We start from the raw sequence: 144,179 nt of genomic DNA on the forward strand, positions 1-144,179 counted from the left end.
AAGAACAAAGAGTAGATTCCTCTTTCTTCTTTTTTCCTTGGCCTGACAGATACATGGGCCCAACAGAAGGCTGCATACTACAGACCTGGGAGACCAGAGATTCCCAAATTCAGCCTGTGGATCCTGGCTGTGTCACAGTCACCAGAGGCTCTAAAAATCCCCAATTCCATTGGGAGAGTCCAAATGAGTGAGCATAAACCCACGACCCCATATTTTTTTTAAAAGTTACCAAGTGATTTTTGTCAAGAGCAAGGTGAAAGGAAAGGAAAGGAAAGGAAAGGAAGAAGAAAAGAAAAGAAAAGAAAAGAAAAGAAAAGAAAAGAAAAGAAAAGAAAAGAAAAGAAAAGAAAAGAAAAAACAAAACTGAATGGGGCACCTGGGTGGCCCAGTTGGTTGAGCCTCTGACTTCTGCTCAAGTCATGATCTCACAGTTCGTGGATTTGAGCCCTGCGTTGGGCTCTGTGCTGACAACTCAGAGCCAGAAGCCTGCTTCAGATTCTGTGTCTCCCTCTCTCTCTGCCCCTCCCCCGCTCGCAATCTGTCTGTCTCTGTTTCTCAAAAATAAATAAAACGTTAAATTTTTTTTTTAATTTACAGAAAGAAACTGAAGCTCATAGAGGGACACAACTATCTCAAAATCACACAGCCTTATTCAAACCAGCTCACATTTGGACAAGCCCACTCCAGTGTCAAGAAACCGATGGGAAACTGTAAATTATAATGCAAAGATCCATACAAGAAGAGATGCTATTAATCAGCAATTTAGTTCTAATATCTATTTTTAAAACGCAATCAAAACAATGTAGGGCATTTCATAGCCATCAGTTTAAGGCGAGCAACACCCAATTTGGGTGAGGTTATACTGAAACTGGTTCATCTGCACATTGCATGTAACAATTTAAATTAATATAATAGTTTGCAAACCACTGTGGCATGATAAATCAAGAGCTTCAGGCTGGGTCGTTTACTGAGTGCCTACTTTGTGCCAGGCAGTATGATAGGTGTTGGAAATACAGGTACAGACAGGAATTGCTCGCTGCCTTTGAAGAGCTCACTGTGCACTGGACAATGAATGCCTGTTCCAACGTTAAAGGTAAGGGGTGAGCACTGGGGGTCATGACACCTTCCAAGGAGGGCCTCTTGGCCCTCCCTGGAAGTTCAGGGAAAGGATTTCTGAAAATGCTTGAGCAAAGACTTGGAAGCTTGCAGGAGGGAGGCCAGGGCTTACAGGTGCTTAGAGGCAGGTCGGTCCATGCCACAGAGCCTTCGGGGTTCTGCTAAGAGTCTAGGCTTTGCCCTATAGGTTATAAGGAGGCACTGAAGGCTTTAGGCAAGGGAATGATATGCACATATGTGAACTTTGAAATGGTTCCTCAGGCTGCAGTGGATAGCAGATGGATAAGAGGATACAGGGAGACCAGCGAGGAGGATGTGGCCACGGTCCAGGCGAGGAACAGACAATGGAGGCTTCCACAGAGTAGAGACGGTAGGAGGAGAGGAAGAGATGGATGGGGGAGAAGGGATGGCAGGAGATTTCTGCATACTACAATCGCCCAGTCACCAGAATTTAGTAATTCTTTATGGAGAGTTAAGGGTGAAAGGAGAATTGAAAACAATCTCAGAGGGAGATCTGGAAACTGACCTCAACAGGGGCCAGTGATGCCTCGAATGTAGCTGAGGGCAGTATTGTGGCTCAGGGGAGTGGGGATGTGCCACCTGCATCAGCATCCCAGGCAGTGGCCAGCTGCTGTGGGAAGAGTGGAGCCTGGCAGCGGGGACCAGGGAGGTGTCACAGGTTTTCCCAGGAAGTCGACTCTGAGATAGAGATTAGTGTGCAGGAGGTTTATTAGGATGTGACCTAGGGATTGCTGCCTGTGGAAGGAAGGGGGAAAAGGAAGCAGAATGAGCAGAGAGAGCAGTTGGGCTGTGATGGAGACCTGATGGAAAAGCTCCTCTCAGCCCTGAGGCTAGGATGGCCCTTCAGAGTTGTCCCAGGTTGCAGAGAGAGGACCAGGCCTTTATGTCTGGTCCTCATCTAACGTGGAGGTGGCTCAGGGAAGGGGCCATGGCTTTGGGAAGGCAACTGTCTTCAATGGCGGCAACCTCGTACAACTGTCTGCTGGTAACACTACCGGCAGCTAGGGAACCACATCCTACACTTCTGAAGAAGGATTTGGGTGGCCAGCAAAGTGTCCATTGCAGCACCATTAGTGATGGTGTCAGAGTTAAGCACAAAGGCTGGAGCCAGTCTCCTGGTGAGGGGATTGGAAACCAGAACAAAAGCCCAGGTGTAAGATGGAGCCACTCAGTGGGGGTTTTAGGGGCATGAAGGAGCCAAGCCTTCCTCAAGCTCTGTGGATACCAGCCCAAGGGCAGCAGGATTCTTTTGAGACTCACTGGAGTGTTCAAAGCCCTGCAGACTACTGCCCTCAAAGATGACAGACTCAGTGCAGGCCGGGGTCCCTGGCAGCTGCTGCTGGCCACGTGGGAATGGGAAGGGTTGGCACTCAGTTGTACACTACCCACAATTGCCAAAATCTGGAAATAACCTGACTATCCAACATTAGAGCACAGACGAGAAAATCATCATGTTTCCACATCCTTTAAAATAATTCAGGCAATTTTTAAATCACACGAAAAACAGTTAGGATTCATTCAGCAAAGAAAAGCACATGAAATATCTATCTCATTGGTGTAACTCTAAAAATGAGCTCTGCATACGGACGGACACTAGCAGCAAACACAGAAAATAGAACCATTGATTTTTATGATTGAGGGAGTATGGATGGATTTTAGTTCCTATTATCATAGTTTGTAATAAATACTTTTTTCCAGCCTTGACCACCTCCCACCAGAGGAGGCTGCAGATGCGTTCATATTGGTGTGCGGCTGGCAGACATTACGTCCCATCTCGTACTTACAGTGACATCTGTGTGCAGCCCACACTGCAGGCAGACCTCCAAGCCTGCTAAGAGATTGCTCAGAGGCAGCCATTAGCTATGTCTCTGAGCAAAAGGGGTCCAAAAGTGGGCAATGAGAAAAATATTTCTAGGAGGGAAGAAATGAGGGTTTTATGCCTCCCACACCCAACAACTAGCAAGCGGGATGTGAAAGGAGGCAGAGTTTAGATAAATATTTAAAGCAAAGTGTTTGTAATAACAACTGATGGACTGTTTCCAGAGTAGTGAGCCCACTGGATTCAAGCAGATGCTAAAAGATTATGAAAATAAATAAAGGAAACCTCATGCAAAATGGAGTCATGAAGCCCTGCAGGGGGAGCTCACGCACACTACCACTTAGAGCAAGAAACCTATCTCCCATTCTCCAACAGGAAGGATCTTACTTTACACAGCCCAGCAGGGGGAAGGAAGAATTTCTCTTTGCCCAGCAACAGCCCAGCCATGAGAACTGAGCAAAACAGCTTCTCCCAGCTTCCTCCTTTCCCCAACAAAAGCAAACCCATCTTCCCTGTTCTCTGGACTTGCCTATGGTTCACCATAGTTTGTTTGTCCCAAATTGTAATTCCTCTGCTATTCCCAAATAAACTCATTTTGCTGGTAAAATAAATGGCTCTTGTTTTTTAACATCAAAAAGATCATTGGTCAAGAATGCTGTAGAAGAATTTCAGGAGGTGAATGACCCTGCCTTGATTTGTTGAATCAGAGGACTTTATAGATGGTAATTAAACCATTAAAAACTTAACTCAAGGAAGGTTGGGTAGAGACCAGCTGGGTCAGATCTTCATGGGTTCTTGGAGGGCCAAGTGAGATGGTCCAGGGTAGCCCATGGAGAAGGGCAATGAGAGAGCTTTCCTCCAGCACCATTTTGTAGTGAGCCACTAATCTGCATTTGGCCTGCAAAACAACCCAGACCTCTCAAGGCTGAGTCATTCGAGAAGCCACAAACTCCTATCTCTTCCTCATGCTCAAAAGAGTTTCTACATGTATAGTGAAGAAAAACCCCAAGGTTAACCAAGTGGCCTCTATTTCAATCATTTTTCCCTAAAAGTACTCTCTTTTATAAACAATGGTAGTCGCATTTGAATGCAGGTTTCCAAGGAGTTTTAATTAGCCCTAAAGCTCATTTCGCACATCAACTGTGCTTTGATTCTGCCTACAATTCTCAAAGATATTCCTTTGTACCTTTACTAACGCCATTCAGCAAACATTTAGTGAACTCACTGTGTGCCAAGGAGCTGTGTTAGGCATTGGAGGCCGAAAGATGAACTAAGCCAGGAGCAACAGTTGAGAGAAAGTAAGATTACACACCAAATGTGAGAAGAGCAGGGATGGAAGCACAGGGCATAATCCATGGGATTCTGTGACCTTCAGAGACAGGCGATATCTCACCTGGAAAGAAAAGGTTAGTAGAATTACTCCAGATGGAGCAAGGTATGACAGAAGCTGATATTTGTAGGGAAAAATGAAAAAGCTGAGTTTCCCAGTGTGGCAGTATGTTCAGGTACAGAAAAAGGTAAGCCTGTAAATGTAAGGAGGCTTCTGATCATGCAAGATTTTTGCATGCCAAACCAAAGAGTTTGGATGTTGTCCTGAGAGTCATGGAGAGCAATAGGGGTTTTCAGGCAAGGATCCAATGGAATTTGTCATTTTAATTTTTATCTTTCGGGAGCAGTGAGAGGATGGACCTGAGAAGGAGGGGCACGGCAGGAAATTTTAACTATCGGTTATAATTGAATCTGTCTTATTTAATTCTGACATCACCACCATGGTTACCTGTCCCTCACATGATAGATGATCCACTGTGATGTAGATCTACTTCTGTAATGGAAAATTTCCATGGTGTAGTTGAAAGAGAACAAGGTCTAGAAGTAGAAACCCCAGGTTAGAATTATGACTTCTTTACTGACCAGCTGTGTAACCTTGAAAAATCCACTTCACCTCTCTGATTCCTAGCTCCCTCAACTATAGAGAAGGAACATCTGCCTCCCAGAGATGTTGTGAAGATCCTGAGACAGGGATGTGAAAGCTCTTGGCAAATCACAGAGCTCTGTGAAAATGCTAATTCCATTGTCCTCTTACTACACTGGGGTGCACAGGGGTTAACATTTTCTCCCTGTATTAACTTTGTAGTGGGTGTCTACCCAGATTTGGATTCCAGTTTTGCACTGTATTGAATCTCAATAATGTATCTTTAGACAAAATTGTACTACATGAAACAAAGAGCCATCTTTATGTTCCCATGTCCCCGAAAAAGTGAGGTTAGGCCAAACCATACTCTTCCACTAGAGGGAGCTCATCCTTCAGCATCAGAGTCATTTGAACTCAAGTTCTCAAGAGGTCATCTGCTAGAGGACACAGAAAGCGGGAGAGGATTTGGCTGCTTTATTGGTGGTGGTGTGGAAGGTGGGAGTCGGGGTGGGGGGCAGTATTTTAATCATCATTCGTCATTAGTCCAGATCTCTGCAGTTAGGCCATAGTTCAATCCCAGGGTCACCATTTCCTAGTATACAAACTTGGACAAGCGACTTCATTTCTCTGGCTCAAAGTTTCTTCATCATTCCTATCCAATGGCAATGATTATGTGAGATATAATAGACACAGTATGTCCAGCAAGCACCTAGCACAGAACAGGAATGCCACAAATTCTAGAATCCTTTCCTTTTTACATTTTGCAATAACGATAATTGAGAAATATATTTAAGTGAAATTGAAAGGCAAACAGGAGAAAAAAGAGTGGAAAGAGGCATAAAGGGATGGTGAATGTTCTTGGTGTCAGATGTGGACATCCCTCACTCTCACATCTGTTGAGTGAAGGCATCCATAGATGTAGATGCCGTTTTATAAGCCCCATGGCTAGACTAGGCAGTCACAAACAGATGGGCAGCTAGAAGTGGCTGCAAAATGAAGCAGGCATATGGACCGCAAACTATGGCTCCCTCTCCTTCTGTTGGAGCCATTCCCCTCAATTCTGGAATCATTACCCTGAGGTGGGAGGGGAGAAATGTTATTTAATCAGTTTCATGTCACCCTACCTTATATTTCTGAAATCACCATATTAATCCTGCCTTGTATTTCCACAGAGCCTTTTCTTGGTATTCCAGCAAGTGGCTCTGACAAAGGCTGTGTCAAAACCATGCCAACACAACTGGTGGAAAAAGAAGATTCGTTGCAAACAACCAGGTTCCCTTGACTGAATTCCAAATATCAAATGGGGTGATTTTTCCTCTCTGAATTAACTCCTTTTTTACTAAACCCACAGAGTCAACTAGATCTTTTGATCTCTGTTAGGCAAAAGGAAGAGGGAATTCACATTTTTAAAGTACCTGTTGTGTGCCAGGCTCTGTGCTGGGCACTTTACTAACACTCACATAATGCCCACCACCCTATAATGGAGAGGCGCTTGTCTCTGCTTCTTTACCAACAAGGTGCCTGAGACTCAGAGAGGTCGAGTAACTTGAGAGGTCACACAGCCAAGTATGTGGGAGAGCCAGATCTGGATTTCTTATGTGCTCAATATCAAAGTCTGAGTTTTTCCAACAGTGCACACAAAATATGATTTTAAAAAATCTCTCTGAAATTGCGCTCTTTAAAGTGTTCCTATGTAATGTGTCCCCCTTTTTAATCTCAGCCATCTCAATTTCTTTCTTGACTTTTCCTTGGTATAAAACTGCTTCCAATTAATTCACCCTCAAAGGACCTCAACCTCTTTAATCACTCTAATGAAGCCCCACAAATAATAATAATAACCCATTTCACAGGTGGAGAAACTGAGGCTGGGAGTGACTTAAATGTCTAAGGTCCCTCAGTTGGCAAGTGAGACTTCCGGGCACAGAAAAACAACTTTCTCTCATGCATACATTGCCTCTAGACTGAGCTGAAAGAGTGCCACTGTTATGCCCAGAATTCGTGATCCCCAAAGACCACTAGGGAGCCGAGTCCGATGCAAAAGCAAAAGAACCTTTATTTGAGCTAGCTCGAGCTCAATCCCCTACCTGCACTGACACAGCGGTGAGATACCAGGGAGAGAGCGAGTTTCAAAAGCACAAAGGTTTTATAGGGGTCTAGGGGCAGTTGGTGAGGTAATGGCTGTGGCCTCAGCCAATTGGCTGGGGAAGGGTCGTGGCCTCGGCGGATTGGCTGGGGAAGGGTCGGAGTCCTGTTACAGCAGGTCGCTGAGCGTGTTTTGATCAGGAAGTTTGAACGGGTGAGTGGGAGGTTACTCAAGGGGAGGAGGTGCGGTCTGAGGTTTCTGTGATTTTCCCGGAAAAGGGGTCATGTCGGGGACATAGTCACTCAAGGTGGAGGACACAGAACAAGATGGAGTCGGCCAGCGTAGGCCCGCCCTTTCACCACAGTACTCTGGACTTCTGATTACAGAACTCAGGAGCATTATCCTCAATGCTTTCCTTAACTCTTAACTCAATACTGATTACACATATCTTGAATTAGTCACTTTATCTCTGTCTCCATGACCTCTGCCCCAGGTTGGGCCCCCACTGGCTCTCAGCAGGATCCCTGCAAAAGTCAGCCACCTAATGACCAAATCTCCAAATCTCCTGCCTCATCAACCCAACTCCTTGCTGTCAACAGAGGGCTCTTTTTCAAAAACTTAATGCCATGGAATCACATACCTGATGAAATGTTACAATGACACCCCCACCATCCCCCAAAGAAAGCCAGAATCCTTTAACCTGTAAAACAACCTCTTTTACATTCTGATCCAGGCCACCTCTCTAATATCAATTCCACCCCAAGACCGCTCCCTGCCCCTACTCAATTGCTTAACAAGACAATGAAGTACTGGGCCTATAATTAATGCTAATTTATTCTCCAAGTACTCCTTTTGACAATGGAACCCTGGAACTCCAGCTGAGCACAAGGACTCCCTTGCAGCTAGGTGTGACCATATGACTAGGTTCCGGCCAATAAGGTGTAAGGGAAAGTGATGTTTGCTACCTATAGGATACAGCATTGAAGGGAAGCTTGTTGCTCTCCACTTTCTATTCTTTCTCAGGGGTAAGAAAATACATGTGCTGGTAATAAACCAGCTCTGACCATGCAGATGAAGACAACACCCTGGGAAATGATACAGCAACAAGATAGAAGGAACTTGGGTCCCTGAGGGTTTACAGACTACACCACTGTTGTGCTTGGTTTTGGCTTCCTTGAAGATAAGGATTTGAGTGCATTTATTTCAGAGATGATTCCAAGAAACACCAGGAGGGAGTGGGGGAGTAAAGCAGATAAGGGAAAGAAACAATAAAGTGTATATTACCAAGACATTTCCACCATGGACAGTTAGAACTCAATCACAATGGGAATACCGGGAGCATGTAAAACATGACCCAGAGTTATCCTGCCTCAAGGGCAAGGGAGCTGAGGGATTTTATAGCAACACCTGCAGAAATTGATAGGAATGTTGGAAAAAGGGGGCATTCATTTGCCAGCACCTTGAGCCTGCCTCACTCCAGGCAAACAGTGCTCTGGAGGGTAGAGAGTGCCCTCAGGGAGGCACAGGCGCTAGAAGATGGATGGTCCGCGTGCACAGAAATGGTGACTGTGCAGGGGATCTGGCCCACCCCACAGGACAGATGTGTCTGCTGCACTTACCCACCTCTCCATCCCTGCATTCTAGCTTAGCCATTTATGAAAGAGAAAAATAAACCTTCTATTTTCTTAAGTCACCGTTATTGAGTCTCTCTTAATGCATATATTTCTGTTAACCAACAAACGTAACATTGCCTGCATGCAAAGCCTTCTCTGCCACTTACTAGATGCAAGGGACCGAACCTCCCTGCCCTCAGTTTCTTCTTCTGGAAAATGGGTCTACTCATACTTCCTCAGAGGGTTGTTTTTTTAAGGTTATCTGGGGTGATACTTGCAAAGCACCCAGAACACTGCCTGCCACAGAGTGAAACAGTTGGTATGCTTGTTTCACTTCTAGGAGTGCTTTTCAAAAGCTGCTCTTTGATTTGCCTTAATAGTCCACACGGTCTGCAGGACTGGTCTCTACAAAGGCAGAACATGATGTGCTGTCCCACAGCAGTGCCAAAGAACGTTGTTAGCAAAGGCTCAATCTGCAGAGACGCTGCTGCCCCAGAGTTAAAACAAAATCGGGACCCGGAGCCAGAGCCAAAGATCATAGCCAAGAAAAGACAGCCGATCGAGGAAGAAAATGACCAGAAATGAGACCAGACCACAGGGAAGCCAGGAGAGGAGGGAGGAGATACCAGCAGTCCTGAAGCTTTCAGCTAGTCGCTGAGCTTCTCTGGCCCCAGCATCTAGCCAAGCAGCAGGGAGCCAGTGCCCCATAAGTGTCTGTGAATGAGCTGGGAGAGGTCACCCAGGCGGTGGCCTGGCTCTGTTCCCAGCTCTGCTCAGTTAACAACACCGAGGAAAGCAGCTCCCCCAGCAGGCACCCTGGATGTCTGCAGACTGCTCACCCTCATCTCCTCACCCAGTTCCCCAGCACCAGCGGGAGCAGAGAACACACCCCAGGGCCAGGAAGCCCCAACTCCTCCCTTTCAAAGACCAGTTGATGGGAACCTGGAATCATTAACAATCGCAGGGCTGCCCAAGGTAAATATCTGTTGACTCCTGATGGATAGCAAGTGCTCAGTCATTAAGATTAGTTGAAATTGAACCTAGGGGGTTATTGTTTTAACTGTTACTCTCCCCGGGTGCTATCACACACGCAGAACTGGTCGTTAATATTAATTATTCAGTTGGCTTCTATGGAGTACTTCCCTGAGCCAGGCTCTGTTATTAGCTGGGGTCTCAGAAACTAGGAGACAGGCTCCACGACTTTGATTAAATCATGTCTAGCTGGGGAAGCAACAGAGCAACCAAGTATGTGTGATCAGCCAGTGATCTTTAAATGTTGACTGATAGTAATTAATCTGACTCTAAATTTGTAGCTTGCTGAGCCCCACTCTCCGTGCTTTCACCCAGGTCCTGCATTTTTTTTTTAGGCTTTACTTGTTAGAACAGTTCTAAATTTACGGAAGGATTGAGAAGATAGTACAGTGAGTTCCCATATGCCTCTCTCGCAGTTTCCTCTATTACTGATAGATTTGTACAGTTCATTTGTTAAAATTTATAAACCAATATTGATACACTTTTACTTACTAAAGTCCGTAGTTTATTCAAATTTCCTTACTTTTTACCTAATGCCTCTTTCTGTTCCAGAATCCCATTCAGGACACCACATTACATTTAGTTGTCGTGTCTCCTTAGGCTCCCCCTGGTTGTGATAGTTCCTCAGATTTTCCTCGTTTTTCGTGACCTTCAGGATTTTGAGGAGTACTGGTCAGGTGCTTTGCAGGATGCCCCCTATTGGAATTTGTTTTCCCCATGATTAGACTGGGGTTGTGGGTTTGGGGAGGGCGACCACAGGGTGAAGTGCCATTTTATCATATCAATCAACATGACTTACCACTGTTGACATTGACTTTGGTCACTAACTGAAGTTGTGTTTGTCAGTTTTCTCCACTGTAAGGCTATTCTTTTTCTTTCTTTCTTTTTTTTTTTTTAATGACTTCCATACTTTACTCTTTGGAAGGAAGTCACGATGTGCAGCCCACACTTAAGAAATGGGAAGGTTCCCTCCCCATCCTTGAGGGCAGAGTACCTACACAAATTATTTGGAATACTTCTGCATAGGAGATTTGTCTCTTCTCCCTATTTATTTATTCAATCATTTTTATGTCAGTATGAATAAATGGCTCTTTACTTTAAACTTTAGGTTATAATTAAATTCTGTTGTATTTGGTTGCACAAATTATTCCAGCTTTGGCCATTGGAAGCTCTCCTGGTTGGCCTCTGTGTCCCTTTGACACATGCCCAACAATTTAGGATTTTGTTTGTTTGTTTTTAAGCATGTCCTCACTTTCTAGCAATATAAGATGCTTCAGGCCTATCTTACATTTTTCGTGTTCCAGTCCTAGTCCATTTCTTCAAGGAGCCTTGGTACCTTTCATTGAAGAATGATTTTAGAAACAAAGACTTGAGTGCTAGGTGTAGAGCCTGCATTTTATGAAACTTCTTATTTGAAAATAATTTCAAACTTACAAGGAAGTTACAATATAGCATTGTGTTTTGTGCCATTTGCTATGTCATTTGATCTCTTTCTCTCTGTATATAATTTTTCTAAACCATTTGGGACACTATGGCTCTTTACCTCTAAACACTTCCGTGTGTTTTTGCTAAAAAGAATAAGGATGTTCTCTTACATAACCACAAAAAGTTTTGATTACTGCAAGTTTAACATAGATGTATAATTCTTTTTTCTAAACTACCATCCTTTTTCCAATTTTATCAATGGACCCAACAATATCCTTTATGGATTTTTTTTTCTTCTAGTAGAGTCCCAGTCTAAGATTAGGGATTGCATTTAGTTGTCATGCCCCTTTAAACCTCCCTTAATCTGGAACAGTTCCCCAGCCTTGCTTTGTCTTTTATGACGCTGACATTTTGCGAATGAACATCATCTCCTTTTTTAAATGGAAAGTTCCTCATTGGGGATTTGTCCAATTGTCCAGAGCTGACCAAGCTGTGAAGTGTGAAGGCATAGTCCCCAAGTCTATCCTCACATCTGATACCAACTGCAAAGTCAGGGGATTACCAAAACTACCTTTGAGTTCAATAATTGGTTAGAAAGGCCCAAAGAACTCACTGAAGTCTGTTTTACTCATAGTTATGGTTTATTATAGGGAAAGGATTAAAGATTAAAATGAGCAAAAAGAATAGATGCATAGGACAGAGTCTTGGAGGGCTCCAAACAGGGATTTTCTGTCTTCCTCTCCCCCAGGAATTAGCATAGAGTGGCCTCCCAGAATTGATATGTGACAATAGACAAGTGTTGGGTGAGGGAAGCCCACTCAAGCCTCAGTGCGTAGAGCTTGCACTGGAGTTCCATCACAGCACAGAGGCATGATCGATTGATTGACTGATCACCCACATGGTTGAACTGAGTCCCCAGGTCAACCTGTGTCACATGACCCAGGTCCCCCATTCTAGTCACAAGGTTGGTCTTTCTGAGGTGGCTAGTTTCCATCCTAAACGAAGACACTCCTGTCAGTTATGATACAGATTATTTCCCAGAACTGAGGGCAACAGCCACACCTCTTTGGGTAAGGCCAAATTCTTTATTGTGTGCTGATGTTTTCTCCTAAATAGATCTAGGCTATGCATTCCCAGCTGTGCTCGCATCTAAGCAAAGTTGTAGCCTTCTCAAAGCATCATATCTAAAGACACACTTGTACACTGTCCATCTGCCTCACACGGGTGATGTTAATTATAAACATCCAGTCAAGGTACTGTCCTCTTCCACTGTATAGAAACTATATTTTCCCTTGCTTCTAATAACCCATCTGTTAAAGATCAAGTAAATATCCTGAACCTAATTAAAATTCCCCTAGATTTACCACCTGTTGATGTGTCTTGCCTGAACCAATCTTCACTGTGACGGTGGCAGAATGTTGCCGTGCCGTCTCCGGCACCCCCTCCAACTTCACCAGTTGGTACTCGTCAGCTACCATAAGCAAGGAGGACCTACGGTTTTAATAAGCATCCCCAAGTGATTTAGATGCAGGAAGTTTCCTTAACATTCTCCAAGAAACATTCTGATAAGTTAGTCCAACTCAGAAACATAAAACCTAGAAGACATCTCCACTTCATGCATAAGGAGGCATTCATCTGTAGGACAAACACATCTCAGCAAGAAGGAGCAGCATTTGCAATGGCCTGGGGTGTGGAAGAGTCTAGCTCATTTGGGAAAAGGCAAGGCTTGGGGCTTAGAACAAAGAGGACTTCTTTTGATTTCCTTTGCTCATTTTCCTTATTTTCTTTCCAACAGCTTCATGCTCCTGCCTAAAATCCTTCATTTTTACAGAATATAATCAAATCATACCCCCTTATCACTTAAAGTGATTCAGCAGCACCTGCTGCACATGGGGGCTTGTGAGAAAGGCAGAATCTCAGACCTCATCACTGACTCACTGAGCCAGAATCTGCATTCTATCAAAATCTCCAGATGGTTTAACACATTAAATTTTGGAAAACATTGACCTTTAGGATCCTTTTGATCCAGCCCCTGACTCTCCAGCCCTATCTTGGACCATTCCCCACCCCGGAAGTCAAACCCCAACGATATTGAAACACGTGCATTCCTCTGAAAATTCCTCCTACTTTCTCCAGCCTCCAAAAAGTCTTTTTACCAGATAGTCCTTTGCCTGGAATGCCCGGACCCATCCCTACACCACAACACTTTGAATTCTTGCTTTCTGTTTAACTTTCTGGACTCAACTTAGAATCATTTCCTCTAGTCTTCCCTGATTCCACCAACCAGGTTAGAAGCCCCTGTCATATGCTTCCAAGATAGCCTCAACTTCTGTTCTCCCAGCACATATCAACTATGCAATAGGTGCCCTTTTTCCTGTCTTTCCACTTAAGACTGCAAACAATGTAAAGGCGGCGACTGTGTCTTATTCATTTATTCACTCATTTATTCCCAGAACGAAGTACCTGAGCCCTAATGGGCACGAGTAAAATTTAATTAAATAGTAGTTATGTGCTTGATTATAGTAATAATTAACATTTATTTTATGTTTACTGTGTGCCTGGCACTGTTCCATGTGAGATACACACACACACACACACACACACACACACCTATACTTACTATGTAGATATAATTATTATATCTCTTTTGCAGATGAGAACACTGAGGCACAGAGAAGTTTGGTTTCCAAACCAGGATTACACAGCTAATAATTGCTGAAACTAGGATTTAAATCCAGGCAGTCTGCAAGTTTCATACACTGTGTTTCTTTTTTTCTTTTTTTAAATGTTTATTTATTATTGACAGAGAGAGACAGAGCATGAGCATGGGAGGGGCCGAGAGACGGGGAGACACAGAATCTGAAGCAGGCTCCAGGGTCTGAGCTGTCAGCACAGAGCCCGACGCGGGGCTCGAACTCACAAACTGAGAGATCATGACCTGAGCTGAAGTCAGAGGCTTAACCGACTGAGCCACCCAGGCGCCCCATCATACACTGTGTTCCTTGATACAAAAATATACTGAGAGGAAAGCAAGCTAGTTTTTCTCTCAAAGACCTCTGTGGATGGGTAAGATCTAGTAGACTGACCTTCATATGCCAGAACTTAAAGCCCCATCATCATCAGGGCAATGTGCCATTGTAGCTGCAAGATGGACAGCCACCTGTGAGTGCTGAACTTATAAACCCCAAAAAGAGAAGAAAGAAGTTCAAATGAGCTTTTAAGCAAAAAGGCCAGGACTGTCATACTCTGACATGTTCTTTAGGACATGTGCAGGCCTTCTAACATCTCACAAGGTAAAATGCTCAAGGAAGTTTATCATAAAGAAAGGGACACATTTATAAAAGTTGATAAATTGAACTCATTCGTTAATTCCGTACATGTACTGAACTCCTATTGCTATTAGCCAGGTACTGTGCAGGCACAGATGATGAAACACCAATGAAAAGAATAGACATGACCCTCCCCTCATGGGGCTTACAGCCCCTATGGATGTCCATAATGACCTATATGCTTTATCTGAGTCACAACTGAAGAGAATAATGTCTCCTTGTAAGAATATATATTTCAGGATGATACAGGGGCAAGAGTCAAGCTTGCTCTTTATTCTTACTGGCTATGTGAGCCCAAGAAAGTCATTTCAGCCCATGTCCTCTTTTGCAGATGCTAACAGTGCCTTCCTCATGGGCACTGAGTCATTCCTTTACTCAACAAATGTTACTAGATATCTGCTAAGTACAGGAACTGGGGACACAAATAGGAAAAATACAGCCTCTGGCCTTCCAGTGCTCATTGTAAGGGAGACAGTCATATAATACACTCTATCCCCCAGGGCCCATTGGGCACATAACAGGCATGAATGAGAAATGTGTGTTAAATGGATAAATGTAAATTAAAACACCATCAGGCTGTGTGGTAAGTGTATGACAGGCCTGGGTAGCCATTTATTCAATTATTCATTCAAAATTATTTATTGAGCATCTATTATGTACCAGCCACTATACTGGACCATAAGAACACAGCAGTAGAGAAAACAAAGTCTCCATGGAACTTTGCCCTGATGCAATTTTCATTCTACTAGAGAAATGTAGATGATAAACAAGTAAATAAACAAACAAATAAACACATAACTTTATACCAGGTAGTATTAAGTGCTATGAAGAAAAATAGAACAGAATAAGGAATCAGAGAAAGTGGGGATGGGAGCTGTCGGACCTGTCAGGATACACTGAGCTTGCACTGTGAAAACAAACAATGCCAATGTCTCAGGGGCTTAGCCCAACATAGGTTTATAGTTTGCTCTCATTGAGGTCTGTTGTGCAGTGGACTAGGAGGTTTGAATGCGTGGTTCCTGCTCAGCCTTCCAGACTCAGCTGAGAAATCATTTCCTCCAATCTTCTCTGCTCCTCCCTCTGCTTTAGGAGCCCCTGATGGGCACTTCCACACAGTGCCGCTAAGGGTCCACCAATTTAAAATATTGCCACCTCAACATGAGGCTTCAAGGTCCACCACAGCAGGTGAGGAAAGAAATAAGAAGCAAGCACCCATAATCCCATGTGACACACAGCACTTGTGCTCCCTGCCCATGGGCCAGAACTAGTCAGCAGCTCCACCTAATTCCAGAACTCAGGGAACGTGAGTCTTCAAACCCACAAAACTTGAGAAGACACCAATATTATCTTGCCTTTTTTTTTCAGCTTCACTGAAATGTAATCGAAAGCAATATTCATGAACATTAGTAATGTTTTTGAACACGTAGTCATGAAGGCCCCTTGGAGGAGGTGATTTTCCAGCAAAGTCTGAAATGAAACGATGTCATGCAGAAATCTGGAAAAAGGGTGCTCTAACCTGAGAAAACAGCTAACACAAACGTCCTAAAGCTGGATGTGCTTAGCATGTTCAGGAACAGCAAAGCTGTCAGATTGTCAGAATGTTGGGAAGCCCAGAACCCTCAAACAGAGGATATTTGATCTAGGCTACAGAGGATGAATAGGAGTTTGCCAGACCTAAAAGGGGTGCTCCAGATAGAAGGCACAGCAGGGGCAATGATATTATGTGGACAAAATGAGATTATATGGATGAAAGTACTTTATAAAGTATAAAGGGCTCCATTCACATTACTTGTTATTACCCACCATGCATAAAGAAGACATGGTGAACATATTAGAGCAAATGGTGAGATCTGGGAGGTAGCTTTGTTGGGAAAAAGAACCTTTATGAAAGGTGAAAAGAAATCAGTGATAAAACATTGGCATTAATAACACAGATGCGGGCTTTTTCTGATAAGCCCTTTTGCTGTTCTGGAAACACTGGGTGAAGTTGTAGAATCTGTAAATGCTTAAAACCATTTTGATGTTGGTTCTGCTGCCATTGCTACTATTGCCACCTAGAAAAGTCACAAGAAAACTCCAGGAAAAATCATGATAGGAGATTAAGCATCATACTAGAAATTAGCCTGATTAGATATGTATTAGTGGGGGTCCTCCAGAGACATAGAACTTCTCAGAGGAGAGACAGATAATGAAGACTTGGCTCATGTGATTATGGAAGCCAAGAAGTCCCACAATCTGCCATCTGCAAGCTGGAGCCTGGCCCGGGAAAGCTCATGGTATAAATTCCTGTTGGTATAAGTTCCAAAAGGTCTGAGAACAAGGATCATTGATAGTATAAGTTCCAGCCTGAGAGTAAAATACTGATGTCAGTCAGAGAAAGGATTCACTCCCACTACCTCTGCTTTTCTGTTCCATTCAGGCCGTCAATGGATTGGACGATGCCCACCCAAATTAAGGAAGGCAATCTGCTTTATCAAGTGTACTGATTCAAATGCTAATTGCATCCAAAGACACTCTCATAGAAATTATTGTTTAAACTAGGCACCCCATGGTCCAGTCAAGTTGACCCACAGAATTAACCATCACAAGATGTCAATTCCCAAAGAAAGACATAACCAAGACGACTCATCCTTCAGAACCAACGTTGACAGTCCTGGTCTCAGGAAAAACAGAGAACCCATGCTGCCCCTCCAGGAAGCCATCTCTCCAGGCATGGAAAAAATGGCAAGTAGTTATTTTTGCAGAAGAAATATGGTAACATGGCAACATGGCAGTTAATAATAAAGGCAGATCCGGTTTTCATCTCATCTCTATCATTTACTCTAATGTCCTTGGACAACCACTTCCCTCTCTCTGCCTTCTTCCTCATCTATAAATTAAAAAAATAATAATATCTTCCTCAAAAAGTTGTGGTAAGAATTCAAGGAGATAATGCACGTGAAACACACAATAAATGTTACTTCTTATCCATACATTTAAGTACTATTATTAAGAATCCTACTACAGTTAGAAAGGGGTTGGTGGAAAGTCTGAGAAGAAAATATATAATGGATGGGTTAAATTGAAGATATTCAAATCGCAAGCAGAAGGAGAAAAGAAGAAACAATTCAACTTTATTAAGCATTAACCATGTGACAGACACTCATAGACCCTAAATCCTTTGTCTCATTCACTTCTCACAACCATCTCCGAAGAGTGAATTGGGCCCTGTTGTCTTCATTTTTCAGAGACTGAGTTTCAGACAAGTTTAGTATCTTGCTCAAGGTCACTTAGTTACTAAGTCGTATTTTTTTATGACTGCAAAAACCTGCTCTCTTTCTATTACAGAAAAAATATTTCTGCATGTTACCAAAATCCTTGCTATTATTCTTAATACTAATGTGAATCATTAATCTCCCAAAGAAGCACATGGGAAGTCAACTTTCCAGACTCAATATTAATTCACTTTAGGGATAAAGGTGATTCTTATTAATGAGGTTTTCAAGACAGTCACAGCACTTACTAGTGTCAGAACCTGGGGTGAATTCCCTAAATGTTCAGCCCTTATTTGCTCACCTGCAAAATGGAGATAATAATATCTTGCAAAATCACCATGTAGATTAAATGAGATTATATATGGGAAATCACCCAGCAAAGTGCCTGTTTTTTAATCTGAATCTTCAAATCAGCCTGACGGAAATAGTTTGGAAATCCCGTACTGTCAGAAACCATTGAAGTGATAATCTAACTTCTAATGCCCATGGTTACTTTTGTAGATGTAAGGAAATATTTCCTTGGATAAATTCTTTTGTGGAATTAAAAAAGCAAGGAAGTTCATCTTTTTCTAGGTTGAGAATAAACAGGAAGAAAGTAAACACTGAATGAACTTCATAACTGAATATTATAAATTTTGTATTTTTACCTACCAGAGAATACGTTTCACTTTTGCTATATATGAGGGGATATGCAAAAAAAAATGCACACACTGGATTTGTTAAAATAATATATAGGTTGAGCTTCTTAGCTTTTAAAATTGACTTATTATTTGGGATTAAGGTAGGAATCCTAATAAGGGTATCAAAAATATCTCCCAGATGTACAAAATCAGTGCTTTCCAAAGTTGCCTGCTGATTCATTGGCTCTGGGGTAGGGACAAGAAAACTGTGCTTTCACAGAGCACTCCAGGTTATTCTTGAAACAAGGCAAATTGGGAAGATACTATTCAAGCCCATCTTGCAAATTTCAAGATGTTTCACCTCCCTGTGAGGCTACTAATTTTGGCCTCAAGTATTTTTGGCCAGCGCAACCACCACATCATTAAACAACTCCCTAAGGTGACTGACAATTAACTTTTAATAAAGTACTGCTATAATTAATTTCAGAAAAGAAAGCATTACTAGAAATGAAAGCCGTCTGCCCATCTAAGCAGTAAAGAAAGTATTTGGACTGCATTAAAACAGAGAAGCCCACTTTGATTTTTTTTTTAATGTTTATTTATTTTTGAGGGGGTGGGAGAGGGGCAGAGAGAGAGGGAGACACAGAATCCAAAGCAGGCTCCAGGCTCTGAGCTGTCAGCACAGAGTCTTCCTGACTCATGAACTGTGAGATCATGACCTCAGCCAAAGTTGGACACTTAACCAACTGAGCCACCCAGGCGCCCCAACCTTGAATCAGGCAGATAAAGTGTTCCAGTGGATCTCCTTGACCAAGTGATTTAAATTAGGTCCTACCTGACATACAGGTAGGTGTTTGTGCACTTTAGAAGCTCCTGTCCACAAAGCCGGGAAGAAGATTACTAAAGGCGAAAAATTATGAACGACCGAACTTAACCTAATGAGCCTTTACATAATGCCACAGGATTTCCAGAGCCCTTTTACAAATATCTTCTCATTTAACCTTCGGAACAACCCTGTGAGGTAAGTTATCCTCACTTTACGGTCAAGGAATTCAAGCTAATTATCAAATTGCCCCTGACCACTGGGTTTTCCCAGATTCTAGGTTCCTGGCTCTTTCAACACTTGGAGCTGACAATATTGGCAGACAGTATTGAACTAGAGTGAAGGGGTTTCTGGGATGGAATGGAACAGGAGGGCAACTGTTATAAATCAAGCAGGAGAAAATATAAGTAGAAGAAAAGGACGAGGACTCTAATGGAAGTCGAGAGAGAGCATTCGAGAGTTCAGAAAGGAATTGTGACCAATGACAGCAAAACAACATCATAAATTTCCAAAGCTGTGCTTGAGTGAAAGTTTGTCGGGGCAGACCCAACACTGAAAGGTCCTTTGCAAGAGGGAGAATATTTCCATTACTCGTCACCCGGTGCCAGCCCAAGAGCACGGGGAGTACAGCAAATCCACGGGATCACCACAGGGCCACCATGCTGAATGGGATGCCCTAGGCCTGAAGACCATGCATCAGAGACACGCATCCAAGCGTGTGGAGCCAGAAGCTGCTGGGTCTGAGATTGGATGTTGCCTCCCGGGTCTCCGCTCTGAACCCTGGCCACAGGCCTGATGCGTACTACATCTCTCCCCTGGTCTCTTGACTGGTCTCCCTCCTCCCAGTATCTTTTGCTGTCTACAAAGTGCCATTTCAAAAATTATTTTAATGTTTATTTATTTTTGAGAGAGAGTCAGAGCGTGAATGGGGGAGGGGCAGAGAGAGAGAAGACACAGAATCTGAAGCAGGCTCCAGGCTCTGAGCTGTGAGCACAGAGCCTGATGCAGGGCTCGAACCCACCAACCGCGAGATCATGACCTGAGCCGAAGTTGGACGCTTAACCGACTGAGCCACCCAGGTGGGTGCCATTTCAAATTGCAACCTCAGGATCCAAACTAATTCCTCCGGTAAAAGACATTCAGCAACTCACAGGCTACCTGAGATATGGGTAAGTGTTGCAGTTAATAATTCCAACACTACAGTCAGACTGCCTGGGGTCAAGACCCAGCTCCCCTCCCACCAGCTGTGGATCCTCAAGAAGCTACTTATCTTCTTTGAGCTTCCTGTCTAAAAAGTGGATAATGATGACACCAATAGCACCTGCCTCACAGACTGTAGTGAAGCACGTAGTGCAATGCCTGCCAAGTGGCACTTGATCAGTAAGTGGTGGCCATCATTATTGCCCTGTAAAACACCAACCCTGGGAGATATAATCAGAGTGTTCACCCAGCACATCCTTTGCTAGGAATTGTCCTAGTACAGGACAGACCCCCAGCCATCACAAAATAACTTTGTGTCTCCATATACTAGTTGTTCATTTGTTCAACAGTTGCTAAAGGCCTACTATGAGCCAGATACTATTGTCAGTACTGGGGAATCTCTATTTTTTTTTCTATGAAAATTGTATATATTTAAGGTGTTAAAAGGTTCTGTACCAAATCCACCATGTTCATGGGGTCTAGGTACCAGCAAGCATTGTTCTGACACCAGCTGAGGATCCCACAATTCAACTCAATTCTGACACTATCTACCTGGAGATCGCATCAGATCCCATGGGTTCAGGGCTCAGCCCTCAAACACTGCCCCCCTCCACACACATACTTCAGATGCCAGTCACAAGTCAGATCTGGGCTTCTGACAGCCCAGCTATAGACTGGGAGTTCCAACAACCCCCTCTTTGGATTTGATTAATTTGCCAGGGTGGCTCACAGAACTCAGAGAAACATTTTCCTTCCTAGATTACCAGTTAATCATAAAAGGATATAACTCAGGAACAGACAGATGGGAGAGATGCACAGAGCAGAGTCTGGGGGAAGGGCACAGGGCTTCCATGCTCTCTTGGAGCACCCCACTCTCCACAAATCTCCATGTATTCACCAACCTAGAAGCTCTCCAAATTCTTTTCATTTACGATTTAATGCAGGCTTCATTATGTAGGCATGACAGATTATTAACTCCATTTTCAGCCATTCTCCCTTCTCAAGAGAATGGTGAGTGGGGCTAAAAGTTCCAAGCTTTTAATCATGGCTGGGTCTTGCCAGGGACCAGCCCTCATCCAGGAGCCCACCCAGACTTGCCTCATTAGAACAAATTGATACTCCTATCACCTAGGAAATTACAAGGTTTTCAGGAACTCTGTGCCAGGAACCAAAGACAGACACCAATATATATTTTCTATTATCTCACTGGTGTATACTATGATATTTTGCTATACATTACACATTGTGAAATGGTTATTACTACAGCCAGATTAATTAACATCACCTCATACTGTTACCTCTTTGTTTTTTCTTCCTGTAATGAGGAAATTAAGGTCTACTCTCTTTTTTTTTTTTTACGTTTTTTTTTTGTTAATGTTTATTTATTTTTGAGAGAGAGAGAGAGAGAGAGAGAGGGAGTGTGTGTGTGTGTGTGTGTGTGTGTGTGTGTGTGTGAGTGGGGGAGGATCAGAGAGAGAGGCAGATACAGAATCCGAAGCAGGCTCCAGGCTCTGAGCTGTCAGTACAGAGCCTGACGTGGGGCTCGAACTCACAAACTGTGAGATCATGACCTGAGCTGAAGTCAGCCGCCTACTGACTGAGCCACCCAGGCACCCCTTAAGGTCTACTCTCTTAACAAGTTTCAAGTATATAATACAGTATTATTAACTATAGTCATCATACTGTTCCTTAGATCTCTAGAATTTATTCATCTTGCATACATTGAAACTTTGTACCCTTTGACCAAGATCTCCCATTCCTGCCATACTTCCGCACTCTGGTAACCACCATTCTACTCTATGCTTCTATGGCTGTGACTTTTTCAGATTCCATACGTAAGTGAGATCATGCAGCATTTTGCTTTCTGTGCTTATTTCACTTAGCATAATATCCTCTAGGTTCATCCATGTTCTCAAAAATAGCAGGATTTCCTTCTTTTTTAAGGCTAAATAATATATATATACTATACACATAATAACATAGATAATATTTATATTATGTATATTTATAGAATAATATAAAGTTATATATATACATATATATGTATATATATATGTATATATATAATCTCACAATTTCTTTATCCATTCTTCCATTGACAGACACTTAGGTTGTTTCCATATCTTGGCTATTATGAATAATGCTGCAGTGAACAGGAAGTGTGGTTCTCTCTTCAGGATATTGATTGTATTTCCTTTGGATATATACTCACAAGTATATGGGATTGTTGGGTCATATGGTAGTTTAGTTTTTAATTTTTAGGAACCTCCATACTGTATTCCACAATGGCTGTGCCAATTTGCATTCCCACCAACAGTGCACAAGGGTCCCCCTTTCTCCATATCTTTACCAACAATTTTGTGTGTGTGTGTGTGTGTGTGTGTGTGTGTGTGTAGGCAATACCATACCAACAAGTGTGAGGGAATATCTCAGGGTAGTTTTGATTTGCCTTTCCCTGATGATTACTGATACTGAACACCTTCTCATATACCTGTTGGCCATTCGTATGTCTTCCATATACAAAATGTCTATTCAACTTCTTTGCCCATTTTTCAATTTGGTTATTTGCTTTTATGTTTTTGAGTTGTATGAGTTCCTTATATATTTTGGATATTAACCCCTTATCACATGTACGGTTTGCAAATATTTATTCCTAATCCATAGGTTGCCTTTTCATTTTGTTGATTGTTTCCTTTGCTGTGCAGAAGCTTTTTAGTTTGATGTAGTCCCATTTGTTTATTTTTGCTTTTGTTGCCTATACTTTTGGTGTCACATCCAAAAAATCATCAATAAAGACCAATGTCAAAGAGATTTTTCCCCTATTTTCTTCTAGGAGTTTTATGCTTTCAGCTCTTACGTTTGTCTTTAATTAATTTTGAGTTGTTTTTTTTATGTTTGGTATAAGGTAAGGGTCAAATTTCATTCTTTTCCATGTAGATATCCAGTTTTCCCAACAACCATTTATTGAAGAAACTATACTTTCCCCTTTGAATATTCTTGGTGCCCTTGTTGAATATTGACTGTATATGGCTGGGTTTCTATCTGGGCTCTTGATTTTGTTCCACTGATCTGTGTGTCTGAATTTATGCTAGTACCATATGTTTTGATTACTATAGTTTTATAATATAATTTGAAATCAGGAAGTGTGGAGCCTCCAATTTTATTCTTCTTTTTCAAAAATTCCTATGGCAACCCTGGGTCTTTTGTAATTCCATATAAATTTTAGAATTAATTTTTTTATTTCTGTGAAAAACATCATTGGGATTTTGATAGGTATCCCCTGAATATGTAGATTATTTGGGGTAGTATGGACATTTTAACAACATTAATTCTTCTAAGCCATAGCATGAATTTTGTATATCTGGGAGACAAGTACCAAATAGTTGAAATGGCATCTCTGTCCTCTCAGAGCTTATATTCTAATAAAGTGAACTGAGCTCCCTTCCCCAAAACTTTAGACTGGTCTGTTCTGTCTGATCTCTAGGATAGAGAACTCTAGCAGCAGAAGCTGTGGTCCAGGAACCAGAGTAAGCTGGTCTGGAGAATGAGAGAAGACTAAAGCAGTGGCCCCAACAGGGGCCACTCTCTCCTAAAGGGCAGAGAGGGGCCCCTGAAGTCTAACTGCACTCTAGCCTCCATGAGTAACTTTTGCACTGTTATAACAGATTCCTCTCTGGGCATAAGACAGGTCCAGTACATTTATGTCTATATAAATCTAACCAGAAAAAAAAAAATCTATGCATGGATGCAGGGATTGTCACAGGTAGGAACCAGTCTGCATATATTACATTAATGAACATTCTGATAGCCTGTAGCTGCGTCAAAAATGTCAGTTCATTTAATCCTCAAAACAATCAGGTTAGGTAGTTTTCAGGCCCATTTAACAGATGATGAAACAGGCTTCCAGAGGTGATAAAATTTCTGATTTATCAGCGGTAGAGTGGCAATCTGAACTCAGGTAAATCTGGATCCAAATCTGTGCTTTTAATATTATACCATTTTATCCAAAGACTAGAGTTTCATCAGTTTTGCTTTAGTGGCCAAAGTATTCGTGACTCCTCCCCTTCCTCAACCTACAGTATTTTCATTTGCATGTACTCAATTCCAGGCACTGTCTCTAGCTATGGAGGCTATACAGATGCGTTGGACATCAATCACCATCACAAAATTTCCAGTCTATAGGGATGTATTAATCATGATGACAACCCTAAAATCACAGTGGTGTATTTCTCACTGCTCTCATAGTCCCATGCAGGTCTATGAGGTTTTGTTCATGCCAGGATCAGGGATCTGGATCCTTCCATTGTGTCATTCCACCAAATCAGCGTCTTTAACCTCTAGTGTCTCAGACAAGAAAAAGAGAGCCAAGAATATTGCAGAGAAGTTGTAATGCCCAGGTCTGGATGTGGCAAACATCATTTCCAACCACAGGATACCTAGGAAGAGCAGACACAGCCAGGCTGTGCTAGAGAAGTAACTGGAAAACAAAGCAGCAGGTGTCTTATTCCCCAAGAGGTGAGTAGAGTGTGATATTCCTCCTCATGAGGAGGGCCAGTTTCCTCCAGCCCAACAACCCAAGAGAAAAAGAGGTGGTTTTTCTGTCCTCAGTGGTCAGGCTATGTATTCCAGAACAGTGAAGTGAGTTCTCTACCCACAAGGGAGAGAAAGGGCTGGACCAGCTCTCCTTCTGGGTCAAGCTGAAGCCCACCCTGACTAAAGGATTCTGCTCTTTGTCAGACTCCTTCTCCTACGAGCAGGAGCCCCTGTCTTTAGCAACTACTAAAGTGAACAGTTCTCAGTGTCCTTCCCTGTCTTCGTGCTTTCAGTGCCCCAGACTTCAGGTGCAGCTGCTGCAGAATGGGGTTGTTAATCTTCAGGATGAGAGCGACAGAAGAAGGTCAGCCTCCTTGGTGCAAAGGTTCCAGACTCTGATTCACAACCAGGACTAAAAATGATAACTATAATGCCCAATACTTAAAAAATAAGGCTTTGGCACTCACCTCTAATAATTATTGAATGCCTTTCTTTTCCCACCCTCAACCTCCATTTCTCATTCTTACTGCCTCTACTGGATTCCCATCACCTGAGTATTACATAATATCATAGGGCCAGTTTCCCAAACTTGGCTGCTGATATGAATTATCTGGAACACTTGCTAAATATACAGATCACCAGGCCTCTCCCTTGAAAATCCTAATTCTGGAAAGAAGCCCAGAAATCTGTATTTTCTTTTTTTTTAATGTTTTATTCTATTTTTGAGAGAGAGAGAGAGAGAGAGAGAGAGAGAGAATGTGAGCAGGGGAGGTGCAGAGAGAGAGGGGTCCACACTGACAGCAGAGAACCTGATGTGGGGTTCAAACTCACAAATCAGAAGATCACGATCTGAGCCAAAAAGTCGGATGCTCAACTGACTGAGCCACCCAGGTGCCCCAGCAGCTTGTATTTTCTAAGAGCTTCAGGTAATTCTTACCTTCAGAAAAGGTTGGAAAACACTGATGTCACGCATATTGCATGGTAAATAATTTCTGAAAGTTTCTTAGCTCAAAAAAACAATTTTATATAGTTTTTTTAAACACCTTGTCTTAGAGTCTTGTTAACAACTGATATTTGTGCATTACTTAACAGTAATTTCATACAAGTCTCACAGTCACCAAGGGGGTTAAGTGGAAACTGGAAACGGGGAAGGTAAGTGACTTGCCCAAACTCATCCAGGAGGAAATGATAAAGTTGAGATCAAACCCAGGCTTCCCGACTCCAAAGTTACAGTCTTGCCCCTCCATTATCCTTCATTCCATCATTCAAGGAATCTTCCTTCTGGGCCTCCTATCTGCCTGTGGCTATGGCAGGGGTGGGAAGGCAGCCACGCTAACTAAAAAAGCCACGAAGCTTCTGTGACATCCCGTCCACCTGTGGCAGGTGGGGCTGGAGAGGCAAAGATGCGGCTAGGGAAGTTGGCTGAGGAACCAGGCAGAAGCAGGAAGCAGGCAGTGGTGACAACGAGATTCCTTTCACTGTAGGAGACAATAGGACCGGCTACTCACCTGAACTCCCACTAAACCAGGTGGCTTGGAAATCATTAAAGGTCAGAGAAGGCAAGGAACCAAGTCCACGGTGAGCCCTGGCCCTTTGACCACTCTTGGCCTTGGTCCAGTCTACTCTTCTGCTCGATGTGAGGGGTTCTGTTTCCACTGACATGCCCTCTGCGGCTGCTATTGCTCCCTCCTCCTGAAACACTCTCCTGGCACCACATTTCCTAATTCCTTCCCTTGGAGCCTCAAGCCAAATACCGGCTCTTCCCTTGTCGGTACCTCCCAAGTCCTCCCCCAGCCCCCGCCGATCCACACTTCCTTTGAAGCAATTGGCACCGAACCCCTTATATTAATGCTTTTGGGGACATAGACTATGAGTCTCATGAGGGTGGGCAGGAGGCCAGACACAACCCTGCAGCTCAGAACTGAATGACCCACTGAAGTGGCACAAATGTGGTCTCGACACCCACTGCGAAGCGGCTCAGCTCTGTGAGGCTGCCTTCCACCCAGCTCCTGGAGTCTGGCCAGACCTCATGCCTCCTCACCTACTCTCTGGCTCTCTTGCTATGATTTGCATTCTCTTTCTCTCTCCTTCTCTCTCTAGCTTTCTCTTGTCTCTCTTTCTCCTCCTTTTCCTCTCTCCCTACACCCAACTTCCCTTCACAGACTCAAATTCTTTTCCAGGAGAGCGTCTCTTGTTGTTTCTCTCAAACTCTCTCTCTCTGAAATACACACCCTCCCCACCATCACAGGTTGAGGCCCCAGTGAGAGATGAGTCCCACCTGATGTCTCCTGGTGGCACACACACTGCCAGTCACCATGACTACCTTTGGCCAATGAGCCTGTTTGTGGCCCACAGTGGGCAATGAGTGTTGTTTAGGGTTGATCCACCTAAAAATCTTTCTATTCAATTCCTGCTTGCCACTGGTTTCCTTCCAGAGCCTATGGGTTCAAAATGTTCTGGGGGAGACTCATACCAGCTTGGGTGAACAGGGTCCACTATGACATCAGCTATAGCTACAGGAGTTTCACTGAGGAGGGAGGGAATCTCAGTTCACAAATCCATGTAGTTCAACTTGAAGTTCAAGTCCCCCCAAGTCTGTCATTATTCCTGCTGGTACATTTTCTCAGTTAAAAACACCCCATAGTGTGGCTCTGTTAAATGGGCATTTCCCTGATATCTCAGATTTGTTGTTGAAGCCCAAAACTGGCAGGGTCCGGATCTCTTAATTCATCACCCCCCTTCAGCCTCGCCAAGCTTATGAGAGTCAGAGTCAGGGTTTCTTTGAAGAGAGTTGCCCATCTGGCAGGAAGTGGCTGACATCCCTGTCCCCTCTCTACAAAGGAAAGAAGTGTGTGTGGGGGGGGAGGGTACTCACCCCACCTCAACCCACAGGGAGTGACCCGTGACTCCCTGCGGAGAAGGAATGCCCCAGCAGGGGTGAGATCCACCTCCTAAGAAGGTGAAGCAAGGGCAGACATAGGTTTTCCCATGGGTCAAATGGACTTCACCCAGAATATCTAAGCTGGAGCCATCTTAAAAAGAGCTCACACAGGAGGATGGCTGAAGAGATGCCAGCAGGAAGAGTCTGGAGGTATTCCTTCTGAGAAAGAGCTGAGGAGGGGTTGTTGGCTGCCAGCCGGAGGATGCATCGCCCACGCCAGAGATCCCCGGGAGGGCCAGGGCTGGGGCTTCAAGGACTCACAGAGTCTCTCTTTGAGCATTTGGGCATCTGCCACACAGACAGCATCAAGGCCAATTATGCCAGCAGCTGTCAAATAAGAATTAAGATTTCCCTCTTATTCCTCTTTCCCACTCATCCAGAAGCAGTAGAGAAGGAGCTGAGAGGTAAGGTAAAAGAACAGACCACGTCTCTCTTCTCCAAGGCAGGAAGATGAGTCCAACCTAATTTAAATCAAATTGAGCTTTTTAATACTCCCCAAATTAGTCTGTTCTGATGCCTGAAATTGCCAGAAAAGCTAGTATCTCTGAGATATTATCTAGGAATAGGAAAAGGGTTCCCAACAGAGCTGCTTTAAAGAGCAGTGGTTGATAAAAACAAAAAATTATTTTTGGATTTCACTCTACCAAGTTCAGCCCATTCTACTTGTAATTCAGACATGCTCAGATGTAAGGCATACTAGACTCTTAGAGGAGACAGGTATTAAGTGTGAACTCTGAGATGGGAGAAGAAGCCAGAAGGTGAGGCCAGACAGAAGAGGCCTGGGGAAGCTAACCTGGCTCAGGATCAGGTTGGTGTGGACCACAATGTAGGTCCCAGCCTAGCTCCCAAAGTCCGGTCCTCTACACACCTGGGTTGGGGTCCAAGACTCAGCAGTCAAACACTTGGAAATCTAGAGGTGGTGGACCGGGCTATGGAAGATTTCAGAGAATGGACAGGGGACCAGGCATAGTCCATCTCCCAGAGGGGAAGGGAATGCCCAAAGCAGTCAAGCAGGGTACCTGGATTCCAACCAAATTCACTGAGTTTCAGGGAGGGACTTCTACCCAAAGGTGGAACTAAAGAATTAGGTAGTACAACCAATAAAGTACAAGGCAGAGAACTAAGGTAGAAACTACATCCCTCTTCCCCAGATGTAAAATTTTGTCTGTTTTCATAGCATTCTGTGCTTCCCTCTAATTTAGTCTGTATCATACTATAGTATAATTGCCCCCTTATTTTTCTATTCCCATCACAGGGCCTGAGAAGAGCCTATCTAGGAGCAGGGATTCAGTAAATGTTTCCTGAATGAATGAGAAAGTAAATGAATAGATGAATGAGTGAATAAATTGATAAATGGATAAATGAAAAGCTCCATAGGTGCCTTGGACTAGCTCCTGGTGGTACATAGGTCCAAAAGTTGGTTAGCACCAGACAGACTTGAGCGGGTATGTTAAGGTGTGGGTAAAGCAGATACTAAGGAGTGGTGGCTAGCTGGTGGGCCTGGATCTAGGATAGACGTTGAATTCCTTTTAAGGGTCGTAGTGTTAAGGGAAAGGAGTACAAGAGCTTTCTCAATCATTATGTGCTCAGGACCTGAGGAAGGAGAGATCCTATAGGGGGAAGATATCAGGAAATCCAATGGGAAGTTGCTGAGGAAGGCAGAGCTCAGGGAAAGAAGATGGCAGCTAATATCAAGACGGCAGCTGATACTGTGGTCTTTCTAGAGTGTTTTGCAACATACCCTGGAGTGTTTGCAGCATAAGGACCATAACAATGTGAGTACATCTTCAGTATTATATAACTCAAGGGCAACCATTTGTCAATGGTGCTTGGTACTGTGGTACTATGACTTGGAGACAGAGAAATCACATCCAAGGGGCAATGATGCAGCTCCTACTGAATCCAGTTCCCACTGAATTACAGTTACAGAAGAATAATGTCATTTGGGAACATATGCTAAGAACACCTTTGCAATAAAATTCTTTAAATTAAGAGGCGGTGTTTAAATCAGAGTGAGCATATCAATATCAATGAGATGTGATTGATTCCAACTACCAGAGGAATACATGAAAACCCATATTACCATGTGCATCCATATTACCACAAAAAGTTAAGCTGGACAGACAAGGGGAGAATGGTCAGACATCACACCCAACATAATTTCAAATCTCTGAGCCCCATGCCAAGATTCTGCCAAACCTTATGGCATCCAAGAGATGGGAGTTAGATAGAAAAAGCATATGGCTAGGGTGGGAGGGGGTTGAGGAGGAATTGCACAAGGAACAGACTTGCTTTTCCAGAGGTCTGCTTCAGCATCAGACTGTTGAGACAAAAATATGCTGTTTGAAACACACAAAAAAATGTCCTTAGTATTACCTTTTAATACCAGGGATTGTATCCTCAGGGGCGGGCCACATCCAGCCTGCACCTTGCATGCACACAAAGTGCAGACATGTGGATGGGTACACACAGGGAATGTAATTCCCAGGAATCTAGACCTTTTTGGGTGCTGTCAAAGGCATCTGGCAGAAGCAACTTGATTACTTGATTCAAGACCCACACTACATGTTTTGCAAGTATAATTTTTTTATTATTTCTTAGGGGGTAAAAAAAAAAGTACACACATAAAATTAAGTTTTGGCATATTTTTAGTGTTTTTGCCAACTGTTACATGGGGGAGGGGTGTCAGCTTTGGTTCCTTAAATTATGTATAAAAAACAAGTGGTCATAAGTAATTTGGAAAGAAAAAAAAGGAAAAGAAAGCTATCACAGAAAGCCAAAAGGCTATTTCTACTGGGTGAGGAAACGCCACTCCAGGAATTTCAAAAGTAGATGGATATGGAGCTCTGAGAAAAATGGGTCAAGCAGAGCATATCCAAGCAACAGCCTGTCCTTCCGTATTTAACATGAGACTAGGCCATAAATCTAACAATAGTTAGACCCTGTGCCCAAGGGCATTCCTTGGTTCAATAACATATGTGACACTAATCAAGTCACCCTCTCTCAAAATTAATTAAGAGTTTGGAGGACCCACAGTATGTCTGCTGCTATGCTAAGTTTCATAATCATGCACTTTAAAAAATTCTCATCACAACCATGAGGATGTAGGAATTGTTATTCCCAACTTCCAAGTGAGGAAACTGGAAGAAAGAAAAGTCTCATAACCTTTCCAGTGTTGCACAGTGTCATGTAACATCAAAATTGGCCAGGGGATGGAGTGTCTGAATTAGGGAGAATAACGCCAAACCGGGAAACCAGCAGAGAGAAGAAGAGAAGAACCAGAACAGATCAACAGCAGGGACACGTGATGTTCTGCCCTACCTGACCTCATTTTCATTTCATCCACCTGTTGCACTGACTTCCTCCAAGGTAACCTGAAGACTCCAAAAAGCTTCTGGAAAGCTTTAGGTAAAGCTTATTCAGGATTCAAACACAGGTAGTGATGAGGATGAGGTGGATGAGAATGGTAATGATCAATGATGAAGGTGATGAGTAAGATGATGGCACCACCTACTGAGATCTTTCCATATGCTGTTACGTACTCCAAATCCTCTACCTCATTTTATTCTTCCTATAACCTTGTGAAACAGAGATTGCCATTATCCTCCATGTTACAAATGAAGAAGATGAAGCTCAGATAGAAATGAGTTCCCCAAGGTAACACAGCAAGTAGCTGAAACCCAACTCAGGCCTACAGATTCCAAAGGCCACACTCTTAACCAGTACACCTATTAGCCACAAGGCCGGTGTGGACCTAATATCCCACACTGTACCTCATTAAAATTTGACCAAAGTAGTTCCTAAGGTTCCATGCAGATATGAAATTCCATGACCATGACTGTGTCGTTATCGTTACAAATACATCCAAACTATGTTTGCCTTTAAAATTTTTGGTTACTTTTGTTGTTGAACAGAAGTTTTTCATTTCATGGGTCTGAACCTGGAACCCTTTCTCTTATTATTTTCCTGTGACTTCAGTGCTTCAGTAAGGTATTCTTTGGGGAAAAAGTGATAACAACTCTATTTTACATTGGTCTGTTTTCTGACTGTACATTCTTTTAACTCTTGAATCCATCTGGAATTCATTTTGATGTATGATAGTAATCAGATTTTATACCACTGGTCTAACTAACACTATTTCTGACAAAATCCTCCCTATTGCCTCTTCCTGTAATTACTATCACAAGATAAGTTGGTTTTTTCTCAAAGTTTAAGTTTCCAAATGATTTTCCAATTATTTGAATCCCTATCAATACATCTTTGAGTCTCAATCTCTCTAAACTATGTATAGGTAATTCAACATTAAACTTTTTAACAAATAAATTTGACCAGAAAGAAGAGAGCACACACTGCTTGAGTGACCGGGGTCCCAAGCTGGCCAACAGCAAAATGAAGACTTTTGAAGGATTCATTGATATAAAAAATTTACTCTTATTTGAAATTTCCAAATAAAACAAGTCTACACTTAAAATAAAAATTTCCTTTTGACCAGAAAGGGGCCTGGCTAAGATGGTGACTTAGAGCAAACATTTGATGTCTTCATTCGCAAACAAGCAAATTTAGTCAACGCTCCATTAGCAATTTGTAGACTGACCCCAATGAAGACCACTAACATTGGCATTACCCCAGGGCATGTACTACATTTAGCAAATGGCTGATTTGTGTTACTTTCTGGAAGACAGGCAGAGTGCTGAGTCTTGGAGGTGGGATGCCCCAAGTGAAGAAACAGAATAAAATCACCACATCTATAAAATAAAAATACTTCAGGTCAGAAGAAGAGGAAATCTTTTTTTAAAATTGCTTTTATGAAATAGATTTACTCCAAAAATTTTGAAATTTTGAGTAGAAATTGAGGAGAAATTTTGAAGCATTTATGAGTCATCTGCTCAGCAATATTCAAGAATATATTGAATCTATGAAACTAAAACAGAGTCATGAAGAAGTAACAGTTTGACATCAAGAAAGATTTGATGAACATGAAAACAAAACTGGAATTAAAGCTTTAATGGGAGCAGATAGATACTGAAAAAATTGGATTACCACAGTGGAAGGGACATGAGAATTTAAAACTCTAAGCAGGAAAAATACACATATTTTTAAATGTAAGAAGATATGGAGAATACATTGAGAACATTCAATCTATGTAAGACCTCAGTGTCCATAGTATTCTAGACTTTATAACGGTTTTATTGAGATATAATTTATATACCACATCATTCATCCATTGAAGTGCACAATTCAGTGGTTTTCAGCATATGCACAGAACCATTATCCCCAACAATTTTGGAATGTTTTCATCACCCGCAAGAGAATTCCATACCCGTTAGCTCCGAAACTCCTCATTCCCCACCAGGCCCTAATATAGGCAACCACTGGTATACTTCCTGTCTTTATGGATTTGCCTATTTGGGACATTTCATATAACTGGAATACTACAATATGTGGTCTTCTGTGACTGGCTTCTTCCACATAGCATAATATTTTTGAGATTTATTCATTTAGCATGTATCAAGATTCCTTTTCATGACCACATAATAGACATTTGGTTTGTTTTCATCTTTTTTGGCTATCATGAATAATGCTGCTGTGAACATTTACATACAAGTTTGTTTGTTTGTGTTTGGCAGATGTATGTTTTCATTTCTCTTGGGTTTATACCTAGGAGTGGAGTTGTCGCTGGGTCATGTGACAGTTGCAGATTTAAATTTTTGAGGAATTGACAGATTGTTTTCTAAAGCAACTGCACCATTTTCCATTCCCACCCGCAGTATATGAGCATTCTAATTTCTCCATATCCTCGCCAATACTTCTTATCTGTCCTTTTAATTAGAGCCATCCTAGTGGGTATTAAACGGTGCCTCATTGTGGTCTCAACTTGCATTTCTCTGATGACTAATGATCATCCTTAGTTGAGCATCTTTTCATGTACTTATTGGCCATTTGTAGATCTTCTATGGAGAGATATCTATTCAGATCCTTTGCCCATTTTTAATTTTTTTGCCCTTTTATTATTGAATTTTATGAGTTCTTTAAATATTCTAGCTATCAATCCTTTATTAAATATATGATTGGCAAATGTTTTCTTCCATTCTGTGAATTATCTTTTCATTTTATTGATAGTGTCCTCTGAAATGTTTTGAAGCACCATGGTTAACTTTGATGAAGTCCCACTTATCTATATTTTCTTTGCATGCTTGTACTCTTAGTGTCATATTTAAGGAACCATTGCCAAATCTGAGATCATGGAGATTTATATCTATGTTTACTTCAAGAATCTTTTAGGAATACTTCTTACATTTCAGTCATTAATCCGTTTTGATTTTCCTAATTTTGTGCAATAGGAGTTCACTTCATACTTTTGCATTTGGGTATCTAGTTGTCCCAGACCCTCTTCTGGCCTTTTGAGTCACTGTGTTCTTTCATATGCAAGATAAATAGTTCAAAACTTCAACCCACATAGCTGCAGAAGGTTCAATGCCATCACCAGTATTTTTAAGGATTCCTCTATGGAGAAATGTGTCATGTTCCATCATCCTTCCTTCCGAACTCTTTTCTATCATAGATGCTGTATGGCTCAGAAAGTCATACCCATGAACTGTCTACATTGCAGAAGAAGTCCTAGGAATGTGTTCCAGTCACCTTCCTCCTGAGAAGAGGGAACCCAAGCAGGTTTTCCCACATGCATGCCCTGGTTGGAGCCATATGTGTCACATACACAATCTTGCCATTTGAGCCATAGCTAATGCACCAGATAGCAGTTGCAAAGGTCTGAAAGAAAGCCAGGAACCTCTTTTTTTGGCCAGGACATTTTAAGATCGTTTGATACAGACACTATTTAAGAGGCATAGTCTACCACAGTGCTAGAACAAACAATTATAAAATTTGTATGGAACCAGAAAAGACCCTAAATAGCCAAAGTATGTTAAAAAAGAAATCCAAAGCTGGAGGCATCACAATTCCAGACTTCAAGCTGTATTACAAGCTGTAATCATCAAGATAGTATGGTACTGGCACAAAAACAGACACATAAGACCAATGGAATAGAAGAGAGAACTCAAAAACAGATCCACAAATGGATGGCCAACTAATCTTTGACATGGCAGGAAAGAATAGCCAATGGAAAAAACAAGTCTCTTCAGCAAATGGGGTTGGGAAAACTGGACAGTGACATGCAGAAGAATGAACCTAGACCACTTTCTTACACCATACACAAAAATAAACTCAAAATGGATGAAATACCTAAATGTAAGACAAGGAATCATCAAAATCCTAGAGGAGAAAACAGGCAACAACTTTGACCTCAGCTGCAGCAACTTCTTACTAGACATGTCTCCACAGGCAAGGGAAACAAAAGCTAACATGAACTATTGGGACCTCATCAAGACAAAAAGCTTCTGCACAACAAAGGAAATAACCAACAAAGCTAAAAGGCAACCATCAGAATGAGAGAAGATATTTGCAAATGACATATCAGATAAAGGGATAGTATCCAAAATCTATAAAAAACTTACCAAACTCAACACTCAAAAAACAAATAATTCAATGAAGAAATGGGCAAAAGACATGAACAGACATTTTTTCAACGAAGATATCAAGATGGCTAACACACACATGAAAAGATGCTCAACATCACTCATCATCATGAAAATACAAATCAAAACCACATTGAGATACCACCTCACACCTGTCAGAATGACTCAAATGAACAACTCAGGAAACAACAACTGTTGGTGAGGATATGGAGAAAGGGGAACCCTTTTGCACTGCTGGTAGGAATGCAAACTGATGCAGCCACTCCAGAAAACAGTATGGTGATTCCTCCAAAAATTAAAAATGGAACTACCCTATGACCCAGCAATTTCATTACTAGGTATTTATCCAAAGGATACAAAAAAACTGATTTGAAGGAGCACATGCACCCCAATGTTTATAGCAGCACTATCAACAATAGCCAAAGTATGGAAAGAACCCAAATGGCCATCGACAGATTAATGGATAAAGAAAATGTGGTATACAAATACAATGAAATATTACTTGGAGATAAAAATCTTGCCATTTGCAATAACATGGATGGAACTAGAGTATATTATGCTAAGCAAAATAAATCAGTCAGAGAAAGATAAATATCATATGATTTCATTCATATGTGGAATTTAAGAAACAAAACAGATGAACATAGGGGCAGGGAAGGAAAAATAAGATAAAAAGAGAGGAAGGCAAACCATAAGAGACTCAAATACAGAGAAAAACAGGGTTGCTGGAAGGGTGTTGGGTGGAGCTAAATGGGTGATGGGCATCAAGGAGGGCACTTGTTGGGATGAGCACTGGGTGTTATGTGTAAGTGATGAACCCTCCCCCTGCCAAAAAAATAAATAAGAAGAAAGAAAGAAAGGAGAAAGAGATATATTCCACATAAATGGGGGCAAACTGACCGAATCAAGTCCTCTATTTTGAGAACTGTAAATGCTCCCACTAATGTTGTGAGATTAATGGGAACTCTAGATCACCATTATTGATCACTAACAAGGATGATTTGGGTTTACACAGCAACCCTTAATAAGGCTAAGTTTTCTAGTAAATGGGTAGCAAAAATATTTTATCTTTTTTTAGGGATCTCACTGTGACTATATGAATATAATGTTTTATTATAATAAATTCCTAAAAATGATCCTTCCCTTAATGGGATAAACCTCGTTTGGTTCTAAGGTGTCATTCTCCACTCACTTTTTCTTTTTAACACTTAAGATTCTTAAGAATGGTCTATGGGTTTCCTTTTCATCCATCTCTGTTGAGAATATTTAGATTATGCTACTTTTTAATGGGCTTTAAACTCATTAGTTTCCCTATTCTAGAACAATACAAAGGATAGGAAAATTTTCCAATTCTTGTCAACTGGGGGAGATTATCCATAATTACTCTAGCCTGGAGTGTGTTTTCTTTTTTTTTTTTTTTTTTTGGAGATTTAGTAATTTTATTTTTTAAAAATATGTTGAGATTTGTTATTCTCTTATCTTTTTGTATTTGCCATAGTTTTTTGCTATGTATATTTTGATACTGTTCCTTAGTACATAACATTTGTGTTACTATTAAATCTCCACTCTCAATCAGTGTTTCTTGGTGACTGACAGCATCAGCCTCACTTGGGAATATGTTAAATTTGCAAATTTTCATGCCCCATCCCAGACTTAATGAATCAGAAACCCTGTGGGTGGGGCCCAGGGATCTGTTTGTTGACAGACCCTCCAGGTGATTCCGATGCACCTTAGAGTTAGAGAACCACTGGTCTGTATTAGCAGTTCTAGCAGTATAGAATGATTCTAGATGCACCTGGGTGGCTCAGTCAGTTAAGTGACCGACTCGCTCAGGTCATGATCTTACAGTTCGTAACTTTGATCCCTGAGCCAGTCTCTGTGCTGACAGCTCAGAGCCTGGAGCCTGCTTCAGATTCTGTGTCTCCCTCTCTCTCTGTCCCTTCCCACTCATGCTCTCTCTCTCTCTCTCTCTAAAATAAACATTAAAATATTAAAAATAAATACAAAATAAAACGATTCTGAGTAGTGACTACTATAACCACTCTGCTTTTTTTGTTTTCCTAATATATCTTTGCCTTTTACTTTATTGTTGAACATAGCAAACCACTGAATTTTATGATCAAACTGGAGAAAGTTTAACTTTTTTAAATAGGAAATTTTAAACTATTTATATTTATTCTCATACTTGTTATGCTCGTCTTTCTAATGACATTTTATGCTTTCTGTTGTTTGTTTCTTTCTTTGATATTTCCTTTATGTTCCACTTTTCTTTATAGGCTAATCTTTGTTTTACTCTTCTATAAAAATTTGGAATTCTAGTAATAAATTGCACGGAGAATTTTCAAAGCACTCTCAAATCTATATCAAATACTGAGACTGTAATTTTTACTGTAATCTATTGAAAATATGAAAATTAGCACCAGCATTTTCTCTTGCCTCTATTCTTTCCATTCTGCTTTCTTTTATTTTGAATCCAGATAATATTATTTTCTCATTTAAATATATATAATATGTATAATTTCTTTATATATAGTCTTTTGCCTTCTGTCACTATTACTTAAATGATACCTGTGTCAATGCTCACTGCAGTATATCACATCTCAAGGATCTGGGACACCATGTGAACAATTTTTTAAGCAATATTATGTGGGTGGGGTATTTCTCCAGATACCAAACATATCCGACAGTATCTTCTTATTCCCTTCACATAGGAACCACAGCCTTCTCCACTAAATTCTATAGACATTACTACATTGTTTCCTGGCATTCAGTGTTGCCAAGAATTCTAACATCAATCTGCTTTTTGCTCATTTGTCAGAAATAGGTTTTTTACTTTATTCTCAGGATGTTTGCTGGGTTATTTCTTTTTCTTTATAATTCAATTTTTTTTAATTTTTAAAGATTTTTTTAAGATCAGAAATCCTGTTTTTATTTTTTCCTATATTTACTGTCTCTACTCCATTTATTGTGGATTCTTTCCTCAAATGCGTATTAATCATGAAGCTAATTTCTGCTTTCTATTGCTTATAGTTGCCATCTTCTTTGATATTGCTTTAATATCTTTGCCCTTTTCCTCTGTGTTCTGAGAACACCTAGAGTTTGTCTTCTACCTCACTTAACTGCTTTTTAAAATAGCATCCTGCCTCCACTTTCTTGATTCCTATGTAGATTTTATTTTAGCTACTATATTTGCTCATTTCTGTGCATCCTTTTATTTTCTTATTCCCTTCCTACCCCATAACAGCTGGGTCAGTTTAATAGAAACAAGTATCTTTGCATGCCTTGTTAGGAATTGATATATATATATATATCAATATATAAATAAAATATATATATATATATATTTTAATGTGTTTTCAGTTTCTTATAAGAAATCTATCTCAGGGGAAAGTGAATTTGCTTAGTCACAGTACATTACCATGCTTCTCTTGTGCAACAGAATTTTCCCATAAACTTTATATTGAATTTGTTCCATTCTCATCTTTATGAAGGAGATATTGCCTCATCCAGTACTGAAGGATTGCTGAGAAAGAATTGCTTCTGGACTAATCAGAGTTTGGGCAAGGGATAGTGGAAGAGAGTGCCCTCCCAACTCCTTCACATTTCCAGCTTCAGATCCAAAGGAGAGAAAAGTTGCACCAGGTTCTAAATGCAGAGATTAAATGACCTTGAAAGGGGCAGAACCACGTGTAGGAGTCTCTTAATGTCTGTAGGAACCAAAGACAGGAAAAGGTCTCCTGCTGTGGTTTCCTTGAATATATTTCTAGCCCCACACTATTTCAGGGTCAGAAGGAAGCTAAGGCTCAGAGAAGTCAAGCTATCTCCCTAGCTGTGACATAGTCTACACTTGCATCCAGGTGTCTGACCTCCAAACTCAGGCCATTGCATATGGCCGCACAGGCGGTACACTGCCATTGAGAGAGCTCCACTCATACAGCTACACCCCTAGAATCGTACAGTGTGGCAGCTTTGATTTAAGAACCATGGTTTTTAAATCCTTGGAATTTTTTTGGTCACTGATTGCCTCTTTATCATAATACACTCTTCTCCTTTTATAAGAATATCATCTTGGTGTGCCTGGGTGGCTCAGTCAGTTAAATGTCTGACTCTTGATTTCAGCTCAGCTCATGATCTCATAGTTTGTGAGTTTGAGCTCCACATCAGGCTCTGCACTGAGCCTGCTTGGGATTCTCTTTCTCCCCTCTCTCTGCCCCTCCCCACTCGTGCTCTCTCTCTCTCAAAACAAATAAATAAACAGACATTTTTACAAAATGAGAATATCACCAAGGGGTGCCTCAGTCACTTAAGCGCCTGACTTTGGTTCAGGTCATGATCTCATGGCTTGTGAGTTCGAGCCCCATATCAAAGCTGTCAGCGCAGAGCCTGCTTCTGATCCTCTGTCTCTATCTCTGTTTCTCTCTCTGTGTCTCCGTCCCTCGCTTGTGCTTGTGCTCTCTCTCTCTCAAAAATAAACTTGAAAAAAATTTTTTTAAAAAATATGATCTTGACTAATTCACATCTTTAGTAATCCTTTTAAAGTTTTCTTCTTTTCCCTGAATTATCCTTATTTCCTCTGAAGTCAGTTCTGTTGGTTCATTTTCATTTCCTCTTTCTTACTCCCTTCATCAGTTTTGTGATCATTAATTATCCAACCCCTCATCAATGTATCAATTGCAAATACCTTCTCCCACTCAACAGGTTGCCCTTTCGTTTTGTTGATGGTTTCCTTCACTGTGCAAAAGCTTTTTATTTTGGTGTAATCTCAATAGTTTATTTTTGCTTTTGTTTCCTTTGCCTGAAGAGATATACCTTTAAAAATGTTGCTAAAGCTAAATGGTGCTGGAAAAACTGGACCACTTTCTTACACCATACACAAAAATAAACTCAAAATGGATGAAAGACCTAAAAGTAAAACAGGAAGCCATCAAAATCCTAGAGGAGAAAGCAGGCAAAACCCTCTTTGACCTCAGCCACAGCAACTTCTTACTCAATACATCTCCAGAGGCAAGGGAAACAAAAGCAAAACTGAACAATTGGGACCTCATCAAAATAAAAAGTTTCTGCACAGCAAAGGACACAATCAGCAAAACTAAAAGGCAACTGACAGAACGGGAGAAGATTTTTGCAAATGACAAATCAGATAAAGGGTTAGTATCCAAAATCTATAAAGACCTTATCAAACTCAACACTCAAAAAACAAAGAATCCAGTGAAGAAATGGGCAAAAGACATGAATAGACACTTCTCCAAAGAAGACATTCAGATGGGCAAACAACACATGAAAAAATGCTCAACATCACTCATCAGGGAAATACAAATCAAAACCGCAACAAGATACCACCTCACACCTGGCAGAATGGCTAACATTAACAACTCAGGCAACAACAGATGTTGGTGAGGATGCGGAGAAAGAGGATCTCTTTTGTGGGAATGCAAACTGGTGCAGCCACTCTGGAAAGCAGTACAGAGGTTCCTCAAAAAATGAAAAATAGAACTACCCTAAGTCCGAGCAATTGCACCACTAGGTATTTATCCAAGGGATACAGGTGTGCTGTTTTGAAGGGACACATGCACCCCAATGTGTATAGCAGCACTATCAACAATAGCCAAAGTATGGAAAGAGCCCAAATGTCCATCGATGGATGAATGTATAAAGAAGATATGGTATATATATATATATATATATATATATATATATATATATATATGATGGAATATTACTCAGCTATTACTCAGCAATCAAAAATAATGAAATCTTGGGGCACCTGGGTGGCTCAGTCGGTTAAGCATCCGACTGCGGCTCAGGTCATGATCTCGCAGTTTGTGAGTTCAAGCCCTGCATTGCGCTCTGTGCTGACAGCTTGGAGCCTGGAGCCTGCTTCAGATTCTGTGTCTCCTTCTCTCTCTGCCCTTCCCCCACTTGTGCTCTGTCTCTCTCTATCAAAAATAATGTAAAAAAATTTTAAAAAAAAGAATGAAATCTTGCCATTTGCATCTACGTGGATGGAACTAGAGGGTATTATGCTAAGTGAAATCAATCAGAGAAAAACAAATATCATATGACTTCACTCATATGAGACTTTAAGATATAAAACAGATGAACATAAGGGAAGGGAAGGAAAAATAATATAAAAACAGGGAGGGGGCAAAACATAAGAGACTCTTAAATATGGAGAACAAACTGAAGGTTGCTGGAGGGATTGTGGGAGGGGGGATGGGCTAAATGGGTAAGGGGCATTAAGGAATCTACTCCTGAAATCATTGTTGCACTATATGCTAACTTGGATGTAAACTAAAAAAACAAATAAATCGTTTTTCTAAAGGTCATGTCAGAGAAACTACTGCCTGTGTGTGTGTGTGTGTGTGTGTGTGTGTGTGTGTGTTTTCTAGGAATTTCTAGGGTTTCAGGTCTCACATTTAGGTCTCTAATCCATTTTGAGGTTATTTTGTGAATGGTGTAAGAAAGTGGTCCAGTTTCATTCTTTTGCATGTAGCCGTCCAGTTTTCCCAACACCATTTGTTGAAGAGACGGTCTCTTCCCATTGTATATTCTTGCTTCCTCTGTCATAGATTAATTGACTATATAAATGTAGGTTTATTTCTGGGCTCTCTATTCTGTTCCATTGACCTTTGTGTCTATTTCTATGCCAGTGCCTTACTGTTTTGATTATTCTAGCTTTGTAGTATAACTTAAAATCTGGGATTGTGATACCTCCAGCTCTGTTCTTCTTTCTCAAGATTGTTTTGGCTATTTGGGGTCTTCTGGGTTTCCATACAGTTTTTAGGATTATTTGTTCTAGTTCTGTGAAATCATATTGATACTTTTAGGGGTGAAAGGGATTGAACGTTTGTCCTCAGTCTGCTCTTGGACTGAAAGCTAGGTAGAAATTTTCCAACAATTAATGGTTGAGAGCAGCTGAGAATATTAAGAATATTGTTTTAAGAAACTTTCCTTAAGTGTCTTAAAATGTTTTTATTCCAAAATGTAAAAATTTATATTTATATGTTCTAATTCTAGGTAGAGTTTATAAACATTCTATATGTTTGTATATTCTATAAATTCTATATATTTTTAAAAGATTTATTCTTAAGCAATCTTTACACCCAACATGGGGCTCGAACCCACAACCCTGAGATCAAGAGTGGCATGCAGGCACCTGGGTGGCTCAGTCAGTTAAGCATCTGACTTCTTCCACATCATGATCTCACAATTTGTGAGTTTGAGCCCCACATCAGGCTCTCTGCTGTCAGCCCAGAGCCTGCTTCAGATCCTCTGTCCCCCTCTCTCTCTGCCCCTTCCCTGCTCACGTGCTCTTTCTCAAAAATAAATAAACATTTAAGAGGAAAAAAAAAAAAGAGTCGCATGCTCCACTGACTGAGCCAGCCAGGTGGCCCAAACTCTATAAATTTTATAATTTATATACACTTTATATATTTATGATTTAAATTTTATATAAACTTTAAAACTATATTTTTAAAGAGTACTATGTATTTTTTCATAATGATAAAAGAATGTTTTAACAACGCATTGGGAAAATATAAAAACTGTGGTTTAAATCTCCATCCCCAAATTCTGTAACTATGTATGGTGACAGATGTTATTGTGGTGATCATTTTGCAATATGTACAAATATTGAATCGTTATGTGTACACCTGAAACTAATATGTATGTCAATTATACCTTAATAAAATAAATAAAATTCAAAAATAAAATAAATAAATTCAAAAATACCATAATAAAATAAAACTATGTCCCATGAAGATCTCAGGTTTGGCAGAGGTGGCTCAAGAATAAAAGAGGAGCATGAGGGAGCAGATTCCCAGTATCCTTGCCACTTTTATTTATTTTATATATTTGGAATTTGGTATAAGATTTTATCTGGAAAATGAACACCATTGCCTAAAAAACTATTTGAAACACATTGTATTACAGGATTTATATTTGGTTTATTCAGGTATGCTGTGATTTATAAATAGCCTTTGTGTTTTATTTAATAATCACTGAAGAATTCTCTGCCATTAACAATCAGAATTTATTTTCTCTTGGAGCGTTTCCTTCTGTGATTGCATCACGGGTTTCTCCTGCCACCTGGTGGCAACACCTGTCTATTGCAGGGGCAATTTCTAAATTTAGCTGGTATCTGCTGAAGTTGCAAATACAAGTCATAAGACCATGATTTGTAGTGGGCTTTTTTTTTTTTTTTTTTATTATAGTTGACACACAATGTTAATTAGTTTCAGTGATTCAACTTCTCTTATTCCCCTGACTTATTCATTCCATAACTGGAAGCCTTTACCTCCCGCCTCCTTAACACATTTGCTCATCCCCAACCCCACCTTCCTGCTAGCAACCATCAGTTGTTCTCTATATTATAGGTCTGGTTCTGCTTTTATTTTCTGTATTCATGTGTTTTGTTTCTCAGATTCCATATATGGGTAAATTCATATGGTATTTTTCTTTCTCAGACTTATTTCATTTAGCATAATACCCTCTAGGTGCATCCACCTTGCAAATGGCAAGATCTCATCCTTTTTTTATGACTGTGCAATATTCCACTGTGTGTGTGTGCATGTGTGTGTATGTGTGTGACATCTTCTTTATCCATTCATCTATCAATAGACACAGGTTGCTTCTATATCTTGGCTATTGTAAATAATGCTGCAATAAACACAAGTGTGCATATATCTGTCAAATTAGTGTTTTTGTTTTCTTTTGGTAAATCCCAATAGTGGAATTATTGGATAATATGGTATTTTTATTTTTAATTTTGGGGGGAACGTCCATACTATTTTCCATACTGACTGCACCAATTTATATTCCCACCAATAAGGGTTCCTTTTTCTCCACATCTTCATCAACAGTTGTTATTTCTTGTCTTTTTCATTTTAACCATTCTGATGGCTGTGAAGTGGTATCTCATTGTGGTTTTGATTTGCATTTCCCTGACAATTAGTGATGTTGAAAAACTTTTTTATGTGTCTGTTGGCCATCTATTTGGGGGCTTTTTTAACATCCACTGCAAGTTATAAGACAATTCTACATCCACTATCTCATTTTATTCTCCCACCAGATTTGACAGATGGATATTCATATTCTCTCCATTTTTCCACAGAGGAAAAAAGCAGCACAAAATCTAAGGAACTTACCTTAGGTGATAGCCAAAAAATTATGGGACTGGGACTCAACCCCAAACTTGTAACAGTTATAAGAGAATGAAGTGACCATCTAAAGAGTCTTAGATCTAGAAAGATATATGGGTTAGAAGTACAAAATTGGTAGCCATCAGAGTAGAGGTAGTATTTGAAGTTATAGATTGATAAGACTTAGAAACATGAAAATGACACAAAGGGATTCCAATCAACAAACCAAGATGGTATGATTTAGCAATGGCACATAAAAGAAAGATAAGGAATCTCACAGTGTTGGCAGTCTGAAGTCACAATCTGAAGGAAGGGAAGGAGGAGGAGGAGGAAGGAGAGGAGGCATAACAGTTCCACTCTACACGGTCCAGATCAAACCTAAAATTCAGGCCCCTGTTTGAGAGACACAGATTTGACACAAAAATAATAAGCTACGACTATTTATAGCCTCTTTCCCTCCTTACCCCTCATTCCCAAAAAGATTCTTTCTTGCCCAATTATCCAATCAATCCCTAGGTGTTTTTATGAATAGTGGGATAATCAACAAGAAAGATAAACAAGAAGAGGGAGAAGATATCAGGATTTAAAACAGAAAAGGTCCTAACAGAACTAAGGACAAGAGAAAAAGAAATAATGCAGAGATGAAAGACACCTTACATGCTGGGTTTAGAAGAGAATATTTTAGACTTTGGGATCGGGAAAAATGAGACTTGGGTAGATTCAGAGAACAGAACTGGGCACAGCCTCAAATGGGTCATCAGGTAGAGATGTGCTGTCATAGAAGAAAGAGATTATAGAGCAAGTCATGAGTCCCAACAGATGACAAGAGGTGAGAAAGGGCCACAGGTCAAAACTCCTGAGAAAGAGCCAAGACCAGCATGATTCTGAGGCAACATTTGTGCCATCCATGATTTGCCTACCAAGACAGAAACTAGATCCTTGGCATGGATGGGTCCTGACCAGTAAATGCCAGAGAGAAAGGGCCACATGCCAATGAATAAAGGAGAGAAAAAAGAGACTGAAAAACACTGTCTGGCTCACTCAAGGGCAATAAGAGAGAACTCTTCTCAGGCTTAAGAGCCCACTCTGCCATTTTCTAACTGGTGACCTTGGAAAATTCCTCCCCTCTCTGGGCTTCCATACCATCTTCTAGATAATGAGTGGATGTGGCTGGGTGATGTCTGGGTGCTCTTCTGGCTATCTGCCTCAGTGCCTCAGTATCATATTTGGTTGCAGGCACACTACCTGTATCCTTCCCCAGAGCAGGTGGGAAGGAGGGAAGCAAATCCTCATATACTGCTATGTCTGTTGCCAAGGAGAGTTCCTACCCCCATACCCCAACCTAGCCTGCAGCTTTCTCACCACCATGCTCCACAGTCACCTCTCACCTGCCTTTGGGGCATAACCTCCAGCCTCTCCCATACACCAGACCCCAACCACATTGTGTTCTTCAGCGTTCCGCTTTCTTGGCTCTGAGCCTCTGCCCCTGCTCAGTCCTCTGCCTATACAGAATGTGAATGGCATCTGCCAAACACTTCTGGTTTATGTTTGTCAGTAGATTCTATGATGGAAAAGTGTGAGTTAGGAACCCTTCTTTGGCTCCTTAGACTTTTAGAATTCTGGAGATAGATGGGCTTCCTATGATTAACTATTTGTCTTCTCTGGGAGGACTCAGTAAATATTCATTAAACCATTTATAAAATGATTAAATTAAATAATTAATGAATAAATGGATGCCTAGTGCTAACAAATTCATACATTTTTTACTATAGACATTGCTATCATCTTTGACTATCTTCTGAAGGTTTGTAATAATTCTTACCTGTTCTCCTTATGTCTGCCTCCCCTTCCACCTTTTAAGTTCCTCCTTCTAAAACTTAAGTCATCTTTAAGTCATATTTATTTCTCCTCTTCTCCAAGCTCTCCAGAGGACAAGCCATGGGCTTATAATGACTTGCAAACTCTTGGCGAGCAGGCCTGTGCACTCATCTACTGCCTTGCTCCCTACACTACAGCCACATGGCCTCCTTGCTGTAAAACAAACTTGCCCTGGCACCAACTCTGAGATTTTTCCTTAGATATCTGGCCTGGCTCACCCTTTGCAGACCTCAAAGCTTTGCTCCCATGTCACTCTCTCATGGAGGCTTTCCCTGACTACCATATTTAAAATTTTCAACATGTTCCTCCCTTGGGACTTCCTCTCTCTCTCTCTCTCTCTCTCTCTCTCTCTCTCCCCCCCACTTTATTATTTTTTTCCATAGAATTTACCACTTTACAATTTATGACATAATTTACTTATTTTATTTACTTTCTACCTCTTCCAATAAGTTCCATGAGAAAGGTGTTTGGGTCTGTTTTATTCACTGCTCTGTGCCCAGTAGTTGGCAGTGAATATTTGTTGAATGAAATCCCTGGTTCTCAAGTAGTTGGATTCCAGCATGGTGTCTCACTCAAGTAAACTAATTCAACAGCCAAAAATAATTGAAACCTTTTATTGTGCTCTTAAAAACCACTAAAGAAGATTATAATCATAATCCAAGTGAATCTTCTCAAAATTTCCTTTGTACTCTTTTGTTATTCTTAGATTCCAGCAGCTGTTTCCCCTAAAAACTTCCGTGTCTGTTCCTGAACTTTTCCCACATGTCTTGTCCATGCAGGCTCTTTACTTGTCCATCCTTGTGGGTCATTCTCTACCCATCTTCATCAAAAGTCACTGCCAGGACTTCTGCTTCCCCCATCACTGAACCACAGTAGAATGAGACTCCTCCTCACTCCTTATGGAGGGAAGGGGACCAAATCCTCCAAGAAGTGGGGCTCTTTCACCCTGAGTGCTTTTCCCAAGGCAATTATAATAAAGAAATTTTTTGGTAGTGATTTTGCCCATTTGTTACAAATGCAACCTCAGAGAACAAACAGGCCAAGGGCCTCGGTATTTTCCCAAAGAGCCACTAGATGTGTGTTAGTTGAGGCACATGTGTTATTGTTAACTTACCTATGGCCAGTTGGGTAGAGGTTAGGGAATTCCCTTCTCTCTAGTTTGAGAACCTTGACCTTTCTGCAGAGTAGAGGTTGGGGGACTAGAGCATATGGGTGAAGAGAGTCCCCATTCTCCTGTGCTCAGCTCTAAGAGAGAGATTTCACCAGCTAGAGAAGCATATTCCAGGGAACAGCCAGGCTACAAAGCTGTCAGTTCCAGGGACCTGATCATCTCAGCTGGTGGCCAAGACTCTGGAATTAGAGTAGGCATTTATCTGGAGAAAAACTCAGTGGTAACAGGACCCCGGAGCTGCTGTCCTTGAATCAGGGGGATTAGAGAGCAGGGACCAGAATTGCCACCTGAGTCATCACTAGCTGGGAGAGGGGAGAGCTAGGACTGAAGGTGAGCCATGAGACCAGGGATTCCCCTGGGGGACAAGTGTTGCACAGCAAAGGAGACTTGGGGAACACTGATGGGATCAGCCAGTCCCAGTCAGGCCTGAGGATCGTGACTCTAAGCATGTGAGGCACATATACAGCAAAGCTGCTGACAAAACTCCTCCCTTGGTCAAAATGGGCACAAGGCCTGGAGCATAATGAAGCCTGCAAGTAGGGCTATCAGAGGACACACAGCACCCAGAAAACTCATTCACTGAACTAACGGTTACTGAGTGTCTAGGACAGCCAGGTACTCTTCCTCTTGGATCTGACATCCCAGCCAAATAGGCAAACCTCTATTTGGGACAAGTTACTACCACAGAACGTCCCCAGTAGCCACTCTTCCCTGGCTCCTCCATACACACTTGATCCATCCCTGAGATAAACGCTTAAGCTTCAGGGAGCACAGTCTGTTTGCACGAGATATATATTTTAACCTTAGAAAAAGTTTAACAACCACACCAAAATCACAGTGCCTTGAAAAATAAAAACAAAACAAAACAAAACAAAAAAAACACCCATGCTGATTTTATTACTGGTATTTCCTAGAATCCTTGGCAGCCTCCTCAGGATTCCAGGATTCCACAGAGCACAATTTAAAGTCTTTGTCCTCAGTCAGGCTGACCTTCCAAAAAAGAGATGGGCACACTCTCTATCCCCCAAGCAGCAGTAGCAATGAGATATATCAAAGTAGAGTGAGCCAGGCTTCATTACTGGAGCTCGAACTGGGCTCCCAGAGGGTCCATGTGGACTTGTAAATAGATGCAGTAAAAGAGTAAATAATGAATTTGTGGGATTGGAGGGAAAAGCTCCAAAGCAGTTCTGGTGATGCGGAGACAACCACTTAAAAGAGAGTGCCTGGGCATGCCTCTCACCCAGCAGTGTAATGGCTTCATATACATTCATGAGCCTTGGTCTCCCAACTCTGCCTCTTTTTCAATCACAATCATAAAAGACAAAGGAAAAGTGAGAGGGGAGAGAAAGATGGATAAACTTTAAGAGTCCAAATTGCAAACACAACCTATAGTTTGTAAATTGCTTGGAGACCTTTGGAGGGAGAATCAAGGAAATGAAAAGTAGAACATACAGGAATATTGCTCTTTAGGGGAAAGTCTCTGCTCTGGGCATAAAGTCTTGTCTAGAGAATGGTTGAGAGGCACAATACAGACTAAATGTGAGATTGCTTTGTATAAAGGACGTGCCTCATTCTTTGCTCTGCATTCTTCTGCCTGTCTCCTGTGGCCACCTCCAAGGTCATTTCCTTGTAGAATCTCCTAGGCTCTATGATTTTAGTTCTATTAAAACCCAGGGGCCAGGCGTCCTGGCTATGCTTGTTGGCCTCTACTACCTGCCACCCCTCCCAGGGAGATCCTCTGAGAGCCCAACTCACCACAAAGTCAGGGAGTCTCACAGCTCAGAGTTTGTGTTTAAATACCAGCTCAGCCACCTTTTGTGTAACCTGAGCCTCCTTCCAGAAAAGATTTGAAGTAATCTGCAAAATAAGGCTTTTCAATTGTGTGCATTTGTGCACGTGCTGCCTGATCATTTGGATAAGGGGATTTATTGTTTCTAGAAATAAGCACAAACACACAAACACACACAAGGTGAGGGAATTGGCTGCCGGTAACTTGAGGTCAAGCTATGGTTACACGCTGGGGTCTTGTGTCCTCAAAGGCAAGTGCATGTGGCTAACTTCAGCTGGAAGGAATGCAGCAGAGCAGCCCAGAAGAATGAAAGAGAGATCACAGGCCAGCTTCCGTTCCCACAACAGGCTGTGTTTAGACCAAAGGCAGCCAAGAGCCAAGCAGCCGGCTCAGCTGGGTCACAGGGCTCTGCTGCCCTTTCCCTGTGAGTGAGACTGACCCCAAGCCCCGGCAAGCTGTTAGGGGGCTCCACACTGCCGGAGGGGCAGCACTTCAGAAGGGATTCGAGATGAAGGTCGTACCCATTTGTGTTTAGCCCTGGCCTCTCGGTGGCTCCTAGAATCCTTGGCCTGGGGCCAGCTTGGATAATTACATTTCACCTGCCCAAACTCTTCCATGGTTTCCCCTGAGAGATGTATCCCTCTTCCATGGCCGCTGTGATCCAGAACATAAACACTCTCTCAGAAGCAGTATTCTATGCCTTGGCAGCTGAGGTTTTGTTCCTTAGAAGGAAAATTCTCTTATAACAATATGCTTATTTTCATTCCTTCATTCCATCAGCAAACATTTATTAAGCAACTATTTAATAAGTCCTAAGTACTGTGTTGAGTGCTGGATATGCAAAGATAAATAAGGTGATACTTTTTTTTTTTTTCTGGCTCTTAAGAAACTCACAGTCTAGTAAGAAAACCATCAACATGAGTAGTAAATGCTTTTTAAAAAATGTAATATTCCTGGTGAAGAAAGATTCTAAATCTCCTTAGAAGAGTCAAGGAAGGTTCTGGGACTAGTGATGTTAACACTGAGCTTTTGGGGTTTTTTTATTTTTATTTTTATTTTTTTATTAAAAAATTTTTTTAATGTTTATTTATTTTTGAGAGAGAGAGAGAGACAAAGCCAGAGCACGAGCAGGGGAGGGGCTGAGAGAGATGGAGACACAGAATCGGAAGCAGGCTTCAGGCTCTGAGCTGTCAGCACAGAGCCCAACGCAGGGATTGAACCCACAAACCGTGAGATCATGACCTGAGCCGAAGTCAGATGCTTAATGGACTGAGCCACCCAGGCGCCCCAACACTGAGCTTTTAAATAGAACCTCAATAAGCAGATAATGAAGACGAATATGCGAGGCAGGGGACAAATGCATATGCAGAGCAAGGGGGCATGGAAGAGCTTGGAACTGACTGAGTAAAAGGTAAGGTGGCTAGAGTATATGGTATGAGAGACTCAGGCAGGAAGAGGAGGCTGGAAATGTAATCTCTGGTTAGGTTGTGAGGAGTCTGGAATATCATGGTAAGGAGCTTATCTATAGCATTTGAAGATTTTCAAGAGGTGGAATAAGACCATGTTTTAGTAAAGCCATGCTATGGTAGTGCAGAGAGAAGACTGGGGAAACCAAAGAAAAAGAGGTCAGAAACAACAAAAATGTGGCATTGTCATCCTAAACCCAGTGAGAGGCAGTGTGAGAGAGGAGCAGACAGCCACAAACACTCAGGCAGGGAGATCAACATGTTCTTAGAGTCAGGCTGGATGAAAAGTGAGAGAAGGATCCAGAAGAGTGAGCAGAGAGATGGCGTGGCGCAGGACCATTAACCAAGATGCCACAGGAGGCAGAGTTGGGGCAGGAAGGGCTCAGGTGGAGATTAGTGAAGGCAGCTGGAAGTGCAGGCATGGGCTCATGACCCTCCATGAGTTCTCTGCAATGACTGCAGGCTGCATTTTACCAACAAATTTACCGCTGGTGGCTCTATGCCAGTGGTCCCCAAATCTGCGCTTAAGAATCATCTAGAGGGCTTATCAACACCCAGATTGTTGGGCCCCACTTCCAGATTTTCAGATTTAGTAGGTCTAAGGTACCTGACCAAAGAATTTGTATTCCTAGAAAGTTCCCTGTGATGCTAATGTGACTGACCTAAGGCTCACACTATGAGAACCTCTGCTCTAGACTTTTATTTGGGCCATTCTCCCTAATTGGTCTGATATTTTCTCTGAGAGGGTAACTAGAAGGGCTGATGCAGGTGGAGATGATCAAAGATGTTCCCTTTTACCAGCAGAATTTCAAGGATTCACTGCTAACCATTAAGAACAAATGTTTGGATTGGCTGATTAATCTCCCATTTTTTTTCTTACTCAGATGATAGATTTTTTAAAAACCTTATCCTATAATGATAGGTAACATATCTTTCAAAGGCATACTATATGCCAGGCATCATGATAGGCAGTGTCCATGCATTGTCTCATTTAGTTCTATCAATAATCTTACAGAGGGGAATACTACTATAATCCCCATTTCTCAGATGAGAAAACTGAGATATTGAAGTGGTTAAAATTAGCCCAAGATCAAGCTGCCATTAAAGGGTAGATTTACAGCACACCTGGGGAACTTGGCTGAGCACGCAACTCTTGATTTCAGCTTGGGTCATGATCCCAGGGTCATGGGATCAAAACCTGTATTGGGCCCTGTGCTGAGTGTGGAGCCTGCTTAAGATTCTTCTCTGCCCCTCTTCTCTGCTGTCTATCTAAAAACTAATAATAAAAAATGGTAGATGTACTACAGTCTGTGCTCAACTACTATGATATACTGCCTCCTTTCCTAGCCCATATTTTGTTCTATGAAATAGGCTAGCTTATTCCAGGACTAGAATCTTCATATTCTGTTATGTCATTAACCTACGGTGGTTTCCTGAATGTTTTCAAAAATCTGCCAGTATATGGCTGGCAACCACAACAGAGTGTAATAATCATCTTTCAGCTTCTTAATAACTCTTGTGCATTGAACAATCAAGAGAATGGAAGGGTCAAGTGGAAGGCAACGCCCTGAAGTGCAATGAATATGTTTGCAGAGTTTCTGTGATAACACCTGGGGGATACATGGGCATTCTTAGCATATTATAGTGTAAGAGCCTCACAACATCTGTTCCAACAACATCTCTAGACAGTACATGCAGTATCATCCTTAAAAGACAATTTTCAGAAAGCCCTAAACAATTGTTAAGATTTTTTTTTTTTGGCCACCTCCAAAGAAGAAAGCAAACAAAGCAAGTAATTCATGTAAGTTTTCTGTAAAGAATCTATTCATTATTTAAAATGTAGTAATTATTTAGCCTGTAGGTTACATGCCTAAACTATGAGACAGAATGTGTCCTATGAGATCACAGGACATCAGAAATTCAGACCTGTGTCCCAGCATTGTTTTAATGGAAATTCATAAAAGCTAGGGAGTATGATGAATATGGCTGTTTGAAGAGGCCACTGATAGCAGGACAGCTCTCTTTTAAGATTAAGCTCTTTGAAGAATTTAAGTGAGCACCCTCTGGAAAAGACAATGTTAAACAAAATTTCAGGAAGATGACCATCCTCATACTGTCCCAGAGCTATGCCTGGCCCAAACACTTCCATGCCCACCAGCAGGAGTGACCTGGGATTAAGTGTTGCAGTCAAGGGCAAAGAATCTCCAAGGCAAGACCTCACATGTAAGCCTACTCCCAAATCTCTGTCCTTATTACTGGCCTTCAACATCACCATTAGAACTTGGACTTACATCTTAGTTCTTGGCTCAGGTCCTAGGACACCACCCTCTTGGAGCCCCTTTTCCCAGGGTCTAGCATCAATAATACTTCCACCACAAAAACCACCTCCATGCATGCAGGTGGATAATGGCTTACTTCAAATCGGCCAGAACAGTTCAAAGAGAATACTGCCTCCTATCTGAATTCCAACAAACTCTTGACTTTAGACACTATTGCCCTGCTCCAGATACCACATCCCTATCCCTTTGATATAGATGCTATATATCCAACATTGCTAGTCCTCACCAAATTCATTTTCCCTTCTTCTTGGGATCATAGCCTAGTCTCTTTTGCAGTAAGACGTGGCCATATAATTCAGCTCCACCAAAGGAAAGTAAGAAATGGCATTCCAAGTCTAGCCCTTCAAAACCTTATAGGTGCCTCTTTCCCCCTTCCAGTGGCTAGGTGTTGATTTCCAGGGAAAACTTGAAAGCCATGTATTAAAGATGGCAGAACCTATCAACCTGGATCACTGAATGCCTGTGCAGAACACAGTTCCCCCACCACTGAAGGTCTTAGACTGTTCATATGAATGAAGATAAACTTGAGTGTATTTGAGCCATTATATATTCCAGGGACTTCAGTTATTACAGTGGGCTTATACAGCTAATAGAAGTGGATCAAGTATCAATCCACTAATATCCTTTAGAGAATCCTCCACAAGGACCCTCCAGATTGATGAGTTAACCTCCCTGGCCATGTGCTCAATCCCAACTTGCTGGGTTTTCCCTACCATGTATGGCTGAGATCCTAGCATCTTATCTGCCAGTCTCTTCTAAGTAAGCACAGTACCTTATGGGTTCATGGATGGAGAAAGCTAGATTCATGGCAAGCAGGTGAGAGTATACACATACATGCACAGCTCTGAGCCTATTTCTCCCAGTCTCCTCATCCAGATGGCTTGACTGGCATCCCTCAGCAAGGAAGAGTCTAAGTCAATAACTTCAGTGTCCTTCTGTGAAAGATGAGAGGATTCAAAAGAATGCCAATACATCATTGACTTCCCATACTTTTCTGGAGCAGATTCCCTTTAATTGGTTGTTGTGATAGGAAATGTGAAAATTGTCTTCTTTAGGGTAATTAGAACTCTTGAAACCAGATAAAATTTCAGTTAACCTAGTTTAAAAGCATTGTCAGGGGTGTTCTGAGTTGCTACCCAAATATGTGCTCTTCTTACAATGCTTAATAGAGGCTTAAATATTGAGCCCCTGAACCAGCACAGGGAAGAGATGAGACACAAGAAACATGGGGAACATAGTAAGACCAATGAATTATTGTGAGCATGGGCCCATGGCTTCACTTTCTGTGAGGGAAATTCCTTGATCAGAAGCAATGTGGAATACTATAATGGTAGGTAGGTAGATAGATAGATAGATAGATAGATAGATAGATAGATAGATAATTTAGATAAATTGATAGATAGGCAGATTCTGTAAGCCAAGAATGATAGCTTTGACGGAAGCATTGTGTACAGGGAAGTCAAACCTGTGTCCAAAGTGTCTATTCCAGTAAGAACAAACCACTGCCCCTTCCATGTTGGAAGCAGTCCAATGTGATCATACTGGTGCCATATTGAGGGCTCAGTGTTGGTCTCTATTGTTGGTAGATTGGACACTCAGCAGAGGCTACAGTCAGGTTGCTTTGGTGAGAAGTAGATGTTCATTTGTTGCTAATAGATTCATAATGTCCATAAAAGTTTAAGATCAGCTTTTCCATTTTGGCAAAAAAAAAAAAAAAATCGGAATTTTGATAGGGATTGCATTGAATCTGTAGATTGCTTTGGGACATACTGCCATCTTAACAATATTGTCTTCTAATGCATGAACATGGGATATCTTTCCATTTATTCAGTTTTCCTTTCATTTCGTTCAGCAATGTTTTGTACCTTCTTTAATTTGTTGAAAATTGTTTTGTGGCCTAACATGATCTATCCTGGAGAATATTACATGTGCACTTGAGAAGTATGTGTATTCTGCTGCTGTTAGATGCAATATTCTGTATATGTCTGTTAGATCCATTTGGTCTAGTGTTGTTCAAATCCACCATTTCCTTACTGATTTTGCGTAGATGATCTATGCATTATGAAAAGTGGAGGATTGAAGTCCCCCTACTATTATTGTATTGTTGTCTATTTCTCCCTTCAGATCTATTAGTATTTGCTTAATATATTTAGGTGCTCCAATATTGGGTGCATATATATTTACAACTGTTATATCTTCTTAATATATTGACCCCCATTATATGATGACATTCTTTGTCTCTTGTTACTGTTTTTGGCTTAAAGTCTATTTTGTCTGATATACAGCTAGCCTTGCTCTCTTGGTTTCCACTTCCATGGAATATCTTTTTCCATCTCTTCACTTTCAGTCTATGTGTATCCTTAAGTCTCCCATAGAAAGTATATAGTTGGGTCTTGTTTTTTTATTCATCCAGCCGCTCTGATTTTTCACTGGAGAATTTAATCCATTTATACTTAGGATTAATTGTTGATATAAGAACTTATTAATGACACCTTATTGTTTTTCTAGCCATTTTGTAGTTCCCTTATTCCTTTCTTCTCTTGCTGTTGTGAACTGATGATGTTTCTTGTTGGTATGCTTTGATTCTCTCCTCTTTGTCTTTTGTCTATCTATTATAGGTTTTTGTTTTGTAGTTACCATGAGGTTCACATAAAACACTGTAGATACAACAACCTATTTTATGCTGATAATAACTTATTTTCAATCACATACAAATATGCTACTCTTTTACTTCCCACCTTTTATCGACGTCACAATTTGCCTCTTTTTATATTGGGTATTCATAACAAATTATTGTAACTATAGTTGTTAATACTATTGTTCTTTAACATCTACACTAGAGTTAAGTGGTTAACTACATACTTATCTTTACAAATCCTTCTCACACTTTTCCAAAACAAAAACAAAGAGGAGACACTTGCTAACTCATTCTATAAGGCCAGGATTACCCTGATACCAAAGCTAGACTACAACACTGCAAGGAAAAACAACAACAACAAACAAACCATAGACCATTATCTCTTATGATGGTAAGAGATCCATCATTTTTGCATCCTGGTGCAAAAATCCTTAACAAAACATTCCGAAATCAAATTCAACAGCATATTAAAATGATTATACATCATGACCAACCGAGATTTATTCACAGAATGCAAGGATGGCCCAACATATGGAAATTTATCAATTTAATACACCATCTTAACAGAAGCGGGGGGAAACACATGATCATCTCAATGGACACAGAAAAAGCATTTGACAAAATTCAACACCCATTCAGGATAAAAAACATTCAATAAGCTAGGATTAGAAGGAAACTGCCTCAACAAACTGGAAGCCATATATAAAAGACCCACAGAGAAGATCATGCTCCATGGTGAAAGACTAAAAGATTTTCCTCAAAGATAAGGAGCAAGACAAAGATGCCTATTTTTGCCACTTCTCTTCAACATAGTACTAGAAGTCCCAGCAAGAGTAATTAGGCAAAAAATAAATAAGAGACTCAAAGTGGATGAAAGATCTCAATGAAAGACAGGAAGCCATCAAAATCCTAGAGGAGAAAGCAGGCAAAAACCTCTTTGATCTTGCCCACAGCAATTTCTTACTCAACACGTTTCCGGAGGCAAGGGAAACAAAAGCAAAAATGAACTACTGGGACCTCATCAAAATAAAAAGCTTCTGCACAGCAAAGGAAACAATCAGCAAAACTAAAAGGCAACTGACAGAATGGGAGAAGAGATTAGCAAATGACATATCAGATAAAGGGTTAGTATCCAAAATCTACAAAGAACTTATCAAACTCAACATCCAAAAACCAAATAATCCAGTGAAGAAATGGACAAAGACATGAATAGACACTTCTCCAAAGAAGACATCCAGATGGCCAACCAACACATGAAAAAATGTTCCACATCACTCATCATCAGGGAAATACAAATCAAAACCACAATGAGATACCCCCTTACACCTGTCAGAATGGCTAACATTAACAACTCAGGCAACAACAGATGTTGGCGAGGATGTGGAGAAAGAGATCTCTTTTGCATTGTTGGTGGGAATGCAAGCTGGTACAGCCACTCTGGAAAACAGTATGGAGGTTTCTCAAAAAACTAAAAATACAACTACCCTACGACCCAGCAATTGCACTACTAGGCATTTATCCAAGGGATATAGGTGTGCTGTTTCGAAGGGACACATGCACCCCCATGTTTATAGCAGCACTATCAATAATAGCCAAAGTATGGAAAGAGCCCAAATGTCCACCAATGGATGAATGGATAAAAGAAAATATATATATACACACACACACAATGGAATATTACTCAGCAATCAAAAAGAATGAAATCTTGCCATCTGCAACTACGTGGGTGGAACTGGAGGGTATTATGCTAAGTGAAACTAGTCAATCAGAGAAAGACAAAAATCACATGACTTCACTCATATGGGGACTTTAAGAGACAAAACAGATGAACATAAGGGAAGGGAAACAAAAATAATATAAAAACAGGGAGGGGGACAAAACAAAAGACACTCATAAATATGGAGAACAAACTGAGGGTTGCTGGAGGGGTTGTGGGAGAGGGATGGGCTAAATGGGTAAGGGGCATTAAAGAATCTACTGAAATCATTGCTTCACTATATACTAACTAATTTGGATGTAAATTTTAAAAAATAAAAAATAAAGTTAAAAAATAAAAATAAAAATGATTTACATAAAATAAATAAATGAGATATTCAAATTGGAAAGAAGGAAGTAAAATTATCTCTGTTCTCAGGGAATCTTATTTTTTTTTAATGTTTATTTATTCTTGAGAGATAGAGACAGAGCATGAGCAGGGGAGGGGCAGAGAGAGACACACATAGAATCTGAAGAAGGCTCCAGGCTCTGAGCTGTCAGCACAAAGCCCAACGTGGAACTCAAACCCACGAACTGTGAGATCATGATCTGAGTCAGAGTCAGACACCTAAACGACTGAGCCACCCAGACACCCCTCTCAGGTTATCTTATATGTAGAAAATCACAAGTATTGCACACAAAAAAAGGTTAAAAATAATAAATGAATTCATCTAGGTAGTAAAATACAAAGTAAACACACAAAAATCAAATAGCATTTCTGTACATTAACAATGAACAATCTGAAAAGGAAATTATGAAAACAATTCCATTTACAGTAGCATGAGAAAGAGTAAAATAGGAGCTAACCGTGAAGGTGAAAGACTTCACAACAAAAACTGTAATATGTTGCTGAAAGAAGTTAAAGAAGACATAAATGGAAACACATCTCATGTTCATGGATTGGAAGTCCTAATATTGTTAAGATGTCAACACTACCCAAAGAGATCTATGGATTCAATGCAATCCCTATCAAAATTCCAATGATTTTTTTTTGCAGAAAAACATATTCTAAAGTTTATATGGAGGCTCAAGCAACCCCAAACAGCCAAAACAATCTTGAAAAAGAACAAAGCCAGGACATTCACTTCGAAACTTACAACACTACAATGATCACAACAGTGTGGTAATGGCATAAAAACATACAGATCAACTGGATAGAACAGAGAGTCCCAAAATAAAAATAACTCATATTTTTGGCAAGGGTGCTAAGATCTTCCATTAAGTTGGAAAAGGACAATCTTTTCAACAAATGGTGCTAGGAAAACTAAATGGCCACACAGCAAACGAAAAAAAGCGAGGCCCTCCCCTAACACTATATACTCAAAATAGATCAAAGACCTAAATGTAACACCTAAAACTATAAAATTCTTAGAAGAAAGCAGAGGGCAAAAACTTCATGACACTGAATCTTGCAATGATTTCTTAGATATGACATCAAAGGAAAAGGCAACAAAATTAAAAAAAAAAAAAAATCAACAGGGGCGCCTGGGTGGCGCAGTCGGTTAAGCGTCCGACTTCAGCCAGGTCACGATCTCGCGGTCCGTGAGTTCGAGCCCCGCGTCAGGCTCTGGGCTGATGGCTCGGAGCCTGGAGCCTGTTTCCGATTCTGTGTCTCCCTCTCTCTCTGCTCCTCCCCCGTTCATGCTCTGTCTCTCTCTGTCCCAAAAATAAATTAAAAACGTTGAAAAAAAAAATTTAAAAAAAATTTTAAAAAAAATCAACAAACTGGACCTCATGAGTATTTAAAAATTGTGTGCATCAAAAGATAATATCAACAGAGTAATAGGATAAAATATTTGCACGTCAGGGTAGCCTGGGTGGCTCAGTTGGTTACGTGACCAACTCTTGGTTTAGGCTCAGGTCACGATCTCATGGTTCAGGGGTTCAAGCCCCGCATCGGGCTCTGTGCTGACAGTGTGGAGCCTGCTTGGAGTTCTCTCTCTCCCCCTCCCCTGCCCCCTCTCCCTCTCTCTCTCAAAATAAATATACTTAAAAATTTAAGAAAAAATTTGCAAGTCATATATCAAATAAAAAACTAATATCCACAATATATAGAGAATTCCTAAAACTCAATGAAAAAAAAAAGTTTAATGGACAAAGGACTTGAATAGATTATTTCTCCAAAGAAGATATTCAAATTATCAATAAGCTCATAAAAAGATTCTCAATATCACTAGTCATTTGGGAAATGCAAATCAAAAATACAATAAGATATCACCTCATACTGATTAGGATGGCTACTATAAAAAAAAAAGGAAAAATTAAAAACAGAAAATAATAAGTGTTAGAGAGGATGTGGAGAAATTGGAACCCTTATGCACCACTGTCAGGAATATAAAATGGTTTGGCCACTATACCATGGAAAACAATGGCAGATCCTCAAAAAATTAAAAATACAATTACCATATGACCCAGCAATTCCACTTCTGGGTATATACCTAAAAGAATTGAGAACAGGGTCTCAAAGAGATATCTGTACACCCATGTTCATAGTAGCATTATTTACAGTAGCTAAAATGTGAAAGAAACCAAAGTGTCCATTTAGAGATGGATGGATAAATAAAAGGTGGTATATGCATACAATGGAATATTATTTAGCCTTAAAAAGGCCATTCTAACATATGCTTCAACATAGATAAATCTAGAGGACCTTATGCTAAGTGAAATAAACCAGTCACAAAAAGATACACACTGTATGATTCCACCTATATACAAGGTAGAGTAGTCAAAATCATACAGACATAAAGTAGACTGGTGGCTGCCAAAGGCTGGGGAAGGGGGAAATAGGGAGTTATTGCTTAATGGATATAGAGTTTTGGTTTTACAAGTTAAAATAGTTATGTAGATGGATGGTGGTGACAGTTGCACAACATTTTGGATAGATTTAATACCACTGAACTGTACAACTAAAAATGGTTAAAATGGTAGATATTAGTTTCATTTATCTTACACAATAAAAAAAATGAGACAATTCCAATTTCCATTCCACATGTAAGGAGCTTGGAAGTCGCCACTCTGTCCTAACAAGTAAAAGGATGAACAGACTGAAAAGTTAACACATCTCAGATCCATAAGAAAAGAGAAGACATAGAGTAAACCACTGCCCCCAAGACTGCAGAAACAAACAGGCAAACAGAGGGAGTCACAGTTTACCAGAGTGGGGGCTCACCAGCAGAAACTGCCAACAAAATCAGTGCTAAGTAGTAAAACCTAAACTGTGCTTGCTGAATTGCTGAAGGCTCAGTGGAGACAACTCTGTTAAAATCTTCAGGGGTACCCAGTAATAAGTAGGCCCCAACAATATTGTGAGATTTACCTGCAGACGCTCAACTAGATTCCCACAGTAAATACTGGGGAAAAATCTCCTTGCACTTCCAGCAGAGAGAGGGGAATCATTTTGATATAAGTCAGAGGACTTTGTTCTTAATGAGGCCTGCCCTAAGGAGTATCTAGTTAACCAGAGCCTAAACTGCTGGGGTATTAATCAGATCCTAACTGACCTGGAGAAGGGAAATACCTAATGTAAGCCCATGCTAGCCATTCTGTCCTATTTAAAGGGGGAGAAAAAAACTGAGAAACACTTGAGTGATGTTCACAGTCCAGAGGCACAGGCTCACTGAAAGACTGAGACCTAATCACAAGACTATAAAAAGCCTCCCCTCTCCCTACACCTCACCACTCTATTACTAAAGGCCTATTTCCAGCAGTTTCTTCTTCCTGATACATCACATCTGGTTATCAAGAAAAAATTAGAGGGGTGCCTGGGTGGCCTAGTTGGTTAAGCCTCCAACTTCAGCTCAGGTCATGATCTCACAGTTCGTGGGTTCGAACCCATCAGGCTCTGTGCTGACTGCTCAGAGCCTGGAGCCTGCTTCAGATACTGTGTCTCACTCTCTCTCTGCCCCTTCCCCACTCACACTCTGTATCTCTCTCTCTCTCTCTCTCTCTCTCTCTCTCTCTCTCTCTCTCTCTCTCTCAAATAATTAAACATTTAACAAAAATAGAAAAAAAGAAAAAATTAGAAGGCATACCAAAAGTCAAAACATAGTTTGAAGAGACAGAGCAAGCATCAGAACCAGACATGGCAAGGATGTTGGAATTCTAGACCAGGAATTTAAAATAACTATGATTAATATGCTAAGGGCCATAATGGATAAAGTAGACAGCATGCAAGAACAGATGGGCAAGCAATGCAATCAGAGAGATGGAAATTGTAAAAAAGAACCAAAAGAAATACTACAGATCAAAAACACTGTAACAGAAATGAAGAATGCCTTTGATGAGCTTTTTTAGTAGACTGGACATGACTGAGGAAAGAATCTCTGAGCTAGAGGATATTATCAATAAATCCCTAGAAACCAAGAAGCAAAGAGAATAAAGTCTGAAAAAAAAGGAAGGTTATTCAAGTACTGCTCCCACAAAAAGTATAACATACATGTATGCAAATAACCAGAAGGAGAAGAGAAAGGGAAAAGTAACAGAAGAAATATTTGAAATGATAATGACTGAGACTTCCCCCCAAATTAAAGTCAGACACCAAACCAGAGATCCAGGAAGGTCAGAAAACACCATGCCAGATAAATACCAAAAAAACTACAAGTAAGCATATCATTTTCAAATTACAGAAAATCAAAGAATCCTGAAAGAAATGAGGGGTAGGGGGTGGTGGGAAACACCTTACCTATAGAGGAACAAAGATAAGAATTACATCTAATTTCTCAGAAACTATGCAAGCAACAAGAGAATGGAATGAAATAATTAAATGTTGAGAGAAAAAAACCACCAACCTGGACTTCTGTACCCTGAAAAATTACTCTTCAAACATGAAAGAGAAATAAATAATTTCTCAGATAAGTAAATATGGAGGGAATTTGTTGCCAGTAGATAGATTTGCCTTGCAAGAAATGTTAAAAGGACTTCTTTAGGGAGGAAGAAAATAGGTCAGAAACTCAACTCTAAATAAAGAAAGGAAGAGCATTCAAGAAGGCATAAGTAAAATAAAAATCCCAACAAATTTTTTAATCCCAATTTAAAAAATCTCAATAATGACTCCAAGTTATTTTTGTGGAAACTGACAAGATAACTCTAAATTGATATAGAAGAAAAGGATGGGGGAAGGATAGACAAGAAAACTTTGAAGATGAAAACAATCAAAGTGGGAGGATTTATTCTACTGGATGTGAAGACTTAATCCAGCTACTGTAGTTAACATAATACATATATAGCACATATGTAATATGGGTTAAGGACAGACAAATAGAACAATATAACAAACAGGGTCCAGAATATTTTCATGCACATCTGTCCAATTTATGACAAAGTGGCACCTTTGTTTGTTTGTTTTCCTGGTAATTTATGATTTATTCAATATTGAAACAAACATACCCCTCCCCACCAAAAAGGGCCTCTAGTATATTGGGTAAAAGCAAGCTGTTCTCTGTGTCTCAATTAGCCAAAAATTTTTCTCACAGTCTGTCACTTTAAAGAGACAAATATTGTCAGAGGAAAGGCAGAATGTCTATCAATTGTGCCTCGATCCATATTTCTTCTAGGGATGAAGTGGCACTTTTCAACAAATGATCATGAATGAACTGGACAGTTATATAGAAAAAGAAAAGAAGGAAAAACGACCCCATGCTCGCACGATACAAAAATAATAAATTTCCAGGTAGAATTTTAGAAAATTTCAGAATAAAAGATATAATAATAAAGCTTCCAGAAGATAATATAGGAGAATATCTTCATGATCATGGGACAGGGAAAGATTTCTTAAGTAAGACCAAAAGGTATTAATCATTCATAATGGCAATATTATTAAATTGGACATTAAAATTAGTAACATCTGTTCATGGTACTTAATTATTAAGAGTGAAAATGCAAGCTGACAGAGTGAAAGAATGTACTATTTGCTATTCATAAAACTGCCCAACAGCTCATAACCACAGTGTATGTAACACACACACACACACACACACACACACACACACACACAGTACCCTATACATAGACAAAAGGACAACCCAACAGAAAAAAATGGGCAAGAAACCAGAACAGATACTTCACAAAAGAGGATATCCAAAAGGCCAATAAACTTACTTTGAAACATGTTCAACTTCACTAGTTACAAGAGAAATACAAATTTAAAAACATGAGATACTACTATAACCTCACCAGAATTATTAAATGTAAAAGATGGAGAATACCTAGTATTGGCAAGGCAGCAGGGAAATTGGAACTCTCAAAACACTGCTGGTAGGAGTGCAAATTAAGCCAACTATTTGGTAAAGCTTTTTGGATCCATCTGTAAAAGCTATGTTCATCATACTCTATGACCCACTCCTAAAAACATACGGAACAAAAATGTATACACATGTGCATCAAAAGATAAGCAAAAGAATATTTTTGTAGCAGCAATATTTGCAATAGTTAAAAACTAAAAATCTAAATTCCCATCAACACAATGGACTGGGTACACAAACTGAGGTATAGCCATACAGTGCAGCACTGGCAATGAAGATACGTGAACTACAAGCTACACAAAGTAACACAGATGAGTCACAAACATATGCACAAATCAGACACACTAGGACAAATATGGTACAATTCCATTCATATAAAATTCAGAAATAGTTAAAGCAAACATCTGATCTTAGAAGTCAGAATACTGGTTACCTGTGAGGAGAAGGGAAGAGGAGTGACTAGAAAAGAAAACAAGGGGATATTAATAATGCTTCATTTCATTTTGGCTACATGGCTATGGTCTCTGTGATAATTTAACAAGACAAACACAATCTTCACACTTTTCTGAATGTTCTACATCAATTAAAATGTTTAAACGCAAATCTGATAGATGTTCTTTTGAGGAAATGTTCCTGTTTCTAATAGAGATTACTTGCCTTGCGAGTTTCCTCTCATCCTCACCTGAATTGAACTCATCTGCCTCCTTTAGGTAGTAGGGTGCTTTCTGTGGGGAGTGCCCTGTCAGAGGTGAAATGTGTGTTTAATTTATCTTCCATGGTGAGGTGTCAACTGCATTTTGATATAGTCAAGGATTGAAAGTCACCTTGAAGCAGATCTTCACTTTTCTGCAAAGAATCTCTTCAGTGGGTTCCTGTACTCAGAGAAAGGCTTAGCAAACTACGTATTAACAAAACGAACAGTTTTTGAATGGCTTTAAGTATGATCTCTTGTGGAGGTAGTCACTGAGAAGGAAGTGGAAATAAGGGTTCTAGGTTTGTGTACTGGAAGGTAGTATAAAACGAAAGAGATTTCATTTCTAAGACATCTATTAGGATATTAAGACCGCAGGATGATTGTCCTTTAAATAGCTGCTGTGAAAGAAATTTACCTTGGCAGCCTTAATAACAGAGCAGAATTTAGCCTCTCTGCCACCTTATTTCAGACCTAATATTTGGGTATAACTGTGCCAGCACAGAAATCACTTGCCCTTTCTAATGAGTCTCACATCTTCCTAGAAAATTCTCAACCTTGTTCCTGCTGCCCACACCTTCTACGCATTTCTCAACTGCTTCACCCACCGCCTATTGACTCAAATTAGTGACCATCAACTCAATTTGTACCATTCCCACTGTCCTTGGGTGGCGTAGCATCCTATGGATTGGGTTCAGAGAGGGACTGGAAAGTACTTTAACGATTCTGGACAGTTTGGCTTGAAGTCTCCTTTACTAACATTATAACACTGCTCAAGATAAGCAGTACGGACCAAACCTGAAGCCCCTTGAACACACTACCACATAGAGGATAAGACTGGAGGGACAGAGAGAGAAGGGACTTTTTTCAAATACTGTATTCCAGTGGATTTAATTACCACAAAACTTGTCGTAATACATAATCTGCAGTCATAGGGAAGAATAACAGAAGCCGGGAGGACATGTATCCAACTGAGAATATTGAAAGATCAGACAAAGAATGTGAATGTGGTAACTGACATAGTAGTACAGTGATAAACATGACGGATCGAAACGCATGAGTCAGAATGCCATGCAGAGTGATTCAGCTTCTTCATAATAATACCATTACATCACCACAGCATCATCATAATAATAAAACACAGGAACAGCGTAATGAGAATAGACTTCTGAACTTCACTCTGACTAGTGGGATTCAAATATTACACATTGAAATGACTGAGGCACATTATTTGCTCTCGAAAAGGTGCAGAGCTCCAGTTTCACCTATAAATTAACTAGACTCTTCTCTTGTGAAATAATGTTTTAAAAACAGTTTCACATACACTATTTTCAAGACCATCTTTTAAGGTAAGCAATCATGGCAAAGACTGCTGTTTGTCCTCTAAAATGAATTTCTTGCTCTTCCTCAGTAAGGTACCCCCCTCAAAGTGTCAGGCTACTCAAAACAAAGGCTATACCAAGTTAATGTTTTATTAATTGTTGTCATTCAAAGTTTCTTACAAAATGCATATATATTTCCTTAGATTTGGTTCTGATATAATTCTCACCTGTTACATACTTGTATTTTTTTTAAGCCAAATCATTTACCAAACAGAACTATCAGTCCTTTGAATTTTTCCTGTCATTACGGGCTTTCATAATACCTAATGTCCTTTGCAAATTTAATTAAGATACACTGTACTTCCTCTCACAGCTGTCAAATATAAAAACGTTATTTAAAAGCCACTGTAACAGAAGCCTTTCATTTTGTATTATTCTCAAGGAAAGTCTCAGTTTACAGTCTATTTTTATTGATTAGAATGATTTCTAAGTCAAACTTTGCATGATCACACAAAATGTTTATAGAAATACAAATGGGGCGCCTGGGTGGCGCAGTCGGTTAAGCGTCCGACTTCAGCCAGGTCACGATCTCGCGGTCCGTGAGTTCGAGCCCCGCGTCAGGCTCTGGGCTGATGGCTCAGAGCCTGGAGCCTGTTTCTGATTCTGTGTCTCCCTCTCTCTCTGCCCCTGCCCCGTTCATGCTTTGTCTCTCTCTGTCCCAAAAATAAATAAAAAACGTTGAAAAAAAAATTAAAAAAAAAAAAAAAAGAAATACAAATGCCCGTTATCAACTTTATTCTCTTTACCAATACTATAATTCTACAGGGGTAAAAATACATACGAAGTTACTATATTTGTCGGGCAGAAGTCCTTCCAATCCTGTCTCCCCAACCGAACTACTGCTGCTGCTAATAATCCTGCCATATGAATTGACTTTTTCTTGATCCCAATTAAACCTTAAATATCTTTATTACACACAGAAGAAAGTAATACTTTTTATCTTTAAACATGCCACAGAACTACTGTCATGGGTCACCAGTTTGCCATGTAAGTTAATGTAAAGTTTGCATACCAGATCACTGCCATGTGAAAGTCATCACAAATATACACTTAGATTATATATTCCAATCCCATACCTACACTGAGCTTAGAGATTTATTTCATTCCTAAAATATTTTCTATTATCACATTCTTATTCACCATCTCTTCTATATATCAGGATTGTGATGAAACAAGGTCAAGCCTGCCTGCAGCAAGTCCCTAAACAGACACAAAGAGAAAAATACTGAACTCCTGTAATATATCAACTAGTAGAAGCACAGAAAAAGTGACCACACACAGAAGGTGTCCAATAATTTTCAACAAGCAGAACCAAAAATTAGGCCCAACTGTCTTGCTGAATGACAAAATTATTACTTTACATGACAACATAGTGTTTCTCCTCTAAGTGTTTCTCACAATAAAAGCTAGGCACTACTACTTTATTTGGAGTTCCTCAGGCAAATACCTTCATAACTTAGAGGTAGGCAAAAATTTAAGACACAGAAAACAGTAACTATAAAATAAATACTTGGAAATTAGATTTCTTCAATATTAAAAACCACTGCTCATTAAAAGACATCATTATAACAATGAGTAGGTAAGCCACAGACCAAAAAGAAAATATGTGCAAAATTCATATCTGACAAAGGATCAATATCCACAATATATAAGAACCCCTATAACTTAATAATATAAAGGTAAACCCAATAAAATATGGACAGAAGATCTGAAGAGATGCTTCACAGGAAGTAAACAAATGGCCAATAAGCACACACAAAAAAAGTGCTCTATATCATTAATCACCAGGGAAATACAAATTAAAAACATAAAAACCACAAACTACCCATTGAAAGTGGACAAAATTAAAATATTTAACTACTCTAATCCTTGGTAAGGATGTAGAGCACTGGAACTCTCATACACTGTTATGGCGTGTAAAATGGTATAACCACTTTGGAAAAAAGGTCTAGCAGTTTTTTTTATAAAACTAAACGTAATTCGGGGTACCTGGGTGGCTCAATCGGCTCAGGCCATGATCTCACTGTGAGTTCAAGCCCTGTGTTGGGCTCTGAGCTGTCAGCACCCAGATCCTGGAGTCTGCTTCGGATTCTGTGTCTCCCTTTCTCTCTGGCCTTCCCCCACTCATACTGTCTCTGTCTCTCAAAAATGGAATAAATGTTAAAAAAAAAAAAACTAAACATAATTCTATCCCCATGTATTTGCCCAAAAGAAATAAAAACATGCTTAACGCAAGAATCATACAAAAATGGTCATAGCAGCTTATTCAAATGGATAACAAAAGGATAACCAAAATGTGGCATAGTCATACAGTAGAATGCCTGCTACTAAGCAATTAAGAAGGAATGAACTACTAATAAATGCAACATAAGACGAATGAATTTCAAAAACATTATGCTGAGTATGAAAGAAGTCTTATGTAAAAGAGAATATATTACCTGATTCTATTTATTCTATTCAGTTTGGGGTGTGTGGGAGGGGTGCAGTGCAGACTAACTGGAAAGGAACTTCCCAAGGTGCTGGTAATGTTCTGTATCTTGATAGTATAGGATATCTAGTTGTATGCATTTGTCAAAACTATTTAAATGTACACTTACAATTTGTGTATTTCATTGTGTGCAAATTTTACCTCAAGAGGAAAAAAATGTAAAAACAAAAACAAATTAAAGAAATATATATGTTAAAAACAAGAGTGAAATTGTACTTATTAAGAAAAATAAATTCGATAATCTTCAGGAAAAAAAGTACATAATCTAACGCAAGTATATACAGAAACTGAAAGACCCTGGTACTTACGTGGATGTCTTCCTGGCCTGCTCCCTGATGTGTTCTTCAGGTCTCTGCTAAAACGCAATTTTAATTTTTTTTTTTTTTTTTTTAACGTTTATTTATTTTTGAGACAGAGAGAGAGCATGAACGGGGGAGGGTCAGAGAGAGGGAGACACAGAATCTGAAACAGGCTCCAGGCTCTGAGCTGTCAGCACAGAGCCCGACGCGGGGCTCGAACTCATGGACCGTGAGATCATGACCTGAGCCGAAGTCGGACGCTTAACCGACTGAGCCACCCAGGCGCCCCTAAAACGCAATTTTAACAGAGACGTCTTCTCTAGCAATACTATTTCAACAAACACCCCCAAGTCCCTCACTTTCTATCCTGCTTAGTATTTATTCATAACCTGTAGTACCACAAGAACACATTTGTTTGTTCATGTCTCTCCACCAGTGGAATGTAAACTCCAAGAAAGCAGTAGAGAGGAAGAGAGCATTAGTGAACACATTATTCCATTTCCAATATATCACTCAACTGCAATCCACTTGTGCTTTGAGGGAGATTTTAATGGAATAGTGTCTGGTCTCAAAGGAATAGATAAACACAGTAAAGAGGGACTCTCTCCCCTCTTCTCTCATCTCCACCTTTTGGCCTCTGCCTAGAGGGAAGCTGGAATTTCTACTGAAATCCATCTGCTCCATACACCTGGTCCCTCTCCAGCCCTTACTCCCTCAGCAAAGAGTGACTGATGTGATAAATCAGAATTGGATATTAATTTGGCCACATTTTACCAAAGGATGAAACCACGGAGCTAAGTCAGCCCATATTCTTGCCAGCATCTTGTCTCCTCTTAAGAAGACCTACTAGGTCTTGACTTTCTCACTAACTCCCTATGACTGGCTGTGTGAAACAGGCCCACAGGCCTCTTTCATGCTACATGTTAGGAAAGAAGTTTAAACAATCTGCTTTGCAAATCTAGTCAAGTCTCTAGGCAGCATGAGTAGATTCAGAGTGGGAGGTTTCAAGCCTAAGCCATGTTCTCCAGTACAGCTTTTTCCTAAGAAACTTGAATTGAAGGTTACAGGATGCATGACTAGATTAATAAAGCTTGCAACAATATCCCATTTGGACAGTAATCATTCAATATATACTGAAATCAGCCAAAATGCCAGAGAAGTTCTGAACTACTAACTCAAGAAAAATATAAAACAAAAAACATAATATAATACTCCATTGGTGCTAAATAACTTATTTTAATAAATTGCCTTTAATACAAGTATAAAACAATATTCCTATCATTTCAACTACAGTTAAACCCAGACTTCAAAGCTAAGTCAATAATTAGTAACACGTTAATTCTGAAAAGTTTTAAACTACAAGAGTATCAAATATAATACAAAACTCAAATATTTTAATGCTTTCTGACACAGTATTAAAAATAAACTTCTTAGCATCCCAAGGCTATCAAAGGTCCTCCTCCCCCAAAATATTTATTTATTTAATAAGTAAAAGCATAGTACCCTGTTTGTGCTTATATTTATCAAAAAAAATTTTTAATGTCTAACTTCAGTGTGATTTGAATACTTCTATGCCATCCCCAAATGCCTTATATACATACTAACTCTTTGCAGGTAGGAGGTTCATGGTCTTGGTAGAAAAAATCACGTTAGTTACAGTGTTTTAAAATTCTAACTAGACTTTTAAACTATAAAATAAAACAAGAAAGTTTAACATTATTTAGTTAGTACCTTTTCTCCTCTCTTTTTTTTTGGGTGGGGGGCAAAAAGGACTGATTTAACATCATTCTTCATTCAAATGGACTATCATACAAGGTTTTAGTTTATGGTTCTTCTTTGTTAGCTGGTTAATATCAAATGCCCAAGGACAATTCTCATTAGAGCTGAACATTTCCACATAAGGGTAATTAGATTTAATTTAAAATAAAGTTAATAATATATGTATGTACATGTAGATTAAAATGCAACATAAACATATGCAAAGTAGTAAGAGACATTCACCTAGAAAACTGAAAAGTATCCACTAGAAAGGAGACATAGGGAAAAATTTTAAACTGAAATAATACTTTTTGCTGAATCATTAAGCTACTACCATCAACATAGATCAACTAAGACAGAAAGAAGTTAAGAATATGCAAAATGCTGACAAGAATGATTTATTCTACAATTAAAATGAATGTTTTAAAGAGAAAAAATAACTTTCTAAAATGAAACTTACAAAACAAAACTTGGGTTTAGTAATTTATTAAAAATTTCACCCCTAATTTTCTTTTGAAAAAAAGGAACATTATAAACAAGGGCATGAAATAGACTTCAGATTGAGACTCATACCAATACTCTGTTCTCACTGAAAAATAGTACTATTTTAAAAAATTAAATAAAATTTCAAATATTTTCCATTTAATGTACATTAAAAAATACAGTATTTATACCTGAAATATAAACTAGTCATTTATTTTCATTCATAATATAAAGTGATTTAGGGAAGGTTTACTTTTCCCAGTGCTCAAAATTAAATAAGAATTGTTTTCCATATCTAGGAATTATACTGATCACGTAAAGTAAAAGTTTAATTTTGCAGAACTAAAGCTCAGATAGATTCAAATAAAAAATGTGTATGAAAATAACTAAATAAAACAAAGGCTTTAATTTTTATTAATTTGCAATCATAGCAAGTTTACTTTTTCTAACATTAGGAAAAAAAATCAAGCCCCCTTTATCAATATAAAACTTTTAAAATAATCACAATAGAATCTTTTATATATAACTTAGAAAAACAATTTCACATGATACACTCGTAACACTCAGAAATTACCATCCAGAAAGAGACAATCTCCCTGAAATAGAAAGAAGTTCTTTCTTTTTGTCACCTCCATTCCTTATATAAACTTTATTTCACATCATTTACATACAAATATTTATCACCATCTGTCAGGTAGGTAAGAAAAAAAAATTTTGCCTTTAGAGCTCATACAGTAAATTTACTAAGTCTTCTTGGTATGTTTCTTTTTAACAGTATCTGAAGCAACAGCTATAGGTTTTGAGGTCGATGAACCAGTACCATTAAAAGATGATTTTGTTTCACTTTTCTTTTCACATGGTGTGAACTGCTGCTGCCAACCAAACAGCATCCGGCTCAATGCGTCCTCAAAGAGAGCAAAAGGCGCAGTAGCAGTCTCTGTAATCATCATGGTTATCTGGAAAAACAAAGTTCAATTTTGAATTTAAACACAAATGTCTTCTGTTTCTCAAAACTGAGAGGAGAAAGTAAATTTTAAAAGAGAGAAAGATCAAAAACACATTCTTATTTACTGTTTAAAAATTTTTTTTATTGAGGTATAATGGACATATTAGTTTCAGGTGTAAAACATGTTTCAATATTTGTATATATTGCAAAACGATCACCACAACAGGTCACCATACATGGTTACAAAGCTTTTGTGTGATGAAAACTTTTTAAGATTTATTCTCTTAACAGCTTTTGAATATGCAATACACTATGATTAACTACAGTCACCATGCTTCACACTGCATCCCCATGACTTATTTTGTAACTAGAAGGTTGTAGTTTTTGAGTTCCTTCATCCTTCACTCCCCCCATCCCCAGCTCCTGGCAACCACCAATCTATTCCTTATATTTGAGTTTTGTTTTGTTTGTTCATTTGTTTTTTTTAGATTTCACATGTAAGTGAAATCATGTAGTATTTGTTTCTAACTTCTTTCACTTAGCATAATGCCCTCAGGATGCAACCATGTTGTTGCAAATGGCAAGATTTCATTCTTTTTACGGCTGAGCAATATTCCAGTATGTATGTGTGTGTGTTTTACATCTTCTTTATTCATCCACCAACTGACACATTGTTTCTGTTATCCAGGCTATTGTAAATAATGTTGCAGTGAACATGGGGATGCATATATCTTTTTGAATTATTTCAATTTCTTCAGATAAGTATCCAGAGTGGAATTACCAGCTCATAAGGTAGTTCTATTTTTAATTTTTTGAGGAACCTCCAAACTGTTTTGCACAGTGGCTGCACCAACTTCCATTCCCACCCACAGTGCACAAGGGTTCCCCGTCCTCCAGATCCTCATAAACACTTGTTATTTCTTGTCTTTTGGATAAGAGCCATTCTGACATTCTGATATCTCCTTGTGGTTTTGATTTGCATTGCCTGAGGAGGAGTGATGCTGAGCATCTTTTCATGTACCTGCTGGCCATCTGTATGTCTTCTCCGGAAAAATGTCTGTCTATTCAGAACTGTCCATTTTTAAATTGGATTGTTTGGCTTTTTGCTATTGAGTTGTATGAGTTCTTTTTGTATTTTGGATATTAACCACTTATCAGATACATGATTTGCAAATATTTTCTCCTATTCAGTAGGTTGCCTTTTCATTTTGCTGACAGTTTTCTTTGCTGTACACTTTTTCAATTTAATGTAGTTCCACTTATTTATTTTTGCCTTTTTTGTCTTTGCTTTTGGTGTCAGATCCAAAAAAAAAATCACCAAGACTGATGTCAAGGAGCTTACCAGTATATTTTCATCTCCTGGAGTGTTATGGTTTCAGGTCTTTAATCCATTTTGAGTTAATTTTTATGTATGGTATAAGACAGTATTTCAGTTTCATTCTTTTCCATGTGGCTCTCCAGTTTTCCCAACACCATTTATTGAAGAGACCATCCTTCCCCCATCGTATATTCTTGGTTCCTTTGTAGTAAATAAATTGACCGCATGTGCATGGGTTTATTTCTGAGCTAAAATGTATTGTTTAATCTTTAGGAGAAGAAAACCTAAGCTAGGTTCTAGAAAATCTCTGTTCTCTGTAAGTTTATACTTAAGCAAAGGAAAAGAACATAACTCGTTAACAATAACACAAGGTACCATATTTTGGGGTGGAAATGAGCAGTACAACCATAAAAATATATCTCGTATTCAAAGGAAATAGGAAGAAAAAATATCATCTACAGTCAATACCAAACAATCAATAACAGCTGTCATTACTATGCCCTTAACATGTGCCAGAACTTTAATAAGTGTTCTATATTATCTCATCTTCTTTATTTTTTTTAATGTTTATTTTTGAGAGAGAGAGAGACAGCATATGCACAAGCAGGGGAGGGGCAGAGAGAAGATGACAGAGGATCTGAAGTGGGCTCTGAGCTGACACCAGCAAACCCAAAGTGGGGCTTGAACTCACAAACCACGAGATCATGACCTGAGCCCAAGTCATGCTTAACCAACTGAGCCACCCCGGTATCCCCATCTTATCCTCTTTAAGTGTAATCCAACAATTACTCCATTATTACTCTCAGCACAGAGATGTGAACCATGGCTGACAGGTTCAGTAACTTGCTTGAAGTCACAGAACTAATAAGCAGTAAAGCAGTTTGGAACACCCAGATTTTGAGTTCAATCACTAAATACACTGTATTCTATCATTATCTAAAGTCACAGATTTTTCAGTAATGCAGAATACTACCCTTAGGAAAGACTGTAGAAAGTCTCTAATCATCCAATGCTTTCTATATGTATATGTATATGCATATACATATATTTATACACAAAGCACTAAGACATTAGGAGGTAGAATATAAAGTGCTACCAATTCTTTATTTGGCAAAATGCAGTGTTCAGAGATGTTCAGATTTGTTCAAAAAATTAGATTGGTACAAAAGGATCTGGGGACAGAGTTTTAAGGACTAGAATGATCCCAAAAAGCCCAAGAATTTCCAAGAGACAATTCTTCCAGCAAATCTAAGATAATGAATTAAATTAGAAATTTATGGAATCAAATCTCCACAAGAGGCCCCTACTTAATCCACTTATTTGAAGAAAATGGAATCAAGAAAAAAATTCTTATTAATTGCAATACGGTCTAGGTAGTGAGGAGACAGAATAGGTTCCATCAAGGAGAATGGATAAGTGAAACCCATACTGTGCAACTGTTAAAAGTAATAAATAGAAAAGTAATATGGGAAATTCTTAAAAAAACTGTTAGGTGAAAGCTAGAACAAGAGCTATAGTGTGCTATCATTTAGATAAATTAAAAATGCATGCACACACAACACTGTGAATGTACAAAATGTCACAGAATTGTATACTAAGAAATAGCTAATTTTGTTATGTGACTTTGACCTCAATAAAAATAAACAAAAAAAATAACAAACTTTTTAAATAATGCATGCACACAGGCTTCAAGCTAGCCATGACTAAATAAATGCCTTATATCAGACTCAGTCTCTCACCAAAATCAGTGTTAAAAACAGAAATACACAAAACAACCATACAAAGGCACTGGAGAACAACAAATCAGGCAGAACCTAATGGGGCTATCCCTAAGAGAAAGTTAACTGAACAAGGTGAGCTCCACATTCAATCTGGCTTTTTTCTTTTAATGGTATGTGTCAATTCACAGCATAGGAGAATAGCAAACAGAAGTCCCAAATGGGCTAAGAAGACAGAGCCTGCAGTCTGAGAAGGCCAAAGCACCTAGGACTTGAGAGAAAGAAAGCTCAAAAAGGAGAGAACCAGAAAAACATTAAGCCCAAAGATCCACACATAACTTACTCTGGAGAAGTTTACCCTAAACAGTGCAAACACAGGAAGAGATTTCAAAAACCTAGTGGAGAGCAACAGTTGGAAGGCCAAAAGCTGAGCAGACACTTCAGCAGCCAGCTGAAGGGTAGAGTACAAAGCCAGCCAAAGTGGAACTGCCTAGGGATACATCTCAGACTTAAATTAAGACTCCAAAAGGGTCACATTCTAGAAGGGCAAACCCCAAAGAGAACAGCATTAACAAAACCTAAAACTAACTATCAACAGGATTATAATAATCTGCTTGTGCATTAAACCTGGTTGCCAGAAAAATGTCAGAATATAGTCCCTGCCCTTAAAGTCCTTACAGATTAGTCAAAGACAAGCTAGTCAGAAGACAGAGTAAATCAGTAATTACAGAACAGTAAAGAGTAAATGCAGTGATGGAGGTGTGGCCACAAATTTTTAGGTAAGAGATATAGATTTGGAAGTCATTACCATACAAGTAAAAGGTAAAGGCATGAATATGAATGTGATCACCTGGAGAGAAAACATACAGAAAGGAGAGTCTAAATATAATGTTAATCTACAAGTTTATGCCATTATTGGACAAGATATAAGAAGAACTTCCTTATATTAAATTATTCTTTAGCATAAATAGTTATAATGCAAAATTATCTTGGTCATAACTTGACTTCGTGGACTGCCAATAAAAGATAAAAGAATTCAGATAAACACAATGGTCCACTGTCAGGAAAACAGCAATGTCTTTTTACAAAATCTTAAAGAAAAAACTGTCAGGATCTAAAGTATTTCCTGAGAACATGAACTATATAGTATTTTTCAAAGTCGAGTGCTTTAATAGAATCTCTACTCCCAGTAGACTCATCACTCAGCTGAGAAGTATTGCTGGCATCAGAAATTACTGCTGAGATAGACTTACGAGGTTCAAGGACAAACTTCGGTGAATTCAGCCTCTTATCAGGACTTGATTCAGCAAGGTGACACAAATATAATGGTGACAAATGGAACGAATCTTTATTCTTTTATAAATAAAATACAAAACTGTCTCCTTATTTAGTAAACTATTAACATAAAAAGTGTATTACATAATTTAAATAGCATTTGACTTCCTGGTCTTTTGCTTAAAAAGGGAAATAAAGAAAAGAAAGTAGAAACCTTAACAACAATCTGATATTTACAACATATCCTAAGATATAAACTAATTCAAGTAAAGAAACTGTTTAAAGCTCCACCATATTCTTTATGTAATATCTCATGTCATATCATTTCAAAGATGCCCAAATGTGACATACAATCTGAGGTCTTTAAGGGCACAAACAGCACTTAATGTTCTTTAGATCCTCCACAGTGTCTAGAACGGAGAGTACAACCAATAAACGTAACTTCTACCTCACATGAGCAACTGAAAAACTATTATACAATGTATCTACATAGGCAAAAAAACCTATCATACGATATATCTACACTGGCAAAATAATATCTACATTATTAATCTCTCTCCACCTAGAATATACTTCTTTCTGTCTCTACCTGCCTAGATCAAACAATCCTTTGTAGTGCAACTCATGTGTCAACTCCAAAACCTTTTGGACACCTTCCAGTGAAAGTCTCCTTGCCCCTGAATGAACTCCCAACGGCAAGTGGCATATCCAACCATGTTTTCTGTTAATCTATACTTTCTTCGTCGGTGATACCACTCATTCATTCGTCAGCATTAACCTGAGGCTACCAAATAAATTAAAATCTTAGGATTTCCAATTCTTTAAGTAAGCTTCACACCCAGTGCAGAGCCCAATGTGGGACTTGAACCCATGACCCTGAAGATCAAGACCTGAGCTGAGATCAAGAGTAAGACACTTAATTGGCTGAGCCGCTGAGGTGCCCCAAGATTTTCATTTTATAAATGTCATTTTCAATAAACTGGGTAAATTAATTATTTCTGGTAGTACAATCTTAGATAATTAAGTATGAGGGAATTAAATACAGAGAGACCTCTGTATTTATCTTGATCATTTATCAGTCAACAAATATAAATTTAAAATCTACCACATACACTAGACACACTGATAGGGATACAGCAATAAATAAAACAAACTTAGTGCCTATCTTCATAAAGTTTAAAAGCATAGTGTACATGTCTCATATTTTTCTTCATAACATCTTAAGGACAAAGTCTGGGTCTTATTTAAAGTTATATGCTCATGTGTATCCCTCAAAGGGCCTAATAATATTGTCCCACATTCATGTTTTCAATAATATACCATCTGAATATACCTCTCAAGAGCATTCAGCACAACTCCCCAGTCCATCCTTCCTAAATCTGTATCTCAGTTTTCCCCTTGCTTCATTCACAACTTCTTTACAGTTTCCCATTCTGAATCTTCCTTCTCTAAATATTAAAGAATCTCCTGGTTCTGTCTTCACTCCTCTCTCTGTTTCTCTGTATAATATAACTGCTTCCCTAAGTTGATTTACAAATTTAATACAATCTCAATTAAAAAAAATACTAACAAGTTTTTTTTTACGGAATTAGACAAATTGCTATTAAAGTTCATATCCATACACAAAAATAGCTGGGAAAATTTTGAGGAGAAAAACAAACATGCAGGAATATTCAGAAAACACTAAAAATGAAAAATTCCAAGAATGCCTGATTCTCCATAGCCTTGTAAACAGAACATACATGAGAAATGGCATCTGAGGATTATTTTAATTAACATTTCTCAAATTATGAATGCTTCGATTTTTTCATATGTTTGAAAGACATCTTCATATCTTTTCCATGTGAATTGCCTGTTGACAGCTTCCTTTTAATTTTTCCATCAGGTTTTTGACCCTGTAACTTTTAATTTTTAAGAGGTTGTTATGTATTACAAATACAAACCATCAATAATATATGTTGCAAGTACTTTTATCACAGTTTGACAACTGTACTTTTATTTTGTCCATGGTGCTTCCATCCACACAACTTTTTGAAAAATGTGAGTCAAACTTGTCAACCTTTTCTTTACAGAAAAAGAAAAAAGTAAGCCCAAAGTAAGTACAAAGAAGGACACGATATAGACCTGAAATCAGTGAAATACAAAACAGGAAACAATGACACAAAAAGCAGCATCTTTTTTAAATTTTTTTTTTAATGTTTATTATTTTTGAGAGAGAGAGAGCATGAGCAGGGGCGGGGCAGAGAGAGAGAGACAGAATCTGAAGAAGGCTCTGAGCTGTCAGCACAGAGACAATGTGGGGTTCAAATTCACGAACTGTGAGATCAGGACTTGAGCCCCACTTGGACGCTCAACCGACTGAGCCAGGCGCCCCAAAGGCTGGGTCTTTCAAACAAATCAATGGAACTTATAAACATCTAGTAGGGCTGACTTAGAAAGAGAGGAGGGGGTGGAGTTAAGATGGCAGAAAAGTAGGGAGACCCTAAGCCTGTCTCATCCCTTGAACTCCGCTAGATATTTATAAATATCATTCTAGTTATAGAATAGTTATAAATATCATTCTAAACACCAAAGAAATCAACTGGAGGTCTGAATGAAAAAAACTGCAAGACTACATATAGAAAGGGGAACACTGTTTGGAAAGTAGGAAGTACAGAGAGTTTACAGGGTGAGATACTGCTCTGGGTCCAGCCGGGGAGGGAAATAGCTTAAGGAGGCTATCACGAAGTATTATAAGCAGCAGAGAACATATGGTGGGAGCAGTGCCTGGCTTAAGGGTGCTCAAGTGGTGAAGCAGGTAGAATCCCAGGAGTGACAGCATGGTCTGAGGATCGCTTGTGTCACAAGAAAGAGTGGTCGCACCAAAAAGTTGTGCTGTTTCCAGGCATAAGAGAAGGGGCTTAGTCAGGCTGAGGACTGCAAGCTGGGGTGCCTGCTTTCTGCTGTTTTGACATGAACTCTGAACAGCAGCACAGTCATGCCACTGCTTTTTTCACCAGGCAGACAAAAGCCTGGCGAGACCCTTCCCCAGAGGAGCAGCACAGGTCCGGCCCAGGGAATCCCTAAAATTTGGAATTTTGAAACTCATTTACCTGAAATTTAAAAAAATCTTGGACACAAGAGGGGTGATTAATTGCTCTTCTGTGAGGCTTCCCTAAAGCGTGTCAACATTTAGTTCCAGATTCAAGAGTGGGAGGGGAAGCTGGCCACATTCATTCCGTCCTTCATAGCTGAAAGCCTTCAGGGAGCAAAACAGTGCCACCCAGAGGAGGCCAGAGACACTTACATCAAGACCTGCACCCCTGAACCCTTGAGGCTCTTTTCCACTAAAAGGAGTGAGCCTGAGAATCAGTGCAGCAGGCTCCTCCCCCCAGAAGACCAGCACAAATAACTCTTTTGCACCAAGTCTACTACCATAGTATTGCAAAGTGTCAACTCTAGGGGAAATTAGATCCAACTTCTGTTTTACTTTCTTTTTTTTTTCATTTGTTTTCTAATTTTTTTAATTCCTTTTTTTTGTTTGTTTTACTTTTTACTATTTTTATATATACCTATTTTTATATTATTTTATTTTTGACATCTACGTCCTTTTAACAAGCAGACCAAAACATACTCAGGATCTAGCTTTTTTGTTTGTTTCTTTGTGTGTTATTTCTTTTGTTTTCTGGACAAATTACAAGATGGAGAAACTCACCCAAAAGAAAAAACAGGCAAGAGATCACAGCCAGTGATTTAATCAACACAGATATAAGATGTCTAAACTAGAATTTAAAACCATGAATACAAGAATGCTAGCTGGGTTTGAAAAAAGTATAGGAGACAACAGAGAATCCCTTTCTGCAGGGATAAAGGAACCAAAATCTAGTCAGGCCAAAATTAAAAATGCTATAACCAAGATGCGATCTCAAACGGATCCAATGACAGCGAGAATGGACAAAGCAGAGCAGCAAATCAGTGACACAGAAGATAAAGTTATGGAAAATAATGAAGCTGAAAAGAAGATACAAAGGCCAAAGATCACAATACAAGACTTAAAGAACTCAGCAACTTATTAAAGAGGAATAACATTCATATCATAGGCATCCCAGAAGATGAAGAGAAAGAAAAAGGGGCAGAAGGTTGTGAGCAAATTATAGCTGAAAACTGCCCTAACCTGGGGAAGGACACAGGTATCAAAATCTAAGCAGCACAGAGAACTCCCATTAAATTCAAAAAAAGCTGACCATCACCAAAGCATATCATAGTCAAATTCACTAAATACTCAGACAAAGAAAGAATCCTGAAAGCAGCAAGGGAGAAAAAAAGTCCTTAACCTACGAGGGAAGGCAGATCAGGTTCACAGCAGATCTGTCCACAGAAACTTGGCAGGCCAGAAAGGAGTAGCAGGATATTTTCAACAGGCTGAATATGAAAAACATGCAGCCAAGAATTCTTTATCCAGCAAGGCTGTCATTCAGGATAGGAGGAGACATAAAGAGTTTCCAGATAAACAAAAACTAAAGGAGTTCGTGACCACTAAACCAGTCCAGCAAGAAATTTTAAGGGGGACTCTTTGAGTGGAAAAAACAAAACAAAACAAAAAGACCAAAAGTGACAAAGACTAGAAAGGACCAGAGAATATCACCAGAAACATCAATTCTACAGGCAACACAATGGCACTAAATTCGTATCTCTTAATAATTATTCTGAATGTAAATGGACTAAAAGATGTAGGGTATCAGAATGGATAAAAAAACAACAACAAGAACAAGTTCCAATTATATGCTGCCTACAAGAGACTCATTTTACACCTAAAGAAACCTGCAGATTGAAAGTCAGGGGATGGAGAACAATCTATTACACTAATGGATGTCAAAAGAAAGCTGGAGTAGCCATACTTATATCAGACACACTACACTTTAAAACAAAGACTGTAACAAGAGATGAAGAAGGGCATTCGATCATAATTAAGGGGTCTATCCATCAAGAAGATCTATCAACTGTGAATATTTATGGCCCCAACTTGGAGGCACCAAAATATATAAATCAATTCATCACAAACAAAGAAACTCATTGATAATAATACCATAATAGTAAGGGACTTTAACACCCCACTTACAACAATGGACAGATCATCTAAGCAGATAATCAACAAGGAAACAATGGCTTTGAATGACACACTGGACCAGATGGACTTAACAGATATAATCAGAAAATTCCATCCTAAAGCAGTAGAATACACATTCTTCTCGAGTGCACATGGAACATTCTCCAGAGTAGATCACATAATGCGTCATAAATCAGCCTTCAACAAGTACATAAAGATCATGATCACACCATACCATAAAGATCGCTATGGAACTTGAAATCAACCACAAGAAAAAATTTGGAAAGCCTACAAATACATCGAGGTTAAAGAACATCCTACTAAAGAATGAATGGATTAACCAGGAAATTAAAGTAGAAACAAAAAAATACATGGAAGCCAATGAAAATGAACACATGACCGTCCAAACCCTTTGGGATACAGCAAAGGCAGTCCTAAGAGGAAAGTATATTGCAATTCAGGCCTTTCTCAAGAAGCAAGAAAGGTCCCAAATACACAACCTAACCTTATACCTAAAGGAACAACAGAAAAGGAACAACAAATAAAGCCTAAAACTATCAGAAGAAAAGGAAAGGAAAGGAAAACACTAAAGGAAAAAAGTAAAGAAAAGGAAACAGTAAAGATTACAGCAGAAATAAATGATGTAAAAACAAACAAAAAACAGTAGAACAGATCAACGAAACTAAGAGCTGGTTCTTTGAAAGAATAAACACAATTGATAAACCCCTAGCAAGACTTAGAAAAGAGAAAGGACCCAAATAGATAAAATCATGAATGAAAGAGGATAGATCATAACCAACACCACAGAAATATAAACAATTATAAGAGAATACTATGAAAATTTATGTGCCAGCCAATTGGGCAATCTGGAAGAAGTGGACAAATTCCTAGGAACTCACAAACTACCAAAATTTAAACAGGAAGAAATAAAAAATTTGAACAGACCCATAAGCAGAAAAGAAATTGAATCAATAACTAAAAATTTCCCAACAAACACTAGTCCTGGGCCAGATGACTTCGCAGGGGAATTCTACCAGACATTTAAGAAGAGTTAATCCTTATTTTTCTCAAACTGTTCCAAAAAATAGAAATGGAAGGAAAACTTCCAAACTCATTCTACAAAGTCAGCATTACCTTGATTCCAAAATCAGACAAAAACCCCACTAAAAAGGAGAATTACAGGCCAATATATATCCTGGATGAACCTGGATACAAACATCTTCACAAGACACTAGCAAATCGAATTCAACAGTACCTGAAAAGAATTATTCACACTAACCAAGTGGGATTTATTCCTGGGCTGCAGGGCTGGTTCAATATTCGCAAATCAATCAACATGATACACCACATTAATATAAAACAAAGGATAAGAACCAAATGATCTCATCAATAGATGCAAAAGAGCATTTGATAAAATACAGCATCCATTCTTGATAAAAACTCTCAACAAAGTAGGTACAGAAAGAACAAACCTCAACATCATAAAAGCCATATACAAAAGACCCATAGCTAATATCACCCTCAATGGGGAAAAATAGAGAGCCTTTCCCCTATGCTCAGGAACAAGACAAAGATGTCTACTCCCACCATTTCTATTAAACATAGTACTGGAAGTCTTAGCCCCAGTAATCAGACAAGAAAAAGAAAGAAAGAGCATACATATCAGCAAGGAAGAAGCCAAACTTTCATTATTTGCAGGTGACATGATACTCTATGTAGAAAACCCAAAAGACTCCACCAAAAAATTATTAGAACTGGGGAACTGGGTAGTTAGTTGGGCATATGACTGTTGATTTCAGCTCAGGCCATTATCTCACAGATTGTGGGTTTGAGCCCCACACTGGACTCTGCGCTGACACACAGAGTCTGCTTGGGATTATCTCTCTCTCTGCCCCTCTCCTGATCACATTCTCGCTTGCTCTCTCTCTCAAAATAAATTAAAACATTAAAAAAAAATGTAAATGCTAGAACCAGTATATGAATTCAGCAAAGCTGCAGAATATAAAATCAACATGCAGAAATCTGTTGCATTTCTATATACGAATAATGAAGCAGCAGAAAAATAAATCAAGGAATCAATCCCATTTGCAATTGTACCAAAAACAAGAAGATATCTAGGAATAAATTTAGCTAAATTGGTAAAAGATCTATACTCTGAAAACCAAGAAAACTTGAGAAAGATACTGAAGAGGACACAAAGAAATGGAAAAGCATTCCATGCTCATGGATTAGAAGAACAAACATTATTAAAAATGTCTATATTACCCAGGGGCGCCTGGGTGGCTCAGTTAAGCGTCTGACTTCGACTCAGATCATGATCTCGCAGCTGTGAGTTCAAGCTCCACATTGGGCTCTGTGCTGACAGCTCAGAGCCTGGAACCTGCTTTGGATTCTGTGTCTCCCTCTCTCTGCCTCGTCCCCAGCTCACACTCTGTCTCTCTCTCTCACTCTCTCAAAAATAAATAAACATTAAAAAAAGAAGTCTATATTACCCAAAGCAATCAACACATTTAATCCAATCCCTATGAAAACATCATGAGCATTCTTCACAGAGCCAGATCAATCAATGGAACAGAATATAGTCCAGAAATATACCCACAAATATAATAGCAACTGATAGTCAATAAAGATGCCATTATAATTCAACAAGGGAAAGGACAGTCTTGTCAGCAAATAGTATTAGAACAAATTCATCTTCATGTGGAAAAAATAAAACTGACCCTTACCTCGTATCAATCATAAACTTAATTTGAAATGGATCAGATACCTAAACATAAAGGCAAAAACTATAAGAAGAAAATACAGGTAAAAAAATCTTCACAACCCTGGTGTATGGAAGAACTGCTTATATAGGATGCTAAAAGCAACACCATAAATGGACAACGTGATAACTGAATTTCATTAAAACTAAAAACTTCAACTCTTCTAAAGACAATATTAAGGAAAAAAAAGAAAGCCACAAACTAGGAGAAAAATATTTGCAATTCAGATATCTCACAAAGAATTGGTATCTGAACATACTGAGAACTGTTACAAGTCAATAATAAGAAAAACAATTTTCACAAATGGGCAAAGATTTGAACACTGATAACAGATATGACCAGTAAGCATCAACAATAGCCAGAGTATGGAAAAAGCCCAAATGTCCATCAATGGATGAACGGATAAAGATGTGGTATATATATACAATGGAGTATTACTCAGCAATCGAAAAGAATGAGATCTTGCCATTTGCAACTACGTGAATGGAACTGGAGGGTATTATGATAAGTGAAATTAGAGAAAGATAAAAATCATATGACTCTACTCATATGAGGACTTTAAGAGACAAAACAGATGAATATAAGGGAAGGGAAACAAAAATAATATAAAAACAAGGAGGGGGACAAAACAGAAGAGACTCATAAATATGGAGAACAAACTGAGGGTTATGGGAGGGGTCATGAGGGGAGATGGGCTAAATGGGTAAGGGGCACTAAGGAATCTACTCCTGAAATCATTGTTGCACTATATGCTAATTTAGATGTAAATTAAAAAATAAAATAAAATAAAATAAAATAAAATAAAATCACGGGGAAAAAAAAAAATGACCAGTAAGCACATGAAAAGATGCTCAAATCTCTAGCTATCAGAGAAATACAAAAAAAAAAAAAAAAACCTACAATGAGATACCACCATATGCATATAAAATGGCTAAAGACTGACAATAACATATATTAGCAAGGATGTAGGACAAGTGGAACTCTCATACACTGCTGGGTAGTAATGATGATGGGTACAAACATTTTGGAAAACAGTGTGCCAGTTTTTTTTTTTTTAAAGTTAAACATATGCTTTCCATATAACCCAGCAATTCCACTCCCAGTTATTTATCCAAGAAAAATGAAAATACATGTTCACATGAAGTACATGTTTCATAGCAACTTTATTCATAAAAACCTTACTCAAATAATCAAAAACTAGAAACAATCCAAAATCCATCAACAGATAACTGGATAAACCAACTGGGGTGTATAATGCTACTTAGCAATAAAAAGGAATATGCAACAGCATAGGTAAATCTCAAAAACATTATGCTGAACAAAAGAAGCTAGGCACAAAATATACATACTATATCATTCCATTTATATGAAACTTGAAAAAAGATTAATCTATAGTGATTGAAAGTAGGTAAGTGGTACCCTGTAGCTATAATCAGTAGTTGGGATTTACTGGAGTAGTGCACAAGGACCTTTTTGAAGTAATGGAAATGTTCCATATCTTGATTGTGATAATTATACAGGTACATAAGTTTGTCAAAACTCATCAAAACATAATGTTAGAATGAGCATATTTTATTACATGAAAAACTTTTTAAAAATTTTTAAAGAGCTTGTTCTTAAGTGTTTTGCAAACTTCACAGCCCTTTGAAGTTATTCTTTGTATTTCTGGAAAATGTACTGTCAGATTAACTTTCTGTATAAGATCCTTTAGCCCAATTTTTTCAGATCTGAGGCCCTGAATAAAAGACCACATATAATAAAGATGAGAAATCAGAGTATTTACATGAAAGAGTAAGTTGGTGGCCTGGGTATTGGAGGGATCTTAAAAAAAAAAAAAAATGCTACTTCACTAAAACATTTTTTAAAAGAGATACTGATGAAGTTGGTCTCTGTACCACATATTGGGAGACTGATAGAGGTTATACCTAGAAATGGAATTAACAAGTCACAAGATATATGATTCTTCAACTTTGTCAGATACTGCCAAACTGCTCTCCTGGGCTGTTTCTACGTATACTCCCTCTAAATCCCTTTAAAATAGTTTATATACTTTGTCTTCAATTTCTCTTATTCACCTCAGTCTATTACAATCATTTTTCTATTCTCTTCCAGTCTACTGAAACTGCTTTTACCAAGGTCACCAAATACCTTTCCATTTCAAAATCCAACAAACTCCTTTCAGTTTTAATCCCTCTTTTTTTTTTTTTTTTATTTTATTATTTTTTTTAATGTTTTTTATTTATTTTTGGGACAGAGAGAGACAGAGCATGAACGGGCGGGAGAGGGAGACACAGAATCGGAAACAGGCTCCAGGCTCCGAGCCATCAGCCCAGAGCCTGACGCGGGGCTCGAACTCACGGACCGCGAGATCGTGACCTGGCTGAAGTCGGACGCTCAACCGACTGCGCCACCCAGGCGCCCCTTAATCCCTCTTAACTCAAGTCTCCCTGTGCTTCATTTCATAATAACACTATTTCATGATAACTCCTTATCCAGAGGAGCCAAAAGATAATCCATGCTTCTCAAACTTCTCAAATCATCTCTGATGGAAGAAAGTGAACTTAGCAGAACCTCAAATGAAGACATGCCAAATATAAAATGTCATATTTTATTTTATCTTTTAAAAAAAGTGTATTTTGAATTCTATTCCATAATATATTCCTGTTTAACTTTAAAATGTTTATAATCATTAACACTGAAATCAACTACTGGTACATAATGCTTCACATTTATAATGTGACTTTGTACAGCTAGTGCCAAACAAAAGCCATATATCCCTTAAGATATGTGTAACTCTAGTTGAAGAAAGATAAATGATGTGCTTAAAACTGTGAAGCCTAGGGGCGCCTGGGTGGCTCGGTCGGTTAAGCGTCCGACTTCGGCTCAGGTCATGATCTCACGGTCTGTGGGTTCGAGCCCCGCGTCGGGCTCTGTGCTGACAGCTCAGGGCCTGGAGCCTGTTTCAGATTCTGTGTCTCCCTCTCTCTGTGACCCTCCCCCGTTCACGCTCTGTCTCTCTCTGTCTCAAAAATAAATAAACGTTAAAAAAAAAAAAAATTAAAAAAAAAAAAAAAACCGTGAAGCCTAGATTTCAAATTCTTACTCCAAAGTCCATGTGCTTTGCCCTATACTAACAGTCTTAGTTGGCACATATTTCTTGCCTCTGAGGCTTGGATTTTAACAATCACAAAGGACTTGTGAGAGCTGGAAAAGGAGAACAGAGTCCTTCTTGAATGAAACTGGCATCATACAAGAACTGAGCATCACTGAATGTTCAGCTTGCTTGCGTTCTGGAAACAGGAAGAAAGAAAACAAAGATAAGAGGGAGGGAAAGATGGGGTGCCTGGGTGGCTCAGTAGATTAAGCAACCGACTGACTTGTGATTTCTGCTCATGTCATGATCTCACACTCTGTGAGATCAAGCCCCGCATCAGGCTCTCTGCTGACAGTCTGGAGCCTGCTTTGGATTCTCTCTCTCTGTCCCTCCACTGTTCACGTGCACTCTCATGCTTTCTCTCTCAAAAATACATAAACATTTTTTTAAAAGAGCGGGGGAAAGAGACAAGAGAAAGAGGAAGAAATTTAACATAATGCTCTCAAAAAGGAAAAAAATTAATAGACCAGACATGGAAAAATTAGTAACTATATACTATATTTGAAACATCATAGGGGCACCTGGGTGGCTCAGCCAGTTAAGCGTCCGACTTCGGCTCAGGTCACGATCTCACAGTCCGTGAGTTCGAGCCCCGCATCAGGCTCTGTGCTGACAGCTCAGAACCTGGAGCCTGCTTCAGATTCTGTGTCTCCCTCTCTCTCTGACCCTCCCCCATTCATGCTCTGTCTCTCTCTGTCTCAAAAATAAATAAACATTAAAAAAAAAATTTAAGAAACATCATATGCATATGTGTAGATATATGTAGACTCCTTACACCTCCAAAATAAAGAATATATTTACTTTTCATACATACAAATAATTATAAAATCTCATCAATACTAGTAGAGAAATGAAGTCTCAACAAACACCATAGAATACCACACACACTGTCTAAAATGCTGTTAAAAAATTTTTTAAGATTTTTTTTAACGTTTGAAATTTTAAAACACGCTTGTCAAATAAGAAACTGTAGTGTAAGTTAAGAGGAATGTAAATTGGATGACAATAATATACATGAAAACATGTGATATGAGACACAGCAATGTAAAACAATGTGTTGTGAGGAACAACAAAACCAAAAAGTTGGTCCTCAGGAAAGGATAACATACAAAAACCTCTGACAAGACTGATCAAAAAAGAAGAGACGAACTTTCTCCTTGACTATGAAACAAGAACTGATTCTAGACTAGCCTTCCAGGCATAAAAGCCATAAACCCGACAAAATACATGAGGCAAACACTTTCGGGCACTGGCCAACAGAGAGTGTAAGACTGATCATGAGAAGAGACAAACTGATAAAGTGACTCACACATTTACCCTCACTTCTGTCTCAGGACAACTTCTCAAGCAGGGAGCTAGAACTGAAACTGAGGTAGCAGAGACTGGTATTGGTGAATCTAAATAGACTTGACCAGGGTAAGGTATCAAAGAGGAGAAAACTGGGCATGTTCTGGGGATCCAGGAGGAGACTCCAGATATCTATATGGTACCACAAGTCCTTGGCTTAGGGCTAGCCCGCACATGTCAAGAGGGAGACTACCGTGACTTAGCACAGAGTGGCTTTTGGTGGATTGCGATACCATCAGAGATACCACAGGGTGAGCAATGCTGGGGGCATTTACTTTGTTTCTCTTATAGAACTCACTATTTTTATACTTACATCATAGTTTTCTGTGTGCTTATTTTTGGGGAGCTATTCTCTTTGAAAAGAGAAATCATATTTATTAGTATCTTCGTATAGGCCAAAGCACTGATTATCCAAAACAGCCAATGCAAATCTCCTGACTATATAAATACTACAGGAAAAGACTGAAGTAAAGAAAAAATAATTACTGCCAAATTTTCCCTGAATATTCTGTCAATTCATTTTTTTATATCTAAGAAAAGAAAAACTATAGTAGCTACTCAGAAACAAATGACAAGCCATTCAAAAATCAGTGTAAGGGATGTCTAGGTGGCTCAGCAGGTCCTAATCTCACAGTTCATGAGTTTGAGCCCCGCATTAGGCTCACTGCTATCAGCGGGGAGCCCACCTCGGATCCTCTGTCCTTCTCTCTCTCTGCCCCTCCCCAGCTCAGTCGTGCACTCTCTTTCTCCCTCTCAAAAATAAATAAACATTTTTAAAAAATCAGTATAAATCTAAACGGAACTTAGGCAAAAGTATGCGTTAAAAATGCACATTCTATTTACAAGTAGGTGGATAACAAGGGCACCCGGGTGGCTCAGTGGATTAAGCATCTGGCTTTGGCTCACGTCGTGATGTCACGGTCCATGAGTTCAAACCCTGCATCAGGCTCTATGCTGATAGCTTAGAGCCCCGGAGCCTCCTTCGGATTCTGTGTCTCCCTCTTCCTCTGCCCCTCTCCTGCTCCTGCTCTGCCTTTCTCTCAAAAATAAATAAACATAAACAAATTTTTAAAAATAGTAAGTTGGTAGATAATAGGAAAATGCTGGGAAATATTATGAGACAAGTTTAATACTGTACGTTATTACCATACTGCAATACAGTGTTTAATTATTATAATACAGAACTATATATCCAGCAATAATTGTAAGAAAAACTCCTTTTTACTCCACAAATTAGGACTTCAACAAAAACTGATGTTTGTAATTTAAAAAATTCAACAGACACCAGTAGTACTTATTCTAATAAATCCACAATACAAGTTCATTTTCTCTAAAGTTAGAAAATTTCAGAAATTATACAGCTCCCCATACTCCTTCATGATAAAAACACTCAACAAACTAGGAATAGAAAGGAACTAACTTCGTCAATCTAATAGCAGGTACCAATAAAAGATCCATAGTTAATATCATACTTAATAGAGAAAGACTTAAGATAGTGAAAGACTAACTGGCTTCTTCTTAAAATCAGGAAAAAGAAAAGGATGTTCATCCTATTTCAATTAAACATTGTACTAGAGGTTCTATCCAGGGCAACTGCACAAGAAAATTAGATAGAAGACATGCAGACTGAAAAAAAAAAAAAAAGAAGTAAAACTATCCTCTATTTGCAGATGACATGATCTTGAATATACAAAACCCTAAGGAATCCACACCAAAAAAAAACCCCATAAAGCCTACTGGAGCTAACAAACAAGTTTATTAGCAAGGTTATAGAATGAAAGATCAAAAATCAATTTTATTTCTACATGTTTGCAATGTACAATTCCACTTACTATAGCATCAAACAGAATAAAAACACTTATGAATAAATTTAACAAAAGGATATGTATGACTCATACACTGAAAGCATCATGAAAAAAATACTTTAAAAGACCTAATAAATGTAAAGACATCTGTGTTGATTGTTTGAAAGCCTTAAAAGTGTTAAGACAACAATACTCCCAAACTTATTTGCAGATTCAAGGCAATCTCTATGAAAATATGATCTGGTCTTCTTTGCAGAAATTATGAAGTTAAACCTAAAATTTATATGGAAATGCAAATGACCTAGTATGGTCAAAACAATCCTTAGAAAGAACAAACTCAGAGGATTCACACTTCTCAATATCACAACTAACTACAATGCTAAAATAATTAAGATAATGTGGTACTAGCAGAAGGATAAGTAAATAGATGAAGGGAACAAAAGTGAGAATCCAGAAAAATACCCTCACATTTACAATTGATTTTCAGCAAGGGTACCAAGACAATTCAATGAGGGAAAGAACAGTCTTTTCAATACATAATACTAGGATGAATAGATACCCACAGAATCTTCAAGAATGTAAAGCTACGTAGCCACAGAATGTAAAAGAATGAAGTTTAATTGAATCCTTTCTCATACCATACCCAAAAATCATTTCAAAATACATCACAGAGCTAAATTAGAGCTAAAACTATATAACTTGCAGAAGAAAGCATAGAGATAATCTTTTTGACCTTGGATTTGGCAACAGTGTCTTAGATATGACATCAAGACATATACAACAAAAGAGAAAATAAGTAAATTAGACTTCATCAAATTTTAGAAATTTGCACTTCCAAAAACAAGAAAGTGAAAGGACAACCCACAGAATGGGAGAAAATATCTATAAATCAGAAATCTAGTAAGGGTCTAGGGTCGAAAATATATGAGGAATTCTTACAACTCAACATTAAAAAGACAAATGACACATTAAAAAATGGGAAAATGATCTGAATAGACATTTTTCCAAAGATATACAAACAAACACATGAAAAAATGTTCAATACCATTAGTCATCAGTCATCACAACCACTAGAATGGCTCTAATAAAAAAGACAAGCATTGATGATGGTATGTGAAATTAGAATTTTCATACTTTGCTGGTGGGAATGTAAAATGATGAAGCCACCATGGAAAACTGTCTGTTAGCTCCTCAAAGGTTAAACACAGCATTACTATATTATCTAATCCGTTTCTATATTACACCCAAAAGAAATGAAACACATATCCACACAAAAAACTACATGAATGCTCACAGCTCATTATTCCTATTAGCCCAAAAAATAAAACCCAAATATTCATCAACCAATGGATAAACAGAATGTGGTATATCCATACAATGGACTATTATTTGGCAATAAAAAGGAATAACATACTAATGCATACTACAACATGGATGAACCTCAAAAACATGGTAAGTGAAAGAAACAAGTCACAAGGACACATTGTATGATAGCAATCACATGAAATGTCAAATAGGCAAATTTATAGAGACAGAGAGTAGATCAGTGGTTGCCTACATTTGGGGGGACTGAGGGAAAATGTGAAGAAACTGGTAATGTGCATGATGTTTCTTTTTTGGAGTGATGAAAATGTTTTAATACTGATTGTGGTGACAGCTGCACAATTCTGTGAATATATAAAAAAAACACTGAAATGTACACTTAAATGGATGAATTTTACAGTATGTAACATATATCTCAATAAGCTGTTACAAAAAAATACATACAGCTCAAAATGTTGAGGACTGGAAGAGGACACATATGAAGAGATTTTGCCTCAGATATTTGAAGTACTTGAATTACAGCCACAGATCACCTCCATAGTAGGACTACTGAAACAAAAATAAACTATCCCTATAGTGACTTGGTTCTTTCTAAGATATAAATTTATTTAATATATACTGTCTTCCTTTTAAGAATCCAATAGGTAAGTTTTTACCCAAAAATACCTAGGCTGAGAGTTAGCTATAAAATTCCTCTACATTTAAATAATACTCATATTTTTAAACCAACCGTCTACTTTTGAATAGGGAACAATATTTAATAATGGTAAGAGTAACGATAATCAGAATTAGACTCATGATACAGCTAATAAAATTCATAAGATACGTCCCAGTAATAGAAAGACATGCACCATCTCCAATCCTCTCAACAATCGTATAATGAAGATGAGGAAATGAGGATTCAGAGACATTAAGTGACTTGCCTATTCAGGAATTAGATAGCAAAGCTAGGATTAGAACTTAAGATTGCCTGTCTCCAAAACCTGTGATCTTACACCACACTACCTCCTATCTTCAAGACAGAATAAAGCTTCCAACAAGGCAATAATAATACAAGAGACTACACACAAATATGCCCCACTATAAAATTTTGAAATGTTAAAGCTTTAAGGAACCTCAGAGAACATCTAAGTATCCCATTTTACAAATGAGACATTGCTGTCTGCACTCTGATCAGCTATAGCTATTTCCACTATTCTGGCCTCCAACATTTATTAGACTATCTGCAAATCTTTCATGATAGCCTCAGCATAAATCAAATGTGGAATCATCCAGGAGCTATGTTTCAAAAAGTCATGGATGTGCTGAATAAACAACCCAAAATTTACATTTTTAGACTGTAACAACAGTAAAAAGTAAATGTTCCTGTTACTTGCCTAATATGCAGAATTCTGGTTATAAAGCATTTGTAATATGGATTTATAGCTACTTTGAATTCTTACCTTTGTGGCCACAAGAAACATGGTATAAAGGAACATAAGATTATGCCTTGATACTGCCAGGTGTTTGGCGTGCTGGAATGTGAAGATAACTGACCCCAGTAGGGTTACCTTGGCAGGGCTGAAAATAAAATGCATTTTAAGTCAGTAAGTAATAAACATACATGATCCATCTCTAGATTTCTCAAAGAGTACTCTGAAAAATATTCATTTAATATACCCATGAGTTAGTAATAGATGAAAAAGAGTTCTATGAATATACTTCTCAAGTTTTACAAGTGCTACATTATATAAAGTATAATTTCACTCTGATAAAGTATCAGAGATCTTAGAATGTTCACACATATTGTGACTCTGATAAAAAGAGCTCATTTCTATTTACAGTACTTCTGAAACAAATTTGACCATATACTACTTTTTTACAAAGATATGAAAGTCCCATGTTCCACAGTATGACTTAGAAAAAAGCAGATTAGTCCTTACAGTGCTAAACAAGCTCCTTCAGTCAGGTGGGAGAAGGAAAAAAGCAAGCCCTGATTTACATAGTATTTTCCCATTTCCATGGTGTAGATACTCCCATCGCAGTCAATTTCAGGCTGCTGTGCAGAATGGAGAAGAGATAGACACACACAACCAGCTCTCATACAACAGTATGAGCCACATCCAGCACAATTACTTGGGTAACTCCAGCACAAAGCATTACTTTCATATTATATATTTGCCACACATTTAAAGTATATCTCAGTAACAGATCATTATTTAGCTTATGTTTACAACTAGAGAAATATAAATGATAAACTCTTAGAATGCCATACTGCAAAATATGGCAAATTTAAAAGTCACTATAAGCCATTTTATGAAAAATTACCTATTTATTTATTACAAGCTAAGGACTGAGTTCAAAATAGGGTTAGGTTTGGGCAACAGGGCTTTAGACCTTGCTTAACGATTGACTGTGCAGCATTAATGTTCTGGAACAATGGTCTCTCAAACTTTTTTTAAAATTTTGTTTTAATATTTATTTATTTTTGAGAGAGAGCGAGTGAGCAAGTGAGGGAGGGGCAGAGAGAGAGGAAGACACAGAATCTGAAGCAGGCTCCAGGCTCCTAGCTGTCAGCACAGAGCCCAACATGGGGCTCGAACTCATGGACCACAAGATCATGACCTGAGCCAAAGTTGGACACTTAACTGACTGAAACCACCAGGCCACCTGGTCTCTAAAACTTATTAACTGCACATCCCTACTGGTTAAAAAAAGGGGGTTTTATGACACTCCCTAATACATGTTTATCAATTAAGTTATAAATTAAATATACATATAATGTATTAAAAATGTACACCAAACTATTTATGTATTTATCAAATGGACATTTTTAAAAGATGAGGTAAAAGGAATTACTTTTTATCTTAATATCATTTTACTAATCTTTGTTTCTAATAGTTTAGATTCTGTACCACAGTGCCTCATTATGGGTATCCTCTGAGCACACGCACATTCCATTTTGGATTGCATTCCTTTAGAGCATAAATTCAGAAGCACTGAATTTGAAAAGCAATGATTTTGTAGACAATAAAATGGGGCAGGGGATTGGAGAAGGGCTGAGATTTAGGAAAATGTCAATGAGACTGGTTTGGAAGATCAGGATGCATTTAAAAAGTATTCTTGTATTAGTTGCCTATGAAACTAGAAAATGAGCTTATCTGCATCCAAAATACAATAGTGGGATAGGTATAGGGTAATAATTAGAGACATTCCAACTCCAAAAGGGAGAAAATGAAAGGAAGAAAGAAGTCACTGGTCCTATGCAATTTCAAAACCCAGCAGAGCCAATTCAATTAGGTTTCAAGGTTTCAAAGCCTGGGAATAATCCTCTGTGACATCAGGCTCCACCATACGAGTCTGCAACTCGAACTTCTGCACTTATGGCTCTGGATTTTGCACCTGGACTCCAGCCTACGGGTCTGACCTCAGGGCTCTAGGCTCACGGCATTCAGTGCTTGCTTCTGCAGCACATATACTAAAATAGGCCCATGGCTCCCAGCTGAAATCCATTCTTTCTTTTCCTTGAAGGGTAACACATGTTTGCAGCTGAACAGTTTTATCAAGCCTGTTTCCTGCCTATAGAATTTTCGGAGCTGACAGCCTTCTTTTATTTCATCTTATCTCTGTCCTTCTCAGTGCAAGATGGCAGTGTTTCTACTGATACAATGTTTTCAAAAACCTTGTGGGTCTCCAGTATATGACACAGGGATCCATGCCATTAGTTAAGATGGTCCTCCACATACCTTTCCTGGATAATCTCATGTCTATTCCTGGCTTGTGTTGTGTTGGCTGAATGGATCCATGAGTCACACACCTAATTTCTTTAACACTAGCAAAAGTTTTCCAGACAGACCCTTTACCTTCTCGCCACCACAGACTGTCCTAAAAGTCAATCTCTTAATTTTATCATCTTTTGCAATCTGGATAGGCTGAGAATTTTCCAAATTATTACAGTCTTGGTTTCTTTGTTCAGCAGTTCAACTCTTTCATCTCTCACTTTACTATAAGCATCAAGAAGAAACCAGTCAGACCTTTAACACAGCTTCAAAATCTCCTCAGCCAAATAGACAAGTTCACTGCTTACAAATTACTTTCCACACAACTGTAGCACACAATTCAAGTAATTTTTCTGCCACTATATAACTGTATCACATCTCCTCCACTTTCCAATATCATGCTCATTTCCTTGAGCCCTCACCAGCACCTTTAACGTTCATAATTCTACCAATGTTCTGTTTATGACAATATATGTATTCTCTAACATCATATAGGCTTTCTCTACTATGCAAAAGTATTTGGTAATAGATAATAGATATATACACACACATACACAAAATAGCATAATGAACTAATGATTAATCTCACTTGACCAACTGATCATTCATTCATTTATCTAATATTTATTGTCTACTCATAGATTTGTTGAAGAATATGTGCAGGTTACCTGGCCTGTTCAAGGATATAAGCAAAGGAGAAGGAGAGAATAGTAAGAAATGAAGTCAAAGCAAATATGGTATGAGGGAAAGGCAGATCTTGGAGGGTTTTACAGGCCATCTGGGGAGACATTCCAAAGTTCTGAACAAAGGAGAAACAATTTGATTTTGGTTATAAAACACCAAGAAATGTTTTATGGAAGACATTTTGAGACATATACTCAAAAGGAGAAAAATTTCCCTTGAATATCACTAATGCCTTACTTATAACTTATCAATCAAGGCCTTGTTTGCTCTATTTATAACAATTATAGTTTATTTCCTCTAATCTTTCCTTATGTGTAATTAAGCTCAACTCTCATTTTTAAAGCAACAGGGGATTGATTTGGATTGATAATGGATTGATTTGTTCCCATAAGCTTGACATTTTACTACCAGAACATGTAATTTGAAATCTGAGTGATATTGTAGTCATTAATGAAAATGACAAGAGCCTGCAACGGATTCATTTCCATCCACAGAAGTGGGTTCCTATGTAGTTCTCTCTTCATAAATACACACCATTCCCACAACCCTGTAACAATCCAAAAGTTTTTGTTTGGTTTTATTTTCTAAGGGGAGGAATCCCCAGAGAAAAGAATCAATATTTATTTTAAAAACTACATCTGAGAGAGCAGACTTCTTGAAAGAACAAGTTTCCTGACTGTCTTCCATTATTATGACTGTTAATTTTTTTCAGCTCCATTGCCTCCACATTAAGAAATCTGGTAAGATCTAAAGATAAAAAGCTGGTCTCGGTCTAGTTTATACCTACTCACTAGGACATCTTCAGCCATTCATTAGCTTCTGGTTTCCAACCTCCTTTTACCAACTGCTCAAAATTCGTGATAATGCTACCACCTGCACCTAAAAATAAAATAAAACAAGAATATTTAGTCAAATTTTATGGAGAAAACATTTGAAACAAAGCTGTAATTCTATCTCCTGATGTAAAGTTCCAAGAAGATCCTCAAAATATAATTTTGAGGAGGGACAAAAAGTTTCCTTGTACATTTATGGTACTGAGACAATTGCAATTCTTCCTGTTCATCAGCGTGGCAACTGTCTACTGCACCATAATTAAGGTTAAAAAATGGGGCCTCAAGGACAAAGATGTTCTTTGCCTGAAAAATAAAATTTTCTGCTTTATTATTTCCTTCCCTGATATCAGTTTTAGGTGCAGTACAATATAACAAGAGATTAGAGAAATTTATTCAATTTCTACATACAAAAGAACTCAACAATGAAGGTAAGTGATGTAAAGTGAAGAGGAACCCATAACCAAGCATATTTACTACTTTTAGTTATTCAGGATGGAAAAAAACACAAAAAAGAAATTTCTTATATAATTTCTTTACATAATCTCTGAAGTAAATTTATTTATACTGGCACTATACTATACCTTAATTAACTATGAATCCCTCTGGTTCTGGACTACTAATGAAACCAATAGTAAAAATTTTATATAGTAAGATAGGCTCAAAATAATGGCTGATGACTAGTACTAGTGAAAATGCCAGTTATGAATTTATTTTACTAGCCAACAGAAAAAAAGACTTCCTACTTCCAAAACTACAGTTACTAAAGTATGTTGTCCTCATTAATGTAAATACAGAATTGTTCAGTAGCAGTAGTATATCAATAACAGATTATTTAAAAACACATATTGTTAATATTACCTCGGGCCCATCCAACAGCTATCATGACTATCCAGCCATTTTTGTAATAGTTATTTGCATGTGTGACTCCACCTACTATTTTCCAAGTTCTGGTCACTTCCTTCATTCCCGCAGCCAAGAGTTGAACAGGTAGGAAAGAATAGCCCTGGGAAACTAGGTCACATGGGCAAAAAAATGTAATATACCTGAAATGAAAATTTAAATGATTTAATATATAAATAAAATATAACTATTTATAATAAAAATATTTTAAGACACATTTTATAAATTTTAAATAAATGTTAATATATAAATGTTTTAATACATAAATGTAAGTACAAATTATTTAACAAATACTTAAATATATACTCAATTTAGTTGAGTAAGCTTGGATTTTAAACAATTAAATCAGAAGAACAACAACCCAGAATATATGCAATAACAATGTGGCAAATGCAACAAACTGAATTATCCACATAAACAAGGAATTTGACCTAAGAAGACCACAGATTGAGTAGAGTCAATTTTTCTAATCATAGGAGGCATATGTAATAATCTGCCCAAAATATATGATCAAAGGGGAATTTCATCTTATTTAGACTTCTGAATACTGTATATATGCAAAAAGTATTTACAGAGGGCCTCATTTGTGCCTATACTCTTCTAGAAGGTAAGTGCTAAATCCACTAACAAAATGAAGGACATGTACAATCGCTTTTAGGATAGGGACTTTTCTAGCTATAGTGTCATTTTCCGGGAAAAGGAATTACAGAAGAGCCCTGCATTTCAACCCTATTAACATCTTCACCTGTGTCCTTTTGTGTTCTACATAAACTAAGACCCATGCAAAGAAAAGTCATAGCTCTCAAGGAGACAGATTTGTGTTGAGGAAAAATATTTTTTCATACAGGTGAAGGTATATGAAACTGTTTTCAATTAAATTGTGATACTAGTTTAAGAATAACTCCTCAGGTAAATTACTTTTTGAAGCCTCATTTATTCTAAGCATCCATTCAAACAGTTTACCAATAGTGTCAATTGGGAAACACACTAGTTTTTTCCTCCCATTCCTACAATACTCTCTGGCAGACGATTGTGTGCTTAAAGCAGAACATAATCTTCTTTCTAGCGGAGTGATACAGAAGACACCACGTGAATGAAGTATTATATCTCTTCCAAAATAAGTTGTTAGCCTTACCACAATTCATGATTCATAAAGTCAGAATTCCCAAAAGTATTCATGGAATGTGAAATTTTATAAATACTACTTCAGAGATCCAATGCAGGATGCAATGGTTTGTTCAGGCTGAGGCACCCTCTCTTCATCTCCACTTACCAATTCCTTCCTATTCTCCAAGGTCCCAGTCAAATACTACCATGTACATTGACTTTGGGAGTTTCATTTTAATATTCTCAGTTCAGACTAAATTCTGTTGGCTCTGTACAACTAAAACAAATCAGTTCTTATGCCTCAACGTATCTCTTTATACATTTTTCTCTATAACATAGTAAGTTACAATAGTCCTTAGATGGCAGTAATCATTCATTTTGTTACCCTCTCACCTAAAACTCAGCACGATGAAAAACAGCTCTAAATTAAACCATTTATTAGCAGTTAATCTGGAGACAAAATACAAAATATATCAAGTTAAAGAATTAGTTGATAATTAAAGAATTTGAGAGAAAGGAATAAATTATCTGAGGGTAATAAAAATCATTTTGAAACAACTCAATTTAAAAATTTTACATGTTCATGTATTTTGAGAGCCTCTATACACTTCTCTCATTAAATATAGAATAAGGGGGGGGGGGCGCCTCGTTAGCTCAGTCACTTGAGTGTCTGACTTCGGCCTGGGTCATGATCTCACAGTTTGTGGGTTCAAGCCCTGCATCGGGCTCTGTGCTAACAGCTCAGAGCCTGGAGCCTGCTTCAGATTCTGTGTCTCCCTCTCTCTCTCTGCCCCTCCCCCCCTCATGCTTTGTCTCTGTCTCTCAAAAATAAATAAATGTTGAAAAAAACTTTTTTAAATATAAAATAAGGAAGTCAGTTACGTATTGGAGGGAAAAATTACACTTAAGTAATTTTTAAAAACATTTTAAAATATAATAAAAATACTTTGGTATCCACCGCAGATCATATTAAGGGAAATTAGATTTCACTTTAGCAGGAATGAATGTTCCAAAGTAAACAACTCAAAGAAACAACAAAAGCTAAAAGAGAATACAAATGACCCCATTTTCATTCTCTAACCAAGACTATCTTTACGATGAGTTAAAAACCTCAACTACTAGCAACCTTGGACTTTTATATCCAACTATGTGACATTATGGTATATGGTCTAAAATCTGTAATTACTGCTGTTTTCAAATAAACAAGTCTTTATCCTATTTATTCAGATATTTCTAAAGTATACCTACAATAATCTAACATCTTAAACAAAAAACAGTTCTCATTTACAGTGTTAAATAGCCACAGGGTAAAAAAACAACTGACTGCTGTTCTCAGTAGATTCACAAGTAAACGTATCAGACCAATGGCTCCCTAAATAGCCATTCTTCCTCTATACTTTACTTGTAAAGTATCTAAAGAAAACATATTGGAAAAGAGGAATAAATGGAACATATCAGACAAGAAATAGAATGAGAAGGCAACTGATTTCTCAAACATTTTTAAGTCACATAAGTTAAAAGAGAGAGAAAAATAGTAAACAATAGAAGTTTAAAATAATAGAAGTTAGTCTAAATAGTATATAATAAGATGCCAAGCCATAAACAATTGAAAGATGAAAAGTAGAATTTAGGTTAATACCAAGAGCTTAGCAGAGAGAAGTTTCCCACAGTTAGTAAGAGAATTCTGTTTTCATTCTACTACTAATTCCACTCCTCTGACTACAAAAGACAGTTTTACTTAACTAAGCCAAAAAAGAATGACAAACTAAATAAAGTTCATATTAGTCCAATATGACAGCTTTGCTCTTGCTCTTATTATTCCAACAAATTAATAAGTTTATGTATTTTGTGTATGCTTTGAAAAAGACAAAGAATTACAGACCTATAAAGCCATACCTTTTCTTATATTTTTCCTCAAAATAATGCAGTCTCAGTTATGCAAATGTGCAATATTTAATAGTTGATACTTGGAAGTTGAAGGAAATCAAACTGGGGCACAAAACCCAATACACAGAAAAATTACAAAATATTAATATCCCCAGAAACAGTTTTCAAAAAGAAAAATCCTATAAAGGTATATACATCTCTTCCAAACAATACTGTACTATGACATAACAAGTTATTGTTTCCCATTGCCAGTAGATGGTGCTAATATCCACATGTGAGCACTGTGAGCTATTGTGCTAAATAAAGATGGCCTTTCCAATAAGGGCATTCACAGAATCCCGTAGTTTAGCTTGCTAGAGTTTGAAGTACATTCCAAACATCATTTCATCTCTCAAATTAAAATCAAATAAAGCAAAGATTATAACATTTTTTTCTCACTATTAAAACCTTAAAAAAGAAAACAGTAAAAAATACTGTCTTTAAACAAGTATCATTTTTTATATTTAAGAGTCTGAAAAGACAGAGATATTGCCTGTATTTCCAGAATCCAAAACAATAAGAGCCAACTAAAGACAGCCTAGATTTGAATCCTGGCCCCAACTACTAGATATCTGTGACACCTTGGGAAAGTGACTTAACCCATCTTGCCTCAGTTACATCATCTGAAAAATGAGAATAAAATTGTACCTATCTCACAAGGTTCTTGTAAGGTTTAAAGGGGTAATATATACAAAGCAATAAGAAAAGTGTCTAGAACATAGTGAATACTACATCAGCAGCTGTTATTGTTTTACAGCCAATAACAATGCTCATTAGCAGAATAAAATATAAATATTCATATAATAAATTATACAGCATGAGAAGGAATGAACGACCACATGAATAAACACATGTAAATCTTAGTAACATAATATTGAGTGAAAACAAAAAAACAAGTCCCAGAGAACTATATACAGTGCAATACCCCATTTTATTTTTTTTATTTATTTATTTTTTTTTTTAATTTTTTTTTTTTTCAACGTTTTTTATTTATTTTTGGGACAGAGAGAGACAGAGCATGAACGGGGAGGGGCAGAGAGAGAGGGAGACACAGAACCGGAAGCAGGCTCCAGGCTCCGAGCCATCAGCCCAGAGCCTGACGCGGGGCTCGAACTCACGGATCGTGAGATCGTGACCTGGCTGAAGTCGGATGCTTAACCGACTGCGCCACCCAGGCGCCCCATGCAATACCCCATTTTAAAATAGGGCCAAAAAGAAGTAAAACTAAAAACTTACTGTGTAGATAATCATATGTATGATACACTTTTTAGAAAAGTAAGATAAACACAAACATAGAGGTTATATGTAGGAAAAGTGCAGAGAAATGGGACAGGGGAAAAGAAATATATGTAAATTATTGGTAAAGTCCAGTTCTTAGGGTGGGTGCAATACAACAGAAATGTAAAATAGTTAACTACCATGAGAAATGATTTGCCATTATCTAGCAGAGTTTAAGAATCACTTTCCCTGTAACTCAATAAATCTACTCTTAAGCAAATACCAAGAGAAAACCTTGCTCATGTGCCAGTAAGTACATACAAGAATGTTCTTGACAACCCTGTAATGGGGGAAAAGACTGGAAACAAGTCTCTGTCGACAGAGGAACAGATGAATAAACTATGACAGTTAATTCTAGTATGCTATACAGTGAAAATTAATAAATTACAACCATATACAATAAGATCGGATCTCAGGAACAGAGGGTGACCAAAAACAGCAAGTCACTAAAAAATACACACATATGGGGGCACCTGGGTGGCTCAGTCGGTTAAACACCCGTTTTCAGCTCAGGTCATGATCTCACAGTTCATGAGTTCAAGTCCCATGCGGAGCTCTCTGCTGTCAGCACAGAGCCTGCTTTGGATCCTCTGTACTCCTCTCTCTCTACACCTCACCTGTTTGTATGCTCTCTCTCTCTCTCTGTCAAAAATAAATATATTAAAAAAAATACAAACGTATAATTCCATATATAATACTTTCAAAAACTATAGTTTAGGGATATACACATATGCTAAAAGTACACAAAAAAGTAAAGGAATGATAAGCACAAAATTAAGGCTAATGGTTACCTCTGAGAAAGGAAGAAAGGAAACGGGATCAGGCAGGTGTTGGGGGGGTTGCATACAAGGGACATTAAAACTAACAGCAAGGGTTTGGGGCAGATGGTGGCACCAGTGTCTACACAGATTTAGAACTCTTCAAAACCCAACATAAAAACGGGGCAACTAGAAGGCAAAACCAAAATCCCATCTTCAACACTTAAAATAAAACTATGTGACAAGGTATCCCTTCAAATACCAAAATGCAAACGGGCAGAGACAATTCACCAACACCCACAAGACCTATATTGTTTGGCAGAAAGAAGAATGCAGTAGGTGGCAACTAATGGACCCAAGAACAAAACAACTCTAAAATAGTTCATGAGTATTCACTAGAAAGCACAACAGGCCCATTTGGAAACAACAACAGCTGAAACTGGGAGATATTCTGGCATTCTCCAATACCAGGTAACACAAAGGATCCATAGTAAGAAGGTCTGAAGGGGATGAAGCAATTTAGTCCCCGTGAACTTGCAAAACTGATCCACCCAAGCTTTCCCCCAGAATAAGCCCCATGTGAAGAAAACACTGGTGTGGAATCAAAACTGAGCAATACAGAGCAAAAGAAGAAAGAGAAGGTTCAGACCAAACTGGGGAAGGGGAAAAGACAGAAAATCTCAGAAAGCAGGTCCTTATCTTTTGAACACTATAAAAACAACAGAAGCAGGAGATCTATGAAGTCAGAAAATGTTTCCTGAATTCCACCTTATCCTAAAAGTTTAAGAAACCTAACTTGACATAAAATGCCCAATGGAAAAGTATCAAGGTCAAATCACACACAAGTTTATAATAAGAAAGAAAAGCAGAATAAATCCCTATAGACAATGAAAGCACTCAAGTAAATGTGTCCACCAAACAGATCAAAACTGTAACCCACTATTTCAAAACAAGCTAAAGACATGAAGAAAACTGATACAACACATAAAAGAAAAACATCAGATTTAGAAAAAGTGAGAACTGAAGATATAATCCTTTGGGAAAAAAAAATTTTTTAAAGGAAAAGAAGGGGTGCCTGGGTGGTTCAGTCAGGCGTCCAACTTTGGCTCAGGGTCATGATCTCATAGTTTGCGAGTTTGAACCCCGTGTTGGGCTCTGTGCTAACAGCTCAGAGCCTGGAGCCTGCTTCAGATTCTGTGTGTGTGTCTCTCTCTGCCCCTCTCCTGCTCACACTCTGTCTCTCTCCCTCTCAAAAATAAATAAACATTAAAAAAAAATTTTTTTTAAGGAAAAGAAATCACCTCATTAATGAAAACCAAACCAGAATGAAAACAAAGAGAAATAAATATAACACTACCTTCAAAGAAATAGAAAGGGAAAGGGAAAAACATTTTAAATTTAAAAAAAGATTTTAAAAGTCCACTGATTTAGAAAGACAAAGAGTCATATACCAATCATCGGAGTTCCTGAAGAAGAGTACAAATACTAAAACAAGTTTGCCAATTAAAAAAAATGTGTACTTACTATAAAGAACATACCACACACCTAAAAATACTGACTCAGAATGACCCACACCAAGACTTATTTTATTTAAATTATTAGGCTTTAATGGAAAAAAATCTTTTGGGCATCTAGAAAAAAAGAGTATATGACTTATAAGGGAAAGAAAATTAAATGATCATCAGACTTTATCACATCAATGCTTTATGACACAAGAAAATAGAGTAACACTTTAAAATCCTCAAAGATACATAGTATGATCCAATTATTTTATATCCAGTAATGCCTACTTTCAAGTACAAAAGAGACAGACACCAACATACGAAATTCAGTGATGAATCTCCTAGAGAATCAACTTCAAACAACCAAAATTACTAGAGAGACACAGACATAAGGACTGGTAAAAAGCATTAAACATACAATTAGCTGTAAAACTAAGACTGAATGAAGAGTAAGAAGGGAAGAGTAATAGCATGTAGTAATTATAACTATGACAATATAGAATAGTACATCTATTTTAAAAATGGGAATAGAGAAGTATATATGCAAAAATATATATATTTTCAGTAATCACATCACATCACTGGTAGTATTAGTACCGTTACACCAAAGTTATTGTGTATTATGTGTATAATACAGAGTAAAATCAATGAGTAACATTGGAGTATTCTAATTCTATTATGTCTTGTGCCCTCAAGAAAAAAATTCTTAGTGTGGAAGAAAGGAGATATATATGTAACAGAGAAAAGTTTAATAAAGGCTCTTGAATTTAAATTAGAAATATCAATATTAACTCGAGTAATTTTATCCTTATTTTTCTTAGCTCTGTCCACTGAGAAAGCTTAGAAACAGTAATCAATCCAATAACAATGGCTATTTCTACCTCAAACTGTGGTCTTGAAATGCCATTTCTCACTAAGAGACACTAGAGCTCCTTAGAGAAATAAGTGATTCCAAAAGAAAAGTAGAAGATCAATCAACCTAATATTAAGTAGCAAGGAGCTAATCAGTCTGATGAGCCAATGTGAAGAAGCTCCCACCAGCCAAAGATGAAATAATCTAAGCCTCAATAATGACAACTACAATTTATTGAAACCTATGAAATACGCTCAAATCCATGAGTTCATAATTACCCAAAAAACAAAAAGCAAAAAAAACTAGTTACCTTTGGAGGATGACAGGGGACCAATTATCATGAAAACTGACAGATAAAGAATCGAGGATTTATCATGAATACTACAACTGAGTAACTAAATAATAGATTAGTGGGAAATATCTATTTATAATACTATTCCATCTAATACACAAGAGGACAGAATTAGACTATTACCATTCTGCATTTCCCAATTACTTAAAATAGTCATTAAGTGTAAGAGGTCTAATGTCAACAAAAGAGAAAGCAAATCAAGTATTTTGGGCCTCTTATGATCTTCCCAAAGAGATCTAACCTAAATCAGATTTGTATTCTGGATCAATCTACCAATTTTCAGGAAACACAGAGAACACAAGAATATAATGATCTGTACCATCAGTATGCAATCAGCACATTCCAGACTTTAGAAAACTCTGCATGCCAAATGGCATGGTTCTTCAAGAAATAAATTATAAGGGAAAAAAAAGGAATGGAGAGGGAACCTATAAAACAAAAATGACTTAAGAGACATCAAATATTTTAATAGGCAAGACTAAATTATAGTGTCTATGGATGAAGATTTGGATGACAAAATTATAAAAATATACAAGGAAGTGATTACCATAAAAGTCAGGACAATGGTGTTCTATTGTAATGGTTATATAAGGTGGGAAAATCATTGTGATTAGAACATGGGACACACATAAGAGACTTCTAGAATGGACGGATAGCAAAGCCTTATTTCTTGACTTGGCTAGTGGTTTCAAGGTTATACTTTATAATAATTCATTAGGCCAAATATTTGTTTCTTGTGGTGTTGAAGTCAGACCCTGCCATTCACCAATTCTCTAAGCCTCAATTTCTTCCAATATAAAATTGGGATAATAAAAGATTCGAGGTTGGGGCACCTGGGTGGTTCAGTCGGTTGAGCGTCCGACTTCAGCTCGGGTCACGATCTCACAGTCTGTGAGTTCGAGCCCCGCGTCGGGCTCTGGGCTGATGGCTCAGAGCCTGGAGTCTGCTTCCGATTCTGTGTCTCCCTCTCTCTCTGCCCCTCCCCCGTTCATGCTCTGTCTCTCTCTGTCTCAAAAATAAATAAATGTTAAAAAAAAAAAATTTAAAACAAAAAAGATTCGAGATTAACAAATAATTAAATATTATTCTATTAATTCACTATATAAAAATGCATTTCTTACTTTCCATTTCTAACACACCTTTTCATTTAATCCAAGAAAGCATACATTTATAGGCAAGTAATTTTTTTAAAGGTTTATATTTTTTTATTTTTTTAAATGTTTTATTTATTTTTGAGAGAAATGGAGAGAGAGCAGGGGAGGGGCAGAGACAGGGAGACACAGAATCTGAAGCAGGCTCCAAGCTCCAAGCTGTCAGCACAGAGCTGGGACGAGGGACTTGAACTCACAAACCGTGAGATCATGACCTGAGCCAAACTCAGATACTTAACCAACTGAGCCACCCAGGTGCCCATGGGACATATATATATTTTTAATGATAGAATATTAAAGGAAAAGCATCGAAAGGGGGGGGGGGGCTTTGCAGCATAAAGACCGAAGCCAGATGGCCCATGGAGAGAGAAGGATTTCAAGACTTCAAAATCTGTTGCCAGGTTAGCGGTTACTCCCTGCAAGAGCTATCAGAAAGCGTAAATCCAGGAGTGGCGAGCCCGGCATCACCGGGATCAATACTCTCCTACAACTGTAATCAGACTCCCCACAAATGCCAAGGTTTATTTATTTTTGAGACAGCACGAGCAGGGGAGGAGCAGAAACAGACACAGACAGACTCAAAAGCAGGCTCCAGGCTCTGAGCTGTCAACACAGAGTCCGATGTGGGGCTTGAACTCACAAACTGTGAGATCATGACCTGAGCTGAAGTTGGACGCTCAACCAACTGAGCCACCCAGGCACCCCAGACAAGTAAGTTTACTTCATTTAAGGGATCAAAAAATCAAGATCTGTACTTCCTTGCTACTCAATTACAGAAATGCCTTATAATATAACAATACACAGCAGTCCATTTCTTTAGCAATATATTTACTGAACCAAGAAAAGTAATTATCATATAGTTTACAAAACAAAGTCTCTGCTCTGAGAAGCTATTATTTTAGTGGAATGAGACAGACCAACATAAAAAGAAATAAACAGATAATATGTCAGATAATAATTAGTCTAAGGAGAAAAATAAAGAAGGATGATGTGGTTTAGTTAGTTAAGCATCTGACTTCTGCTCAGGTCATAACCTCATAGTTCATGGATTCAAGCCTCACATTGGGCTCTGCACTGTGAGTGCAGAGTGTGCTTGGGATTCTCTCTCCCCCTCAAAATAAATAATTTAGGAAGGAAGGAAGGAAGGAAGGAAGGAAGGAAGGAAGGAAGGAAGGAAGGAAGGAAGGAAGGAGGATGTGATAGTCAAGAGAGAGGAGGTGTTATTTCAGTCAGGGAAGCCTCTCTGAAAAAGAAAATATGAGCCTTCCAGGGAAATAGCATTACAAAGAGAAGATTGCAAGCACAAAGGCACTGAGGTAGAAAAACACCTTGTGTTCAAGAAATGGCATAACCAATGTGGCTAGAACAGACTGAACAGGAGTACTATGGAAAGATTACATCAGAAAGAATGAAAGAGAAGATTATAGAGTTTTACGGGCCATGGTAGTTTTAGATTTTGTTCTTTTTTTTTTCTTTGGTAGAGAGAAAGGGAGTGTGTGCAAGCAGGGAAAAGGGGCAGAGGGAGAGGGAAAGGGAGGGAAAAGGAGAGAAAGAGAGAAAGAGAGAGAATTTTAAGCAGACTCCATGCTTAGTGTAGTGCTTAACACAGGGCTCCATCCCATGACCCTGGGATCATGACCTGAGCCAAAATCAAAAGTGGAACGCTCAACAAACTGAGCCACCCAGGTCCCCCAGATTTTGTTCTTAATCGGATAAGAAACTACTGAGCATAAGAGTAATATGTTCTAACTTATTTTTAAATAATCATTTTGTCCATGCAAGAAAGAATGGTGGTTAGTACACAGGAGCAGAAGTGGAAGTGACAGTAAGAGTCAGATTCTGGATATCCTACTTTTTATATAGCTTTAACATCTTCACACATTAAAAAATTGTAATAAATGCTATGCCGATATCTTTTTAAAATATTGTTATAGAAATAAAAGTCCTTGAGAAAGCCTTTTAAAACATACAGCATTATATCCTCTAGGTCCATCCATGTTGTTGTAAATGACAATATCTCATTCTTTTTTACAGCTAATATTCCACTATATATATATGGCATATCTTCTTTATCCACCCATCTATGGATGGACACTTCAGTTGCTTCCACATCTTGGCTATTATAAATAATGCTGCAATAAACATAAAAATGGATGTATCTTTTTGTTTTCTTTGGGTAAATATACCTGATAGTGGAAATGATAGATCATATGGTAATTCTATTTTTAATTTTTTGAAGAACCTCCATACTGTTTTCCAGAGTGGCTGCACCAATTTGCATTCCTACCAAAAGTGCATGAGGGTTCCTTTTTCTTCACATCCTTGCCAGCACTTGTTTCTTGTGTTTTTCATTTTAGACATTCTGACAGCACGAAGTGATATCTCATTATAGTTTTGATTTGCATTTCCCTGATACTTAGTGATGTTAAACATGGACCTAGATGGTATAAAGCTAAATAAATAAGTCAGCCAAAGAAAGACAAATACCTCACGGTTTCACTTATATGTAGAATTTAAGAAACAAAACAAAGGGGAAAAAAAAAAGAGAGATAAACAGGGTACCTGGGTGGCTCAGTCCGTTAAGCATCTGACTTCGGTTCAGGTCATGATCTCACAATTTGTGAGTTTGAGTCCCACATCAGGTGAGCTTGAGCCCCGCTTCAGGTGAGTACAAGCCCTACTTTGGGTGAGCCCCACTTCTTTCTTTCCCTCTCTCTCTGTCCCTCGCTCACTTGCACTCTCTCTCTCTCTCGCTCTCTCCAAAAAAAAAAAAAAAAAAAAAAAAGGAGAACAAAATTTAAACAAATTAAAGAGTGTTTAGAACAAAAACACTCTTTAATACAGAGAACAAACAAACTGCTGATTGCCAAATGGCAGGTGGGTAGGGAGATGGGTGAAATAGGTGAATGGGATTAAGAGTACACTTATCTTAATGAGCAATGAGTAATGTATAGAATTGTTGAAACATTATATTGTGCCCCTAAAATTAATATAACACTGTATGTTCACCGTACTTCAATTTAAAAAAAAAACAAAAAAAAAAAACCCATAGAAGTGAAAAGACTATACTTTAAGAGATGGTTAAACAAAATCTCTGAGATAGGGGCACCTGGCTGGCTTGGTTGGTAAAGCATGCAACTCCTGATGTCAGGGTCATGAGTTCGAGCCCCATGTTGGTGGTAGAGTTTACTTAAAAAAAAACAACAACAAAAAAAACCCAAATCTATGAGAACCAGTGGCTGTTAAATGTCAAGCCTCTAAAATCAAATTTCCTGGTTTTGATCCTAGCTCAATCACTTACTAAGTATGTAAATTTTAGCAAAGTTTCTCTATGCCCTAGTTTTCTCACTTGTCAAATGCAAAAAATAATGGCTACCTTATAGGACCCTTATGATTAAATATGAATATAAAGAATTTAGCTGATATATAGTGAACATCAGTAAATATTAGCTATCACATTTATCATTCTACTCCTACTTGTTTCCACTGCCACAGGTTCCCATTATTACTTCTTCTCATTGCTACTACTGTTTTATTTTTTAATTTTTTTAATGTTTATTTTTGAGAGAGAGAGAGAACGCACATGAAGGGGAGAGGCAGAGAGAGAGGGAGACACAATCTGAAGTAGGCTCCAGGCTCTGAGCGGTCAGCACAGAGCCCGATGCAAGGCTTGAACCCACCAACTGTCACATCATGACCTGAGTCAAAAGCAGATGCTTAAAGACTGAGTCACCCAGGCACCTCACTACTATTTATAATGTTCCCTTTTATCACTGATTACATATTCATTTGAAATTTATCAAAATAAAAGTGAACTTTTAAGTGTTCCTAATATTATATATTTGATATGGCTTTTAGTTAAAAGTATAGTTTTCGCTTCAGATATAGCAAAGCACTCTGATTTGTATTATACTTCTTTTTAGCTTGATGAATCAATCTTCTTTTTTTTTTTTTTTTTAATTTTTTTTTTCAACTTTTTTTTTTATTTTTGGGACAGAGAGAGACAGAGCATGAACGGGGGAGGGGCAGAGAGAGAGGGAGACACAGAATCGGAAACAGGCTCCAGGCTCCGAGCCATCAGCCCAGAGCCTGACGCGGGGCTCGAACTCACAGACCGCGAGATCGTGACCTGGCTGAAGTCGGACGCCTAACCGACTGAGCCACCCAGGCGCCCCGATGAATCAATCTTCTTAAGGATAACTGAATTTGGATTTGCAAGAATCCAAAGCAAATCCTGCTAACATTTTTTTCTTCAGAACTAAATTAAAAACAAAGTTAGTGTTAAATCTCTTAAGACTCTGAAAAATTCAATAGGAATAAGACAAGAACAATGATATATATGAATCATAATCACTTGGAACTTCTTGCGTAGTTGGTCACATTCTTGATTTTATCCTATTGTACATCTATGTGTTTGATTAGTTAGATAAACTGTTTGGGGCCAAATATTTGATGCCCTTTCATATCTGAAAAGCTTCCCCTAAAGATACATAAGACAATGGTAACAATACTTGCCTCTGGGAGAGGATAAAAGAGAAGGGTGAGAAAGAGACAAACTTTGTACTTAAAACCACTGGCTTTATTTGGGTTCCTTCCTTTGTACATGCATTAACTTTTCAAGAACATAAAATATTTTTTAAAGAAAAAAATTTCACTTACTAATAATTTACAGAACAAATTTTACAATGTCTCATAGTTGACCATAATGGCAGCTTACCAGATCGAAGATGCCAGTAATATATTAGTGTTGTTTGCAAGAAACCTCAACGGAGGCTCCGCAAGCAATACACAGGATAAAATTCCTCCACCAAAGCAATGGAGCATAGCAGTGAACCAGCTTGAAAGAGGATTCTTCCGTGCCACTGCCACAGCTCCTGAAATGGTAAAGTAAAAATGTGGTCTGAGAGAGTTGTATATTAAACAAACCCTGAGGTACCGGTGTCACTAAAGAAATAAACTTCTTAATTTCATAACTTTCAAAAATTTACTATTACTCATGGGTATGACAATCACGATCATCATAAACTCTAAGCATTTTGTTATGACAGAGGTAATCTGAAGCACCTTTAAAATACTCTGTCCAGCTCCTACTACCAGTTTCCTAATCACACATTATTATAAACAATCTCCCTATCTACTCTTTCCTTTCATTCCCAGCCCTACTGTAGGTACTTCCAGTTCTATACCAAAGCAATATATTAAGAAAAATTTATCATCTTAAGCACTTTAGCAAATAAAAGCTGAAATAAATAATCTAAGCTTTTAACATGACTGGCTAGAAACAGAATAAAATAAACCTAGAGGTGAAAGGCTGATGAGGAACAGGTATACACATCATCTTAAAATGTCTCCTAACAAATAACATATTAATTACAGAAGGAAATAACTTTAGAGTGGAGAAACCTTGCAGACATCACTGTAAACAAACAGTATAAGGTGACTCCCAAGATGATGCACTAAGAACACATCTTTGCTTCTACAGTATTTCTACAAAAATACGTAAACTGAACTAATCCAATTAGACACACCCAAATTGAGGGCTCTTCTGGAAAAAACAAAAAAAACAAAAAAAACAAAAAAAAAAACGGCCTATATTTTAGCAATGTTGAAGTCAAGAAATACCAAAAATAAGGCTGATGAAATGCTCCAGATTAAATAACATTAAAAAGACAACAACTAAATGCATGTGTATTCTAGATCACATCCTGGAATGGGAAAGAATATTTATAAATGAACTTTGGGATAACTAATGAAATCTAAATATCGGCTGGGGCTTACATAAATAATAGTGTCATAGCACTGTTAAACTTTCTGAAAGGTTTTTTTTAATGTTTATTTATTTTTGGGAGAGAGAGAGAAAGAGAAAGAGGGAGAGAGAGACAGGAGGGGCAGAGAGAGAGAGGGAGACATAGTATCTTAGCAGACTCCAGGCTTTGAGCTGTCAGCACAGAGTCCAACATGGGGCTCAAACCAATGAACAGTGAGATCATGACCTGAGCCGCAGTCGATGCTTAACCGACTGAGCCACCCAGGTGATCCAGCACTGTTAAACTTTCTGACTTTCATAACTAAACTGTGGTTTTTAATATTAACACGCTTAAGTAATTTTTTTTTCCAACTTTTTTTTTTTTAATTTATTTTTGGGACAGAGAGAGACAGAGCATGAACGGGGGAGGGGCAGAGAGAAAGGGAGACACAGAATCGGAAACAGGCTCCAGGCTCCGAGCCATCAGCCCAGAGCCTGACGCGGGGCTCGAACTCACGGACCGCGAGATCGTGACCTGGCTGAAGTCGGACGCTTAACCGACTGCGCCACCCAGGCGCCCCATCAGTTAAAAAAAAAATTTTAATGTTTATTATTGAGAGACTGAGAGAGACAGAACACAAGCGAGAGAGACAGAACACAAGCATGAGAGGGGCAGAGAGAAGAGGAGACACAGAATCTGAAGCAGGTTCCAGGCTCTGAGCTGTCAGCACAGAGCCCGATGCAGGGCTCAAACCCACAAACAGGGAGATTCTGACCTGAGCCGAAGTTGGACACCAAATGACCGAGCCACCCAGGTGCCCCAGTTTCTTCACAATTTTAAAACAAAGATGTATTCTTTTAGCTAAGAAACAAGCTATGTTAACTAGGATATGTTATTTTATTTTTAACATGTTGACACTGAAAAGACAAAAACATTTTCTGTCCTACCTTAAGATGTTTGTGATATGCTATCAATAGAATTATTTTCCCCAAAACTTAGCAAAATTTGTCACATTGAGACCTGACTCTAATTCAAAGTATATCAGTTTTCAAGCACGCATAATCACTTACGGGCTTTAAAATCAAAATACTTTTCATCATGAAATGAAAGCTAGAAAATAAAGGCACCTGGGTAGCTCAGTCGGTTGAGTGCCCAAATTCAGCTCAGGTCATGATCTCGCGGTCTGTGAGTTTGAGCCCTGCGTAGGGCTCTGTGCTGACAGCTTGGAGCCTGGAGCCTACTTCTGATTCTGTGTCTCCCTCTCTCTCTGCCCCTCCCCTCTTGTGCTCTATCAAAAATAAATAAACATTAAAAAAAATTTTTTTAAAAAGCTAGAAAATAAAGTCATGTTCTACTTTCAGTTTTGGATCAAGTTTGAATCATAGTGGGCCAAGTAAATCCATAGACTCACCTTGTAGTTCTTTAATGTATAACTATGACATAGCTGGCAACTGACACAATCCCCATATTAATCCTCTGATCCAGGAGTAAGGATCATTATGGTAGAAACATTCAAGTAGAAGCCCCTAGAGTTTCTTCCCTTCATCAAGGTATTAAAAAACATTTTTTTTTAACATTTATTATTGAGAGACCGAGAGAGACATAGCATGAGCACGGGAGGGGCAGAGAGGAGGAGACACAGAATCTGAAGCAGGCTCCAGGCTCTGAGCTGTCAGCACAGAGCCCAACTCGGGGCTCGAACTCATGGACTGCAAGATCATGACCTGAGTGGAAGTCAGACGCTTAACCAACTGAGCCACCCAGGCAGCCCATATTTTTTTTTTTTTTAATTTTTTTTTTTTAACACTTATTTATTTTTGAGACAGAGAGAGACAGAGCATGAACACAGGAGGGGCAGAGAGAGAGGGAGACACAGAATCTGAAACAGGCTCCAGGCTCTGAGTGGTCAGCACAGAGCCCGACACGGGGCTCGAACCCACGGACCATGAGATCATGACCTGAGCCGAAGTCGGCCGCTTAACCGACTGAGCCACCCAGGCGCCCCTACATATTTTTAAAAAGCAGTTCTACAGAGGGGTGGCTGGGTGGCTCAGTCAGTTAACAGTCCCGACTCTTGGTTTCTGCTCAGGTCATGATCTCATGGTTATGAGTTCAAGCCCCACATCGGGCTCCACAGAGTCAGTGGGATTCTCTCTCACTCTCTCCCTTTCTCTGCCCCTCCCCTGCTTCTGCTCTCTCTCTCTCAAAATAAAAAAATAAACTTAAAAAAAAAGGCAATACCACAAACATGGTTGCCATAATCAAAATCATCAAAGATGAAAACGTGGTGACAGCTATCACATCCCATTTAACTTGTCTATTTGGTCTATACATAAGCAGATGGATCTTGGAGAATGACTGTGGATTATCATAAATGTAGACAGGTAGTGACTCCAGTTGCAACTGGTATTCAAGATGCAGTATTTTTACTGGTACAAATCAACATAATCCCTATAACCTGGTAAGCAAGTCCTTTTTCTCCATATTAATTTGCAAAGAATCCCAGAAACATTTTGCTTTTATCTGGCTAGGTAAACAGTATATTATCACAGTCTTGCCTTAGGTCTATGTCAACTCTCCTGCTCTCCAACAAAGTCCAGAAATTTTGATCATATTGAGAATCCACGTAACATCACACTGGCCCACTATACTGATGACATTATACAGACTGGATCTATGGGCAGGAAATAGCCAATAGTTTAAATATCTTAATATAACATATGCAAAACAGAAGGTAGGAAGTTAAACTCCATTGCTAGGATTCTGTACCAGTCAGAGTCCAGTCAGGAAAGAGAAAATACACAGTTATTTTAACAGAGAGAATTTACTATAAAGACATAATTATAAAATTGTTAACTAGATTGTTGAAAATGTAAAAAGTAAATACTATAGTATCACAGAGGTATCAACTAGAAAAAGTAGTTTACTGCTGCTGGGGAAACAAAGGATTAAAATTATTAAAACATAGAGGCTTGAACAAAGACCTCTTTAGAGCTAAAACTGAGACTCCTAAGAATGGAACACCGCTCAGCTGGTGTTCTAGTCTAGCCTACTCACTGCACAGATAAAATACTGGGTTTTAGGGGCGCCTGGGTGGCGCAGTCGGTTAAGCGTCCGACTTCAGCCAGGTCACGATCTCGCGGTCCGTGAGTTCGAGCCCCGCGTCAGGCTCTGGGCTGATGGCTCGGAGCCTGGAGCCTGTTTCCGATTCTGTGTCTCCCTCTCTCTGCACCTCCCCTGTTCATGCTCTGTCTCTCTCTGTCCCAAAAATAAATAAAAAACGTTGAAAAAAAAAAAATTTAAAAAAAAAAAAATAAAATACTGGGTTTTAAGTTCTTATCCCAAGCTACTGACAGAGTTTTAACACTGGTCTCCTGATTTTATGAGCTCTTTCTACCACACCACACTCTGGCCTATAATTTATGTCAGGTCAATCAAATATTCTTTCACTTAAAAATTATTAAAAATATTTAAGTAAGACTCTCTAAACTAATAGAAGTAAATTATAAACTGTCATTTCTGAAACATGCTTTTTCCATCCCACACTGGGCAGAACATATTTTGGCTTTGTAAAGCATAACATAACAAAAAGGGCTTTTGGAGTATCATGAATGTTCTATTTTTATCTGGATGCTGATTAAATAGATGTGTTCATTTTGGAAATTCATTGAGCTGTACATTTATGATTTTTGTACTTTTCTGTATGTTTTTATGTGTGGATTCATAAAGATAGCAAAACAATGTTGACACCTTTACAGAATCCTTAGAACTGACAAATTCTTGATACATGAATACTTTCATCTCCCACAAATTAGAAGAAGGAACACTAATAAGCTTTATTCCTGGATTTAATTCCTGAAAGCAAAGGAAAACCTCACTGGTGATAAGGAAATGACAGAAATCATGGGAGAAAATAACCATGTCAAATGAAAGCTTATTAAGAAATTGCTAAATATTGAGAAACCAGAAACATTAAATGGACCTGCAAAAAGAGAGCACAGAATATTTGAGAACTTTGGAGTTAGCTGAAGAACTAGCTCCATAATTTATTAACCTATGTGACTTAAATAAAGTTATTTTATTCCTGTAAGTGTATTCCTCATCTGTAAAATAAGTTCAATAATACCTACCTTAAAAGGATGTTTGAGGATTACAATCAAGATACTAAAATGCTTTTGCATGTATCTGAAATGAATATTATGATCGTATAGGAAGGTAGTGCAACCTTATGTGACACTATAAAAAAAAAAAAGACGACGATGACAACAGCACAGCTGAGTTCCTTTAGGGCTACAAGAGCATCTTTCATCTTGGTATCCTCAACATCTAAAATACTGCCTGATATGCAGTGGAGTTTCAGTGAATATTTATTTAATTGAACTCCCTGTGATTTGAGAGAGATGAGCAAAACAGCAGTAGGAGAATTAAGAGTAAAATAACAGATTTTGTGTGTAAAAATCAAGTACAAATAATTGTAGATTAAATTTTCACGAAGTCTTACAGAAAAGAGTAACTGGGTATGAATGTACGATTGAAGAAATGTGTTTATTTTAATGAAGATTTAAATAAGAAAAGAGACCGAGAAGGCAGATTAAAAATGTAAGAGAAGAAGGGCACCTGGGTGGCTCAGTCGGTTGAGTGTCCAACTTCGGCTCAGGTCATGATCTCAAGGCTTGTGAGTTCGAGCTCTGCCTCAGGGTCTGTGATGACAGCTCAGAGCCTGAAGCCTGCTTTGGATTCTGGATCTCCCATTCTCTCTGTCTCTCCCCCACTCACACTCTGTCTCTCTCAAAAATATATAAACGTTAAAAAAAAATTTTTTTTAATGTAAGATAAGAGAAATAAAATTTCTGCTAAATGGTTTCTGACTAAGAGCCCTCACAGTACCGTTTTCAAATTTCTAATAAAATACCCAGGAAAATGGAAAACAAAATCTATCCTACTAGCAAAAACTTAAAACTATAGATAATCAGATACCAGGGTTTAGGAAGAACTAAAATTTAATTATTTGACAAACGGAGGTATATTAAGAAATTTTAAAAATCCAATTTACTAAATACCCTGATGTCTTTGCTTGAAGCACAAGTCACATGGAAAAGGAGAGGAAAACCATCAACCTTCCTTGGGTTTGAAGGCCTACAACCTGAACCAAACAAAAAAGGGATGCTATCCTTATCCACACCACAGGAAGAAAAAGTTAATCCCCTTTACCCTCTTGTCTCCACTAGCATTTTAAAAGATCTAGGTAGAGACATAAAAGATGTAAATGGTAGGAAAGTGAGGAGTGAGGTTATTAGCAGTGGTAGAGTACATCCCAAAAAGTCAAGAGTCTGCAGGAGTAACATGCTTGAGAAAATAAAGATAAGAAGAATCCTGGTACTACATACGTGAATTGCAGTTTTATTGTACCATAGGTCTGAGTTCTAGAGAATCAGGCAATAAGGGATAAAAAAAGTTCCCAATTAAGTAAAAATTTATATGAAGTATTGGCAAATCAAAATCCCTAATGAATTAAAATAATACCTCAAACAAGTACAGTTTATTCCAAGAATGTAAGGATGATTCATTTTTTTAAGTTTTTATTTTTATTTATTTATTTTTAGTAATCTCTACACCCAAATGGGGCTTGAACTCACAACCCTGAGATCAAGTTGCACGCTCTTCTGAGTCAACCAGCCAGGCACCCCAATTCATCATTTAAAAAAATGTATTACAATTCAAATCAGAAAAACAATATGATCAGCTTAATAAGTGGAAATACAAATTGTCAATAAACTTGAGAAGCACAAATTCAGTAACCATGAGAGATGCAAATGAAAACTATTTTTCTGATCATCAGAATGACAACATATTTTAAAAAATGGTAATAGTGAATAATGCGGAAGATACAGGCAGTCTAACACACTTCTGGTAAATGCTTAAATAGAAACGCTCCTTTGTATGAATTCTATCATTTTTACCTGTTTACAAGTACTGGTACTGGAATATAAAATATTTTGGGGGTGCCTGGGTGGTCCAACTCTTGATTTCAGCTCAGGTCATGGTCTCACCGGTTTGTGAGTTAGAGCCCTGTGTCGGGCTCTGTGCTGACAGTGCGGAGCCTGTTTGGGATACTCTCTCTCCCTCTCTCTGCCCCTCCCCTATTCGCTCTGTCTCTCTCTCAAAAATAAAAATAAACTTTGGAGCAGGTGAATGGCTGAGGGAGAGCTGACCACAAACAAGCAAGAAGGAATCTGGGGTGGGTGATGAAACTGTATCTTGACAATGGTGGTAGGTACATATCTGTGCTTATCCAAAATCATAGAATTTTATATTTAAAAGCATAAGTATAATATGTGTAATTTAAACCTTTAAAAAGTCAGACTTGAGGGGTGCCTGGTTGGCTCAGTCAGTGAAGCGGCTGACTTTGTCTCAGGTCATGACCTCATGGTTTGTGGGTCTTCATTGGGCTCTGTGATGACACTTCAGAACCTGGAGCCTATTTCGGATTCTGTGTCTCCCTGTCTCTGCCCCTCCCCTGCTCGCACTGTCTCTCTCAAAAATAAATAAACACTAAAAAAAATTTTTAATGGGGTGTCTGGGTGGCTCAGTCAGTTAAGCATCCAACTTCAGCTCAAGTCATGATCTTACGGTTCGTGAGTTCGAGCCCCATGTCAGGGTCTGTGCTGACAGCTCAGAGCCTGAAGCCTGCTTCAGATTCTGTGTGTCTCTCTCTCTCTGCCCCTCCCCCCCCACCCCCTCCCCCACGCACGCGCATGCAGACACACACAACACACACTCTCTCTCTTTCAAAAATAAATAAAAAAAATTTTTAAGTAAGGCTTGAAAAAAATTCTTCAAGACCTCAAAGAGCTTTTATTTATGTGAGTTACAGGATTGTTAACTGAGAAAATTCTACAGTACTTATGTACTCATTTTAAAAATAATAAATGTACATGTTAACATAAATTATGTACTCTTTATGAAAAATTACTGTTTTCCAAAGCAAAAAACATTTAGTGAGAAGTCACACTGTTTTATATGTTAGCAAATCCCTTTTAATGTCTGGCCTCAAATAGAAAACAGCTGGACTCTCATATCTGCTTCTGGATTCAATCTGCTTGAGTATCGCTGGTCATGTAGCCTCTGGAAAACCCCACTGTACACTTGTGAGAAAAATAGTATAACAAAGACAAAGAACATCTGCGTGTTGTTAGGAAAACGATTTTGATCTGGAAGTGTGAGGAACCCCAGGGTTCCTGGACCACACTTTGAGAAGGTGATTTAGCCTACACGAGAAAATTTCAACTCGTGGATGTGACATAATAATATAATTCTTTTCAAATCAAGGAAACCGTTTCTTATGCAGGCTATCTGTCCTGATTTAATGCAATATTCACCTTATCCAGGTCAAAACCTCTAACGAACAATGATCCTGACTGAGCTACAAACATCAATGCAAATGAGAAGTAATTCTGAGACCAAACAGTTTTAAAAACCACACGCAGACAACAGTAGAAGGTACAGCATCACCTCAAGCCCTCACTCATTAACTCTACAGGACCAGGCAGCATGAGCAGGCAGAAAGGAGAAAAAGAAGATAAATGCCTGACCACAAAGAAAGAAGAGACCCATAAAACGAAAAGGCCGGCAGAATGGCTGCAAGAGTAAAGCAATACAGGAGCAAACATCTCCTGAATGTAAAATACAAGAAAGGAAATATTGCTCCTTGATCGTCTATACTTCAAAAAAGACTCAAAATCCTGTATTAAGACAACACCCCCAGGCTACAGAGAGTGAAACTATGCGAAATGACTCTGGTAAGAGGTCACTCACACGACGGAAAATGGGAATCCACTCTCTTCCAGCCATCATTTTGCCCGGCAAGATGACAGAGCGCTGCGTTAAGGGGAATACTGGTGTGCCTGCCCGAGGCTCTTTAAGTGTCGCTACAACTTTCGTGACTGCGGAACAGTCCATTAACTACTCATTATCCCAAGCGACCAAGTGCCACACGCTGTTTCAGGGAGCTCCGTCCCCAGGTGACTTTTAAATACCGTACTTTCCAAGGACATGGCGGCACCGCCGAGAGACCGCGCACATCCTGGGCGGACGCAAGTAGTGCCCGGGCTCCCAAATGCGGCAGCGGCTACCCTGTCACCCGCCCCCGACGCGGCGTTGCGGACCCTACGTCGCGCCTCCTTTGACGAGTACCGGGGTCACCACCCTTCCCGGCCTCAGTTTCCCCATCTGCGCTCGAGGGGTCAGGAGGATCGGCTCTCGCCTCCCCTCCAGCTCGGCTATAGGACTCTGGGACAGCGGCAGCTCGACCGTTCAGCCGTCCTCTTCGCGAGAGGTGCCCTGAGGGGGCCGGTCTGCGACTCCCCGCACTCACCCGGCTGACGCTTCAGCGCCATCACAGACACCAGGTAGTGAGCGATGTCAAAAAAGGGGAACATAGACGTGCGAGAAAAGGCAAGGGTCAGCTCATCCCACGGCGAGTCCATGACGACGACGGACCCCGGCAGCCAAAGCAAACCCGGCGACCGGTTCCTGCCGGGCGCGGCGAGGGGTGGGGGAGGGGGTCGCCGCAGACGCGCGCCCTCCCGCGCGACCAGGAGGAGCCTGCGCGTGCGCCCTGGGACCCGGCGCCGACGCGCTTTGGGGCGGAGCCGCGTGTCCTGGGAGCGAGCGAGCGGGCGGGCGGGCGAGCGGGCGGGCGGGGCGAGCAGCTTCCCGGCTGTTCCTGCGGGGCAGGGCCTGGTTCTCCGAGTAGGGAAGGGTCTGGCTCCGCTGTGCTGGGGGGTATGCTAGATCCAGCAGAATAGGCAGATGAATGTAACATACATAATGAATTAAAAAATACATGACTCATGTTAACATTTAGCACATTTATTCTTTTAAAGCGAAAACGTAAAGAACTATTTAAAAATTTTATAATTTTGGTAAATGTAACTCATGTAAAGTTTTGGCTCTTGGGCCCTCAAGACATTTTTTTAAGTTCAATTTTTTTAGGGTTTAAGTTACATACATTTATTCACCCTTTTTAATACAAAGTTCTCTGATTTTTTATAAATATGTGCAGTCGGAAGGGGAGACGTTGAGAATCGGATTAATTTATCTAAATTGGTATTCACCTAACATTTCTCAAGCGACTATAATGTGCAAGTCACAACGTGATTTAGTGGAGATACAAAAAAGAATACAATAATATCCTGCCCTCAGTAAGCTTGTGTTTCCTCAAGAGAGATTTAAAAAACATTTTTTAAGGACACAATTTGTACAAAGCTGCTAGGTAGAACTATCCGTGCCACGCTAAGGCAGTTCTGAGAAGAGGACGACTATTTCAGGGAAGTGATAAGGTGTACTGACCTTTAAAGGCTAGAGGAAAGACGGACGGAGGTATTTTGGCGAGACTACAAAGTGAGAAATGAGGTTGGAAAAGAACTCCTTGAACAGCATACCATAAACCATGCGGTTTGGCTTCAGAGTCTAAGCTCTAGATCACCACATTATGCTCAGACAAATCAGAGCCAGAATCCAGTCTCTTAACTGTTACACTAAACTGGATTTTTCCTTTTTGATGGAGGTGAGGGGTAATGTGCAATCAGCCAACACGTTTAGGAATAGATTGGTGAGAAAAGACTAGGGACAGGGAACACCAAAGGTAGTTTCGTCCAAGTAAAAGGTAGTAGAGGCTGAGGACAAGAGGAGAAGGGACCTAGATGGGAAAGATGCAATAGAAGCAGAATAACTTGGATGTCAACTCACCTGTTCAAAGAAGGATATGGGGAGTGGGTGAGTAGGAGGATTATGGTTCCATTCACAGAAATAGGAAACAAGAAGGAGGAGCAGGTTTGGGTAAGAAAAACACAAGTTTAGTTTGGCACATTTTTTATTTGACCTGTCCAACAGATCATGCTGGCACCAGAAAATTAGAAATACATAATGAGCTGCTAGATAGATGAGAGCCTCATGGGAGTGTGCACTACCAAGGGAGCCTTATATTGATTTTTTAAAAATCTGAATATTTATCTGCTCATTTTCATTCATTTAACAAATGTTTTTTGGGTATCTGCTATGTACCAGGCATTTTGCTGGATGTTAGAAGCCCCTTCCTAAACATTAAGTGTTCAAAAGGCGGGGAAACTATAGTAAATCTCTACATGTCATTACTTATCAAGAAAGAACAGACTTGCTAAAATACTTTTCATATGTAGTTTCTAAGTAAGTACTTTCCATAGAGAAAGGTTTTTTAGATCTCTAGCAAAACTAAAGAAAAACAAGCAATACCTGTGATTATTTATACTTTCATGTTTCAGCTGATTCTTCCCATACTTTTTATATATTGCTTTATATTTGGAATTATAGTGTTAAGAATTTAGGGGAAGAACCTGGATATTATTTTCCAAAAGTTTTTACATTTCAACAGTCTTAAATTTCACAAAATATGTGTTTTGTCCGTGGGCTTAAAAAAATAGTACATATGAAGTAATCTTTATAACATCTCCATAGTGTATGCCACTATCATTCTGAGGTATAATTAAATCAATTATTAATACCAATAGAACAACATAAAAAGCATTAGAGATTTCGGGCACCTGGGTGGCTCAGTTGGTTAAGCGTCCAACTTCGGCTCAGGTCATGATCTCAGTCTGTGGGTTCAAGCCCAGCATTGGGCTCTGTGCTGACAGCTCAGTGCCTGGAGCCTGCTTCACATTCTGTGTCTCCCTCTCTCTCTGCCCCTCCCCTGCTCACACCCTCTCAACAATAAATAAATGTTAAAAAAAAAGCATCAGAGATTATTTTTTTAAAGAAGATAAATCAAACATTTTACTTACCCTGAACAGACTAATTCCAGCAGAAAGAAAGAAATCATCTCACACTCTACCAGTAATCTGAAACTTGTTTCATTTCAAAACTGTAAGCATAAGCTGGGTCTCCATCTGCCTAGACTGTAAAGAAAAAAAAAATTAATCTAAGGGAAATGAAATTATAATCTTATCAAAAGATAAGTTCTGTCCAAATTTTAAATATTCTCACTGTATTTGCTTGTGGTCAGTGCTTCAGTTACTTAGTGTAATGAAATAATACAGAATAGAAGGAAATGGGCAATGAAAGGAGAAAAGGCTTTGAGTTGGTAACAGGGAAAGGCAAGATTGGGGGAAATTATATGTGAAAATTAAAACTTTTACTGATTTTTGGAAGCAGTTTACAAAGTTATATAATCATTGCAGATAAAATGAATCTGTGTTATAAAGTGTTGCTTATCTATTAGAAAGTAAGGCTAGTCTAATTGTGTGAACATCTGGAAGAGTTTTGACTAAACCCATTTGAAACATTTGAGTTAAAGAACATGTGAAACTAATTTTTAAAAAGCATGTTTCTCAGCAGCAATACTATTGACATTTGGGGTTGAACAATTCTTTGTTGTGGGGACTGTCTTATTTATGCCTTATAGGATGTTGAACAGCAATCCTGGCCTCTACCTACTAGATGTCAGTAATACACACACACACACACACACACACACACACACACACACACACACACAGTTGTGTGTGATAACCAAAAATGTTTCCAGACATTGCCAAGTGTCCCAGTGCAAGGCTGGGGTCAAAATGCCCCTCATTCAGAATGACTGTTATAAATAAATAATTTTTTTGCAGTCTGTGTCTCTATTTGTACAAACATGATGGTCATGCCACTAATATTAATCATCAAGTTTAATTCTAGAACAACTCACATAAACCTTCTTAGTCTCAGCTTGCTCACTCATCCCCCCTCAGGTCAAATTGGCAAAATCCCAAAATGTAATCCTAGCTATTCCTTCTGTGCAGTACTGCTTTCTATCCACTGAGTGGCATGCCTTTCACTTTGGGAAATCCCTAACAATAACTTTTTAAAGAACCATAGAGTCCATACTTAGGAGGTTTCAGGGGCTATTTACAATTCTAAACTGTGGTACTCCAGTTACATATTGTCATTCTAAAGTTATTTGATAATTGGGGCACCTGGGTGGCCCAGTCGCTTAAGTGGTCAGCTTCTGCTCAAGTCATGAGTTCAAGCCCTGCGTCAGGCTCTGTGCTGACAGCTCAGAGCCTGGAGCCTGCTTCAGATTCTTTGTCTCCCTCTCTCTGCTCCTTGCCAGCTCATGCTCTGTCTCTCTCTCAAAAATAAATAAACATTAAAAAAATTTAAAGTTATTTGATAGGTATTGGATAACTATGCCATATCAAATTATAGTGTATTAATGTATGACATTTACTACAAAATATGTTTAATTTGAATTCAACTTTTTTAATATCCAGTATTACCTTGGAGAATTAACGACAAAGCATCAATTGCCCTCAAAATACCCTAGATTCAATTCAGTCAGTTCAGCAAGATGCTGGTGCATGAGATTTAAGTGCTAAACCAATTCAAGTATACACTCAATTTTTAGACTCAGTGTGTATCTAATAATAGTACCTTTGATATGGTGACTTGTAAAATAGGATTTGCTTCACCTATTTCTTGCACTGAATTCTCTTCTGTAAATATCACTTATCCCTTTAATACAAACTGTCAAACTAAAAATGTTCTTCATGTGTAACAAATGCAAATTTACCTAATTAAAAGTCTGATGTTGTTAAAAGGAATATCTCTAGTATCCATCAGTGTAAGGAATGCCAAAAAGGGAGTTACTCACCAGTGCACAGCTGTCAGGTATCTGTGGTTACCAATGCCCAAGGTTACAACTCATCTCTGTTCAAGATTAACAGCTACCAGGGCACCTAGGTGGCTCAGTCAGTTAAGTGTTTGACTCTTGACTTTGGCTCAGATCATGATCTCACGGTTCGTGGAATCGAAGCCCTGAGTTGGGCTCTATGCTGACAGCGGGTATCCTGCTTGGGATTTTCTCTCTCTCTCTCTCTCTCGCTCTCTCTCTCTCTCTCTTTCTCTGCCCCTCCCATGCACACTCTATTTCTCTCAAAATAAATAAATAAAAAGAAAAAGATTAACAGGTACCAGGGCTCCTGGGTGGCTCAGTAGGCTAACCGTCCAACTCTTGATTTTGGCTTAATTTTGGCTCAGAGCGTGACCTCAAGGTCATGGGATTGAGCCTGGTGAGGCTCCCTGCTGGCAGAGAGGCCTGCTTAAGATTCTCTCTCTCCATCTCCCTCTGTCCCTCCCCTCCCTTCTCTCTCAAAAAAAAAAAAAAAAAAAAAAAAAAAGGATTAACAGGTACCATTAAATCAAGGAATAATAACATTGTAGAAATTGAATGGACCCTTAAAAAAATACATTGGGGGCCGCTTGGGTGGCTCAGTAGGTTAAGTGCTGACTTCAGCTCAAGTCATGATCTCATGGTTCATGATTTCAAGCCCTGCATCAGGCTCTGTGCTGACACCTCAGAGCCTGGAGCTTGCTTTGGATTCTGTGTCTCTGTCTCTCTCTGCCCCTCCCCTGCTCATGCTCTGTTTCTCTCTCTCTCTCTCTCTCAGAAATAAAATAAACATTAAAAAATTTTAAAAAAATACCTTAGAGGGGAACCTGGGTGGTTTAGTTGGTTAAGTGTCTGACTCTTGATTTTGGCTCAGGTCATGCTCTCATGGTTCATGAATCTGAACCCCGCATTGGGCTCTGCACTGACAGCCCAGAACCTGCTTGGGATTCTCTCTCCCTCTCTCTCTGCCCCTCCCCCGTTCATGCTCTGTCTCTCTCTGTCCCAAAAATAAATAAAAAACGTTGAAAAAACTTTTTAAAAAAAAATAAAATAAAAAAATTACCTTAGACTGTAAGTCATAGAAAACAGTTTTGGGTAGCTTAAACAAAGTGGGGGATTTACTGAAAAACTACCAGGAATCTCATGTAAGCCAAGGGAGAGTTGAGCCATTAAACCCCAAGAAAAGCAAGAAGCTGGCATTTCTGGGGCCAGCAGCAGCAGGTGGGGGTGGGTTTCTCTCAGTTACTAGTGATAGTCAGTGTCAACATTGTTCCATCTCTGTGTCCCCCTATCAATACTGCAGGAGAGAGAGCCTGTCCAGGCCGGTACAGAGGTCTCCTCCTGCTTAATCAGCTCTGGAGAAACACTGGGTCACATGGACCCACAGCATCCCTAGGTATCAGAGGCAATGTCCTGAGAACAAAGGGAGCTAGGCAACCATCACAAGAGGTGTCTACTACAATCATTTTCTTTAGTCCATTTATTACAGAGTAGGAAACTCAGGGCTACAGAGAGATCACAAAGACAGTCAGTGACAGACCAGGATTTGTTACAATCTCTCCTAAGTATTCCTCCTAGGCTTTCTCCTGTCCCACAGGAGATATTTCTCTTAAAGTTGCCTTTTGCTAACAGACCCAACATCTCTACAGTGATGAAAAGGCCACCAGATAAGAGTCAGGAAGACTTACTAGGAGTCAGGGCACAGGGTCAACAGCCAGGATTAAAGGAGTCTGTCGTTTCTAGCAAAACCAGTTTCTTGAAGGGGCTGAACTCGGTGGAACACAATCAGGACGTGGATTTACCTTCCTTCATACAAGATCCCCCCAACTATGATCCTATGTCAGATCTTCCCTTCCCATCCTTTAACTTTATCTCAGCAGATCCCATTGCTTCCTTATCATTAAAGATACTAAAAAATAAAATTAAATGAAAAATTAAAGCCTGCTGCAGTTGAATTGTCAATCTTGCATCTAATTCAGAGCTTTTCCCATTCTATCAGCTCAGGTCTGCCTAGCCCAGAAACTTGCACTGGCGGAAAAAGGTGTGGTATGGTCTTTTACCTTTCCTCATCTTCTGCCCCTTCCATTTTCTGTGCCCTTCAAGGTCAAGGCAGAAGGTAGGGAAATTATAGAAAAGAAACAAAGGCCTTCTAGTTAACAAGTGTTCATTATACTTTTGGGTTTTGTTTTGGCTATTGCTATTTTTTTAAGGTAGGCTCCCAGTGCTCACTCATTCATGGGGTATGTTTGGGTACTCCACAATGATGCCATGGACCTCTGTATAGCAAGGTTTCCCAACATCTATGGTTACAGCAGACACCATCAGATGACTAACCCAACAGGTATATCCAACACTGCACATTGAGTTAAACCATTAAATATTGCTTTTACAGCCTCTAGGCAACGGGTGGCCATGTATTAGAATTTTGGCAAATGAAACTGAAGAGGGAGTCTGTTGGAGTGCTTCTAAAAACAAAGTGAAGAAGAACAGAGTTAGCAGATTGACACTGCTTGTCCTTAAGACCTAACTATACAACCACAGTAATCAAGACAGTGTAGTATTGGTAAAAGAACAAACAGATCAATGAAAACAATGTGGCTTCTTATACAAGAGTGACCTATGCCCTTTAGGTGGGCCTTCTTTCTTTCTGCCTTGAGCTAGAGCAGCCATCTTGTGACCATGGGAGAAAGGTCAAGAAAATAGCAGATAACTGAAGATATCAGCGATCTCAGACTCACTGTTTTATGAGAAAACGTAATCCTTTATCTGTTTAAATAGAGACTGAATTGGCTTACAGGAGAGCAATGCATCTCCTTTCTCATAGAAGAGTAGTAAAGCAAGCACTCTAATCCTCTGATTTCCCTTCTATGAATTTCCTTTCAAATTGTTGACAACTTGGCGTGTTGGGAGTGAAAGTCTCTGGACCAGTTATTATCTTTAATTAAGTCCTGGCTACATTGTCTACCTCCTCTTTTTAGAATATGAAAGTAACATCTTTTGTCTTAGGGGCGTTAGTTGAAATTCCAAGATGAAAAGTCCCAATTAACATCTTGTTACACCAGAAGACAGGCAAAAGAAGAGAGATTAGAAAATGAGGTCAATGAGTGAGGTTTGAAAGAAAATTCATGTAGCTAAAGCTAGGAAATCACAAACTGTAAGTGATCTGTGTAGATGGGTTGATTAAACCAAAACATTAGCAACGAGAACATAATGTGCACCTGACATTTGAGCAAACCAAAGGAATCCTACCTAGAGATTCCGAAATGTGTTCAAACAGGGAATGAATGTGTCCAAACAGGGAATAAATGATGAGGAGTGTCCATAAGTACAAATGGAGAGGGTAAAGGCAGTTGCAGGTGGTCTCTGTCCAGTAACAATCACTGAGGCAAATCAATCCAATGTAATGCTGCCCTTATATGTCAATTGACAATAAATCCATATTCCATTGCTTGAGCCCAAAGATGTCTAGCTTTCATACAGCATGTATCTACATTACATATCTCCCAGGCCTATTTTTAAAGTCCATGTCAATTAGTGAAATCTTATATGTTTCTGTGGACAGAATATGTATTCCAGGTACTGCTTTAATCACTGAATGTTCTTTAAATATCTGTAAATCTGTGTAAGTCATGTTAGATGTAAAATCTGTAAAATGTGAAGATCTATTGGTATATATTATCCATACTCTATGCAGTTTTGCATGGAAAAATTAGTAACAAGTTTCCTTAGTCTGAAAAAAAAAAGGTAAGAGAATATTTTTAATAACAGCACAATTTAATATAGGCATTATGATGATCTAAGAAGGGAATAATGTCCCAAAGTGATTTAAACATGGAAATGTATTTTTTTTTTGCCCTGCAAGCAGTTCATGAAACTAAAAATCCAGCATGGAAAATCCAATATAAATCTCTTTCTGTCTCTACTACACTCAGTTGGATTATCAGATTATTTATAATGTTCATTCACTCAATATGTATCTCCTCTTTCAAATGGGGCCTATCAAATCATAATAGCAAAGTGTTTCCCTCCACCTCTTTAGCTACTTCTCTATTAAGCTTAGCCAGATAGTAGCAGCATATCAAATTGCATTTTTGGTTTTATACCAAGAAGTTCACCTGGGAAACTTTTTCATCTTGGGAGACAGTATAGCATAGTGGTAACATAAAACACACAGTCTCCCAAATCTGACTACTTATTGTGTAACCTTATAGAAAGCATGCTAAATCTCTCTAATCCTGCACCTTCATCTATAATTTAGGATTATCAGTACTTACTTCACAGTGTTGTTTTCAAAACTATGAAAACATGCATATAATTTGCTTAGTGTAGTACCCAACACATGGGTACCTACTTGATAAATCTTAGCTATTAGTCTTCTTTTATGATATTCAGATCTCTTGGAAGGCACTTAGACATTCTTTCCTACTGCTTTCTTTACTACTGAAGTTATATAGATTCTACTAAGTTTACAGGCAGAGGCAAAGGCAGAGGCATAGTAGTTAAGATTGCAGGTGCTGAAACCAGATATCCTGAGTCAAATCCTGGCTCTGACCCTTGTTACCTCAATGACCTTAGGCAAGTTTCTCTGTGCGTTGGTTTTCTCATTTCTAATATGGTCAAAATAATACTGTGGACCTCATGGGGTTTTGTGAGAATTAAATATATTAATACATGCAAAGAACAGTGCTAGCGCATAGAAAGCCCTCAATAAATGTCAGTTATTATTCAGAATTTACTTAACCAGCATTATGAGGACTTTAATAACTTTCTCTTATCATGTATATAATTCAGTTGGGACCTAATTTATTTGAAAAATACCTACCACATAAAAACACTCTCAAATTTGTGATCTAGTATATTAACCTAAATAATGAACAAAATCATCTGTGTGCAATAAAAAAGAATGCTTAGGTAACAGACTTAGAAATTTCAGTGAAGTTCTCTCTAGCATTCTAACAACGACAAAAAAAATAGGCATTCCTCCTTTATTTGCTTCCTTTTGGTTTTGTGCTTTGTTTTTTATCCTTATTTCCTTCTCTTTAGCATTGTACCTAGCAATAATAACGTGTGCCCAAATAGTAATAACAATAATGCTTTTCTGAATATATGAAGGCAATGCTATTGCTTTGACTAAAGTCATGTTTTTGAGGTTTTCTTGGGTTCTCTTATATTTTCTCAGCTAGAAGCCATCTACATTGGAGTCTACCAGTTCAAGTCAGAAAAGTCTTTAACAAGGCTTCCAATCCTATAAACTCACCTAACTTTGAGGTGCCAAAGTAAAAAAAGAAAAAAGAAAAAAGTCGGGGTTAACCAAGGCATATTCTAAAGAAGGGCTGGGAACATTCCCTACCAGACAGAGGTAGAACAACTAGGCCAACAGTTGCTGCATATCCATAACCGGGAGAGAGGCTGGGGATAAAATTAGATTTAGGGACATTGAGACTAGGCAATAGAGTGGATAATTGGCAAGTGTGGTCAGTCAGATCATAGCTGACACTAAGAAATCCAACCTGAGGGTCAGGTTAGGATTAGTCAGCTGACATAAGCAGGAACAAAGTCAAACATTACCAGAACAGAAATGTCAGGTGAAAAACGTTAAGCCAATGAAGCAAGAAACACCTCAGGGACAGGGGCGCCTGAGTGGCTCAGTCGGTTAAGCGTCCGACTTCGGCTCAGGTCATGATCTCGCAGTCTGTGAGTTCAGGCCCCGTGTCAGGCTCTGGGCTGATGGCTCAGAGCCTGGAGCCTGTTTCAGATTCTGTGTCTCCCTCTCTCTCTGACCCTGCCCCGTTCATGCTCTGTCTCTCTCTGTCTCAAAAATAAATAAACGTTAAAAAAAATAAAATAAAATAAAAAAGAAACACCTCAGGGACAAAGTATAGATGACCAGCCATTGTAACCCTACCTATGCTAACACTTGGCAGGAGCCACACAAGGATTTCTGCCACATGGGTGAAGAGTTGGACCAAAAAGGATTTCCTTTCCTAAAGACACCTCCTCAATAAAAGCTCAAACCAGGAAAGAAAAATTTGATAAACTGGATTATATTAAAATTAAGAACTTCCAATTATCAAAAGATACCATTAAGAGAATAAAAAGGCAAACACAAGTGACAGAAGATGCTTACTATATATATTTATCTCCAACAGAAAAATCTTACCCTCAAAATATAAAGAATTCATATAAATTAATAGAAGTCAATTAGTTTTTTTTCTAAGTTCAGGACAAAACCAAGGAAAAACTTGAACAGATAATTTACAAAGGAGGCTAACCAAATAATAAATATATGAAGAGGTGCTCAACTTCAACAGTCATCATGGAAAATCAAATTAAAACTACTTATTAAAATTGCCAAAATTTAAAAGACAGACAACACCAAGCACTGGTGAGAATATAAAGCCACTTGGACTCACATACACTGTTGGTAAGAATCTAACATGACACAACCACCTTGGAAAACTGACATCCTCAGACCTACAAATTCCATTCACAAATATTCATAGCAGCATTTTTTAAAATAACATAAAACTGAAAACAACACAAATGTGTATCAAAAGTAATATGGATGGGGCACCTGGGTGGCTCAGTTGGTTAATCACCATCAGGGATCTCATGGTTCTTGAGTTCGAGCCCCATGTTGGGCTCTGTGCTGACAGCTCAGAGCCTGGATCCTGCATGGGATTCTGTGTCTCCTCTCTCTCTGCCCCTCCCTGACTTGTGCTCTGTTTCTGTCTCTGAAAAATAAATAAACATTAAAAATATTTTTTAAAGAAAATATGGATGAATAAATTCAGATACACACTTGCCTATATATATATATATATATATATATATATATATATACACACACACACACACACACACACCATTCTGTACAGCAAGGAAAATGAATGGAATACTACTACTTGCATTAACATCAGTGGATCATGAATCTCAAACATAATGTTGAGAGAAAGAAGCCAAAGGTTTAAAAAATTGTACATTCCATTCTGCATGGTTCCATTTAAATGGAGTTCAGGGGCACCTGAGAGGTTCAGTCTGTTAAGCATCTGACTCTTGGTTTCAGCTCAGGTCATGACCTCATGGTTCGTGAATTCAAGCCCCACATGGGGCTCTGCACTGACAGTGCAGAGCTTGCTTTGGATTCTCTCTCTGCCCCTCCTCTGCACATGCTCTCTCTAACTCTCTCTCAAAATATAAATAAATTAAAAAATTCTTTTAAATTAAAAAATAATAAAATTAATGGAGATCAAAAACAGGCAAAACTAATCTGTGGAGTTCAAAGTCAGGATGAGTAGTTTCTCCTGGAGGCAGGAGAAGGAGCGTTCTGGAGTTCTAATTTTTTATTATGATATCGGTATGTTCACTTTACTGAAAATAGTTACACTTTTAAGATTTGTGCACTTTCAATGTGTATTTTACACCTCAAAAATTTTTTTCAATTAAAGAGGAAGAATGACATTTTCTAACAAACTTACAAGGCACCTTGGGGCCACAGGCTGGCCCTGACTGTGTTTTCTATTCTCCAGAAGAAGCCCAATCTCTGTGGGAGTAGCATGATGAGCCAAGGTATAAGTCTATCCGAATTCAGTCAAAGGCACTATTATGTTACCAGCTGAGTCAGAGGTTTCTTCTGGAACCCTGACAAAAAAAAATAGCTAAGTTGCATGCAATTTTCTTAATTCATACTCTCTGAAGTCTGTTTCCTAAAGAATTCCCTCCAGAGAAGATGAAGTTAATAATCATCTTGGAGTTAATCTTCAGGTGCCAAAAATCTTGGGCCTTAAGAATGGTTCATTCTTTATAACATCTACTTTTTAAATATATATTCAGGAGCAGAGATACTTAAAAAGTAGGGGGAAGGGTCAGATACCAAGTCCACTGTGGGGCCCTTCAATTGTATGCCTCTGGATGCTACAAGAGCTCTCTTTTCCTTCCTGAAAGGGAAGTATTTTCAGCTAAGTAGGGGTAAGATTCTTATGGTGTTGCTTGAACAAACATATACTTTGGGCTCCATATATAACAATTTTAGTGGGCACTTAGAACTTAGAGCTGAGTGGAAAGGGTACCTGAAGTCAGGCTCAAATTCATTAAACATCTATTCTCCACCAGGCTGCTAGATCATGAGAACCAGTGAGAGTGGGGATGAGAATACATCAACTCCCCTAAAGACTGCCATTCAGAAGAATATCGAATAGTTCAATAATCCTATAAAATGACCACCACCATCTCTGCCTACGTTAGACCCTTGTGAGATATTTGTGAGAAAATTCCAATAGGCTGGCTCATGCATCTATTCAACTTTGTGTGTAGATGAAGAATACTTCCAGGCTCTTGGGAGCCTTGCTGTAGATGGTGCACAGACAAATGAACAAAGACTGTATAGCATGATGACTACTATAACAGCAGGAAACACAAGGTACTATGAGAGCTCTTGGAAGATCAACTCCTAACCCAAACTCAAGAGGTTAAGAAAGTCTGGGAAATAGCTGTTTAGTTAATGCACTTGAGTCATAACTCCATTTTAGACATCACAGTGTTTACCTGCTATCTCTGGCTATGAAGCAGGGGATTTCACTCAGGAGGCTGTTAGCCAATCACATTGCAGCAAATTAGGCCACTGAATAGCAGATATTCTCCCAGATCTTAATTCACAGTGTGTTCTGCTTCCAACTAAAAGAACAGACTTGGAACTTGACCAGGAGTCTGGTCGACAAGTCCAGGATTTGTAACAGCTGTCTCATAGAGGCCCAAGTACAAGTCCATGAACTGATGAAACAATTTGTTTAAAGTAGAAAAGCAGTTGTCCTGCAGGCAAATCAGCCACTATTCAATAGACTATTTTATATAGCAATCTATTTCTCTTGTTCCTGTTTATATATCCATCCACGGAAGCATGGGCCAAGCACTCCACACACACACACACACACACACACACACGAGCATCATATTCTCAAAGGCCCACTGCTATGTCTATTGGTACCACATGTGACCCCTGCTCCATGACATATTCATCTACCAAAGACTAAGCTCCGAAAGCAGATAATCTTTTGTATCTTTCAGAAGGGCAGAGAGATCAAGGATTCCCACTACTCTCAGGGAAATTGCAGCATTTACTGCATGGGGCTTGGAAACTGGGAAAATAGCCAAAGAGTGAAACTGAAAACTTGCTGCCAAATTCTGCAATGCCTCAAACATATGACATCCTTCCACTACCACCTCCCCACAAAGTCCAAAGACTAGCCACTATTTGGACTGGAGAACTGGTGCAGAGTTGCAGGAAAGAACAATGAGAGGAAACTAGTATCACATACCAGTCCAGAGAATTGAATCTTTATGAATAATGAAAGCAGGGATAGGACTCTGTATCTTTAAAAGAAGCCCCAGTACACCAAACCACTAGATCTAATAACCATTTGATCTTTCATATTTAAAAAAAGCACAAAAAACAAAAAACACCTTACTCAGGCATGATTGACATGCAAAAAGCTATACATGTTTAACACATACAACTTGATGAGTTTGGTGATAAGCATACACCCATGAAATGATTACTATAAACTATGCCATAGACATATCCATCATCTCCAAAAGCTTCCTCCCATTCTCTTTATTTATTATTATTTTGTGTTATTATGTGTAGTAAGATAAGATCTACTCTCTTAGCAAATTTTTAAGTATGTAATACTATATTGTTAACGATTGGCTCTAAGCTGTTCAGTAGGTCTCTAGGACTTATTCATCTTGTCTAAGTGGAACTTTGTCTTCCTTAACTAACACCTCCCTGTTTCCCCCTCCCTCCAGCCCCTGGCAACACTATTCTACTCTGCTTCTATGATTTTAACTAATTATAGATTCCTTATGTTAGCAATATCATGTGGTGTCTGTCTTCTGTACCTGGTTTATTTCAATTAGCATAATGTCCTCAAGGTTCATCCATGCTGCTGCAAATGGCAAGATTTTTTCTTTTTTAAGGATGAATAATATTCCATTGAACACATATACCATATTTTTGTTATCCATTTATCCATTGATGAATGGGAAGTTTTTGGCCATATTTCTTTAAATAATCTTTCTGCCCTTTTCCCTCTATTTTCCTTCTGAAACTTCCACAATGCATATATTCATGTTCTAAAGATATGCCACAGGATTTCTTCATTCTTTTGCAATCTTTTTTTGGAAAATTTCAAATGACATATCTTTAAGTGTGCTGATTCTTTCTTCTGCTTGAGTCTGCTAATGAAGCTCTCTATTGAAATTTTCAGTTCAGTCTTTGTATTCTTCTTCAGCTCTAGAATTTCTGTTTGGTTCTTTTTAATGATTTCTATCTCTTTGTTGAACTTCTCATTTTGTTCCTGTATTGTTTTCTAGATTTTATTTATTGTCTATCTGTGTTCTCTTGTGCTCACTAGGATTCTTTAAGATGATTATTTTGAATTCTTTGTCAAGCAATCCATAGATCTCCATTTCTTTCGAGTCAGTTACTGGCACTTTATTTTGTTTCTTTGTAGTATTTGTTTTGCTATCTTCATGATCTTTGTAGTCTTGCATTGGTGCCTGTACAGTTGAAAAAGCAGTTACCTTTTCCAGTCTTTACAGACTGGCTTTGTCAAGGAAAGCCTTCCACCAGTCAGCTCAGCCAGAGATTCTGTATGGGCTCATTGGTGGGGTTCCCAGGTGTGCCAGGTGACAGAGTCCACAAGGTGTGTGTGCCTGCTACCAAGGTGTACTGGCAGGTGGGCCTGATCCCAGGGGGTCAAGGGCAGTCTGCTACTGCAGTTTGCAGGCCAGCTGTTGAGATCTGTGCCCTTGTTGGTCAAAGCCCCCACCTCTTTTCTTTGTTCTTAACTGCTCCCTAGGATCTAGCTTTGCTGATTCTCTCAGTGTTCTGGGTGAAGCATGACAGGAGAGCTCACAAGTATCACCCTGAAAGGCAGAGGAAGTTGAATGCTCACTTTGCTCTCTTTCCCCCATGGGGGACTCACAAGTCAAAGGGACCTTTTTCAGCATTGCACAGTGCTCGCTTGGGGATGGGGTTACGTATATAAAGTGAAACTGTTCTTACCTTTTCATTGCACCTTTTCTCATTTCTGTGCTCCACTGGGGTGCTATAACCTCTCACCTGGATTCCAGAGCTCTAATGACAATATTCTCACCCAGGGATGGTTGTTAAATCAGTGTTTCCGTGCAAGAAATGATGGCTGGAACTTCCTATTTCTGCTATCTTGCTGATCCTATTCCTCTGAGCTTTTCCAGTTGTTAACTTTCTCTGACTCTGATCCCAGGTGTGACAGTGGATTTTGATTCTTATGTTGCATGTGCATGTACCAATTTCCATTATGCTACCATAGAAACTGATCCTAGGCAAAATACCCAAAGGAGTTTGGACTCCTTTCCTGTTCTTAGTTTTGTCTTTAGTATGCTTGCCTCAATAGCAGCATCTCTTAGACACTGCCCTCTAGTGTATCATGGAGTGAGAGGATCATTCACACAGCATCCTACACTCAAGGATTTGCTGGGTTCTGGCTTTGGAATATCCTGGGGGCTATACCACACATGTGGAAAAAATTGCCAGGATGAATTCTATCATACATTTTCTAGCATAACAATAATGTATATTATTGTATTTTATGAAATATCTAACTTTATACAATACAAGCAATTCTCGGGGTGTCTGAGTGGCTCAGTCGATTTGGCATCCGACTCTTAATTTCGTCTCAGGTCATGATCCCATGGTTCATGGGATCGAGCCCCACACCGGGGCTAACCAATGTAGAGCCTTCTTGGGATTCTCTATCTCTCTCTCAAAATAAATAAATAAACTTTAAAAAATATAAGCAATTCTTATGCATTCAGGCTTTTCTAACACTAGCAATTTTTTTTCTAATTCTAGTTTAAAAAAATCTATATTACTACAGTTTTTGTAAAGAAGTCCTCTTTTTCACAGAACTATGTCCATGATACTTGATTTGAATGAGGTCAAGGCAGTTAGTTTGGGGAAGTCCCAAGACTTCAGCCCACATCCACCCTAGCCCCCAGGCCTTATTTCATTGTTAGAATTTGACACGAGAGTGTGCACTAAATGAGCACTAAAAATCCAGTAGGTTATCATTACAGTGGCAGAAGAAGGCCATTTGCAGCAAAATTATACCAAGATTAAGATGTTTAAATATTCATCATTGTTTGGATTACTGAATATTCAACTCAGCAAAAGTCTGAGATTGGCTTATGATGTTCAGCTGTACAAGGAAATTAAAACTACTGGTGGAAACTCAGACAAAAAACTATGTTAGACAAACTGTTGAGTGGAAATGGTTTATTTAATCACACCTGAAATCTTCCATTTCTAACCCTCTGCCTTTCCACTTTCCACTCTAACCAGGATCTGAAACTATGAAATTATAAGAATCATTTTGGGGGGACAGACAGCAGAGATGAAACACGCATTTCTGCTCTTCTGATGGAATCTGATTATTGCTGCATATTTAGGCTGCTTTGGAGGCGATGGAGTGGGGGAAGTGGTGAAGTGAGCGTGTGAACTGAGAAGGCCTCCTCCACTCATTTTTAGGATAGTCAACATTTCAGCTTTGTAAGTGAACTGTGAATTATAAGAGTCTCTCAGATCAGATACAGGAATTCAGTGTCAGATCCCAGAGGGGGTGGGGACTTTGGAATAAGAAGATACTCCTCTGTGAGTTGTAACAGAGATAGGTATGGGGCAATCTCCAGGGAAGATACCTGCAGCTGCTGGGGCTTCCTCACCCAAGGGTACACTCAGCTTAGAAACTAATTAGCAAAAGTGCTGAGTGCTAACCATCTGGGGCAGCAAGAGCCTGATATGTGAAAGGATCTCACTTCAAAACGGGTGGAAGAGACCAGACTGATGTCTAGACCAAGAAAGGAAGAAACGGAATGGTATAATCACACAAGAACAGAGACAGCATATAGGTCAGGGCTAAAAATGAGCTGAAGTTTATAAAAAATGCTTGTCTAGATTATTCCAGGTGAACAATTTCACTTATGCATTTGAAAATTCAAATTGGTTTTGCCAATTGCCAATGCATAAAGATCGTTGTTTTTTTTAAAAGTTATTAGTGTAACATGTTAACATTTTGTGTGCAGTTCTACTCATCATGCACAATAGAATGGAGTACTTGGCCTCTCAGGTCCCCTCTGGCCTTACTTACATGAGGCAGCATGCTGGGGATGGGGGCAGAAAGCACTCGACTGGGAACCAGAAGCCGAATTATTAACTGGAGGGCTCATCTTGGATCAGCCATGAGTATTTCCAGTTCTCAGTTCCACACTTGAAAATGGAATTGGAAATATCAGTTTTACTTGTCTCACAGTCTGTTATGAAGATCAAGTTATATACTTATGTATTTTGAATAAACACAAAGCATTACATGAACGTTTTAGAAAGAGAGAGTGCGAGTGGGGGAGAGGGGCAGAGAGAGACAGAGAGAGAGAGAGAGAGAGAGAGAGAGAGAGAAGAGAGAATCCCAAGCAGGCTCCACACTCCGCATGGAGCCCGACTCAGAGCTCGATCCCACAACCCTGGGATCATGATCTGACCCATAATCAAGAATCAGATGCTCAACCAACTAAGCCACCCAGGCACCCCTGAGCATAAGTTATTTCTAAAATCATCTGTGGAAGATTACTAGCAGGGTCATCAAGCATGAGGCAGAGAAAACAAATCGTGGAATTGCAATCCCCTCATCGAGATGTTTTTTGATTTCTGTGCCTGGATGTATTTCCCTACCAGAGTATAAATTTTGAGAGGCAAGTACTAAGTCTTACATACTTTCATGCAGACCATAACATGAAGCGTCATCCTTAATGAGTAGTATGATCTGATAGATGTTTGTTGAATTGTACCACCCAGCTTCAGCTTCTGAATTTATATATTGATTAGCTAAGAGGGTAAATGTGAGTAAATCTTGTAAAAGGAAGAAGAGGAACCTTACTCTGTAAGAGGGAAAACAGCCTGTCATTGTGGTCCTTTCTGTGCCTTCACTGTGCCCCCCCCCCCCTCCCTTTTCTATTCTGAACACAGAAGGTTTCTGGGCACTCTAAATTGTCAAGAGCTCTGTGGGCTTTCCAGAGTAGCAGCTTTGTGCGGCTAAACACAGGATGTGCTTTCTCTCTGCACTTTTTTGGGGGTGGGTCTACCAACAAAGTCGTCGTCCCTCTCTTCCTGGCCTGAGCCCTCTGCAGATCTAGTTAGGCTGTTTAGGTTCATGAAGTACAAATTAGCATAATCCGATTAGATGAGCTGCTGAGGGACATTTTTGGTCTGAAAAGCAGAGAAAACAAAAGTATCTCACAAAGAGGGAAGCCTGGAGCTTGCACGGGGAGGGGCGACAATTGCTCCTGTGCTGCCGGCCTGAAAGCTCGCACCTGCGCAAGCCCTCTTGTAAATAAGGACTCTCAGATGGTATTAAACCGGGCACTGAGGAGTGCGGGGGAGCTCAGGGAGGCAAGCATCCGGGGAGAGAAAGGCAAGACGGCTGCTCTGCATCCCATTAATTGATTTATCTGGATTGGCAAAGCGGGAGTTGCTGACAGAAGAGAATGCCTATTTGATTCCTACTCAGAATTGAGAGTGGGTCAGCCCCATAATCTGCTCTATCGAGATAAGCGTTTTTGAATCTCTGCAAGAGACTGATAAGGGGTTTACTTGTAGGGAACAAAGTTCATTGGATGCTTGATTTCAGTACCTTCTGAATTGGACTTCTGCATCTTTCCTTTATTTCTGGGAAAGAAGGGGGGAAAAGCTAGGTGGTGGTAGTTGTTTTAGGCTTTGGGGTAGTATGTGCTTAGAAGCCACAAAAGAAAAACTCAACCATCAACTTGTTATAACAAGTGAAGTCAGAAAACTTTTTGAATGAGTGCACCTTTCTCTGCTATAGGTGGTTTATGGGTAGAGTTGAAATTTTAATTATTCTGACAACTAAGAAAGGGACTCCATGTGTGCAGGAACTTGCTGTATGATCTCAAGTCTGTCTCTTAGACTCTTTTAAGCCACAATTCCTCCAACTGTAAACTGGAGCAAATACTGCCATTAAATGGTTATTAAAAGTATCAAAGATGGCATTTATAAAATGCCTGGCACAAAATAGGCTCTGATGGATTTTAATGACCCTTCCTTGAGGTGTTTATACTTTCCTTCCCCAACCCCACCTTGCCATAATCGGGTGTGTTTAGGCTGTATGCCTAAGTAGGTGTATCAGGATATTCAAACACGGTGCAAAGAGCCGACTAGTCCCAAGTGCTGACTTTTCTCTGCTTTGTCTCCCCCATCCTTTGGCCAGTACATCTTTTCTTTTCAATTTCTGAGATGGAACATCTTTCCTCTTGGAGCCTAGAGCCATTCAGTCTCTCAGAGAGGATGAAGGAGACACTGGAAGGTTGTTTTCAGAAGCTCTGGAGCCTAGGGGCAAGTTTTAGTCTGGGGGGCAGGTAGGAAAATAATTTCTATCTGCTAGATGGCAACGTGACTGCACAACACCCTGCGTGTGCGATGAGGGTCCGGAGGCCTGATATGTAGAGAGGAGGGTGAAAAGGTGATCAGGGGAAGGCCTGAGAAGCTCATTAACTCTGACAGCCCATTTTTCCCTTAGGCTGTGGGTTGAAACTGCATTTCATACATCTCTTACATAGAGTGGTCGGGTGCATTAAGAGGAAGTGGTGAGTGGCACAAGGTGTCCTTAGTCAGACAAGACGCTCTGCCTTCCCAGGTAGATTTTAGTAAAGGTAACTTTTGTAAGTCTGACTTTTTCAGGGATATTTTACATCATGGTCAAGAGATAGATTGGGAACATAATTTGACAGTATATGAAATTACAGTAAAACCTTGGTCTGTGAGCATAATTCGTTCCAGAAACATGCTTGTAATCCAAAGCACTTGTATATCAAAGTGAATTTCCCCATAGGAAATAATGGAAACTCAGATCATTCATTCTACAACCCAAAAATATCCATATAAAAATGATTACAATACTGTAATATAACACAAAATAATAAATAAAATACAAAATATAAAGAAAACTTAACAAATTAATGTGCACTTACCTTTGAAAACCTTCGTGGCTGGTGTGAGGGAGACAAGAGAGTGGAGGGCTATCGTGTAAGATGACTTTCACTATCATTAATGGAATCACTGTTATCCATTGACTCAGTGGAATCTTTTTCTTTTCATGCAACTTTAACAAGGAACCTATCCAATGACCCTTGCTGTTGCTTCCTTTTGAGGATTTCACAGAAATGTGATATTGCATTGAAGATCACCCGCAATCCTACAGCAAGAGACAGAAAGAAAGAGAGAGAGAGAAAGAAACCATTGGCTCAGTTGTGATCATGGGACATTCAGCATCATGCATTAGTCATATTGCAAGACATAGCTCATTTGTCAAGTTAAAGTATATTAGAAATGTTGGCTCGTCTTGCGGAACACTCACGGAACAAGTTACGTGCAATCCAAGGTTTTACTGTATATACAATTATATCATGCTAATTACATCATGATCAAGTAAAGATTTATCCAAACAGTGCAAGGAAATATATTAATATTATATACCCCATATCAATTTCAATAGATATCAAAAAATATTTTATTACAATGGGTTACCTGGTCCTTATTTGCGGGGCAGTGAAAACTGTCTTCCTCTATGCCCTGGGAGATAGATCTGTACGACCTCTGCTTCCATCACTCCGGCCTCCCTACTCTTCTTGGGCTTCTGGTTGGGTTCACAAATGGAAGGCAGGAGCAGAACAGCGGGGAGCAGGAGAAAAAGAGGTCAAGGTACTGATCCCCACCCACCCACCCTGCCCCTTCCTCCACAACCACAGCTCCTATCACCCCTTCTTCATGATCACAGCTTTGCTGGCGGCCAGTAACACTGAGGATACTGGACGGTAGTGGGAGACTTCAATCCTGCCTTTGCCCAGCTATCCCTTTCCAGAAATCCAATATTTGAGAAAATTGTTCTTTTGAACTTTAATTTCTTGTTTTGTTTTTTCCTTCCTTTTCTTTTTGTTTTGCCTTTTGGATGTTTCTTTCTCCTCCTGTCCAGAAGCATGTGTCCTCTTAGCTCTGCCAGGTTAGGATAGAGTGTGCTGATCTATCTCAGACCTAGTGGGCCCTAGGTCCCCCCACTTTCTTGTGTCAGAGTTCCAGGGAGCAAGTTTTTGAAACTTCTCTTTATTACAGCCAAATTTAGAATTTGGTGAGGGAGAAATTTTGTCTATTTCAATTTACTTCAAATATGTAATTTTCAATGTCTTAGTAAGTCTTTTTTATTAAAGGGGAGGAAATATTCAGCAACCCCTGTACCCCACCATTTCTTGCCTCCAGAACCTCAAAGATGGGGCCTCACAGCAAGATTTTAAAGTGAATTCAAAAGGACAAAAACCTCAGAGTGGAGGAAGTCTAACTCTGACTCAAAATCTAGAAGCATAAAACAGATAAACTGTATGGCATAAAAATCAAATTCTTATACATGGCAAATGAACATCATAAAGAAGGTCATAAGACAAATGAAAAAATTGGGGGGTAATATTTGTTACTCACATCCCAGAAAAAGTGTTGATCTCCTTCATATATAAAGAGCTTTTAGAAATTGGAAAGAAAAAGCCCAAGAACCCAACAGAAAAAAGGGCTAAAAATATCTATAGACGGTCCACAGAAACACAAATGACTCATGAGCATATGATGTCAGCCTCCCTCATGAAAATAAAAATGTAAATTACATCTGCATCCAGATAACATTTGCACCCATCAGATTGGCATGTATCCCAACAATTGTGAACATGCTCTGTAGGTGACTCTTTGTGTAAACAACAATGCCCACACAGTGCTACTAAGAGTGCTCTTATCCTACAGGTTTATCTACAAACTTGGGACATCTTGTGTGGTGAAGACTATTCATCGCAGCATTGTTAGTATCAGCAAAAGACTGGAAAAAACCCAAGTGTCCCACAGTAACTAAGGTACATCCATATGATACAATACATGCAGATGTTAACAAGAATAAAAAGTTCTCTATGGTATTAGAGGATCTCCAGGATATAGTGTTAAGAAGGAAAGCAAGGTGGTATAAGAAGGAAATGAGAAAAAAAAGAAGAAGAAGGAAATGAGAATATATAGTTGCGTTTGCACAAAGATACAGATACATTAGTTAAAAGATAGTGGTTCGCTCTTGGTGTTGTACATTCTAAGGGTTTTGATAAATCTATAATGCCATATGGAGGATGGAAGAATAGGAGGATACTTGCTTAGGTGAAAGGGATTGAGAGTATGCTTGTGATGAACACTGAGTAATGTGCAGAATTGTTGTTTCACTATATTATCCACCTGAAATTTAACACCGTATGTTAACTATGCTGGAATTTTAAAAAATTCTAATTTTAGATTCACTAAAACAGCTTCTTTGTTGTCATTGATTATCACGAGATATTACATAGTTAAACCCATACAAATAAATGTCACTGATTTTAAAAATCTAGTTTTTGTTAATGTTACATGTTGGATTGCTGGAGGGAAAAAAATGTATGACAACATGTATCCATCATTATAATATCATACAGAATAATTTCACCGTCTTAAAAATCCTCTTGTACTCTCCCTATTCATTCTTCCCCCTCCCACTCTGGCAACCACTGATCTTTTCACTGTCTCCATAGTTTTGCCTTTTCCAGAATGTCATGTAGTTGGAATCATACAGTAGGCAGCGTTTTTAGATTGGCTCATTCCACTTCGTGAAATGCATTTAAGATTCCTCTATGTCTTTTCATGGCTCGATAGCTCATCTCCTTTTAGTGCTGAATAATATTACATTGTCTAGATGTACCACAGCTTATTTATCCATTCATCTACTGAAGGATATCTTAGTTGCTTCCAAGTTTTGGCAATTATGGATAAAGCTGCTATCAACATCCATGTGACGGTATGTGTGTGGACATAAGTTTTCAACTCCTTTGGGTAAATACTGAGGGGAGCAATTGTTGGATTGTATGGGAGGACATGTTTAGTTTTATAAGAAACTGCCAGAGGCACCTGAGTGGCTCAGTCAGTTGACTCAGTGGCTGAGTCATCTGACTCTTGATTTCGGCTCAGGTCATAATCTCACGGTTCA

General features: G+C 38.9%; 1 protein-coding gene across 2 annotated transcripts; it reads right to left on the reverse strand.

Moving 5' to 3' along the window:
* Window positions 1–70,756: 70,756 nt before the first annotated feature.
* On the reverse strand, window positions 70,757–120,971 carry TMEM38B (transmembrane protein 38B). 2 transcript variants are annotated; one of them, XM_058694666.1, is made up of 6 exons: window positions 120,727–120,968; window positions 111,323–111,479; window positions 97,637–97,821; window positions 96,737–96,824; window positions 92,946–93,063; window positions 70,757–71,725 (listed from the first exon to the last, which is right to left on the reverse strand). In XM_058694666.1, exons 1-6 carry the CDS (start codon window positions 120,836–120,838, stop codon window positions 71,513–71,515), a joined length of 873 nt encoding a protein of 290 aa, XP_058550649.1. In that variant the 5' UTR covers window positions 120,839–120,968; the 3' UTR covers window positions 70,757–71,512. The 2 variants fall into 2 exon arrangements, with proteins under 2 accessions (XP_058550649.1, XP_058550650.1); XM_058694667.1 differs by lacking the exon at window positions 70,757–71,725 and adding an exon at window positions 71,766–73,234 and having other exon boundaries at window positions 120,727–120,971.
* Between the last annotated feature and the right edge of the window lie 23,208 nt (window positions 120,972–144,179).

The sequence above is a fragment of the Neofelis nebulosa genome, chromosome 12, assembly GCF_028018385.1.
Source record: "Neofelis nebulosa isolate mNeoNeb1 chromosome 12, mNeoNeb1.pri, whole genome shotgun sequence".
NCBI lineage: Eukaryota > Metazoa > Chordata > Mammalia > Carnivora > Felidae > Neofelis > Neofelis nebulosa.

What these genes read in the sequence shown, in the direction of transcription:
- TMEM38B (XM_058694666.1), bottom strand. Translation starts at nt 120,838, where the DNA reads ATGGACTCGCCGTGGGATGAGCTGACCCTTGCCTTTTCTCGCACGTCT. An exon ending in GGCGCTGAAGCGTCAGCCGG is followed by an intron (nt 111,480 to 120,726) that starts GTGAGTGCGGGG and finishes TTACCATTTCAG; the next exon opens with GAGCTGTGGCAGTGGCACGG. An exon ending in TGTTTCTTGTGGCCACAAAG is followed by an intron (nt 71,726 to 92,945) that starts GTAAGAATTCAA and finishes TTGTTTTTCCAG; the next exon opens with ATAACCATGATGATTACAGA.